The sequence below is a fragment of the Triplophysa rosa genome, linkage group LG5 (assembly GCF_024868665.1).
Source record: "Triplophysa rosa linkage group LG5, Trosa_1v2, whole genome shotgun sequence".
NCBI classification, from domain to species: domain Eukaryota; kingdom Metazoa; phylum Chordata; class Actinopteri; order Cypriniformes; family Nemacheilidae; genus Triplophysa; species Triplophysa rosa.
Window position 1 is genome coordinate 27519568 of NC_079894.1, and position 118162 is coordinate 27637729.

At 39.9% G+C, this 118162-nt stretch overlaps 3 protein-coding genes and 1 long non-coding RNA gene across 6 annotated transcripts in view; 1 reads left to right on the forward strand and 3 right to left on the reverse strand.

Annotated features, from left to right (window-relative positions):
• The window catches only part of neurod6b (neuronal differentiation 6b), a 2294-nt gene extending 2006 nt beyond the window's left edge, over window positions 1–288 (reverse strand). The window contains exon 1 of the mRNA XM_057334633.1: window positions 169–288. The gene's annotated coding sequence lies outside the window, so the exon portion shown is untranslated. The remainder of the gene's footprint in view (window positions 1–168) is intronic.
• A 36-nt stretch (window positions 289–324) lies between these two features.
• On the forward strand, window positions 325–7385 carry LOC130554773 (uncharacterized). Its single transcript, XR_008963023.1, has 3 exons — window positions 325–429; window positions 6126–6368; window positions 7327–7385. It is a non-coding gene; the product is annotated as an uncharacterized LOC130554773 (long non-coding RNA).
• Window positions 7386–10096: 2711 nt separating this feature from the next.
• pde1cb (phosphodiesterase 1C, calmodulin-dependent b) lies at window positions 10097–107763 on the reverse strand. Of its 3 annotated transcripts, none has more exons than XM_057334606.1 (18): window positions 107416–107763; window positions 96325–96375; window positions 86646–86814; window positions 33705–33818; window positions 31563–31745; window positions 30573–30639; window positions 30370–30486; window positions 30150–30290; window positions 27684–27784; window positions 27015–27143; window positions 26330–26431; window positions 25300–25420; window positions 21527–21608; window positions 21227–21341; window positions 14420–14574; window positions 14087–14263; window positions 13007–13045; window positions 10097–12877 (listed from the first exon to the last, which is right to left on the reverse strand). In XM_057334606.1, the coding sequence occupies exons 1-18, from the start codon at window positions 107591–107593 to the stop codon at window positions 12867–12869; spliced, it is 2052 nt and encodes a 683-aa protein (XP_057190589.1). In that variant the 5' UTR covers window positions 107594–107763; the 3' UTR covers window positions 10097–12866. The 3 variants fall into 3 exon arrangements, with proteins under 3 accessions (XP_057190589.1, XP_057190590.1, XP_057190591.1); XM_057334607.1 differs by lacking the exon at window positions 107416–107763 and adding an exon at window positions 99252–99728 and having other exon boundaries at window positions 10098–12877; XM_057334608.1 differs by lacking the exons at window positions 86646–86814; window positions 96325–96375; window positions 107416–107763 and adding exons at window positions 62658–62684; window positions 71496–71865 and having other exon boundaries at window positions 10099–12877.
• A 1787-nt stretch (window positions 107764–109550) lies between these two features.
• On the reverse strand, window positions 109551–114892 carry viml (vimentin like). Its single transcript, XM_057334621.1, has 9 exons — window positions 113431–114892; window positions 112955–113015; window positions 112047–112142; window positions 111575–111736; window positions 110761–110886; window positions 110406–110626; window positions 110176–110219; window positions 109996–110081; window positions 109551–109870 (listed from the first exon to the last, which is right to left on the reverse strand). The coding sequence occupies exons 1-9, from the start codon at window positions 113925–113927 to the stop codon at window positions 109832–109834; spliced, it is 1332 nt and encodes a 443-aa protein (XP_057190604.1). The 5' UTR covers window positions 113928–114892; the 3' UTR covers window positions 109551–109831.
• Window positions 114893–118162: the final 3270 nt, after the last annotated feature.

Sequence of the window (118162 nt, forward strand, 5' to 3'; positions counted from 1 at the left end):
CTGTACATGTTTTTTTGTTTGTTTACAAAAATCAATAAACAAGAGATATCTCTTGGATAAATAATGTTTGCCAGAATTGACAGTATAGGTTAAATTGAAAATTCCTCTCAACACTTTGTTTCTGTTAAACATTATAAAGAATAAAAAATGATAGATTAGATGGCTCACCTGCTTCCTTCAGTGTTTAGCTTGCATGTTCAAATTCCTGACGACATTCAGAACTGCCTCCCATGTGCTCGATGTGAAGCTCTAAGAATTCCTTTAATCTCTCTCTCTCTCTCTCTCTCTCTCTCTCTCTCTCTCACTGAGAAATGACACCCATGCCAGGCAGCAGCGCTGGTACCCGTGCCATCTGCCACTGACGTTCTGACGGTCACGTGATGCCGTCTCCAGGGACTTTCACTCGGCTCTCATCATCTGGCGCTCACGGTAATGGGCACCGGGAGGCTCTCATTTACCGTCAAAAAACTCCGCGTAAAAAAAGATTAATGCCAGTTCTGCCGCGGCTGTACCTGTGTAGAGACTGCTAAATGCTTTTGATTTTAAAGTGACGCATGGATTTGATTTGGCTATGGGACGTTTGATAGGCCTGTGAGTCCCGTGGATAACAAATAGCTTTGCAGCACAATTATTCATTTCAATAAAGTGATCTCATACCTACACCTGGATATCAAATGTTTATATCGAAAGGAACAGCATCGTATACGAGTAGTTCACCCTCAAAATGAAAATTCAGCCATCATTTACTCACCTTCTTGTCATTTCAAACCTGTAAGGCTTCCTTCCTTCCGCAGAACACGAAAGAATATGTTTTGAAGAATGAATTTAACAGCCCCCCATTCACTTGCTTTGGTTACAGTAGAAGTGAAGGATGGGGGGGGGTTAATTTGACCTGACCATGGGTTGAAACAATTTTTACATTTTTTTGTAAAAACTCTTCCACTATCATGGCACAGAGATATGAGTTCATTTTTATGCTCTTTCATCACAATGGGTCATCTTTGCCTCGCTGTGCATCTTTTAGAACTACAGCTGTGTTTAGTTTACGCTTCATTGTCCCTAAACCACATCCTACACAAACTACTACCTTTTCAATAAATATTTCAAGCAAAGGGCAGTCCCCAAAACACACACACACGCTCAAAGCCCCCCGAAACGCCTCAGCTGGCATTCTGTGTGTTCTGGTCCAGTTCACACCAGCATCTGATGAGTGAAACTCCTCATTTCAGACTAATCAGTTGACTGCACTAATTGCAAATGCAAATATGCAAATTTAAATTAATTAATTACTCCACTAATTAGTTCTCTGGTCTTTTCAGGTAATAAATCAGTGTGTAGTTGAATGAAAGAGAGGATGATTCTAATACTCTTAAAGTGATACAAGAGGACTCAACATGGTTGGCATGTTCAACACAATCTCATGGCAATTTGGTGCTATTTCGCAAGGGGGATAGTTCACACGATATCGTACGATCTCGTTTTCGTACGACGTGCTATTTCCCCAGTGCCGGTGAGTTTTAGGGGTGGACCTTCATGCTTTAATAATCAATTTATACAGAATCGCCATTTTGTTGGTTTTCCCATGAGATCAAGTTGACAATCCACATGAAAAGAACATCAAATACAAATTCTGTGGTTTTGTGGTTATACAATGGAAGTCAATGGGCATCAGTGGTGTTCGGTTACCAATGTTCTCCAAAATGTCTTCTTTTGTATTTTGCAGAAGATAAAAGTCATACAGGTTTGGAATGAGTAAATGATGAAAGAAATTTAGGGGGGGTAGACTGTCCCTTTACGTGCATCTTTTGGGATGCGCTGTTAGTTGGAAGGGTTGTCGGATCTGTATCATTGTTTCCAAAAAAGCGGATGGTATGGTAAACCTGAATGACGGTTGGCTATATTCCTCCACCTGTAAATGAGGCTTTTTGTTGCCGCGGCGATGACAGCTCGTGCTAGTCAGCTGTTTTAATTATCACATTATCAGCGTTTAAAGGCGGCGTGACAAGCCGAGTTGCTAATGAAGGTGCTGGATCTCTCACAATGAGAGACGGAGACTCTTGGCAGATTCGCAGGTGACACTCTGGTGGTCTAATTCAGAGATGCTGCATGGTGACATGGTGAATCTTACAAGCAAGCGTGTGAAAAAGAAAAGAAGTCTTTACCTCTGTATGAGTACATGCCTGTAATAAGCAAGCAAGCTTTGCGAAACTTTTCCACAGATGTTTCTGGCGGCGGCATCAACTAACACCTACGCTTTGCAGGCAGTGTTGGGAGACGCACCCTCACCTTGCGTTTCATGATCGCACCTCCGCCGTGCTGCAAGATGCACAAATCAACATGATTTCCAAAGCACATCATGCACATCATACACAAAACACGTCACAGCATATGTCCGATTTCAGATTGAGGGAGAAGTTCCTGCGAGCTTTCCTTCAGATCCATCAGACGTGATCGTAATATCAAACAAGTCGCGCTTGGAAGTCAACAGCTGTTCTCCGAAATGTGATTCCTTATATCGCGTTTGAAAGTTTTTAAATGATGTACTCACCCGCATTGTGCTTCTGTGGGACACACAAAAGAAGATATTCATGAAAAAATAGAAAACAAAACATAAAACAACATACAATAGGGCACTCTACTTATCCGCTATATTACAAAAGCCACACAATAGCTAAATGTGAACGACATAAGCTACATTTTCAATTCTTTATTTTGTGCCAGTAAAAGGAAAGAATATAAACTCAGAAGTTAAGGTCTTTTCACATGCAGTCCGAAAGTTTCGTATGCGTTTTTCGTATTTGCCGCTGGTTTGTACGGTGTCTCTGAATTGTCAAAACGCCTCTCAAAAGGCTCGCTACGGATGCGAAAAACGCTGAAAATCGAACCCAGTCCGAAATTTTTTATGACGGACGAAAATATCGGAGGCAGTGTGTAAATGTGATTGACACAACGTGAGGTCGTATTTATTTTTAACGTGCGGTAATTTCGGACGCAAATGTGCAATAGCCTTTAAACTTTCATTAGTCTGGACATTTCACAGAGTTTTCACTTGGGTTTTGTTTTAGTCTCAACTTAGTCTCAGATGTTTCTCTTAAAAATGTTTAGGTAGAAATAAAAACAACAAAATAGGTGTAAAATGAATGTAGATTGTAGAGGTCAAATAATTTGAGTACATTTGATGAGAAATGTATGAGTTCATATCGAGATCTTCAATAACATTGACTATTGAATGCAGACTTCACCAATCTGAGCTCAGTTTGAGACATTGTTGAGTAGGGCTGTCACGATTATGAAATTTGATTGACGATTACTTGTCTAATAAATCATTGCGATTATGGCGATTAATTGTCTGTTTTAGGGCTTTGGCGATTATGACGATTAATTGTCTGTTTTTGAGCTTTGACATTTAATTCTCATACATTTTTGATTCAGCGATTGAAACGACCATATTGTTCTGAATACAAGACTATGTTTTTTTCTTGGAAATACATCGGAAAAAATTGGGTCATCATATATTCAAGGTTTAGGCTTTTACCTGTCAATAATACAACCGCCAAATACTTGTAAATGAAGTAAATTGATCAGGTGTGAATTGAAGCCACCATTAAAATACTATCAGTCATAGAAAAGATTCTAGTCTGTTTTTTTTCTCACTTGCAAGACTACAGTAAAATTTTACTTGTGTGTTTTGGTAGACTGGTTTTCACACTGAGATTTGCTTAAATAATATCAAATTGTACTGCAGGTAATTTGTATATGTTTTAGTTTTTTTTTAAGTGATTGTGTTGTGGTGGTACATTTGACAAGTATTACCATGCTTTAGTAACAATATATACACTAAAATAATGCAATATGCAGATGCACTACAGCTCCCCCTAGTGTCTTCTATAGAGATGTGCGATAATTGCGATGATCCGAAATCATCGCGATGAGGTCAAACAATCGCGATGAGACGATTATTTAATAATCGTGACAGCCCTATTGTTGAGATCTCTTCTGAAACTCTAATGACATTAGAAGAGATTAGAAGTCCATTTTATCTCATTGGTATAAAAAGTGAGATGGAAAATACTGTCACTCGCTTGGCCGTCCCGGGCAGTCTCGCTCCGAGAGACCCGTGCAGGGTTGGCTGGGCTCTTGACTGTTATTCTGAAGTGATTAGAGGACTTTGGGTCTCAGAACCATCATCTACAGCTGTGCTGTTTCTACCAATTACATGGCCCATATGCCAACAGCCCGCACCGCCCAGGTGGAACCTCAGATGGAGGAGAAGGTGCGAGCGGAACATGGCGGCAGTCACGCACGCAACACACAACACCTACCAACACATATGTGTCTTATTTCCTGAAAGACACACAAACACAGCATGGTAAATATAGAAAGCGCCATCATTTACGTGCGTAATTCAATCAAGACGAAGCGTCATTCATCCCAGCAGGACACAAGACATTTGGCGTTCACATTCTGTTTAAAACAGTACAGAAATAGAAATTTCAATGGCATCTCAAAACAGATGGGGATAGCGAGCTATGCTAACGAATTCATGGCTTACAATGTAAATACAAAGTTTTTTTATGAGAAAAGGAATTTACATGTTGTGCTTTATATATCACAGCATGTTTAAAAGCACAGACACATATTATATTATTGATTGTAAAGATAAAAAAGTTGCTTCTCATATCACTTACGTCATTTTCTTTTACTAACTTGATTGAATATCATCCTACATTTTAATTCTGTTCTGTGTAAATGAATCGCCACCGTAAAGCATCCTTAAACTTAAAATGTACTAATTTTAAATATGAAAATGTATTTTATTATATTTATATATACTGTATTTAGTTATTTATTTATACAGAGCTGGGTAAATTACTTGGAAATTGTAATCAGTTACTGATTCCAAACTACATGACAAAATTTGTAGTCAGTAACGTAATCCATTAGATTACACATTTCTTGTAATGTAATCAGACTACTTTTGATTACATTCAGATTACATTTGTTTATGTGTGTCTGTTTTATCTTCACCTGGTGTATGTGTCCACCACACTTGTTTAATTTTAAATGATTCAAATTATATGAAATTATATTATATGAAATTATAAAAGTACTACTGGAAGTTAGTGAAAGGCCTTTTTTCTGAATGACTGCAATACAACAGCACAAATAAAATAGGTAAAAAATGGGGGGCTTACAGTGTAGACATGAAGTGTAGATACCAAATCAATGTAAATGGGTGTAATATTCATGCAGTGATGGGCAAAAGAAAAGTATTTAGACAGCAATCTGATAATAAGATTTAAATCTAAACAATAAGCTTTTGTCAACATAATTTAGATTCATAAATACCTGCAAATATTTTAGCCACATCAATAACGTTTTGCTAATAGCAAATGTAAATGTTGTTGTTCCTTCACAACAGAAAGACTGGATTGCAAAACAACAAGTCACCCGCCTGGGTTTGTGATTATCTAATACAAAATCCAATGGAAACAATAGAGAATTTATCAATATTTTTCTCGTTTATTATCTTTGTGACCAAAAATTTTGAAATGGAAAATATATTGTGAATGATGGGAATAAACAATTCAGCAGCACAAAGCAGATTTTGGAATCTGATCTACCCAGCTCTGTATACATATATGTATGTATATATATACAGTATATTCTAAACCCTTTTTTATCACCAGTTTGATGTTCAATATTAATAGTCATTTTATGAATGAATAACATTAAGAAAGTTTAAGAAATTGAATATAATCTTCAAAATCGGTACCGGTCTCACACTACATAATCGGCTATCAGTATCGGTGGGGAAATTTAGTATCTCTAATAAAAACACACAAAAGTTTCTATTCTTTTATATCATTCTTTTCTTGTTGAGACTTTTACTTATTGTCTAACTTTATTAAGCAGGTTTTTAATGTATAGCCCTGTGAGTGTGTTCACTTATATAATATTGACATTTTTGTTTGGTAACATCTTGCACACACATCACATAATATATACAACTATGTATTGTGATAGCAGTGATGGTAATGTTTTTCAAGGTTAAATGTTAAACATCTCTTTTGGGCTGCTCTTTCTCTCCTCGCCAGCTCAATAATCTCAAGTCTTCTCATCAGGTTGTCTGTATTGGCAGACTCTGCCGCTCTTTCTGACTCAATGCCAGTAAATGATGGAGCCTGCATACGTATTGTCGCTCGAGTGCTGGTTTGGATCAGAAAAATGCTGTTTCATCACTGCCTGGGTCCTATCCAAATTCTGACATCAGCTGTCAGTCACAAAAGAGGATTCGGGCTTGTGTTCACTGTCGTGTTGTGGATGGATCTCTTGAGGCTGTGGGTCATTTGACAGGGATAAGAGTGGTATGTGTGTACAAACTACATTTTTGTGAACTCAAGACTAAACTAAATTTGTTTTAGTTACATTTAGGTGGTATCAGTTCCGTGTAAATGAATAGAAACTTAAAGCATTTTGAACTTAAATATGACTGATTTTAAAAGAAGACAATATATTTTATTTAGAGCTGTCAAACGATTAATCGCGATTAATCGCATCCAGAATAAAAGTTTGCGTTTACATAATATATGTCTGTGTGCTGTGCATATTCATTTTGTATTTATAAAAACATACACATACATGCATATATTTCAGAAAAATATCAAAATGTATAAACATTTCCTCAATATGTGTACATGTATGGATATGTTTATAAATACAACATTAATATGCACAGTACACAGACATCTATTATGTAAACACAAACGTTTATGCTGGATGGGACTAATCGCGATTTATCGTTTGACAGCACTCATTTTATTGCAAAACATTGAGATGTATATACTTCATTTACATATACAAATACCTACATATTTTAAGAATGTGTGGATGCTGATTCAATTATGGTACAGTTTCACAGGAATTGGTCTTTGTTTGGATTGGTTTGTAGGTAGTGTTGTCCCTTAAATTTAAACACATTTTTTCACATCTATTATTAAACTAACATTGGAGTCACATGACTTCTACAGAAGAATTAAGGTCTGTGTTAAAAGATTTATACCTTAAAGTTGCAAAACAGCTGCCTTTCAAAGAAAATGATTTGCTTTTTCATCTCCAGGACACTGTGTTGTCCTGTATTTAGTATGCAAATACACTGCAGATGCAAAAAGACCATATATAAGACCGTAATTTCATATCACTGCTGTCCTCTGAAACCTTATATCACCATATGTGTGATTTTTATTTTTTTGCCATACATCTCTAACCAAAAAGTATTTAATCTTTTAAAAAGTACTGCGTTTTTTTCCATTTCCTGAAAAACAGAGAATCTGGACATCTGAGGTTCTGGAAGGAGAGTGAGGATAAGCAAATTTCAGAATGACAATCACTGATGGTAAGATTTTGGACACTTTGCTCTTAAATCACATAAAAATATAAAGTAAAAAAATGCACAAATAGAACTGGAATGATCTGCCTTGCAGGCCCTGTTTAGACAAAAACCATCAAATTCCATCAAATAAATGACTAAATGGGATCTGTTTCAATAAAACGAGATCTTTGTTTGTATTATTTGTTCTATTCGAAACGCAATGCAAGAAAAGAAACATCACAGGAACGTTCCAGGCAACACTTAATTTGACACCTTTGTTTCTGCTGTATTCTTCAGATAACGCAACATATGGTCTGTTGCTACGGTGACTCGCTCTTAATTACAATATTTCTATTCCAAACTTATTTTTCAGTACACTGACCTTCAGTATAAAACAGAGCGACTGTGAGTTTCTCACATTCTATATACAATATGTTCAGTAAAAGATGTTAAGTCTTAATGAAGAGAGAGTGTGCGTGCGTGCGTGTCTGCGTGCGCGTTTATGGATGCGCTTTCATGCGCGCCTGTGAAATAAATGATAAGCACACGACTTGCACTGAACAACTTTGTGTCAGATATAATTTCCTAAAACACCCGTAAAGGTGAACGTGGATTCGCACACACAAACACGCACGCTTCGATGCCCAGATGATTATATTTGAGTTCCTGTGAAAAATTGAAAGCGGTGTAGAGGTGTGATGTTGCCTTCCAGAGTTTTTGTTTGTGCTGTTTTTGTACGAAACGGGCGTCGTTTTAAATTAAAATCTGTGATGTAAGAAAGCAGATGGCGGCTCACGCGTGAAGAGGTTTGTTCGGTTTAATACTTCCTTCGGCATGTATTGTATGAAGGTTTGATGTGAAACGCGCAGTTTGCATACATGCATCTGTTGTCTGATCAGTAAATGTGCGTGCGCGCGCGGTCTCTTCACTGCGCGGTACAGTGTAGTGAATTACACATCTCTAAACAATTCAGCTAGCTATAGTTTATTCTCTTGCAATTAAATTTGCATGAGTTCAAGTTTTATTCCCTTTTTTTAAAAGGACAGTCCACCCAAAAACCCTCATGTCATTCCAAACCTGTATGACATCCTTTCTTCTGCAGAACACAAAAGAAGATTGAATAAAATTGGCATCCAAACAACATTGGTCCCCATTGACTTCCATTGAGAGACATTCTTCTTCTTTTCTGTTCCACATACAGTAGGCCACATACACGTTTTAACATGAGGTTGATTCAATTATGAAAGAATTTTTTAGGTGTACTATCCTTTAAAGGAACAAAGATAAAAGAAAAAATAAACAAGTAGTTTTCTAAACAGACACATGTTTGTTTTTCTTATCGTGGGGATTCTATTGTTTTTCTATTCAGATAATGTTATTATGATTATAAAACCTGTAGCTGAACAAGGTTGTGCGTTCAACCCTAAAGAACTCAAATAGTAAGGGATAACCCACGTCTAGCCGTGCATTAAAGAATGTTAATGCACGACGTGGAGGCGAAGAACCACCCATCGCAAAGCGGAGTGCATTCCACAAAGTGCATTCAAATTCTTTAATAGCCGTGGATTATCCTGTTTATACTATGGTCATTTGCCAAGTTAAAGCTGTGATTGATGTTTATAGTGTAATTTTTAATCAGACAGGTGAAAATGACAGCCAATCAGAATCGAGTATTCAAACAGACCATGGTAAAAGTACTAGCAAATGCATAAATGTAAACTTGAATACCTTAAACCGAACCATCACACAAACCTTTCTGCAGGTTCGTTTAAAAAAAACATTATTTAGTATTTTTGTGAAGCAGTTTTCCTTTAGAGAACAGTTTGCTTCTTACACCAATGTAGCTAATTTCAGGTTTTACTATCCTGATTTGTCCTTACAATGTGGTCAAACCCCATAAATGCAAGCAGAGAGATTTTCCCAAACACTCCTTTTCCTCACAATCTGTTCTCATTATGACAGTGACATCTAGTGGCCAAATCTGGTTAGACGCACAATGCTCCAGGTTATTTCTATCGTTATGTCTGTTATTTTGCCATTACACGCTCTTAAAAATAAAGGTGCTTAAAAAGGTCTTCAGAGTGATGCTATAGAAGAACCATTTTGGGTTCCACAAAGAACCATTCAGCCCAAGGTTCTGTAAAGAACCATCTCTTACCTTTTTATAAGCTTAAAAACCACAAAGAACCTTTTGTGAAACTGAAAGGTTCTTTGGACGTTAAAGGAACCATTTAGACAAAAAAAGGTTCTTTTATGACATTGTGTCATTTTTTCCCCCCATCATCATTTTTTCCACATGCAAATACCAAACAAAAGTTACCATGTTTGCTTTTTAGCTGATTGTGACGTGGAGTGAAAACGTTTTATTACACAAAAAGAGGCAAGTGATTTATCACATCCGTCTTATTGGTTATACTTCTAAAAACAAGGTGATGCTTTAATATTTCAAACATTTATTGGCCGCGCCGCTGCTCCACAGCAAGCTGTGCTCTTAAAAAAAGAAGGTGCCTTACCTAGAAGAACCTTTTTTTTGTCTAAATAGTTCTATAAAGAACCTTTAACATCCGAAGAACCTTTCTGTTTCACAAAAGGTTCTTCGGATGATAAAAAAGGTAAGAAAGAGACGGTTCTTTAAAGAACCTTTGACTGAATGGTTCTTTGTGGAACCAAAAATGGTGCTTCGATGGCATTTCTTCCGTAAGTTTCTCATCAAACACATCAGTTCCCAAGAACAGCATCACACTTATTCTGAGCCCTTTAAGTTCATGTTTATTGGTGTCGCTCTTAGTCTGCTTAAAAACAGAAATCATGGAGATCACAGTGTCAACATTTACATCACGATCTGCTCATACACACTCACACACACACACGCTGTAGCCCATGCTGTCACAATCTCTCGCCACACGAACCGACAGGAAGAAGAAAAACTAAATCAAGTGGCCCATGTCATGAAGTTGTTCATTTTGTTGGTTAAAAAAAGAGGACAAACACACAATGCTGGTAAATAATATCAGCAAATCACAACCCAAAACCTGTGAGATGCTAAATTAATGCATGACAAATTTTACAGGCGGTAACAAAAAGAATAATTCAGAAGCAAAACATTTACAGTATACTCTCAGAACAGGAATGCATTCATCAAGAGCGTAACGGTTAATCTGTAACATTTTCTCCTTTAACAGATCAATGAAACCGTGTTATCACATGAAACAGTAATCTAGACAGAACTCAGACGGGTTATGAATGCCATAACAAACGTATTAATGTATATTTTGTCAGATACAGGATAAGTTTGGTAAGTGTAACAGACAAGATCCTGATGAAATAAGACTAAACTAGTGATATGGTTATGATTCACACGTTACATCATCTATGATGACTGCGAGAGCATTTTTCTGTTGGTCAGTTTCAGAAAGACTACATCAAGAAAGGCATTTGTAAGTAAGCCGAGATGCATCTCAGGTCGAGTCAGAATATAGACGTGCTTGATTAGAAATACTGCCACTTCATTCGGCTTTTCTCAAGTATAAAAGCTCTGATCTAAACGCCAACGTTCGTTTACAGTAATAATACATACACATTCAGGGTTTCATGTACACAAACTCGATTTGCAAACGCACAATGCCGTTCTGGAGGGCTTGTCTAGTAAAGCGCATTTAAAATAGCTGAACAAAACATCACTTTATTGTCGAGCCTGTAAGCAGATCTGGATGAATATCGATTACTGGTTCAACTGCGGAGTTATTTACAATTTAACACAGGCCTGATATACTGTACAGCCGCAGAAAAGTTAAGAGATCCTTCTAAATTCATGTCATCAGCATTTCTAGATGTATTGTGGTCATTTCAGTCCAGTGTCAATGAGAAAGACTGACAGCAAGACACTTGAAAAGTGTGAGAAAAATCCAGATGATCAAATAATTTTTTTTTCCTAAATACAAATATTACTGTTGTATTGCTTGAATGTGAATCTGAACTTGAAAAATACTGAAAATACACAGCATCTTTTCTGTTATTTTCACCTGTTTCTCCAGTTTTCATGTTCTGCAAATAAACGCAAATAGAAACAATATTTTTATTTGAAATTTGGGAGAAAATTGTTAGTAGTTCACAGCATAAAACAAAATTGATCAGTTTTCCTAAATGCATACCTATAGATAATAAATTCAGAAAAACTGAAAATATTTTGAAATGATCTCTTAATTTTTTCCCCGGCTAACTGTATGCACATCTGATGGTATCAAACTTTTATATACTTTGATATATAATTGCTGGGACTTTTATTGCATATTTAAATAAATTAAGTTTAAAAATGTAATATTAAAAACAAATATACATAAATAAAAATGTATAAAGCAACTGCTTTAGTCCAGATTAAAATGTAATTTATTTGATCTCTGTTTTACTGTAAATATCTAAATAGGTAATTTCTTAATTTGCGAATTCATAAACAGAGTTGATGCTTTTATTATGCTATTTTATTCATGCTATGAAATATAGGCCCGGTTTCACAGACACGGTTTAGTTTAAACCAGGATTATGCCTTAGTTGAATTAAGACATTTATGTCACTTTTATAAAAATACCTTAGAAGAATACATTACTGGTGTGCATCTTCAGACAAAACAATGGCACTGATATATTTTTAGATATTTCTGGGCAAGTTATATTCAGTTAAAACAGGTCACACATTCATTTTAGTCTGGGACTAGCCTTAAGCCTTGTCTGTGAAATCGGGCCATACTGTTTAAATTGTGTAAACATAAGTTAAAAAAAGTTTGAGTAATTTAAATATTTCTTTTAGACTTCCCCAAAATTAATGTATGTATGTATATTAAAAATAATATTTGTTAAAAAAAATTCATTAAATAAACTTAAATCATATCTAAAATTAACTATTGGATTTTTAATGAATTTGTTTAATATGTCCCACTGGAAAAATCAGTTTTTAAAAGATTTTATTAAGTTAATATAACTGTATATTTTTGTGATATTTACTAGGCCACTTTATTATTTTTTTAGAGTGTAAACAATTCATTACTGAACACCGGCACATGTCTAGTACACACACAAATGATATTTAGTTGTGAACCACAGATGAACTTCACACACGCGCCGAAACATTGGATTACAAGCTCGATCAGAAGCACATTAAAGCATTTGTTTGTTGAATTATAAATGAAGATGAAAATCCTGGACAGCACTCATCTCCAACAGTTTCATGCGTTTCTTCCATCAGCTCTTGCTTAAATGGATTCATTTGCTGCCCTCTACAGGTTTGGAAAGGAAATGTTGCCTGATCTTCAAATCAAACAGGGCTTCGTGAATCTTCTTAAAGAGTCAGCACAGGCTTTCGAGGGGATAGTGGCCGAACATGAAGTGATGCAAGCGTTAGCTATGTCCACTAGAGGACGCCGTGTACCTTCAGTATCCAGCGTTCACCTTTAGATACGAGGATTACAGCTCGGAATCGGACAGCCAGACTGGAAATCACATCAGGCAGTTTCTGTTTAAAAACAAAACACGAGCAAGTATATCAGGGATCGTTGTTACGTAATGTGTAATGAAGTGATATTCAACACAACAAAGCCATTCATCCTAGACGGGAGTGTCTGTAGCAGAGGAGACTGTTTACCATTGAGTGTTCTCTTCTCTTCATACACCGGTGATTCTCCTGTTTACAGACATACAACAATCATCATATGTGCACTGGTGTGAGGTGTAGCCAACTGTTGTAGAACAGATGCTTTGGTAAAGCACACAGTCATACTACCACAACTAGACTTGCATGTATATTTTGCACAGTTTGCATTTTCTGTATACATGATGGACGACACATGATGATCTACATATGTCAACATAAGTAGAAAACAGACAGAGCATAATGCATGTGTAGTGCAGTGCATTGTGGGATACAGTATCCCATAGCCGCAAAGGAAGAAAGTATCCCACAATGCACTGCGGTTTGACTTTGATACATTAGTAAGTCAAACATTACATATGACATAATTTTACACAATATTGGATTTTATTATTTTAGAAAACATGCAACATAATGAGATCATGTGACAGCGATGTTCAAATTTTACATCACTGCACAGTGCTTCATATACTATTTTATTACTGACAGTAATTCACAATATTTAGCATACTAACTTTCCTTTTCTTTAGTACACAGCATGTGCACTGCATTGCAGAGTTAAAGTTAACTTCAAAATAAACCTATTAAAACATTTCTGTTTCTGTTCTATAGCAATTAAAAAAAAAAAAAAAAAAAAGACAAAAGCGCATAACAAAATTGCTAAAAAATTATAAATAAAATTACCATGACAACTAAAATGATAAAAAGCATTTTAAAATACGAATATAACTACCATAGAAAACCTCAAATAGACTATGCAGACTATGCAAATACTGCTTGTGTGTGATGACATGAAACATTTGACAAATATGTGATATAAAGACCATGGCCAACACTGTTTCAAGTTTTGTTGTTGCAAAATGTGCTCATATACTATAAAAAATAGTATATACTGTATGTATTTAATCAAATATATTGGTTTTGCTCTAGTTACTCAGTACGTCTGTACGTTCCCTTGATTAGCCACCAGGGGGCAGTAACTGATAAATGTTCAACTGGAGCTGACCAAAAACATTTTTCTTTTAGTTTAATACCATCTCAAAAGATGCTGCTAGTCTTCATAATAAGACGTACCATTCAGTAATTTCTGTTTTTCCACTGATTGGTCACTTTCTTTTGAAGGTCCGGTCACTCCCCCCGGGTCATCCTCAGCCCCCCTGTCTTGCTTTGTTGCTGGGATCTCTTGGTTTTTGTTTTGCGCTGTTGTCCCCTGCTGTTCTTCAGTCTCTTGTTTGGCCTTCTCCTCACTCTCTGATATCAGAAACACAGCAGGACATGCATTATTCACTGTTTACTCGCTCACAATGAGTCGACTGGACAGACCAGGTTTCTACTCTATATCCATTTACAAGACCAGTTCCTATGCAACTGCTGATTCTTTTATATTTGAGCAATAACTAGTCTCACCTTTATCTGCTTTCGTCTTCCAGCGTTCTCTGTTGTGAGAAACCTCGTCATTCCAGATGGATTTAAAGTTGGTCAGGTCCACGGTGAGAAGAGACGCGCTGCCATCAGAACCAGAACTGTTCACGCTGCTCTGCTTCACATCTCCTGCAGTTGTACTGTTCAAGCAGATGAGATCTCTTTAATATCTCAACTTTTTTTCTTAAACCTCAATGAGATGAAAGGATCATAAATGGAAACTTTTGCTCAAGTCTCCCATCTCAGATATTTCTTCTCAGAAATTGATTTGTCAAGTCTGACGTTATCAAACATCAATGTTATTGAAGAACTCAAACATTTCTCTTCGAATTTATGTTTCTGCTGTATTTCTGTCATGATCCTGCCTCTTCTTGGCATGATTTTCTAGTCTTGTGGCAGGGTCATGACAGTCCCACGTGTTTAGTGTGTAGAAGGACATGGAATTGTTTGCTTTTGCATTCCATGCGCTCTCTCCGGTCTCGTCATTGACCCCGCTCCCCACGTTTCCTCGTTTAGCGTCCTGCCTGTGTCTCATTACTCACACCTGCCCATTGTTATCTTCCCTTGTTAGTTCCCTTATTTAATACCCTTGTGTTTGTTGTCCTGTGCTGATTCGTTTTGCTTTGTTTGCTCCGTGCTTGTAATATGTGCCTTGTAACCTGTGCTTTGGAACTTTGTATTTTGCAACGCCGTACCCTTGTGAGTTTCACCTTGCCATGTTGGATTACCTTTTTAAGTTGGATTTCCTTTCCTCATGTCTCGATGCCGTGTGTATTGCTTAGTCTTGTCTTTGTCGTTTGAATAGTCAGTTTAAGTATTCTGTTATCTTGTTTTTCCCCCTTGTGGGAAGTTTTTGTTTCTGGTTTTTATATTAGTTATGTTCTAGTTTTCTCCCCATTGTGGGTTTTTGTTTGTATTTGATTAAAGTTTAGTTTTTCATGCAATGCTGCCTGCAACTGGGTTCTTTCCTTGAACTTTCCTGACATAACGAATCGGCCATAACCGAACCCAGCAGACAGCAGAATGGACAGCACCTCATCAACAGCCGGGCGAGAGCTGGCTGACCACCAGAATTGGTGGCAGTCAACTTCCAGAATGGTCAGGTCTGGCGAGGGTCCATTTCCCCCCCAGGGTGATCGGCCCCTTGAGGAATCAACCCCAGGCCGCTGTTGCTAGGAGGGGTTTTATTCCAGAGGTCCTAATGAATGCGTACTTCATCGCGGGCCTCAAGGACCCTCCTCCTCTAGCGAAGCGGGAGAGGTGGATCCGTGGGTCTTTCCAGGGGCTGGTGGATGAACTCAGCCAGTCGAGGAGGGAGGACTCCAGGGTCCCTTTGACCCTTTCATGCTCCTGCCTGCCCTCCGTTCCCGAGGGCCGTGTCCTAGCTGGTATCTCTCTGACCGACCCATCAGGGCCGGCCATCAGCCTGCGGGGGAAGCGCTCCAGGAGGGCGTCTGCGGAGTCTGTCGAATCCACGTCCTCCTGGGAATCCGTCGACCTCACACCTGCTTTCCCAGAGCCTGCCGTGCCTCCTACCACCACCACTGGGGAGACAGGTGGGAGCGCTATGCCAGCGTCCCGCTCAAGGAAGAAGAAGTGGAGGAGGGGGTCGCTGACACCACGGCAGGCTTCTAGTCCAGTCCAGCCGCCGGTGTCCAGTCCGGTCCAGCTGGCCTTCCAGCCAGCTGTACCTGTCCCCATTACCCCTAGACCCTCGTTTGTTCCCCCTGTGCTCCCTGGGCCTCCCCTGTCTCAGCTCTGGCCTCCTGTTTTGCCCTCATCCCTGCTTACAACTCCCCCTGGAACTTTCCCCATGCCCTCGACTGGGCATGCCCCACCCAAACCCACTTTCCCCACCAAAACCTCCCGGACTCCACGCTCTCGCCCTTCCCCTGCACCTCCCCGATCAAAAACTGTCCCACCCAGCCCCAATCCCTTTGAACTCCCCCCCATGGACTCTTTGGTTGTTCCCCCTCTCCCTTGTTTGTTATTTTTATTGTCCCACCCCAACCCATTTATTATCATTTCCTGTTTGCCCATGTTTCTGTTTACCATGTTTTGTTGGATTTTGTCTGTTACCCAGTCTGTCTTGTCACGTTAGTCTGCTCCCTTGGGGAACACCAAGGGGCATTCCTTAAGGGGGGGTTCTGTCATGATCCTGCCTCTTCTTGTCATGATTTTCTAGTCTTGTGGCAGGGTCATGACAGTCCCACGTGTTTAGTGTGGAGAGGGACATGGAATTGTTTGTTTTTGCATTCCATGCGCTCTCTCCGGTCTCTCCAGTCCCCCTCGTTTCCTTGTTTAGCGTCCCGCCTGTGTCTCATTACCCACACCTGCCCATTGTTATCTTCCCTTGTTGGTTCCCTTATTTAATTCCCTTGTTTGCTGTCCTGTGCTGATTAGTTTTGCTTTGTTTGCTCCGTGCTTGTAATCTGTGCCTTGTAACCTGTGCTTTGGAACTTTGTATTTTGCAACGCTTGTGAGTTTCACCTTGCCATGTTGGATTACCTTGTCAAGTTGGATTTCCTTGCCTCATGTCTCGATGCCGTGTGTATTGCTTAGTCTTGTCTTTGTTGTTTGAATAGTCAGTTTAAGTATTCTGTTATCTTGTTTTGCTCCCTTGTGGGAAGTTTTTGTTTCTAGTTTTTATATTAGTTATGTTCTCGTTTTCTCCCCATTGTGGGTTTTTGTTTGTATTTTATTAAAGTTTAGTTTTTCATGCAACGCTGCCTGCAACTGGGTTTTTTCCTTGAACTTTCCTGACAAATTCTTTGTTTTATTCTTATGTTTTTGTTTTACCATCCTGTAACGGCTGAAAGGATGATTTATGACTCATGACAATATCTTGTCATGTTCAGAACACGGCCTCTCCTCCAATTCATTTTAAAGCTTTCAATGTTCTTCACACACTTTGTGCATTTGTCTCACTCATGTAACTAGGTCTCTGGTTTGCTCTGTATCCAGCTTTCCTCCGTGGGTGGTTAATTAAATCAGCCTTTAAATTTAATTCAATACTTTTTCCCAGTTCTGTCGCTCTACAGCTGGCCGTTGATCGCTTATATTAGCTGCTGTAGTGTAGTGTAACTATATATTGGTTTCTGTAGTGTAACTATATATTAGCTGCTGTAGTGTAGTGTAACTACATATTAGTTGCTGTAGTGTAGTGTAACTATATATTGGTTTCTGTAGTGTAACTATATATTAGCTGCTGTAGTGTAGTGTAACTACATATTAGTTGCTGTAGTGTAGTGTAACTATATATTGGTTTCTGTAGTGTAACTATATATTAGCTGCTGTAGTGTAGTGTAACTACATATTAGTTGCTGTAGTGTAGTGTAACTATATATTGGTTTCTGTAGTGTAACTATATATTAGCTGCTGTAGTGTAGTGTAACTACATATTAGTTGCTGTAGTGTAGTGTAACTATATATTGGTTTCTGTAGTGTAACTATATATTAGCTGCTGTAGTGTAGTGTAACTACATATTAGTTGCTGTAGTGTAGTGTAACTATATATTGGTTTCTGTAGTGTAACTATATATTAGCTGCTGTAGTGTAGTGTAACTACATATTAGTTGCTGTAGTGTAGTGTAACTATATATTGGTTTCTGTAGTGTAACTATATATTAGCTGCTGTAGTGTAGTGTAACTACATATTAGCTGCTGTAGTACAGTGTAACTACATATTAGCTGCTGTAGTACAGTGTAACTACATATTAGCTGCTGTAGTGTAGTGTAACTACATATTAGCTGCTGTAGTACAGTGTAACTAAATATTAGCTGCTGTAGTACAGTGTAACTACATATTAGCTGCTGTAGTACAGTGTAACTAAATAGTAGCTGCTGTAGTACAGTGTAACTAAATATTAGTTGCTGTAGTATAGTATAACTACACTGAACAAAATTATAAACGCAACACTTTTTTTTGCCCCCATTTTTCATGAGCTGAACTCTAACACTTCTATGTACACAAAAGGCCTATTTCTCTCAAATATTGTTCATAAATCTGTCTAAATCTGTGTTAGTGAGCACTTCTCCTTTGCAGAGATAATCCATCCACATCACAGGTGTGGCATATCAAGATGGTGATTAGACAGCATGATTATTGCACAGGTGTGCCTTAGGCTGGCCACAATAAAAGGCCACTCTAAAATGGGCAGTTTTATCACACAGCAAAATGCCACAGATGTCGCAAGTTTTGAGGGATCCTTCGCCTCGGGGCTACTATCCTCTGGCTACGCCTCGTCTCTCCACCCCTTCGGCTCAGTCAGGCTCCTCCTTCCCTCCAGCTCCACCTTCATCCTTGGTCACTCTGGCTTCGCCGCGGTCTTCCGGATCCCCGCCTTCGCCTGGGTCACCTGAGCCATCGGCATCGCCTCATCCCTCCGGAACCTCGGTGTCACCCTGGCTCTCCGTCTGCGTGGCTCCACCCTGGACTCCTCCCTCATCGTCTCCGTCGCTCGTCCCCAGGGTGACAGCTCTCTGCCCTCCACCATGGCTCCTCCCTCCCTCGACTCCGCCCTGGGGCCTCCTCCTGGTTGGTCTCTGGGTCATCCTGTACTGGACTCTTCCCTGCCTCCTCCCTCAACAGTCACCTCCACAGCCCTATGGACTTAGCCCTACCACTAGGGCTGGGGGTAAACGATTATCCCTATAATTATTTATTAAACGATTAATCTGGCGATTGTTTTATCGATTAGTCGACTAATCTAACGACTAGTTGGGCGATTAATCTAACGATTATTTTTCTGCTGCTCGATTAATAAAAACCATAACGTATCTCAAATAAATACCAAAAAAATCTATATCAATATCAAAAATCAATCTACTAATTGATCAATAATGATCAAATCAATCTATCAATCTAATAATGATCAAAAATCAATCTACTCTTAATCTCACTGCAGTGCTATGCTATGATTAGTTTATTTGAATGCTAACGTGGCTATCTAGCAGCTGTGCACTTTGGTGGTGCTAGGCTAACCAAGTAACTAACGCATCTTAGCTCTCTGTGCAGTTTGTTCGTGCTAGGTTAGTAGCTAACGTTCATTAATTTAGCCAACGTTAGTACTTACTTGTTATTGTCTCCTTCACGAGTGACAATGGGGTGCCTCCGTTTCAGATGCTCCAACATTGCCGTTGTGCTGGTGTGGTATGCCAACTCCATTTGGCAAAGAGCACAAATAACGACACCTTTACGTTTGGGACTAAATTTGAAGTATTCCCATACCTTCGAAGATTTAGGGCGAGCTGTTTTTTTAGGATTTTTTCTTTTATTGGGGCTTTGTTCGGAATTATGTGAGGAGGTTGCTGTTTCGTCCTCCATTCTGCAATGTTTTGGTCTCCCACGTGTGTGTGGCGAGCTGTGGCGAAGCGTCAACGCAAAAATATGACGTCGACGTAATTCGACGTGTCGCTACAGGCCTACCTACCACCTTCCCTTTGGCTAACCCTCGTCCACCACCTGAGCCCCCACCCCCCCTCCCCTGTTGGTTCGTTAAGGCGCGATGACACGCCTGTGGGAGGGGGAGGTGCTGAAACAACCCATGGACTACACCCCCCATAATCCTTTGCACCCATTCATCACCTTGATTTCACCGGCACCTGACACTCATCACCTGGACCCTATATATGTTTTCCATTTGTCTTTGTTCATTGTCAAGTCTAGTTGTCGTATCGTTAGATGTTTCATGCTTGCTTATAGTTCTGACCTTTTTGTACCTGTGGATGTTACCAGTGGATATTATTTGTGAATCACCTACCTGTGGATTACCTTTGGATGTTTGTTTACCCTTGGATGTTGACTGTTGGATTATCACCTATCGTTTGTTCATCTGTTCACCCTTCTATTAAATCATCAGTTCACCTAACTCTGTGTGTGTGGCATCGTCCGTCCTCCCGAAGTGTGACAATGTCGCACAAAAATATGTAGCCAATAACGTTACTTGTAAATGCTGTGGGTTGACAGCATTTAAAATTCATTCATTACCTCGTCCGTGAACATGATGGGCGATCTCCATACGCCTCTGGATGGTGAAAACGACATGTCCCATAATTCCACTCTCCTACATAACATCATTTAGCTTCGCTTTTTGTTGTTGTTTCGAAAGTGCGCCATCTAGCAGTCCAAATATTCCATATTGTGGCTTTAAGTTTTATCAAATGAGCATAGTTAACACTGCAAAATACTACAGTATAAATGAACAAAGTGTAGTTATATTTATAACATACTACAGTATACTACAATGTACAATAGTTTACTATAGTGTGTATCAAGGTATACTAAAATATTTATTCATGAGGGATGATGTTGGTGGCTAAAACAATAAATAATTCAAGCATCTTCAAATTCCACCTCTATTTATATAACTGAAAAATGAAAGTGGATTCACTCTGGATCAAGTGTGCACTGCCGGTCAGTTTTCCAGTTTCAGAAACAAGAGCGGTGTAAACCTACGTCTTCATAGCACCCATTTTTCTCCTTGAAACGAAAAGCCTGATGGAACTGGATTTGAATTGGTTTCCCATAATAACACAACAGCATCAGTAAATTGGGTTTTGATGAAAATGTGTGCTTTGCCACGGGTATTATAATTGTGTTAGCAGTAGGAGTCTGAGCATTGAGGGAAGAATGTGAATTGATCTGTTGTGTGGATTGAACAGTCTCATTCTTCATTCATTAGAGCAATAACACAAATAAGCTGTTTAATAAAGGCAGACTGACAGGAATAGGCATTGTTTTTCTGTGTATGAATAATGATGCGCTCGAGGATACAACATCCGGATGCTGACCTGCGGAATCCAGCGAGGCCTGAACCCGTTGCCTCGTCGATGAGCGGAGTGACGATCTTCTCCGTCATGTCCGTTAGAACCGTAAACGTGGGAATAACAATGAAGTCAATGAACCCTGCAGGAAAAAGTACATATTAATAGTTTTACTTTTGAATTAATAGACGATCTTCAAAAAGAAGCTTTAACACGGAAAGCTTTCTGTACGAACGTGCTCGATCGCAAATGCTTATAGGTATTGCAAAATCGTTTTTTTTTTGTGTCTGCATACTTTCATGAAGTGTGTGTTTGTACGTCACTCACCGATCTGAGACTGGGCCACCATTGTGGATTTGCGGTCACACAGAGGTGAGAAAGGCAGTCCAAGTTCTGCTTCCTTATCGCCCTAAAAACACCAGCACATACTATTAAATCAGAGGAAAATATATGGTCATTTTATACTGCCAAAAATGAATTTATTTCTTGGTATTTATGTCTTGTTTTCAGTATAAGTGTCTAAAAATTCCTAAAGATACATTTACTTGATAAAAAAATGAAATACAATGTTTTTCCTAAATGTTATGCTCAAAGTTCAAAACAAGCAAACCTATCTATTGATAGCGTAAGCAAACTAAACTTGAATTAAGTTTGCTAAAAATTGAATTAAGTGTATTTTATTTACCCTTTTTGGGAGATTTTTTTAGCATAAACTCACTTAATTTTGATCATGTTTTTTTAGAAAACAAGACTAAAAATATTTTTTCAATTAGTCAATGTATCTTGATCAAATATTTTTTATATGATATGAAAACAAGACAAAAATAAATTATTTTTTTGCATTGTAAATATATATTAATGTAATATATATATTTTTTGTACTGTAAATGTCTTACTCTTGTCTTGTTTTCTAGTACAAATAGAGTAACTAAACATTCTTAAATTAAGATACATTCGCTTACATTAAATGCTAAGTCATGTTGTCTGGAAAACAAAATTGAGCATTTTTGCTTCAAACAAAACAAAATATCTGCCAACAGGGTAAGAAGAACAATCTTGTCTTCCCTTTAAATTAAATTAGATCAGGCAAATATTTTTCTTGTCTTATGCAACTACACACACAGTAATTTATTGTATTATTTTGATACATTTACCCTTTATGGTCATTTTGCTTCTCAACTAAATGCATCTTAATTTAATAATGTTTAGATATTTGTACTGGAAAACAAGACAAAAATAATATAAACTGTATTTTGCAGTGTATTAAGTTTACTGGCACAGCTCTGAAAATGAAAAGTATTCCAGCTTCATAATGTAAATGTTAAAGCTTAAATTTAATGTCTCAGCAAATTTGATACAGCAAAAGTCCAAGCGAGCTTAATCCAGTCAAACACACAACGTCAGCGTGATGTGTTGAGTTCATTTTCTCTGACTGAAGTTCAGAAAGTTCTTGTCACGGTCCTACCTTCTTGTTTATGAATTTCTAGTCAAGTGGCAGGATCGGGACAGAGTCCTTAGGTTTTATGTGAGAAAGCCATGAGTTGTGTAGGTTTGACATCTCATGTGTTTTCTCGTGTCTCCTCATTGGCCCCGCCCCTCTCGTTTCATGTATTGCTTCCCTCTCGTGTCTAATGTTCCTCACCTGCCCTGTGTAATTATCCCTCATTTGTCTTGCCTATTTAATGCCCTCATGTTTCGTTGTCCTGTGTCGGTCATTGATTGTGTTTGCCGTGTACCCTGTGTCTAAGTCTTGCTGTCTTCCATGCCGTGTGTTTACCGGTCCTGTCGTGTGCCTTCCTGCTCTCCGTTTTGCCTGTGCCTGATGTTGCCATCTCCCTTGTCATAGTAAGTGTTTAGTTTAGTCTATGTCGAGTGTTGTCTAGTTTAGTGTTAGTAAGTTTAAGTCCCTGTTTGCCCTTATTATTACTTTGTCTTGTTTACACCCCCTCGTGGGTTTTTGTGTTGTGTTTTTTGGTTTAAATAAATATCCTTTTTGTTAACCCCGTATCTGCTGCCTGCAATTGGGTTCTCCCACACGTTTCGTGACTGTTCTGGACTGAGTTTATAAGAACAGAAGTGATGTCTGAGGGTTTCAGACAGTGCTGATGGGCAGATGCGTCACTGCTTCTAGTTCAGAAAGATTGTTTTTGTATATGAGGTATTCGTAAACATTTCATGAAGGCTGGCTAACAGAAACTGTCAAGCTTCTTTGTTTTGATGGCTTCTGCTGTCAAGATCGATTTTCCTCATGGAGCTGCTAGAACAATACACACACAAACCTTTCTGTTCTCTAAACCTGTCAGTCAATCACGGCACATGTATGTGGACTCTCTCTATACAAGAGAATTGTGATTTCTGACGTTCTTTCTGTAGCTTTAGTGAAAACACTTTGCTTCCATTGTGCTCTTTACACCGCAACAGACACATGCGGTCAGGTTGCACGGTAACGTTGCCTAAAAAACTACAATGCACAATATTGTGATTTTAGAAATAAATGATGTTTCTAATGCATTTACAAAATGTGACATTATAACTGTTTACTGCTGTAAATGATTTATCCACACAGGAAATCCTGATGGGGTGCTTAATTAAACGTGTAAATCATTTGCGAGGCAGGATATGTGGGCATGAAATATAATTCTATTTTGTATGAACAGAATGCATGAAAAAGACTGGAGATTTGGTTCATTGATCTTGTTCAAAACTACACTAACATAAAAATTAAAACATTTTCTGTCATTTAAAAAAATGTGGACACAACTAGTACAGACGCAACAATCCAATTTATATTAACAAAAAGTGTATGTACAGAATATAAACTAAACAAATTTTCTGTAAAGCTGCTTTGCAATAACGCAAACTTATAAAAATCACTACAGAAATGCATTTTAATAGAACTGAATATTGCCACGATTTAGCTTGAAATTGGAGGTTGTGATTTTTCTCGACTTATACAATCAAAAGTGCACAACAGGCTTTTATAGCAGCAATGTTTTGACAGCGTCTTCAATTTTAATTTTATAATTGGGTGGAGTGATGGCAGGATTACAGTTCTAATTTAATTTCACATACTGTAAATGTCTAATACTTAACGGTGTAATACTTCACACAAAGTGTTAAATAAAAAATGAATTAAAAATGTCATGTCACTTTTTCTATGCCCTGACTGTGCAGCCCTACCCTGGAGGACTACCTAGTTTGACTATAGATACTAGTAAATGGTTGTAATGAAAAACTTTCATTCTAGCACTTGGATTTGATTTGCAAGTTATTTTCGAAGGCTTTTTGAACTACAGTTTAAAAGTTTAGGGTCACTTAAATGAAACCTTTCTAATAATCTTAAAAGTCTTTCATCAGACATTATTCCTTCTTTTTCAGACACTATGTTTAATTTGAAAGCTTGTATCTCAAAAACACTAATAAAACATGGCAAAAAAAATATATGAAAAAAATATTTAATATATTTTTTAAAAATCACGTTTTTATTGGGCATTCTAAGTAATATCAATCAAACTGCAGTCGGGTTGTTTTGATTTAGTAATAATAATGCAAAAAAAAATACAGCCATCGAACACATTAAAACAATAAAAACATGATTTTTGAACATTTTTAAAACAAGTTATCTGCTTTTGCAAATAAACTTTTCATTTGTAAAGTAAACATTGTTAAAATATTTATTGCAAAATATTGAGGTAAAAAAGCGTATCAGGGGATATGGGTTTTATTCCAACAAAAAATGCAGCAAAAAACAAAAGCCCAAAGGTAATAAATCAAACTTATAAAAAAAGACTTTCATAGTATATGCTTAAATGTTCGAAATGATTTTGGCAGACAAAAACGTAATTGTGCCAACATATTAAAAGAAAAGTACAATTTTATTTTTGAAAGTTTTAAAAATAGATCACTCTCAGGGTGACCCCAAACTTATGAACAGTAGCGTGCCGTGCGTTCAGTATAAAGATGTCTGATCGGCAATCACAACAGAACAGGAAGACAAGTGAGAAAAGATGAAAAGAATTGTACAAGACTAAATGTCTTTTTTCCTGCCCGACACACACCTGCCAAACCAGCCTAGGGAACAAACAAATGTCAGAACAAACCTGTCGGAAAAACTCCTCCAGCAGTGTTGTCGTCCAGCGATGATGTAGGTCCCAGTTTTTGGCGGGATGACTGATGTCAGCCGTGTGTAACAGCAGAGACAGAGCCTTGGGTTTGTCAATTCTGTTTCACAAACACGCACACACAAACAAACAATCTGAGTGTTCAATATGACGGCTGAATAGATCTTTGCCTGTTTGAGAAAACTGTTTGCTGGAGCGAAATGAATCATGACTTTTGTTTTCATCAAACAAGAAATGTGTTAATGGAATGAAACAATGTCTCCAAACAGTGTGAAAGACTGATCATGTTTTTATAGGGGAGACACATGAGAGAAATCACCAATGAGATCTCTTTAATATCAGAAATGTTTCTCTAGACAACACTGGGATTAAATGGAGATCAAACATAGATGTTTGCACATGCCGAGTCTCTCACGTGACTCCTCTACAATTATAAAAGAGATCTCAATACTATCACACACACTAAATCCTGCAATTCCATTTAAAGCTTTTATCACAGACCCAAACATTTCTCATTACATTTGGCATGCACCAAAGTTTAGTTCTTTCACCATTTACTCGCCCTCATGTCATTCCAAATCTGTATGATTTTCTTTCATCTGTAGAACGCAAAAGAAGGCATTCTGAAGAACATTGGTAACCAAACAACATTGACTGCCACTGGATGAACACAAAACCCCTGCAACATTTCTCAAAATATCTTCTTTTGTGTTCCACAGAAGAAAAATCATATAAAGGTTTAGAATGACGTGAAGGGGAATAAATGATGACAGAATTAGTTTTTTACCTCTATTCCAATACTGTGTGTCAACTAGAGTCTCGTTTCTGTTCCATCTCGAGTTTCTCCCAAGATATGTATAGGAGAAACGTCTAAGACGTGCTTAACACAACTGAAAACTCCATGAAGTCTTCTTGAAAAAGCCCTAAAATGTTCTTTTGAACAAGCAAACAATGACAGACAACGGTGGATGATGTTTGGTATGTGTTTGGAGATATAAAGGTTTCTCACCCCTCGGGCTGTTGGAGGAAATTCTTCATGGCTTTGACTTGCTGAAAGTGGCAGGACATGTCTGTAGCAAGAACCATCTCCACCACCAGCGCCCTGAGCTCTCTAAACACACACACAGCAGTTATTCTCAGAGGACACCGCGGTTTTCCGCTTCAAAGTATCGCTATAATAGTTTTCTTACTATTATAAAAGGTTTTGTGAAGTAAAATCTGCAGCAAACTTTTCTCAGACTTTCTCTGGCTTGTGTTGAGAACAGCACAGCGTGAACAGTCACAAATGTCTCTCAGCACTTTAATGTTGGGAGTTCATTCAACAATGGCACCACCTCCGCCTCATTTTGAGCCAGGAAAAACCCTGACTCGTATTAAGGGCACATGGCTTGATCATTCCACACATTCACGTGAGCCATGAGCGTTTAGAAAACACCAGAAATGTATGCCGCCCAAGCTGTTTTCTAAAACCAAAAAGGGCTGTTTTGCTGAAATATACGTAAAGGGAGGGTAGCACGACTAAGAGATTTAACACTTCCAATATCATATTGTTGCTTAACTGGTGCATCCCTAGTGCATATACAGTATGTGCATTGCCGTAAAATTGTGTCATTATGTCAAAAGTGACACATTAAGTATTTCTGAAATAAAAAAAGTGTTTTTTTTTGAGTGATGGAGGAGAGATGCTGCTGTACCTCCAGTCATCTTTGGAGAGGTTGCACAGAATGTTCATTTCATCGTCGTCCTGCAGAAGTCGATACGCCGCGCTCACGTGGTGACTCTCCAGAACCGAGCGGTCGTTGTACAGGATTGCCGTGTCAGACCTTCAGGAATAAACGTGACGTTACAACAATTACCTTGCTTTCATAGAGTCTGATCTAAGAAAAATGTCATTTTTCTGTGACAATAAACTGTCGTGCAGTGTAACATGCAACACTTGAACTTTGTTGAAGACTTTTACCGAAATGCCCATAATGGGAAACTCCAGTGGGAGTGCGTGACCATAACTACATTTCTTAGTTCACGGTGAAAAAGTCTTGAACTTCAACGTGAAAGAACTTTAAATAGCAAAAACATTCAATTGTAATTTAAGGTCATGGTTATGTATTTAATATTCGTGACAGCATATAAATACGCCCAAAATGCTTTGGTCCTAAACAAACACATTTTTCATGTCATTCCCAATTGATCATGTTGGTCTCCAGTCGGGTTTTGGTTAAAGCAGGTCATCTTTCTCTCTCTTTCATGCTAGTTTCATTTTGTCTGCTCACACTGGGATTTGGTGACCGCAGGTTGTGCGTTTGTGTGCATTTGTGTGTGTAGGTGGCTGATGAATGAGCTGCGCGTCGCCCTGCGGCGTTTACCTGGTCTGAATGTGAAAGTTGTTTGTGGTTCCTGTGTGTTCGTAGTCATGAACAGCAGCAGCAAAGAGCATCGCCAAAATCTCCAACTCAGTCAGCCAGTGCTTGAGAAAACCCATACAAAACAATTACGCAAACAGATTCTCATTTCAGTTTTTTACAATTTCTACGACAATTTTTCCAATACTTTTAACAATTTTTAACAACTCTTAACACAGTTATCACAACATCTGGCTGTGTAGGCAATACAATTAACACATTTCTTGTTGCTTTGACACAAAATGCATACATTTAACACACATTTAAAATACTTTAACTTCTTTAACACACAAGCTCAACCAAGACCAATGGCATTTATTGTCCAGATTTTTTGAGAAACCAACAGATGGGATATTGTATATGGGAAAGACATGACACATATAAAATAATGCACTTTCTGTTATTCCATCTGATGTTAGTGTTTTTTATGACATTGTAATATGATTGACTAAATGTTCCTGTCAGTAGAGAACATGTGTTAGTGTTTTGGTGAGATTTAAGGCTAAAATACACTACAAGACTTATGCCCAGATTTTCAGTCTGGACTTGTTGCAGAAAGTTTGTGCCAGTCTGCAGATTTTATCAGTTAATGTGTTTCTATCTGAAACTTTCAAAAAGTCTGCAAGTGTATGATGTCTAGTTTAGTACAACCACTAGTACGACCACACAACAAGCATACAAACCATTTTTAATACATGTTCGAAAATATATTTAGCCACTACTGTATGCTCGGATGCATATTCACAATTATGTCTGCATGTTTAATAGCAAAATCTCATATTAATCTGATACCTCAATAAAACAAAAGTGGAAACTTAAAGTCCCTGTGAACCGCAAGTTGGGATCGTTTTTACTTCCGTATTTTGACGCATTTCCGAGTGAAATGGAATTTTGAAGAAAATCCTCTTTTGCTGCGATTTGATTGGATGTATAAAAACAGCCGTTGCATTTTGAAATGGAACTGGCAGCAGACTGACAGTTGAAGGGGAGGAGTTAACAGATGCTCCGCCCAAGCCGTCTAACATACGTCATTTAAGATGAATAGTCATTACAGGTCGAAAGTGCATTTTCAGATTTTAACTGAAGATTTTGAGGGCACACGAATAAAAAAAAAAGAATGACCCACATTGATAAACTATTTACAATAAACGCTGCAATATTTCATGAAAAAATAGGCATTATAATTTTTTATTTCACTGGGACTTTAAGGTGATCAATAAGTCTCAAGATAAAGAGAAAAATGGGCTGAATGAAATGTGAGATGAGAAAATACTAGACTGGATGAGAGGAGAAAATGAAAGATGAGAAGAGATGAGACAAGAAAAGTCAGTCTTCAGTTTATACGAGGGAAACCTCAATCCTACATGCCCGTCGCTACATTCATTGCCGCAGGACTTTCATCTTAATATTTAATCATCTAATAAAGAAACTGTGCAAGCAAATTCATGGCAATTTGCTTCTGGAAAATGACACTCTCACCACATTTGTCTCGAGTCGTGCGTGCAGAGCCATCGCTAAAGTGTACCCGCATTCTGATGAGAGAAGTGTGTGTGCTTGTAATGATTAGTCCGGTGAAAGCCAAAGTGATTTGGATAAGATCCACATATCAATAAACCATTTGAGAAATCTCCCCTTTAAATCTCCTACGCTCATTGACTCATGACAATCCTGTTGCTTGTTTAATATTTATATTTACACATTTGAAAGATGCTTTAATCTAAAGCGTTTTAGCGATTTACAGTGCATTAAATACATTTTTATCAATATGTGTGTTCCCTGGGAGTGAACCCGTGACCTTTGTGTCACTAACGCAAAGTGAGCTACAGGAACATATTTAGGCTTGCGTGTACGTGTTTTGTATGCTCACAAGCACGTATATGTCACTTGAGTAAATGATTATGGTGTGGCTCTGAATGCAGTGACTCTGAGGTTTCTGCGTGTTGTCACGGTAACGATATCAAGATGATGAACACTGTGTCGACAGTGAGAACGTGCAGGGCGACATGACAAAACTAGACCACTAGATCATAATAATCAAGCTGGACTATAAAAGGGTGACTATACAAAATAAAAATGACAGGTCAAAGTTCACTCGCGCTGTATTATTTTGTTTCAAAATAAAAAAATCTGACGTATCTTCAAAGTAGCTCTTGCCAGAATTTGCAAAAATGCTTTTGATCCAGCCCCATCAGATCAAAGGGTTCATGACCCTAAACTTATGGACAGTAGTGTCTATGTATGAAAACAGTCAAGACATACAGGCTACATTTACACAGCAACAGAAAGCGTCTGTCAATCCTGATTCGAGGTCGTCTTGAGTTATTTTGTAATAGAAATTGGCAACTGGGAGACTTGATTAAACCAGCAAACCGGCTTACACTGGTCTAAGCCCATTGAGAATAAACACGTGTTAAGTGTGTTTCAGCTCACCACCATCCCGGTCTTGAGCAGCAGGTAGTGTACGGTCTGTGTGACGTCGGCTGCGTGTATCAGGTTGTGATAGGGGTTTTTATGTTTGTTGTATCCAACTTCCAGAGCCTCGACGAACGACACCAGCGCTGAGACGGGAATCTGCCACAGACACAGCGTTAAAACTTCTGAAACAGACCAGAACAGAGCTAAAACTTTAATCTTAAAGAGTTTCCTCCACCTTGAAGCGGGTGATGAGATCATATCTGGTGAGGAGCTCGTAGAAGATGAATTTGAGCGAGTGGTCGCCGCTCGCCTCATTCAGAGCGAACACGTCAAACGACCACCTATCAACGTTCTGTAAAGTACAAATGAAACAATTTATACTTATCTTTTAGATGTTTAAGGTAAAAAACGGTTTATAAGACCAGAAGGGAGTTTCACCTTAAGCACTGCTATAACAGGGGGAGGGTAACAGAGTCCCACCATGTTCGAGGTTCTCCGGTACATCCTGGAACGAGATGCAATAGTCAATGTTCACCTTCAAACCCCAAAACATCACATGCAAAGGACGATCAGCACTTTAAATAAATTCTTTGACTAAGCGCAAAATGTATTTGTGTAGTGTTAAATGAATGACGCTAACAGATGAGAGAGAAAGAAGTTTGCTGAAAGGATTGTAGTTGTTAAGAGAAGCTGCGAGGAGGATGAAGTATGCAGAGTGTGCACAGCGTGACTCACTCCTCGCTCAATGCAAGAGTTTCAATCTGCCTGGCATAAAATAAACAACGTCTTGGAGAGAATCATTGATTCATGGGCGCTGGAAGGTTCCTGCTTGTGTTTAGGCATTGCATTACATGCGAATCACTGAAACTGGATGTGTTTTTTCAGTACTTTGATCTTGTTTGATTTTTGAAAAATAAGAGTTTGAACCATGAATACATTTACAGTCAAGATGAAGCGTTAAGAGGTTGGGATAGCTATAAATAAGGTTCAATTTGTTAAAGGTCCAATATGTAATTTTTTTGGAGGATCCATTGACAGAAATGCAATATCATATACATAACTATGTTTTCAGAGGTGTATAAGGACCTGACATAATGAAGCGTTATGTTTTTCTTATCTTAGAATGAGCTACAGTATTTATATCGAGCCGTTGGTTGCAATTTGCAGCCTCACCTTTAGATGCCGCTAAATTTCATAGTGTACACTGGATTTTTAACATTAGTTAATTCATTAAAGCATGTCATGAACTAAAAACAAAAATAAACAATTTATCATACAAGAACGAAAAAAAAATGAGTGCCACAATGAAAGCTAAGCTAAGAGTGCCTTATATAGAGAAATTTTATGCCAGAACATAGGCATATGACTGTTTTAAAATCTTTTTAGTTCTCGGGGTTTTACGCTTTGTAAAGAAGTTCATGACCCCACCTCTCCACGAATATCCCAGCCTGCACTGCGTGAACGATGCTGCGGAAGCGCGGCTTCTCCTCCGTTCTTCTGAGCATCAGCCCCATCTGCCGCGTGAAGGTGGAGGCCAGCCAATCGCGGACTTCTGACGGCACCGAATCTGATTGGATGTCACTGAGCTCATCCTCTGTATCGACCAATCGCCTTCGAGAGGAAAAAGAGGGAGATACTTTTTTTAAACATGGTAATAGTTGTGCATATAAGCAGGATAAAACCGTGATTGAAGCTCAAGCCAAGACGCGGCAGTTTAAGAATAATCCATCACTTATCTGCATCATTACGGAAATATCACAGTATGTCCTTTTTTGTGTGTCAGAACAACAACGTGACACAAAATTCACGTTTAACATCATTTTCTATCCGTCTGATTTTACACCACCAACAAAATTGGTCAAAAAAAAAAAAACTGGTATTCAGACATGAATTTGCTCCTAAATCACTAATGTGAATGTAGTCAGATCAGGAATGGGGGACTCTGTGGTTTGGCACGTGAGGGTTTGTCTTAATCCCTGGCCGGGATGATGTTCCTTTTACATAATTCTGTAAGCTTTTATCAGATCTGGCATCTAGATGTTCACAGATGTGAGTCTTCTCTCAACGCATCACAATAAAAAGATATTAGAGAGGCTCGAGGGGCGTGATGAGACTGCATGTCCCCGCAGAGACACTGAATACTGTCACTGAGAAGAAATGAAATGCCACTGATAGCGATGGAGTCTCAAATTGCAGGTGTTTGTTGAAAGATCGCACATAAGGATTATGGGGTGAACCTCATGTTTGGAGCATATTTTAGTCAATTTACAATTTAGAGACACACGTTATCCCCAGTTCTCATTACTGTAATGCAAAATCAATGATAATGATAGATTTCTTCATGCATTATTTAGAAATGAAACCAATCAATCTCGGTGATAATACCATGGTACTGCTCTCATTCTTATTTGAAGGTCTTGCTGAAAGACACAGAGGCAGCGATGACCTCTGGTACCCTTCAAATGACCTCTTGATCTGAGATTGTCACGATCAAGATCTTTAACTGTTAACAGTGTTGACCTCCATTTGCAGAAGAGAATTGCTTTAGGTTCCGCTAGACTGATCTTCGTCTCGTTCTTGAATTGTCCCTGGCAAAGATTTTAGCGGATTGTATGGAAAAGCTGGATCAGCATTTGACATTGAACAATTGGATAATCCATCGTCATGAATTTCCCGAGCAGTGCAGTGGGTTCAAATATTTGCAGAAAAGGGAATGTAGTCAGGCAGGACTGAGAGCAAATCTGTAGTTGGCAACCAATTCAGGATTTGAATGATGGATCACCCAAGAAACAACATGAGAAAAGGGGTACATCTGGAAATGCATTTGACATTGTTGTAGCATGTATTGTGTAGACTATGCACATAATGCCAAAAGGAAAGTATAAAACTAGAGCAATATGCTGTATCCCATAATGCACTATACTATAATATATAAATTAAATTATCTGTAATTTATTTTAACTATAATATATGAACTATAACATACTGCCACAGAAAAAATTAAGAGAGCATTGAAAAATGTTATGTTTCTAGATGTATTGTGGTCATTCCAGTCCAGTGTCTGTTGAATTTCAACAAAATCAAACCTCAGGAGTGACAAAGTCATCCAACAGCAATGTGAAAGACTGACAGCATGACAAGACACATGAAAACTGTGAGAAAAATCCAGGTTATCACATAAGAAACTACTTTCGGAACTTTTCCTAAATACATGTAGAAACATTACTGTTGTATTGCTTAAAAGTGAATATTAGGGTCTGAAAAACTACAGAGCAGTTTCTTTTCTGTAATTTTCACCTGTTTCTCCAGTTTTCATTTTCTGCAAATAGAAACAAATTTTTTTGGAAATTTGGGAGAAATATTGTTAGTAGTTCACCGAATGAAACAAAAATGATCATTTTACCTAAACCCATATCTATAAATAGTAAATTCTGGAAAAAAAAACGAAAATAATTTAAAAATGGTCTCTTGATTTTTTCCACATCTGTATTTTAACACTAATATTTAAATGAAAATATGACACATAAAATGAAAAAAAGTATAAGATAAGATGAAAAACGCATACTTTACCTTGTTTCTTCAATATAAACTGATTCCAGAACAGAAGCAGCATATTCCAGGTTTTTCTTTAAATCCACGAGAGACGCCTCTCCTCTCTCCAGTTGTTTCACCAAACATCGTAATCTGGAAAACAAGAATCAAACATTCCTACATTAATTCAAGCAACACAACTGAACAACTTTTGTTCTGTACCAAGCCATTACTTGACAGTACCGGCCAATCCAGTACCAGCAAGACAAAACAAAGATCAAACACTTCCCTTCCCGGCAAAAATATAAAAACATCAGGGTTAAAACTTTGAACTAACAAAAAATATGACAGTTTGATGATATTCCTTATGAAAGCTTTCCTGTGGCTCAGAGGTAAGAGCATGGCACTAGCAATGCAAAGATCATGGGTTCGATCCCAGGGGATTGCACATAGTCAGAAACAAATATATAATACAATGCAATGTAAGTCCAAAGCGTCTGCCAAATGCATAAATGCAAAGTTACATGTAGTTTTTGGGTTTACTTTGTAGTAAAACCATGTTGACCAACAGATTAACCATGTATTACGGTAATAAGAGTACTTTTTCAATGAAATATCAACCTACCATGGTATCGCCATCTGATACCATCACTGTAATGTACCATAGCACTAATTTGATATTATAGAAGATAATATTGTCATATAGAATATTCCATAAAAACCTCAAGACATCTTCAAACTTCAAGACACAAACAAACTGCACAGTAGGTGATCTATTCATGGCCTTACAGGCAGAAGAAACTCAAACTCAAGATTATAATATACTGCATTATAATATATATATATATATTATAGATTTTATTAATCAACGTCACGCTGCGTTGAATGTTCCGCCATCTTGGGAGGATGGCTGCTGCGTTCAATGCAGTGTTTTGTTTTTCTTGTTTGATGAGGAAATATAACGATGGTAGGTCGGTCTTGTGGCTGCAATAGCGTTACGCAGAGTCGTTCAGGACAAGCCCATGGTTGTTTCACTTTCGATTTCTCCATATATCAAGCAAAACAAGTAACAGTACATATCAAAACAATAATAGCAGTGGAGTATTATCCTCTCAAGATGGCGGCACCACTGCGACATGCAACATAGGGCGTGACACATTCTCTATAGGCCCCTTTTTTGTTAATAAACATTGTGACGCGTTTTTGTAGGCGGAGCATAGGTGGAGGCAGAAAGATTCCCCTGGCCGCTTTACTAACACTAGCGAGCATGTTTTGATAGCTTGTTTTTTTTACAATGACTGGAGAAAATCAGATTTAATTTGAACGTGTAAGGTCAGTAACTGCCTGGGACTGGGACTGTTGTTGAAAATGTGAATTTTAACGATAGGAATCAGACTGGCCAACCTGTACACACTCACTCAATAGATGGGCGAACTGTCAGGATTACCTTCCACACCAGTCAAGTGGTCTGACATCCACACATACCAGATAAAGAAACCAAGCGTGTATAGTAAAGAGAAACTAAGAGCGTATACATCTTGATGCTTACATATACTCACAGTGGCAAACGGTAGCAAACACACCTGACACATAACATGAACCTTCTCACTGTTTTCTCTCCCCAATTCTACTAATGCACTTATGAAAACTGTAAAAACAGCAACGGCAAACAGTTTCCTTTAGTTCTCCTTCACCGGCCGTTGGCTAACTGCTAACAAAGTTAGCTTACATATGCACTAATACGTGAAAAATAACTTAACTTGTTCCCCGTGTTGTGAATGGGCAAACTCGAGAAGTTTTTAGACACATATCCAAACCATAATCCATACCAACAAAAGAAAGGAGTTTATTTAATTTATAAAGTGTACGGTGAAAACTCCAGCATTTTTGATGATCATTTCTACTGGTCCGCTTGTTTTATTGTGTTTAACTACAACTGTTGTTGTTTTTATCTGGCAATTGCAGCAGGTATGTATTAAAATATCAGATTAGAGTCTGCAATCTGTCGATTCTGGTTGATATTTTAAATTCAATTTGTAGCCAACTCTGTGCTGGTTTGTAATTGGCCGCCTCCATTTTCCCCCTTGTTTTGCCTCCAGCTAATGCTAATTGTGACGGCGGCGCAAAAGGGGTCTATTAAATTGAGCTTTAAGGGTCAATTGATTAACTAAAGCCTGTTAGTCTTATCACATCCATCTTCAATAGTCCTCCAGCATGAAGGGCTTTCCGATCAAACCTCTTACGTGCTCTACAGTCTTTGGTGTGTCTGCTAAATCAGACTGTCTAGAACTGACAGACTGTCTTTGGTTAGTTCAAGCAAAAATGTATTTTATTATTTACTTCCCCCTTGTGTCGTTAAAACCCTAGATGGTTTTCTATGTACTTTAGAACCAAAACATGGATTTTTTAAAAGTGTTGGTTTGTGTTTTTTGTTTACATTAGGAGTGGACTGTGACCACCTCTTGTCAAACATCAATAAGATGCAAAAGCATCATTAAAATAACTGGCTGTATATGCCAAGTATCGTAAAGCATACAAACAAAACTAAAATACGTATAATCCATTATTTGATAAAAATCTTGACTTCTTTCTCTGTTTCTAAACTGCATTGTTTACATAGTTTTACAACATTTACTTTTAAAACAGCCAGAAACAACAGTAATATGCACAACAGGAGTGCAAAAGAACTGTTAACTGTGTTGACACATGTGAGACTTTCATCAAATAGTGAATTATATTTTAGTTTTTTTTTTATCAAACCTGTTCATATACCTTCAGAACACTTGGTATATATGATACAAGTCACATGGAGTTATATAATGATGCTTTTATGTTCTTTTGAATCTTGAGAAGAGGCGGTCATCCACTCCTTTTGTAAACAAAGAACACAAAACAACACTTAAAAAATCCATGTTTTGGTTACAAAGAAAGCCATTGGGGGTTTAAACAACACAAAGTTTTATTTTTCTATGAACTATTTCTTTAATGACCTCATGTGAAGGATCTGATTATTGGAAATTCAGCTAAAATGTAATGCGGTTTATTAATGGCTTGTGAAAGGTCACAGACTTGATCGATTCACTGGTTGTTTGTCATTTATCCAGGGGTGTAGCCAGAACCTTTTTTTAGAGGTGGCCAGGTAAGACCCAGTGATTTTATTAGGGTGACCAAAAAATCCTTACAGACAGAAATTCCTTAACTTCTACTGTAATTTACACCAATTCTTCATTACACATAGTTTGCTGGTCAAAAACATACACAAAGAATGTAAAGTAAGCAGATTCGCTTAATAGGACTAGTTGTTATAATCCCACTATTTCAGCACAGTTGAATTGCCCAATAGGACATTTCCCACGCCTTATGCATGACAGGGGGAGCAGTCAAGAATATGAATAGAGGAAAGGAGGTCTGAAGTTTCACTGGTTCGTCGGGTAGGCATCCTCTGTGTTTGGGGGCTAAATGATTAAAGAAATACATAGCATACTTACCTTTCCTTGCCATTATCAGAGAGACATCTCATGAGTTGTGTGTCCCAATTTCATCACATTATCCTGAGTGAAAGATGCCTTTTGGTGAGGTGCTGCTGATAATGCCCTTTGTATGGTTCCCATCAATGCGACACATCGTCAGTTGTGCACCTCAGCCTCATTGGGTGTTTCGGCCCTTTATCACAAGACACCCTCAGCCAAGGGAGGCCCACCACAGGTTGATCAGACCTGGGTGTGTGTCGCATTGTTACGAGGTCATCTGGCAGCCCATGCTGTGTCCATCCGCCTAAACCACAGCCATTGGCTTCTTACTGCAACACTGGCCAGTTCTTGATTATCCTCCTCCTGCATTTAACCCATCCAGTGAGTAGTGAACTCACGCACTGCGAGTAGTGAACTCACGCACTGCAAGTCGTGAACACATATACACCAGAAGCAGTGGGCAGCTATATCACTGCAGCTCAAAGGCACCACAGTCGTTACCTCTCTAACCATTAGGCCAGAACTACCCAAACTGTTAATGCGCGCTCAGTGCCCCCAGTCCCATATGGCATAGCATTACAACACATTACCGAAATCAACGCAACCATACGCACCAACCCGTTGGCTAAGGCTGTTATAGCCCCACTGGCTCCGTTAAGGCAAGCTCAGTGCCCCCGGTCCTGTATGGCATAACAATAGAACACGCAACACCATTTTATTACGTGGTCACTTGGCAGCCCATATTGCGTCCTTCCGTTTCAACCACAGCCAGTGGCTGCTTCTCTCAGCAACAGTGCCAAGTTTTTTGACTACCGTCCATTGGGCCTGTCCCCTGATCCCCACTTTCTTAAGCAGCCTTGTAGTGGAATTGGAAACAAAGCCCCTGCAGCCCATTTCCACCGGGAACACTTTCGCTGTCCATCCCTGATCTTCAGCCTCCGCTGCCAAGTTGGCATACCGGAGATTATTTCTTTCAAATGCTTCGTTAATGGCCTCTTCCCAAGGTACAGTCAACTCAACTATGAGGACTGTCCTACTGGAGCTGGACCACAGAACTATGTCTGGCCGCAGGTTGGTCGCTGCGATTTCCAAGGGGAAAGTAAGTCTGTGGTTTTAAATCATCTCGCATTTCCCAATCCCTGGCTATACTCAGCAGTCCTGAATATGGGGTTAAGGGCTTGGCCCGCGGTTTCTTCCCCTCCCGAATAAGGGGTTGCCTTTTTAGCAAGTTAGCCTTGGCATTTGGGGGGATGGCATTAGCTGCCACTCTCTTGGTCTCTACTGCTGCAGCCAAGCACTTTAGTACTTGATTGTGGCACCATGTATATCTCCCGTGTCAAGCTCTTCTTACAACCCACAAGAATATGTTTGAGGTTTGCTGGAGCTGCACATTGGTGGCAGGCTGGATCCTGTCCACATCAAACATGCAGATTTGTTGGTGAGGGCAGCACATCATATGTAGCTCTTATGATAAACTTAGACTGTTTGTTTCCATACTCCACAGCTCACTCCAAGTGATTTTGTGCCTTTCAATGCCTTCCCACCTCATCCAACGGCCTTGCTGGGCTTGAGAGACCGCTCTGGCACATCTACTTGCTTCCTCTTGATGCCGAATCTCATCCACTACCAGGTGACGCTGTTCCTTCGCTTTTCGCCATGTGGGTGTGGTTGATGCCAAACCAAGTCCCCCTCTGCCATGTTGCACTTGTCCCACGATGTCCTCATGTCTGAGGGCTGCCTTTGCATCTCCTACCGCTGTTGTTGGGTTCCATTTCCTTCTTGTCGCTACTGTTGGAGCAGCATCCCTTACACAGGGATCACAGGATTCTTTGAGCGTCATCTCTAACCTTGTTTTGATGCATTTATATTCCTCCACAAGGCTTGGAATGGGAAGAGAGAGCGCTCCATTGCCGTACAGCCCTATGTTGTTATGGCATTTTGGTAGCCCAAGCCATTTCCTCACTTGTGTACTCACCAATCTCTCCAGGTTATTGGCGTGAGACACCGTGAGCTCATACATTGAAATTGGCCACATCAGGCGTGGCAACAAGCCAAATTGGAAGCACCAGAGTTTCAGCTTCCCAGGGAGAGCTGTATTATTGATTTTCTTGAGTCCACTGGCTGTCTCTTGCCTGAGTTGTTCCACCTGTTCGGCGTCTTTAAGGTCTGCAGTGTACCACCGTCCAAGGCTTTTGATGGGCTTTTCCGTGACCGTTGGTATGGGCTCACCCTTTATACAGAACCTGTCATTGGTAAGCCTACCCTTGACAATAGAAATGCTGCGTGATTTGCTTGGTTTGACCTCCATTTGTGCCCAACTAATGTTCTCCTGGAGCTTATCCAGCAGTCGCTTTGTACATGCTTTGGTTGTTGTGATGGTTGTTATGTCATCCATGTATGCCCTGATTGGAGGTAGGCGCAACCCATTTTTCAAACGCTTTCCTCCAACCACCCAACGCGATGATCTAGAAAAACCACATGCAGGTCTTTCTTCTCCTTTTTTGCCATTTGCAACTGGAGCCAGATGATGTTAACATGTTCCAAACATCCAGAGAAACCAGAGAGATCCAGAGAGATTACGCCAGCTACATCGGAAAATCCCGTACCATCCTCCTGCGAGAGCCTGCGGACTGACTGACCATCCCAGCTCCATCCAAGGCAATTCCATCACCACCCAAGAAAAAGGCGACCATCTGGCCGGCCCAGCTCAGACAATTCCATCCCCAACCAAGAACAAAGACGGACTACCTGTCACATTAATGCTAAATTTACAATACTTGGTATTTAATGCTAAACTTACATCACATGACAGCAGTTTGAAGTTATGGCTGCACTCAGTGACTTTGATTGGAGGTAGCTGGGTGGGTGTTGTAGGGAGTGGGGGGGCTTGTTGGTTGTGGTTCGGGGTGTTTCATTTGTTGGGACTGTGTGGGTCTGGTTGGTCTTGTTTTGTGGTTGATGTCGGACAACAGAGGAATAAAGTTAATTATGCCATTACTACTTTTCCCTGGTTGTTCCTCTGTTGTTGATCGCGGAATGGGACCGGGTTGGACCTGCACGGTTTCGGCGGGTGGGGCTTCCTGGGTCGCGGCTAGTGGGCTCTCCCTGTTCTTCGTGGACGTTGCTCGGTGGCTTTGGTCGGGGTCACTGAGTGCAGCTATGACACGTCAGAGGAGATCTGGCCCTCCCGGCTGAGCCTGGTTTCTCCCGAGGTTTTTTTTTCTCCATTATTCATCATTGGAGTTTGGGTTCCTCGCCACAGCAGAGCAGTGCAGTGTTGGCTTGCTCACCGGGAGACTGCATTTATTTATTCATTTATTTATTAGATATTATTTATTAGAATGATCTTGCTTGGTCTACAAACACCATGCACTGTGCTGTGTTTTACCTTTCTGTGTTTTTCTTATTTGCTCCTGTAAAGCTGCTTTGGAACAATGCACATTGTAAAAAGCGCTATATAAATAAAATTGAATTGAATTGAGAAACCCCCTATGCCTGCCTTCTGCACTGAAGTGTCAATGAAGTTGTTTCTCTTCAGAAATCCTGAGAGTCTATTGGCCACAACGCTGAAGAAAATCTTACCTTCCACATTCAATAGGATAATTTGGCGAAACTGGTCAATAGTTGAGGAGTTTTTTTCCTTGGGGATCAGTATGCCTCCTGCCCTTCTCCAGACCTTTGGTATCACCTGCTTTTTCCATGCCACAGCCATTAATCTCCAAAGGTACCTCAACACCCCAGGGGCTTTCTTGTAGAGCCTGTATGGGATACCGTTGGGTCCAGGAGCTGAAGCTGATCTTGCCCGTTTTACTACACTCTCAACTTCGCTCCATTTAGGGGGCCTTGTGTCCATTTGGTGTTCTGGTAGCTGAATTGGTGGCATGTCCTCTGGAATGGAGATTGGCTCATGCCTCTGATTGTCGGAATACATTTTCCGTAGGTGTTCCTCAATATCTGTTCCCCAGTTTTCTCCTTGCTAAAGATGCTACTGACGAACTTGTAAGGATCTTTGTAGAAAGCGGTCCTGGATCGCTCCTTCTTCTTATGTTGCTTTCTCAAGCTCTCTGCTCTTCGCAGCGAGGCCAGGCGACGTTTAATATCACCTTGTAGTGCCTCTAGGCCCTTCCTTTCCTCTTCTGTGGCCTTCTTCCGCTGTTTCCTCAGGCTGATTTTACCTCTTGTGAAGTATTGGTCAATGCGAGGCCCCTCACTAAGCTCTCTCAGGCACTTCTTCCTGCCCTGATGGATTTTAAGACCTTTCTCTGATGTTACCTTTGTCCAGCCGCAAATGCATATGCGTAGTTTCTGTCCTGTTCTTCCAACTTCTACTGTGCTGATCTCTTGGTTCTTTGTGATTTCCATTCCAAGGTCTGTTGCCATGTGATCCATCGATGAGTCATCTTGCGCCCCCGCTCTCGCAGACTCGAGGGGTATTCTTTCTCTTGTGTTTTTCGTAGCCATATATGGGTGGACCCATTACACTTATGGTAATGGATCCTGCCGACATGGGTAGCTAGCCCATGTCTGCCCTGGTGGGGTCTATTCCCTCCTGCCAGCAGTCTCTCCAGGCTGTCACCAGGTCTTTCCCTGGTTGTAAGCTGCCCTTTCACAGCAGTCACTGGTTTTAACCAGATTATTCAGATTCGCTTAATAGGACTAGTTGTTATAATCCCACTATTTCAGCACAGTTGAATTGCCCAATAGGACATTTCCCACGCCTTACGCAGGGGGAGCAGTCAAGATTATGAACAGAGGAAAGGAGGTCTGAAGTTTCACTTGTTTGTCGGGTAGGCATCCTGTGTTTGGGGGATAAATGATTATAGAAATACATAGCACACTTATCTTTCCATGCCATAATCAGAGAGACATCTCATGAGTTGTGTGCCCCAATTTCATCACATTATCCTGAGTCAAAGATGCCTTTTGGTTTGGTTCCCATCAATGCGACACATCGTCAGTTGTGCACAATTTATTTGCAATGCTTTCATGTGCTAACATTATTTTAAAATAATGTGCTAGCTATCATTTGCAGTAAGTTAGCATTTTTATAGAAGTAAAATCCTTTTATTGAAGCAACAAACCATGAGAGATAGTGTGTTAAAGAGATTTTACCACACAAATGGGAGTTGTTGAATTGTCGAACTCTAAATTTTACTTTTTAAATAAGTGTAATTGCCATAAGAAAGACAATTCACAGATGATACATCTTTAATATCTTAATTATTAAACGAGAGTCTAAAAAGAGAGTGAATGTAAACACTTGCTTAAGTCTCATCTGTGTCCCAGACATTTCTCCTGAGAAAAAGAGCCAAAATCTCACAAATGTCTCAGAGTTTCAGAAGAGATCTCAACAATGTCTCAAACTGAGCGTCAAGTCTGCAATCAAAAGTCAATATTATTGACGATCTCAATATGAACTCAAACATTTCTCATCAAATTTACCCAAATCCAGATTATTTTGCCTCTACAATCTACATTCATTTTACACCTCCATATACTTTTCGCGTATTTCAACAATAGTCTAATTTGTTTGTTTTGTCTTTATTCCTCCTAAGAAAATTTAGGAAAACCATCCGAGACTTAAATGAAACAACTAAATCAAATCCAGTATACATGAAAGCACATTCTCGTATCATTCACTTAAACGGTTGCGTTTAAGGCACAGTAATGTCGTGTAGGCGCTAATTCAACACACACATGACGCACCACTGCTTCTGCCTTTTCCACTATAAAACTATTGTATGCGATTAAAATCAATGAAACTCCCGCCGCTGGAGGAATGTAGTGACGCGCCGCTTGCTCATAATACAGCAACGCGTTTGAAAAGACGTGGAAGAGCCGCAGTAATTGTGCGTGTAAAAGAAAGTGAAGAGCAAAGAACTGCTTAAATCTTACAGCACCTTTACATGCATAATATTATATCTAGAAATCTATTTCAATACAACACATTTCTTTTTTAATTCAATCTATTTACTCTGACTGCAAGTTTATGCATTTATCCATATTTATTCGTCATACATATAGTCTATTTGTAAAACACATGCATACATATGATGTAGCCTAGAAACCCTGTTTAAGAAACAAGGGTCTCTATATAAGGACTTGATCTTTTGCAACTTTATACTTATTCCCAAAACTACTTTATGCATTGATTTGTCAGATTAACTGCTAAACAGTTATGAATAGCAATTTTTTTTGCAAGTATATCTAAATCTGTCATATGAGTAATGTCATAAAAAATTGACCCATATCGGGATACGTATCGCATCGTGGCCTTGTATGGGGATGCGTATCGTTAAGTTGTTGGCGATAGAAAGCCCAAGTATTCCACTCTGAACAACATAGCCACAGTGATTTGGTCTCCTGCGATGACCTTGTCACGTGTCACATGATCCTCTGGGGACCGTCATGACAAGCATCGCGCTTAAACGTAATTTCCCAAAGGGTAAACGCAGACCATATTTGCATATACTGTATATCTGACATTCATACAGCAGAACAAAATCCAGCCGGGTCCCACCTGTGTCCATCAGAGGAGGATAAACGATTTCATAGCGTGAGCTTGAGTAAGTGGCTGGCCGACTGTCACCATGACGATCACACAGTTACCGAGTGACATTGATGCCTTGAGGTCAATTCAATCAGAGCGGAAGATTAACATTTTCCACACAACGTTTTGATAGATGGATACAGAAGAGAGGGAACCCCAAACAAACAGCCCTGTTCGTCCCAACACCTGATCTCAAATCAGTTACATCACACTTTTCACTCTAACCAAATAATTTGATGTGCAGCGTATAACCACTAACATTGTTCTTTTATTGCTCACAGGTTGCTCTTTCAAAGCTAGGTGTGAAATGAATGTAGCTTGTAGAGGTAAAATAATCTTGATGTGGGTAAATTTGATGAGAAATGTTTGAGTTCATATTGAGATCTTCAATAACATTGATTGCAGACTTGACAAATCTGAGCTCAGTTTGAGACATTGTTGACATCTCTTCTGAAACTCTAATAGACATTTTTGTAAGATTTCTGACTCTTTTCTCAGGAGAAATATCTGAGATCTGATCACTGTTGTCTAGGAGAAATAATTGAGATAGTACCCACAGAAGTTCATTCTGTTTAATGAGTATTCCGTGAGACAGATGTTGTTTATGTGCACACCTGGTAGAGAAAATTGTTACGAAACAAAAGCATAAAACAATGTCAGTTCTGAATCTCATTACGGTGTGATTTTGAGATTCAGAGAGATAATGCCGTCCATCAGACGCACAACAACAATAGCATTTCTTATCGTTCCATACACAAAGCTTGTTTTAGTCAGAAATGACAGATGTCTCAAGACACGTGGGTGGAAAATGATGTTTGACTGGAAGAGCATAGCCACCCATTTCAGCACCTGTCAATCAAGTTCACCAAAGTAAAATCTTTCCAGGAGAAACTTCTGCAAGTTCATTTTTGACGATCAGCTAACTGCACTTTTACTTTTTAATACACATTCTCAGTCTTACTGGGTGTCACCAAAAAAGTTATAATTTAGAACTTATCTAATAGCCTTATCTAATTACATCGATCATATAACATTACCAAGCCCCTGTTTATAACCCCTCCCCTCTGCCCTATTCTGGTGTGGAACGCCCACTTTTCATTTCAATTCAAGTTACATTTAGGGTCACCTCAGGCAAAAATACTGCATAGTTTCACATATTGTTATCTTGTATAAAGGCCTCTACTGTAGTGTTTAGAAAAGGCATATGAACAGCTGTCTAGTCTGTATAATATAATCAGATGGGATGCTAAACAAGACTCAAGTTGGCTTTCTAAAGCTAATAGCCATGAGCATTATACAAGCACAAGAGTTATTATTTTAAGCACCATCCCTATTTATCATCATACAATATGAGCTTTAATAGCTGAGAGAGAGAGAGAGAGAGAGAGAGAGAGAGAGAGAGAGAGAGAGAGACTGTAGTGTAGCTTCGATCTTACTCATGGAAAGTGCAACAGGCCATAAATTCAGCTTCCCAATGAAAGCCACTATTCACATCGACTGCTCATGAGATTTTCATGCACAATTGCTTAAGTGCTTTCTGAGGCTGCCAGTGATTTCTGGCAAATGAAGCTCCAGCTGAATTTCAATCAAGGTGAATGAGAAAATCAAAGATCCTGCAGCTAAGAAGTAGTATCTGGATTTATTAGTTTTTGTATAAATTATTTGAAATTGCATTCTTGCATGTGCGCATTGCATTTAGCATATGCTTTTAGCCGAAGCAACAAAAGGTGTGAAAAAAAATCTTCATCCTGGGAGGCAATAATATAAGAAAAGTGACCTATTAAATAAAGCACAGCTAAACCAGCAGTCCAGACTAGCCTATCCATTCTTGAAATCCATCTAAAACCAGCAAACCAGCTCAGGGTGAACTGCAAGGTTCAAGGTATTTCAAATTCCTAACTGTAAGGCTCCAGATCCACTGAGGTGCTTTTACGTGGCTAAAACGTAAAAAAAAAAAAACGTAAAAACCTCCACTTGAGATGATTACTATAAAATGGTGAGCGTTAAAAAAAATGCTGAGTGCCGGCGCTGAGCCTGCGGAAAAGAACGCCAGCTGCTGCAGTTTTCAAAAAACGTGACATTTCCGTTGAAAACAACTAAAAAAACACAACATACGCCGGCAGACTTTATTATATTCACCTGCCACACTAAATTCGATTTCATCTTAATGAGGCAATAATATGAGTAGTGCTATAAAATGTAATGTTTTACATTATAAAAGGTTCCAGATTTAATATTCACAACTTTCTGTCTACTAAAAGAACATTAACATCTATTTAAACAACGGTACAATCCGTCATTTTGACGGACAGGCTTGTTAAAAATCCATCATAATCTATTATTACCTGTCACTATGGTGCAAGGTGGTGTTACGTGCTAAATAGCATGTTCGTGACGTCATCAAACTGACGTTTACTCTCTGAACGTACTATATTTTAATACATCGGAATGCCCAATAAATCCTTTGTTGTTTATATTCATTTAAATATTTCTGTTTAGTAACAATGACAGGTGCCTGTAAAAAGTGTTTTGTACTCACTCACGTACAAGCTGCGGTTTGGTCATGAATGTGCTGCTTCTGCCTCTCACTGAACAGAGAAGACGCGGAGAGAGACATTTTTCCACTCACTGAAAGCTAATGTTTATCCAAAAAGACGCTAGTCGCTTTTCTGAGGGAAAAAACTCTGTAAGCGGGCGATCACACAGAACGCGCTTTTCATGTTCGAAAACACGAGGCGCGCCGCGCTGCTCTTTTGGTGACTCTTTGAAAAGAGCAGCGCGCAGCGTTTTTTGTATGTTGCTAGGTAACCCGAAACAGCCACAACAAGTTTCTCCTCCATGTCTCCAGGCGTTCCGAGCATCTGTAAACTTCTGTTGCCACTAGGGAAGCCCCGCCTCTCCACTCATTCGATTGGACAATGGAAAAAAGCGCACGACAAGCGCTTTTCTGCTCAGAGTTGAGTTTTTTTCAACTTCGGGCGCTCAGAGCGCTCCGCCTAAAATGCGAGGCGCAGCACGCGGCAGAAACACGAGGCGCCCGGCGCGCATAAGCAGTGCGCAAAACGCTCCCTGCCAACTGAAAACAATTCAAAAGAGGCGCGTCTCGCAACAAAAGACGCATTCTGTCTGATCAGGCCCTCTAACAGCAAAAGACGCGTTCTGTCTGATCAGGCCCTTACCCCTCATTTAGGCAGAATTCACATTTCGCGTCTTTTCCGCGCGCATATTCGTTATTTTAAATGTAGACGCACGGCAGCCGCGCAGAAATAGGGGGCGACACGGTCAACGGGCTCTTTTTTCAGGCGCGTCGGCGCCGTATCAAGATGAAAAGATCTAAACTTTTCAGAAAGGCGCAAGTGCACCGCAGGCCAATATAGACAACCAACCAGCCAATATAGACAAGCTCAATGAAGATGGAGACACAGATGATCACAGCATAACTAAATCTAGTAGCAGAGTTATTGCAAGGTATTTTCAGTGCATATAATCCATATATCCTTTGTTTATACCTCCTCGTCTCAACGGCTATCGTGGCCCATGGTTGCTTAGCAACGGCAGACGCTCTGCGTGCGCAACTGCCAGAGCACTTTGTAAAAAAGGAGAAAGCAGCGCGTCTCGCGTTTTGCGCGCGGTTTTAGACACGAAATGTGAATCGAGCCTTACACCGCATGCGTGTGCGGCGCGTTACAGCTCCGGCAAGGTTTTGTTCCGTCCTCAATGCGGTGCCAATGTACACCAGGAGGGCAAAGCGGCTGAATTCACGAGACCATGTGATTTGCCTGTCCGACGTTGTTTTTTCATGATTTTTTGGGGGTTATACCATAAGAAAGTTGGCAAATGTAAGTTATGAATTGTTCATAACTGTAAGCCTTTCTTCTTTCCTCGTTCATTCTCGTAAGTGTTTACATCCCTCCGCAAGCACACAGCTGGCTGATCAGATCGCAGACACAGAACAACAACACCCTGACTCTGTTATAATCATTCTCAGAGACTTTAATAAAGCAAAACTCACACGTGAACTGCCAAAGACAGTAATATTTCGGACTGCTGCTATACCACAATAAAGGATGCATATCGCTCTGTCCCCAGAGCAGCTTCAGGACTCTCTGACCACTGCCTGGTTCATCTTTTCCCAACATACAGACAAAAACTTAAATCTGCTAAGCCAGTAGTAAGGACTGTAAAGAAATGGACCAACGAAGAAGAGGGGGCCTTAAAAGCCTGCTTTGACTGCACTGATTGGAGTATTTTTGAAGCTGCTGCCACCGATCTGGACAAGCTCACAAAGACTGTAACATCATACATCAGTTTCTGTGAGGACGTGTGCATTCCTACCAGGACAAATTTAACATATAACAAAGACAAACCATAGTTCACACCAAAACTCAGACAGCTTCGCAAGGCGAAAGAGGATGCCTACAGGAGTGGGGACAGAATCTTGTGCAATCAGGCCAAAAACACACTGACAAAGAAAATTAGAGTGACTAAGAAGAGCTACACTATAAAGATGGAAAACTAGTTTTCAGAAAACGACCCTGTCTTGGTGTGGAAAGGCCTGAAAGACATTACAAACTACAAGACACCATCCCCCAGCACTGAGGCAAATCAACAGCTTGCTGATGACCTGAATGAGTTTTACCGTAGATTTGAAACCACCGGTCTCACATCCCACACTGACCACCTCTCTACACAGCCATCAACACCTCCAGCTACCCCCCTCTCCTCCCCTTCTGTACTTCAGATCAGTGAAGATAATGTGCGTCAGGTCTTTAGGAAACAAAAGAGGACGAAAGCACCAGGCCCAGACAGTGTTTCACCAGCCTGTCTGAAATCCTGTGCTGACCAGCTAGCCCCCATTTTTTCACAGATCTTCAACAGATCACTGGAGCTGTGCAAAGTCCCGTCCTGCTTCAAACGCTCCACCATTATCCCCATCCCAAATAAATCCAAAATCACAAGACTTAATGATTACAGACCCGTTGCCTTAACATCTGTGGCCATGAAATAATTTGAAAGACTGGTGTTGGCTTACCTGAAAGATATCACAGGACCTTTACTGGACCCCCTGCAGTTTGCTTACCGAGCAAACAGGTCTGTGGATGATGCAGTCAACATGGGACTGCATTATACCCTACAACATCTGGACAGACCAGGGAGGATCCTGTTTGTGGACTTACGCAAGGATCCTGTTTGTGGACTTTAGTTCAGCCGTTAACACCATCGTCCCAACACTCCTCCATATCAAACTAAACCAGCTCTCTGTTCCTAGCTCTGTCTGTCAGTGGATCACCAGCTTTCTGACAGACAGGTAACAGCTAGTTAGAATTGGTAAATTCACATCCAACAGCCGTACCATCAGCACTGGTGCCCCCCAGGGATGTTTGCTCTCCCCACTGCTCTTCTCCCTATACACCAATGACTGCACCGCTACATACCCCTCTGTCAAGCTCTTGAAGTTCGCAGACAACACTACAGTTATTGGCCTCATACAGGATGGTGACGAGTCTGCTTTCAGAAGTGAGGTTGAGCAGCTGGCTGTCTGGTGCAGTCATAATATCCTGGAGCTAAACACCTTAAAAAAGTAGAGATGATAGTGGACTTTAGGAGAAACACCCCTGCACTCCACCCACTCACTATCATGAACAGTACTGTGGCAGCAGTAGAGTCATTCAGGTTCATGGGCACCACCATCTCACAGGACCTAAAGTGGAACATTCATATTGACTCTATTGTCAAAAAGGCCCAGCAGAGGCTGACTTCCTTCGCCAGCTGAGGAAGTTCAACCTGCCACAGGAGCTGCTCATAACTGTCTTGTTCGGCTCAGCTGCAAAAACTGACCTCCGAAGACTGCTGAGCGAATCACTGGCACAACCCTCCCCAATCTACAAGAACTGTACTCATCCAGAGTGAGTAAAAGAACTCGCAAAATCACTCTGGACCCCTCACACCCAGCACATTTTCTTTGAACTGCTGCCATCTGGTCGGCGCTACAGAGCACTGAGCACCAAAACAGCCAGACATAGGAAAAGTTTCTTCCCTCAGACCATCTACCCCATGAACAGTTAAATGTTCTACTGTGCAATAAAAACACGTGCAATACACAACTATATACTCACATTTATTATACATGTGTGTTGATATAATATTCAGTTATCCACATTCCCCTGCATAACTTGTATATAACACAGTATAATTTGTATATAGCACATCTGTACATACAATATACTGCCTATTGTCCTTTTGTCTAATATTGTCCTTTTTGTCAAATGTGTATTGTCTCTCACATATTTATTTTTTTACGTTTTGTTACCTGTGCCTTGTCACTTTTTTAACCTGTATGTGCACTGGAAGCTTCTGTCACTAAGACAAATTCCTTGTGTGTCCAAGCACACTTGGCAATAAAGCTCTTTCTGATACTGATTCTGACAGAACTACTTGCATTTCCGGCACACCCCACGGTGCAACACGATCTCACCATCCAATTTGGCAATACCACAATCACTCCTTCCAAAACAGCCAGGAACCTCAGAGTCATATTTGATGACCAGCTGTTCTTCAATGATCACATTGCACATCATGCCGATATGCCTTATTTAACATTAGAAAGGTTAGACCCTATCTCACTGAGCATGCAGCATCCTTGTCCAGGCACTGGTAATCTCAAGGTTGGACTACTGCAATGCTCTCCTTGCTGGTCTTCCTGCAGATTCAGAATCAGATTCAAATCACTAATGCTTGCCTACAGGACTATAACTAGATCTGGACCGGCATACTTTCACACCCTCCTACACTCCTACACCCCATCAAGAACCCTGCGTTCAGCAAATGAGCGGCGTCTTGTATTGCCTTCTCAAAAGGGCAGTAAATTGCTTTCCTGCTCGTTCTCCTTCACAACTCCTTCCTGGTGGAACATTCTTCCTAACTCAGTCCGGTCAACCACATCTCTCACAATTTTCAAAAAGCTACTTAAAACACATCTCTTCTGTGAATACTTGACAGACAAATGAGAAAAAAAACTAACCCTCTCTCTTTCTCTCAACAGGTAGTGTTCTGGCTTTTGTTGAAACTAGTAACTTGGTATTAGCACCTATTGTATTATTGCTCCTGTATGACATATCGCTTTATTGCTCCCTGAACTCTCTGTAAGTCGCTTTGGACAAAAGTCTGCTAAATGACTAAATGTAAATGTCATGTTGACTTTAAACCATTCAAAGATTTACATAAGCTGTAACAGAGCTCACAGACAGGGGCGGACTTACCCATTAGGCAAAGGTAGGCAATCGCCTGGGGCCCTGAGCTACCAGGGGCCTCAAAAAGGAAAGGGTGGACTTAACCAATAAGCCATGTCTGCAGCCACGTAGAGAGCCAAGGAATCATCAAAATAGTCAGGATATCCCTGTTAACGTTTTAGGTTATTACATATGTACGAAGGCTCTCTCCCCCCCCCCCCCATTATAGATTAGAGTAGACCATTCCATTAGCACTGTATATGCGCGAGACGAGTACGACACTAGCTGGAGAAAGTTAGCGAAGCGGCGGAGTTAGTAGAACTGCCCACAGCGAGAGTGTCACTGGCTGAATCCGAAATCGCATACTCAATGGGCAGGTACTCACTTTCAGTAGGTACGTACTCAACAGGGCTAAATGGGTACGTACTGTTTTCCCTGAATGGGTGTAGTATGAATGCGATCGGCCGTTGTCCGCCATATTGATGATCTTCTTTTCCTTTTTAATGGCGGGGAGCAGATTACGTTTGTGGTGCATGTCCGCCACCTACTGTACTGGAGTATACACGGGCCAGAGATTAACCATGCGATGTAATAACAAGCGCAACAACTTCAGTTATGAGAGACAGGTGCATTAACATCCGTAATGAAATAACTTTACCTTCCTGCTCGACGATCTCGCCTTAGGAGAGCACGGCTGATTTTATTGTCAAGGAATATAAGTATTATTGCTTATAAATTAAGTGTACCCTAGAAATGCATGGCTAGCCCACACCTACACTTGTTCACAATATTATTGATAAGTGCTGACCAAATGATATATTGTATTAAAATAGGCTACTAAATGTAATTGTATTGCCATACATCTATGCATTACTGTAATACAGACTACAAAAATGTGAATGCATACGTTTTCAGTGAAGCAATGACATAATGCATGAAGTAATGTAATATGTTTTATTTACAGAAAACTATAGAATAAACATGAATAAAAAATACGTAAATTTGATGTAAGAAAATAAATGAATTTAATAATTATTAAAACATATACAAGTTAACATCACATTAATCAAAGCTTTATTTCAATTTATTGTTCTAACAAATTATCCTGTATCTACAGGCGTTGAACCCCACATCCTACTGCCATCTCACAGCTGACCACCGTCGCGATTTTAACAAGTGTGCTCATCTGTCCCTGTAACAGTCAAACAAGATTCAAGTGACCTCTGTGATTTGTGCTCAATACTGCATTTAAATGTGGAGGTAGTTGCACATGTGTTAACTCGCTGTTTATTCAACTCAAATTTTCCTGAATTCATCATCAGTACTAATCGACAAATAAAATATATACATTATGTTTAGTGACTTAAGTAAATATCTTTATTTACATGACTTATATGTATCTATGCAAGCAGTGAACAATGCTTTGTACCACATATTAACAGACGTAAGCTACATTACTGTGATGTGTATTTAATATTGTGATGTGCTCATTTGCAATACTTTATCGAGAAAATGACAGGTCACATGTTACACAGACATTAAAAAGCGTCTTTACCATGCGTATGGTTTTAATATATGTAACGTTAAGTCTACTTCGAAGACGTGTGTGTGTGTGGACCGCCCCTTTATGCTAGACATATTAAAACACTGCGTTTTCACAGCAAAATCAAAATATAGTTTACTATGTAGCATCTTACAGGTTAACTTTACGCTATAGCACTTTAACAAATGCGACTGCAACGCAAAGAAACGCGTTGTTGGCTAGTAATAGTCACTTTTGAAAACACCTGCCTCGCAGTTCTCCGCTATGCTCCTGTATGAACTTATCCTGCCCCGTGGGCTCATGGGATAGATAAGTATCCCAAGTATCTGTCGCTGGGTGCTTCAGAATGTGGGCGTAACCAGTAAGCCATCCGGGAATTTCTCACCTACTCTTTTATGAATACTGAGGATTCGGATATACTACTCTGTTTTCTCATACTATATAGTAGGTAAGTAGGCGTACTATTCGTTCGCCTACTGCTTTTCGCCTACTATATAGTATGGCAGTATGCGATTTCGGATTCAGCCAACGTGTGGTACATTAGCTGCAAAACGAAGTTAAAGTAGCAGGGAAATAAAATAACAATGAAACGCAGCTACTCCAGCGGAGAGGAAAAAAGACGATTTACAAAAGATTGTTGCCAAAGTCTCTGCTTTTTCCCCACACAAACTCCACCGCTGCTCCTACAGCAGTAGCGCATCTCTCTCCTGCCAGACACAGCGCTCTCCCGGCCACGAGCAATGATAATGTGCCGGTGAGTATTTCTCCATGTACACAGACAACACAGTTATCATGACTGATGACCTAAACATCTGTAAAAAAAAACAGCATTGTGCGCTTGGTAGGAGAGGGCCAGTTCAAAGGTAGAAAGGTTGTTTGACTCCACTGCGCAGACCGATGGGCACATAAAGACAAAATATAATAACGTCAGTACAGTGCTAAAGATTCGTACTGTACGCACGAGTACAGAAATTTGGTCACATTTAAATGCATGAAAGGTCGTTAACCACAAAAAACACACGGAGAGATGGCACACTTTGTATATAGTAATCCCAGATGTCATTTTTTTTTCAATGTTTTTCATTTGGGAATTCAATATTTCATTTTTGTTTAATTAGTGAGTATCTGTGTTTACTAAGCTTAGTTTTCCCCTGTCACTTTGACTGTGGGTAAAAGGTTGTGTGATTTGAGGAGGAAGAAAAAATAAGGTTTGCAGTAAAATAAAATGGCGCATAGTTGGGGCCCCCATACATTGATTTGCCTAGGGCCCCCAAATCACTAAATCCGCCCCTGCTCACAGACGATGAATTAATGAAACATTAACTCTCTCTCTCTCTCTCTCTCTCTCTCTCTCTCAGTGGTAGCTATTGGTCAGACTAGGCAGAAAATCAATTAATGACGAACGATTTGAAGTCATGATGGAACGCAGGTCTACAGAAATGTCACAGCATTGTTTCACTGTGTAATTAGTCTGATAATGAGTCTTAATGAACATGTTCACCCTCCCCTCACGTAAAAACACTAAAGAATGAGGTCAGACCCAGTGACTGACATCCCGCGGGGTGAATTACCGTCGCATAACGACAGGACAGAGAAATGACAGAAGTGACAGAATGATAATGAATTCATCTGACATGACCAACATACCTGCCTGAAAGAAAATATTAATTTTTCACAATGCACACAAATAACATTTTTAAAGCTACAAAACACCTTTATAATGAGTTTAGGCAAAAAAGTCCCTAAAAAAGTCCAGACATATTACAGAAACTAGACAGATTTAAAGTGTATATAGTTTGAGATTATGATGAAACATATGCTTAAAGATTTCTGCAAATCCACAGTAATTCGACTAAACTGTGACTATATTTACTTTAGAGCACCATGTAGCCTTCAGAAAGATGCAGATTGGCACTTAGCGTGTAAAAAAATCCGGCCCTCATTTTCAGAACAAAAGGTCAGTTAGTCACACTGCTGCCCACCGTAATCCAATAAAAGCAATCCGATTTCTGAAAGGTCACTACATCTACATACAGCATATAAAATGCAAGGTGAAATGTATAATTGCATTTGGTAGTCACTTAACCAAATCAATAAAACAGCGCATTTAGGGTGCACATGTAAAAAGAAATCCTTGGCGTTCCCAATGCTCTTTGACTTGAGTCCACTTACTTTCCCAGTTGTGCCTTCGAAATCCAGTTTGCTTCATAGAATCAAATTAGATAAAATCACGCATTCAGCATTGAATTTGATGCTGAGAAATTGCATTGCTGTTATTGTTAATTCACTACTCATGTTGTATTTCTAACTATTTTATTTGCTTTTAACCTCAAAACCCCCAAATCCAGAGGGAGAGAGCTGAGGGAGTCATTTATAAATCGACCGCGTGCCACTGTACCACACTGATCAAATCTGAGACCGTCGAGGGAAGCAGAGTCGACCTGTGGCCTGGGTGACTCATTCTTAATGGAGTTTCTGTGTTGACCTTTGTTTACGGCCCAAATCCTTTAACAGAAGCAATGAACACAGTTGACAGGTGTGTGTGAGAACACTAGGTAGACATCAATACATGCTGTCTGTGTTGCTCTCCATGGTTTACATCACCTTTAGATTATCAATAATATATTGCAATAGATTTTTATAGGAATGTAAGATTGATGTCTGTGTGCAAAACTAACCACTACAGTGATGCTAGGGGGTTGTGAGGGTGTTGCTAAGCAGTTGCTTACTGGACAAAAGAGCATTCCCCATCCATTGCATCACAAATGGTATGGACGAGATAACATGACAAAGTTTTGAACATCATTTAAATCCCTGACCTGATAGAGGGAGAGTTTAATACTCACGTCTGATTGGCAAACACCACTAAGCACCTATTGTTGAAGACAAATAGCAAACACAGCATCTGAATGTATTATAGACCAGCGCTTATTGTTCCTCAGGAGAACCAGCGCACTATATTACAGCATAAAATATTCATCAGACAGGTCTGCACATGCCAAAGTGAGAAAGCAAACCACGTCGAGACCACGCACGGCAAGGTATGGCACATTAAACTAATTTTCTTTTGCCTTGAACTCTTTTTTAACATTAGCTTCCACAAAATTAATTTGCTTTCTTTGTACTCTGCCATATAAAAAAATTGCCTGTTGTACTTTCACTTGGAGTTACTTTAAAAAAACGTTCGTCTTTGATCAGACGCTAATATGCAACCGAATGCATGGAGCACGGACTAGATTTACTACTTTCGCTACAAGCCATGGCTAATTACTTTATTACTTTAGGTCTATTCTCAACATTTTAGAGATTGGTTTCTCTTTAAAACACAGTCTGTACACCACTGATTAATTTTCCATTAACTGCTGAATTAAATGTGATTCATTTAAGTAAAGAACAGCAGACCAGTACTAATGCAGACGCCCAGACTGAACGATAAAATGAGAAGGGATCCCTCTATAGTTCTAAACCTATATGATGTTATTTCTTTAGGAATACATCAGACGAGTCAAAAGAACTACTTTTGTTGTACTTTTTTGGACCTTGGCAGTATAAATCACCACCCACTTTCATTGTAAAAAAAAAGCAACGTTGCTTAAACAATTCCCTTTTGTGTTTCAAAAGTGCCCCACTATTGGCGTTGGCCAACGTCACACACATCTATGCGTCAGGCCGAGTAAATAATTTATAGTTCATCAGCCAGTTGTTTGCTGTAGGCCAGCCTCTGTCAGACCGGGTCAGCCACACCGGACTCAAAAACAGTGTGATAGATTATTAATGCCTGTCAGCTCATCGCAGGAGGCTGGAGAGGTAATACAGTGGCATGAACATCCATCTCTGCTTCATTAAGCTCAGGAGTGTAATTCAGTGGTAAATACAGACATTGTCCATATAAATCTGACTGCTGACAGTACAAGAAATCTGCTGCACGGCATGACAGAGTTTATGGCTGCGCTGGGGTTTGGTGCCAATGTGCCACTGCAGCTCTGAAATTACAGCCAAACCGAGCCTGGCCTAAAATATTTAACTTCTATTGTGTTTATAGGAAGGATGAAAAATCCATTAAAGATCAGGTATCATGCTATGTCATGCAATCTGACTTCTTTACACTGTTAAACGTGCTGGCTTCTCATGCTTAACATGGTCAACTTGTTAAAAAACATGTTGGACGTATGACATAGTATTTATGTACTTGATACACTCCCCCAGCAATCCAACTTGTTTCGGACAGATTTTTTATAATTCTGGGATCCTATTCCTTTTATTGGCCATTCTCTCGGAAAAAGCACAGCAAGGCGAAAGAAAGTGCCAGCCCACGAGCCAACCGACGAGCGAGACACGCTTACCATCAAGGTTATCTGCGCTGCGTCAAGATGGCCTGCAGCTCTTTACTCTTGCGATAGTGAATTATAGGTGTGTATGTTTGTTCACGGCATTTCAGTGATGGATGTTACATAAACAGTGGATATAACGCTGGATTTGGAGATCGTTTGAAACTGATAGATGGCGCAGACCCAGTGCAAAAAGATGCCGGACATGCACTGCAATGCGTAAGTCAAACTAAGTCATATGTCTATCTTTTGTTCTCTGCATAACGTACAAAACACAAAGGGTTTAATGTGATGATGTGTTGCTTGCTCGTGCTGTAGTTCCATCCCACTCTCCCCACTAGTCCTACCTCTAGCAGCTCATGTTTTCCAGAAATAATCATACAGCTGCATCACTCTTTATAAATTTGATCAAACTAAATACTCTTCGAAGATACAACGTATGCAATATTACTGCACCACCACCAGTTTATTTTAGACGGAACATTCGCTCTCTCTCCCGGAGCACCTTCTCTACTAAAGTGACATCCTCTCTTCCCTCCAACTTTGCATCTCTAGATGCTGACGCTGCCACCGACACCTTATGCTCAACACTTACATCTTGTCTAGATAACCTTTGTCATCTGTCCTTTAGACCTGCTCGCGCCACCCCCACCTGCCCCTGGCTGTCTGACATCCTCCGTGAACAACGGAATACACTCAGGGCTGCTGAAAGGAAATGGCGCAAGACCAAGAATCCTGCTGACCTAAGGGACCACCAGTCACCACTCTCCTCTTTTTCTGCTGGTATTACCACTGCTAAAACATCTTTCTATACCACCAGGGTGAGTAATGCACTTAACACTCGGCAACTTTTTTAACACTGACTTATAAAACATCAACCATCAGCAAACAAATTTCAGCACCTCAGACCTCGGTACACACTACCCTCACTTCAAACACTGAACTCTCCTCTTTCGCCCCACTTACTGACACTGAAGTCACCAGACTTCTCTCCAGCCATCCCACCACCTGTTCCCTCGACCCAATCCCCTCCCATCTCCTTCAGGCCATATCCAGCACACTCACATCAGCACTCACACACATCATCAACACCTCCCTGCTCACCAGCACTTTCCGATCCACATTCAAACAGGCCCAGGTTACGCCCCTACTTAAGAAACCCACATTGGACCCCTCTATTACCGACAGTTACAGACCTGTCTCTCTTCTCCCATTTATTGCGAAAACTCTATTCTTCCTATCCCAGAATAAACTACTGGGCGACAAGCAGTCCGGCTTCAAAACAAACCACTCCACTGAGACTGCACTGCTATCGGTCACAGAAGCAATGCGGCTAGCCAAGGCGGAATCTAAATCCTCTGTCCTGATTCTGCTAGACTTATCTGCAGCGCTGAATCACTAGAAATCTCAGGCACTCCTCTCCGCTGGTTCATATCCTACCTCTCCGGCAGATCCTTCAGGGTGTCAGAGGGGCTCACTGTCCACTGCTCACCACATGACCGCTGGGGTCCCTCAGGGATCGGTGCTTGGACCACTCCTTTTCTCCATCTACACAACATCCTTGGGACCCATCATACAGGCACACGGCTTCTCATATCACTGTTATGCTGACGACACCCAGATTTACATCTCATTTCACCCAGGCAATACCACTGTAGCAGCTCGCGTTACAGCCTGCCTAGAAGACATCTCGGCTTGGATAAAAGAGCATCACCTCCAGCTGAACCCTGTCAAAACAGAACTACATGTATTTCTGGCACACCCCACGGTGCAACACGATCTCACCATCCAACTTGGCAATACCACAATCACTCCTTCCAAAACAGCCAGGAACCTCAGAGTCATATTTGATGACCAGCTGTCCTTCAATGATCACATTGCAAAGACAACGCGGTCATGCCGATTTGCCTTATTGAAAGGTTAGACCCTATCTCACTGAGCATGCAACAAAACTCCTTGTCCTTATAATCTTGAGGTTGGACTATTGCAATGCTCTCCTTGCTGGTCTTCCTGCAAAGGCTATCAAACCACTCCAGCTGGTTCAGAACGCAGCAGCACACCTCGTTTTCCAAGAGCCCAAAAGGGCTCATGAGACGCCCCTTTTCATCTCCCTCCACTGGCTACCGTTGAAGCCCGTATCAGATTCAAGTCACTAATGCTTGCCTACAGGACTATCACTGGATCTGCACCAACATCCTTTCAAACCCTCCTACACTCCTAAACCCCATCAAGAACCCTGCGTTCAGCAAACCAGTGGCATTTTGTATTGCCTTCTCAAAAGGGCAGTAAATCGCTTTCCCGCTCATTCTCCATCACAACTCCTTACTGGTGGAACATTCTTCCTAACTCAGTCCGGTCAACCACTTCTCTCACAACATTCAAAAAACTACTTAAAACCCATCTCTTCTGTGAATATGTGACAGACAAATAAATAAAACAAAACTAACCCTCTCTCTTTCTCTCAACAGGTACAGTATTGTTCTGGCTTTTGTGAAAACTAGTAACTTGGTATTAGCACCTATTGTATTATTGCTCCTGTATGACATAGACCTATCGCTTTATTCCTCCCTGAACTCTCTGTAAGTTGCTTTGGATAAAAGTGTCTGCTAAATGACTAAATGTAAATGTACTGTATAGGCACTCAAGATTAATATGAGATTGGCAGAAACTGCCTGTGATAAGCAATCTTTAACAAATGCCAACACAAAACACCTTTTTAAAGGCCATATCATGAAAGACATTTTTCATTGTTATTCTTTTAAAATTACTTCGATGTTTTATGAAAACAAACTTAGTGTCAGAACTCAAAACTTTCAAACCAGTCTAAAAAAAATTTTTCTGAAGAAAAAATCTTTTCAGAGCGAAGAGCTTTCTTAAAAATCCACGCGTTTCAGAGAGGCGGGGCAAAGAGGAGATACAACCATGCACGGTATGTGGAAAATACAGCGTTTTTGAACATTAAATCGTGTATACACATTACATTACATCTAAAACAAACAATAATATTTGTTTAAGCCATGTCATATGACCCCTGTAAATTAAATTCTAGTCAAAATATGGAAGATAGAAAGATGGAAGTTTTGATTTATTTGAGATGCTTCTGGTTTATTTTCCAACTCTACAGTTTTGATGAGTTAACTATTATTCTAATAGATGGAAAAACTAACAAACTTTTGACCGGTACCATGCCAATTCTGAATATAATAAAGTTTCTCTGTAATAAAGAGAAATGTAATAAAACATTTCTCTGTTACAACATGTTAAATGATCAATTAACTGTTTGATAATATTTAAATTATTATAAGTAAGACTTTAAGATGTGGTGAGTCTAACAGGCACAAACATGAGAAGCACATATATTTGCTAGATGTTAAAAAAACTAAGATATCATAAAGTTTCATAAGTAATAATATATTGTGCAAATAATGTACTGTAAAGGTTTTAAAGAGCATAAACTTCCATACATAAATAAATATCTGAATAACCTAAATATATCCATTCTACACAAACCTTTGCCAAATTTAAGACCTCTGTGCAATGATAAATATGCCGATGAGAGTAGGGGGCGCTCTACAATGGATTGCTGGGGGTGGTCCCGCACCTGCTCCCACAAAGCAACTCAGTACGATTACCACAATTACACAGAGCCGGCCTCAGCTGACACACACAAGAGCACCTGACAGGCCAAGCAGACAGACAGAAGTGGAGATATGTAGAAAGACAGAATTGAAAGGGGAGGACAGAAAAGTGGGAGGGGCATCAGAGAACAGAGGAATGCAATTGAAATGGATCTGTGTAATGCAACACACAGAGTTCCTGTAGCTTTGTTGGTACTGCGTTAGCAGCTCAAAGGTCACGGGTTCAGTTCACAGGGAACACACACACTGATAAAAAATGTATAGCTTGAATGAAGGATGAAAGCATCTGCCAGATGTGTAAATGTAACACATGCCACTAGCCCTGCCATTCCCAACACAACTAGTTCATCCAAAACAATATCCAATCAATCTTCTTCACTCGTTACGCAAAATGTCAAAAGTGATGTCATCTCCTGATCCCAGTTTAATATGCACAGATAACTACGGTATAAATAAGCTATAAGTGGGCCAAGAAATGTAAACACTGTGGATCTCTGAGGCTTTTAAAGCATCTCACACATACACACACGGTTCAAGGCTCTTATCATCAATGAGGAAGTCGAGTGGCTCTTTAGGATCTCGTGTGAAGTGTGTGCGATGTCTGGTGTCATTTACATGCAGGTGTTCGGACCGAATTAGCCCGTCGCTCTTCTCTTGACCTTCTCTGACCGTCTGCCGTCGCCACTCTGCGCTCATTATTTCTGCATTTATTATCATTCTGGATTTACAGCCTGTGTTTACTCAAAGATCTCCAGGTGTGAGGACTGTTGACAGTCTACATTATTAACATTATTAACTGTAAAAATGAATAGATTCTCACAACACCATCAACTAAGCTTCCTCAGATACTGGCAGAACCCAATGAAGAAACTCTAGACAGCTTCAAGAATCTTAAACGTTCATGTTCTCCTGGCACATCAATAGCCGTGGAATAAAAGATAAGACATCATTTTGAATGTTCATTTAATCAGCATTTCTAGATGTATTGTGTCAATTTCAGTCCAGTGTCTGTTGAATTTCAACAAAATCAAACCATGAAAACTGTGAGAAAAGTCCAGGTTATCACATAAAAAATCATTTTTTGAGGTCTGAAAAAATACATTATTTTGATTTTACTTTTTCGGTTAGTTTTCATTTTCTGCAAATAGAAACAATATTTTTCATTTGAAATTTAGGAGAAATATTGTTAATAGTCCACTGAATGAAACAAATAGCTAAACACATAAATAGAAAATAAAAAAACTGAATATCATTTTAAAATGGTCTCTTAATGGCTGTGAAAGATTAAATAAATATTCAGTATCTCCATTTCTTTCAAAGATCCTCAAACAATACTCCTCATCTACTTTTCTATGCGTGTGTGTGTATTTTCACACACATGTTTGTAACCGTCCTGTTGCGTCTGTAATGACAGAGTCCCAGAATGCTCTGCAGCCAATTAGCCTGCCATAATTACCCAGAACCCCATTGAGCCGTCAATCAAATGGGAGCTGCACAGGAAGTCCTCCCTCCCTCCGTTAACAGAGGAAAGTCTCCACTGAGCCCCCCCCCCCAATTAAACCCACACTAATCTAATATTAGAGCAGGATTAACCCTCTCGCTCTCTCTTTCACCATATCTCTCAGCACTGGTTTTCCTGACATCTTTGATTCTCTATTATCCATCTTTCCACCTCTTCTCACTCATAATTGTGCTCAGCACAGGCCAAAACACGTTTCTACAGATGTTTCTGTGATGCCGAACACTAATGCCGCCCCTGCCTTCGTTCCTATAAACTTACAAATGTAAATACCTGCTGTATCTTTGCACAGGATTTGTACATATCTCAAGTTTACATAATTCTTCAAATGTAGTTAAAACCAACCCCAAGTCAACATGAAGTTAAAGCTGGCCATATTTATACATTCTTGGTCTCATTGTGAAATGGCACATATGGCAGATTACAAAAGTTGGTTATGAAAAGCTGGTTCAAGCTAGTTTATGATGTCAGCTGGTCTACCAGTCATTGAGAACTGGTCTGAGATAAGGATCACGAAACCATTTTGGAGCCGCTAGAAACCAGTAGCATTACAATAAATGAATAAGAGAAGAATGTGAATTTCACTTACACAACAAACAAATGAAAAACACATTTCAAACTTTAGGGCAACTCTGATTTAATGTGTTGAAAGTGCTCTAGATGTCAGAGAGGACCCGCAGGAACTTCAGCACGCCGTAGATCTCCATTGTCTTACCTCTGTGAAGTTTTCTTGTATTTCCTCCTGTAATATAAAAGAAATAAAATTGCATTAGATTTTATTCCGTGTACAATAAGAACCAAAGGACAAATGATTTCAGATGCAACGAGATCAACTAAACTGGTGCTGAAGCTTTTTTATTATTTTTAAGAACCAAAGTGCAGAACGCATGTGAATTTTTTAACATGTTTAACAAATGCAGATGCATTAAAAAAAAACTAAAAAGTTCATAATATGTCACACAATGAATCAATATAAAAATGTACTCATCCTCATGTCATTCCAAATCTTTATGACTTTCTTCTGCAGAACACAAAAGATATGTTGAAAAATGTCTGTGGTTTTGTGTCCATAATTTGAAAGTTAATGGGGTCCAACGTTCTTTTTTCCGCAGAAGAAAGTCATACAGGTTTGTAATGACATGAGAATAAATGATGAAACAATTTCACTGTTGGGTGAACTATTCCTTAAGACAAAGACTACCTTAAACCTCTACTGTAGGCTATTTTAAAGCATCACTGTCTCTGGTATGTTTACAATGGCTTGTTGCTAACAGCCCATATATACGTGAATTTCCTCTAAAGACCATTAAGAACATAAGGACAGTGAAGCAATTAGTCAGCGCACAGAAAGACGGACGCCCATTCATTACGCGTCTCTGCCGTAAGCCACCACATCACCAGCCCCTGTAATTGCTCCGTGCAAACTCTCTCTCTCGTTCTCTGTCTATATTCTCTTTTAAGTCTCTGAACACGGCCCTGATTGCTCCCTCACAACATTAAGCTGTTGTATGCACACAAGGGCACGTGCATAACCACATCCACGTATGCGACAGCTGCGCACGCTCAAAGCTTTCCCGTAAGATTAATGTTGATAGATTTACAGTCAAGCTGCGGGAAATCTTTAACATCTACATTTATCCGCAACAGCTTCATTTTCATAACTGAAACACGCAAAACAACTTAACATCCTGTGGACTGGACTGACATTCTGTGACGGGCAGCAGTCCAAAATGAGCAAAGGCAGTGATGCAGATTAGACAGAACAAGTTCCTAAAAAATGAAAACTGTCATTTTGTTGCAAAGTTTCATTTGATAAGCTGCTCTTTCCCAACATTACCATGTTCTTATATATATTTAAATATGATTATTAGATTTTGGGTTCCTCGCAAAAATCTTGACGTTTTATATAAGAAGAGTTTGGTTCCAAAACGCGATAAACGCCATTTAAAAAAAATGAGTTCCCTATCAATACTTCACTCGTACTGCGTAGCAGGACGCTATGGGGGAAAACTCCTTTTTCTCCGATGACTGAAGCTTTACAATAACTCAGTGAATACTGCACAACCATTGGTGCGTGCAAAGTAAAACTTTGAGCCAATGGCAGCGAAACTGCACGGACCTATGGCAATGGCGCCCGCCAAAAAGGGTGGGGCTTATGGCTATATAAGCAGACACATCGCCGTAGGGTCCTCACGCTACTCGGACTGATAGCTTCGCCGTCAAAAAAGCATTGCAGCGGACTGGACCTCTCTGCTCAGCGATTTCGCTGGCTTTTCAGCAGCGCTGGTTCCTTTTCCCTGCCGCCATCTGGCAAAGCTCTAAAAAGCAAATTTCCAGAGCAAATTTCCTGAGCAAATTTCCTGCGGCGTTGTTGCAAATGCCGCGCCGTCACTGTCATTCGTGTGGGTTATCCCTGCTTGCCGCAGATGGTCACGGCGAGTGCGTCTCATGCTTGGGAGTTTCCCACGCTCAAGACGCACTCAGAGAGACGGAATGCCCTCATTGCGAGAGCATGAGTCTCTCCTCTCTGCGCTCGTGGATAGCTTTCTTTTCAGAGAGCGAATCCGCTTCTCGATCCCTCCCGCTTCACTCTACGGAGACGAAGCAGCAGGGTAGAGGAACTAAGCACTCGGGGAAGAGCGAGCTCACATCCCCTCAGCATGCCTCGCCTTCTCCACAGAGAGAAATTTCGCCGGTTCGTTTTTCCCAGGCCGACCAGCGTCCGCCGGCGTCCTGTCTCGTTTGGCGGAAGCGAATTCGAGGAAGATGACAGCATGTCGTTAGCGGCTTCAGACGAGGAGGAGCTGTCGGGCTCGGTTTTCGACCCCGCCCCCCTGCCGTCTATAGAGCACAGCGAACCCACGCCGGGTCTGAATTCCGAGCTTTTTCGGGTCCTTACTAAGGCTGTGGAGGAGCTGGGCTTAGAGTGGTCCTCTCCGGAGTAACCTGGTCGCAGCCACCTGGACGAATGTTTCCTGCCGGGGCGCCGCCAAGCCCCTCGTCAGCGGACTTCACCGTTCTTCCCGGAGGTTCACGATGAACTCACCAGGTCATGGCGCGCCCCCTACTCGGCCAATCTACGACCCTCTTCTTCCTCCGCTCTCACCTCGGTTGACGGCACAGAGGAAAAAGGATTTGAGAAGCTGCCTCCCCTGGATGAGTTGGTGGCCGCACATCTGTGTCCGCCCTCGACCATTGGTTGGACGGCAAAAGCGGCTCATCCCTCTAAGCCATGCAAAACCACCTCGGCCCTCGCTGGACGCGCATTCTCGTCCGCTGGCCAAGCGGCTTCAGCATTGCATTCCATGGCAGTGCTTCAAGTGTACCAGGCCAAACTCCTCCAGGGCATAGACGAGTCCGGTACCAATATCGCGCCCTTCAAAGAACTGCGGCAGATCGATGGCCAGTCACGTGGTACTCGAGCGCCATCTGTGGCTGACGCTCACAGAGATCAAGGAAGTGGACAAGGTCCCCTTCCTCGATGCTCCTATTTCCGCAGAAATCTTCGCAGGCCATGGAGCACTTCCTGCCCAAGAGACCCGGATCCAGACCTGTGTCGGCTCGCCCCAAGCCAGCGCCGACTCAGCAGCCGGTGAAAGCCACGGCCCCCGCTGCCCAGAAGGTGACAGGAGCTGAGACACGTCAACGATCTTGCTCCGGGAAACGTTTCCCCCACCCTCAGCATCAGGGACCCCGGCCAAAGATCACGCTGGACCCTGCGCCTCAGGCACCATCCTGAGACCGAGGAAAGAAAGAGGAAGGGACCGTGTCTCGGTGCGGCTGGACCTCCTTCAAAGAAGGCTCTTTTGTGCACCCAAACACCCCGTTCTGTGTTCCACAATGTGAACACCGGGTCTGTTCTAACACCCGCACAACCCACCGCTGTTATAGCGGGCACTTATATAAAACACAAACATTGTCAGAAAAAGAGCAACCTTTCTCTTCCACTCTCCACGGGAGTCAAGCCCCCGAAAGGCAGCATACCTCCCCAATGCATTCAACCCCTTGCCATACAGGCCGAGGTCTGGCGGGCCATCCCCGGGGTACCGGATTGGGTAATGGGGATAATATCTTGAGGATATTCACTCCAATTCGCTCGCAGACCCTGCGGTTCCGCGGGGTGATCACCACCCGAGTTCAGAGCGCGAATTCACACATTCTGCGCACAGAGTTGGGGAACATACTGGACAAAGGAGCCATAGAACCGGTTCCTCCAGATCAAACCGAGTCAGGCTTCTACAGTTGCTACTTCCTCGTACCCAAAAAGGATGGCCGTCTCCGCCCCATCCTCGATCTCAGACATCTGAACCACGCCCTTATGAAACGGCGTTTCAGAATGATTACACTGAAACAGATCCTCTCGCAAATATGCCCAGGGGACTGGTTCTTCTCCCTGGATCTGAAAGATGCAAACTTCCACATCCAGATAGCCCCCATCACAGACGATTCTTGAGATTCGCCTATGAAGGGGTTGCATATCAATACATGGTCCTTCCATTCAGACTGTCTCTAGCTCCTCGCACTTTCACGAAGTGCATGGACGCGGCTCTATCCCCTCTCAGGCAGACGGGAATCCGCATTCTGAACTACCTCGACGACTGGCTTGTTCTAGCACAGTCAGAGGAAGAGCTAAGGTCCCACAGGTCCCTCCTCCTCAGCCACCTGGAATGCCTGGGGCTCAGGATCAACCTTGCCAAAAGCGCTCTGTCCCCCAGCCAACGGATTTCGTTCCTGGGGGCGGTTTTTGATACGGTCAGAATCGCGCCAGACGGTGCCCTAGCCATTCAGCAGCTCGCGGCCTCTTTTACACCCGGAGCGCCATGTCCCCTCAAGGTGTTTCAGAAGATGCTGGGTCTCATGGTCTCCGCGTCTCAAGTACTGCAGTTGGGCGTTCTTCGGATGCGACCGCTGCAGTACTGGCTGAAACCGAGAGTTCCCCCATACGCTTGGCGTCTTGGACGCCTACGCGTCTGGGTGGATCAGGTCTGTGTAACAGCTCTAGCCCCATAGAGGAATCCTCTTTGGTTGGAGCAGGGTGTCCCCCTGGGCACAACATGCAGATGAAAGGTGGTCAAAACAGACGCCTCCAACACGGGTTGGGGGGCTCTGTGCGATGGCACACCGGCCTTCGGCCACTGGTCGATTCAGGAAGAGGGCCTGCACATCAACTGCCTAGAAATGTAGGCAGTATGGCTGGCTCTTCGCCACTTCCTGCCGGTCTTACGGGACCGCAACGTCTTAGTCCGATCGGACAGCATGACAGTGGTGTCCTACATAAATCACCAAGGAGGCCTCTCCTCAAGATGCCTTTTTTCCCTGGTACTTCGCCTTTTGGAGTGGGCTCAGTGCAATCTGCACTCACTAAGGGCAACTCATGTGCCGGGCAGACTGAACCAGGGAGCAGATATGCTATCTCGGAGCAACGTCCCTTCAGAGGAATGGACGCTCCACCCCAAGTCAGTTCAGAAAATTTGGGAAGTCTTCGGAAAGGCAGAAATCGACCTTTTTGCCTCAACAGACAACACTCATTGCCCAACCTATTTTTCGAAGGACAGGGACACCTTGGCCCACAACTGGCCCAACCGGCTCCTCTATGCCTTCCCCCCGATCGCTCTCATACCACAGACGATCAGGAGGATCAGAGAACAGGCGCACAAGGTGCTGTTCCTAGCCCCACTCTGGAAGACCCAGCCTTGGGTTGCGGAACTGTCTCAGCTGCTCGTAGAAGCCCCGTGGCCTATTCCCCTGAGACGGGACCTCCTCTCTCAGGCAGGCAACACGATTTGGCACCCCCAGCCAGAGCTGTGGGCTCTGCACCTTTGGCCTCTCGACGGGAGCCTACGGTCCTCCCCGAGAGTGTCATGAACACGATATCACAGGCTAGAGCTCCGTCTACAAGACGACTCTATACCCTCAAGTGGTCTGTCTTCTCCGCCTGGTGTACAACCCGCGGCGCAGACCCAGAATCCTGTGACATAGCACTAATTCTGTCCTTCCTGCAAGAACTGTTGGATAAGGGCCGCTCCCCTTCCACGCTCAAGGTCAAGGTTGTCAATGTGTCAGCAATTGCAGCTTCTCATGCCCCCGTAGCGGGCCAAGGAGTGGGAAAGAACGACTTGGTCATTCGCTTCTTGAAGGGTTCCAGGCGGCTACGCCCTCCTCGCCACCTCACCGTTCCCATATGGGATCTGCCCACGGTGTTAAGAGCTCTGAAGGGTCCTTCCTTCGAGCCTCTGCAGTCTGTGGACCTCCGTCCCTTAATGCTTAAAACCGCTCTGCTGCTAGCATTAGCATCGGTAAAACGTGTGGGCGATCTACAGGCGCTCTCTGTGAGCCCCTCCTGTCTTGAGTTTGGGCCTGACGACTCTAAGGTAGTCCTCAAACCTAGACATGGTTACGTACCTAAGGTGCTCTCTACTCCATTTAGAGCACAGGTAGTGACACTTTCTGCGCTCCCCTCCTCCGAGCAGGACCCGGAGCTGAATCTGCTCTGTCCAGTCAGAGCGCTTAAGATCTACATTGAGCGTTCCGCCCCCTTCAGGCAGTCGGAACAGCTTTTTGTCTGCTTCGGCAACCGCACCAGAGGGTCTCCGGTCACGAAGCATAGACTATCTAAATGGATAGTTGAGGCTATCGCGCTGGCATATTCTTCCTTGGGCCTTCAATGCCCCATGGAAGTTAGGGCCCATTCTACTAGAGGTGTCGCCTCTTCCTGGGCATGGTCTAGTGGAGTCTCCATAGCGGATATTTGTGCGGCGGCCTTCTGGGCTTCGCCTTCCACATTTACCAGATTCTACAGTCTGGACGTTCCGGCCATACAGGCCCGGGTCCTTTCTGCTTAAGACTACTGCTGGGCCGTGGTTGCCCTCAACCACACCAGCGCCTAGCACACTACTGGGACAATTAACCTGATTAGGCCACCTATTAGCTTGGCTTTTCCGCGTTCTGCAGGATTCCCTGCCTCATACCCATCCTCGAGCCACGGCTTTGGGATTATATGGTGTTTTTCGTTCCTCTTGTAGCACGATGGGATTATACTAGTTCCCCATAGCGTCCTGCTACGCAGTACGAGTTAAGTATCGATAGGGAACGTGCTCGGTTACTAACGTAACCTCGGTTCCCTGAGATATGGGAATGAGTACTGCGTTCCTGGCCGTGCTTACAAGCTGCATATGGTTGTCGCTTCAGTCGAAGTAACCTGAGGACCCTACGGCGATGTGTCTGCTTATATAGCCATAAGCCCCGCCCTTTTTGGCGGGGGCCATCGCCATAGGTCTGTGCAGCTTCGCTGCCATTGGCTCAAAGTTTTACTTTGCATGCACCAATGGCCGTGCAGTATTCACTGCATTATTGTAAAGCTTCAGTCATCGGAGAAAAAGGAGTTTTCCCCCATAGCGTCCTGCTACGCAGTACTCGTTCCCGTATCTCAGGGAACTGAGGTTACGTTAGTAACCGAGTACGTTTCCGCCTAAATCAGTATTGTATCAGGTCGGTATTGAAAAGTCACTTTTTAATTTTACGCAAAATGCGATATCTGCCGTGTTATTATTCTGTCATGTTTTCTCCCTTTTTCCCCAAACCGCAATATACGCCAGTCTCACTTCTCTGCAGAATGCGATATATCCGCTCAACCAATCACAGCACACCATTCCACGCATTGTAAACAGTAATGGTGGCGCTCTGAATACGGTCGGCATCCTATTTTACCTGATCTACTTTGTACTTTGTGTTCAACAAACAAACAAAAAAATGAATAATTGTGACGGCATTGATGAACCTGTGCTGGTTTCTGCGGTGGGGAAGAAACGTAAACCATCGAAATCTAATAATTTACGTGAGGAGATTAAGAAAATGAGGCAGTAATTTGTAGCATTACAAAGATGACACGTTGAATGAATTTTAGGAGCGATGACTGATTGAATGTATTTTTAGTCCAGTGCCTGTATGTAAGATTAGTATTGTATTGAGTTCAGAGGCTGTCATATGTGGATCAACTCACTTTGTTGTGTATTTTCAACAGTTTCATTATGAAAAATAACTTGTATATTGATTCAACGGATTTATTGCATTTTGAAAAAAAATTGTCATGGCTTTATTGCATTTTGGGGAAAAAATGATCAGTTTTTATAATAAGTCTTTTAAAATCAAAATCTGGATTTGAATTTTTTATGTTACTAGAACCTAAAGATGCTATGTGAAACTTTGAAACAGAAAATAGTGGTTTTCATCTTGCCACTTTCTTTGTAAAGAAAACACATTTTTACTCAGATTAATCAAAATGGATTTATAGTGTTTTGGAACCAAACTCTTAATATGTATATATATATATATATATATATATTATACAGAACATTTGTTATGATAAACCGTTTTTAAAACATTCTTATGTGACCCACACAAAGATCAAAACAATGTCAATTTTTTTTTTCCTTATGCAAACTGTTATTTTTTGTATGTTATTCAATTAAAAATAAATACATTTTATGTTAACAACTAAGACACAAAATCTCTTAAAACTTGACAAAACTACGAGTTCAACTAATGCATTCAACCGTCTGTGAGGAGAGGCAAGGATAGGTAAGTAAAAAGCCTTTTATTCTGTCTTTTCTCCTCTCTCTCTCTCTTTCTCTTTTCATCTTCACACATTGTGAGGAAATTGCATTTCATTCACTGAGTCTTGAAGCAATAAGAGACTTCTGAAGAGTCGCCAGCCACCAATAACAGCCAGAGAGAAAAACTGATTGACATCAAAGAATTGAGTTTATGTCTACGGAGGAAGAATTTCTTTCATAAAAATATGAGAAGCATTTGAAATACATTGAAGTGACCAGTTCGCTGTGTTGAGAGAATCTCAAAACACTTCACCTGAAGCATGAATACGTCACAGGACAATAAGAATGTCCAGAAAATTTACTGTAAATATTTATGACGTGTGTTTATTTTAAATTAACAGATTTCATGAGAATGTCAAAAAATGGTCAAAAAACACATTCGGATCACATTTCACCTAAAATGAAAAGATTTGCATTGTAATGCTATTTCTATGATTAAGCATAGCCCCCACTGATTTGTATTATAATTCAAAAATTTGTTTAAAAATAACAAAAATCAAATGTAATGTTAAAGGTGTTCCTACTGTGTTCCTACTATGGAAGTCAACGGGGGGCGGGATCTGTTTGGTTATAAGCATTCTTACAAATATCTTTCTCTGTGTTCACCAGAACAAAGACATTTATACAGATTTGGAACGACTCAAATGTGAGTAAATGATGACAGAATTTTCATTTTTGGGTGAAGTATCCCTTTAAAAATATTTTTTACGCAATGGAAAAGAATCACATACAGATTTGTTACATTGAAAAGAATATAAAGATGATGTTCTTCACTTTCATGAAAATAACAGCACCATGCAAAACTGGGATTGATTCTAAAAACAAAAGCTTAGGCTTTTTGTGAAAGACCTTGTATATTTTTTCTTTTTGTGGTGAAAAGTGACCTGGACATACTTTTGCATACACAAACACAAGACAAGAAAACCTGTTGAAATACTTACAGTCCCCGCAATCGAAGCCAGATTTTCTCGATCTGGTCCGGCTGTAAATACTTGAGCGACGTGCTTTCAAACTCCTCGATCTCTCTGGTGGGAGATTCCATGATGCTGAGGCAGGAAAAAACTTAATCCCAGAGACGGACGAGAGGAGAAACGCTCTTCAGAGCAGTTGTGTTCAGGACCCTGCAGATGTCATGCCCGTGACTCGAATGTGCTCCGCTCCGAGTTAGAGCACAGGACTGTGTGTGTGATAGCACTGCAGTGTCGTACGCTGCACTTCTCTCTCTCTCTCGCTCCCCCTCTTTCAGAAATACAGCGCAGCACAGATTAACCCAGACTTGTGATTTCATGAGTGATGGTGGGGAGGTGGAGCAGACAGACTGAAGCCTCCAGCGATGAAGGTCCCAGTGTGCAGCCTGATCAATAACTACATGCTGTTTCTCAATCCCAAAGAAAAAACAATCAACGACATCTCTTTAATATTCTTTTCCTAGACATCAGTGGGATTAAGTGGAAAGCAAATTTAAAACCTCAGTAATCTAAAATGCGTCTTCTACGAAGTCTGCACGCGTGTTATCTGAGATTTACTGTTATACTGTCTGATTTACTGTTATTTCTTCAAAGAAATTCTAGATGAAAAATCCAAGCCAAACGATGCTTTTGGTGTGGTCCTTCTTTGCCTCAATATTAAGGTTTTTTTTGTTGGTGTGAAATCAGTTTGTGAACTTGGGCTCTGACGCTGATGACACAAGACCACCACAAATCAAACCCGGGTTCAAACCGAAGCAAACCAAGTGTGAATATTTTTCCCCTCCGGGTGTCTTTATCATGCAGGTGAAAGAAAACAGAAGGGATGTGTGTGTGTGTGAGTGAGAGAGAGAGAGAGAGAGAGAGAGAGAGAGAGAGAGAGAGAGAGAGAGAGAGCGAGAGACAGAGAAAGAGAGAGAGAGAGAGAGAGAGAGAGAGAAAGAGGGGGGACGTTCAATCGAGAGTTGAAGAGCATGAAAGTGATTAATCTTTTACAGAACTGAGATTTAATGTTTGTTAGACGAATTTGCCACTGTCTTACGCACACACACACACAAAACATTCACACAAACAAACATTCTCTCGCACATTCAGCATTAACAGATGAGAAACACATTTGTGCCGTCATGAAATTTGAAAACAACATTCTGGTGAATAAACGTTGAAGGAGTTTGATGGAGTTTATCTCGATCCTCTCAGAACACACCCACAAACCAATCACTGACCGTCTGATTTACTTTTGATGAATCAGATAATCATATTCTTTCTAAGAAATGTAGGTCAAATAATCTGTATGTATAATTTTGGACAGAGATAAACTATTTACATTGTACATTCCTTCAGTGTTGTTCAAACCATTCGCTAAGAATTAATACTGTTCCATTGTCTGAAGTAGGACCATATTGCTCGCTTCTGAAAAATGGACCAGACTAAACGTCAAACATCAAAAGTCTGGCTCTGTGAGATTGCGGTTTTGGTGACTGACATCTCACACAGATCTGATATTTTTAAACCAGTCGATTACTACGATTCGATTTCAGAGGTTTCTGGAGGTTGCATTTTGCTGTCTCATTTAAATAACCGTAATATAATTGTATATTACTTCTCGTAAGTTGTAAAAAAATATAGTAATGCTTTCTAAGTTTGCAACGTAATAGTACCGGAAAGGGTGGAATCTGCTCTCTGTCCCAGATCGTTGTTTGCTGCAATATGCTGTGATTGTCGCCAGTTGGCGACCGCGCTGTCGAAACAAATGGAACGCACATTTCAGAGTGGAATAACTGGCTATAGCGTTGTTTTTTGGACAAACCAATGTATGAACTTAGCATGTTTCCTAAATGTCTACGAACATATGAAGGTATTGTTTTGATTTAATACAGTAAAATTATTACATATAGCTCCTTTAAGGTGGTACTATTACGTTGCAAACTTAGAAAGCATTACTATATTTTCTGATTGCGCTCCTAAAAATTTCAGTCAGGGGCTACAGTGCTCCTAGTAAAAAATGTTAGTCTGGAGCCCTGATCAGTATAGTTTATCACTACAAAAGTTTGATTAGATGTTGAAATGAATTTCACCCATCGTAAACTTGCTTTCTCATATTTTATATCAAATTTGTTTCTCCTAGAAAGCCATGAGATTAGACTTTTAAACAAAGATGCTTGGAATATTTGCTAGTTACAATTGTTTTGTTATTTTATTAACATTATTTGAGTTAGATGTACCTGCCTTATATGTTTGGGCTTTTAGTATTTGTGCATTACTCTGTCGAAATTAGAACCAACTTGCATTTCTGTACTTTATTCATTACAGTAATATAATTTTAAAAAGCTTGAAAAAAAATAGTACAGTACTAGCATCTTAATTCCATAAAATCCTCATTTAGCAGTTAAAAATTCATTTCAAAATTTCAAAATATGACTTAAAGGACTGATCGGATGAGCACTTTCAACAAGTTGGTATGATTTATTAGGGTCTTCATGAAATGTCTGGAACATATTTTGCTTAAAAACACTCAATGGCTGTGTAAACAAAACCCTTTTTGCCTCGTCAAAAACGGCTATGCTCGCAGCAACCCGTTTGGGTGCATGTCTCTTTAAATGATAATGAGTTACAGCGCACCCCACCCCCCTTCTGTCCGGCGTGTCAACACAACACATGTGCAGTACTGCTGCCATGCTAAATTATGTTTCCCGAGCTCCTCTGCGGTTAGTTTAGTTTTAAACGTCTCAAATCATTCGTCCGGAGACTAAACAATCCGTCACAGCAAACAGCGCTCACGTTGTGCGTGTATGCTCGCCTAAAATCCACGGAATGCGCACCTGCAGATCTCAGCTGAATTACGTGGACTTGGTGCTTGTCGTTGACAAGTTATAACGTTACACACACAACGTGAGAGCATAAGTAGTATGCTGTGACAGATTTTTGAGCCTAAGGACGAATGATTTGAGACGTTTAAAACAAAACTAACTTATCCTAATATATATACGGTACATGTACGTCAATTCAGACTGTTGATAAATATTACTTGCATCGGCAGCTTTGTCTCGTTCAGTCGGTCTCGATCCCTCTTGAGGAACAACTTTGAAGCTAATCCTGCTTGTACTGTCCCAGGTTGATAAAGCACTCTGGCTTGAAGTGATTTGCGCAAACAAGCAGGTTTTTACTTATGGTTTCTGAGGGATTTCCACTAAAAATAAAATAAATCCACTCCTGTCTCTTCCTAGGTTTGGACTCTGTGCAGCGACTACATTACATGTTGTCCACGACCTTTAGCCATGGCGTCACGTACACCGCTGTCGCTTGTGAAAACAACAATGGCGGCAGCGTTGTGGGTGGAATTGTGTAGATTAAGGGGCGGTAATATTATAATAAAATCCTGCTTTTACGTCACAACAGGAGCGAAATCTGAATGGCTCGATTTCTAACATGCTTGCAGGGAAAGGCTCATCAAAAAAAACTTACTGGGATCTTGTTTTCACGTTTTCTGGGTTGCTAGATGCACCGGGGACCCGATTACAGCACTTCAACACAGAAAAATTTGGATTTTCATCCGATGACTCCTTTAAAAGTATGGCTATAGACCTCAAGCATGCAAGTGCGGCAAAGAACCAAAAACTTGCATCTGCATTGTTGAGCGACAATTGCCAACGACAGTGCACATCAGCCAGACATTCTGACACTTCGCTGATCAATACCTGAATCATTCCAGTCATTCAGGATGGACTTCAGAGTCTATAAATTAACATTTGACTGCCAACTTCCAGACGCCAAAGAGCACTTCACTGACTGCTGCTGTCAATTCTGTTTCTTATAAGATAAATATTGTCTTAATTACACACACATACTATATATATACTGTATGTAATATTTGGCAAACGTAATGTACATTGTATTGGCAGAAGTGGACAGGCGAGAGGCCAAGCCTCTCCAAGGCTCAACGCTAAGGATTTTTTCAACTGGCCCGGTCGGGCAAGTGATCAAATATTTACTGGACCCACCACAAAAAAGTAATAAATAAATAATATTGCCTAGTTATTTGTTTGTTCGTTGTTTGACCTATGTAATCTTAAATAATAAGGTTATTATACCATAAAAACTATTAGCCTAAAGCCCATTGCACATTGAGTCTGAAATTTCCGCACGTTAAAAAATAAAAACGACCTCACGTTGTGTCAATCACATTTACACACTGCCTCCGATATTTTCGTCCATCATAAAAAAATTCGGACCGGGTTCGATTTTCTGCATTTTTCGCATCCGTAGCAAGCATTTTGAGAGGCGTTTTTTTAACAATTCAGATACCATATAAACGAGAGCCAAATACCAAAAACGCATACGAAAATTTCAGATTGTATGTGCAAAGACCTTAACTGACAGAAATTTCAAATATTGTTGAAGACAACTGACCAGTAAGTGATAAAATAAGAACAAGTAATCAAAGTATCAAATAATCAGTGTTTTGAATGAAATATAGATTAAATCTTACTATATCTTATAATTTAACCAGTCAGGAGCTGTGTTTTTGTCTTCGTCCTTTGTTGTTTGTTGAACATTAAAAAGATCTTAATAATGCTGCTGCCGCTCTATGAGATGCACGGATCTGATTTACTTTAACACGTGTTTTGTTTCCAAACTGTAATGGATTACTTTAACAAGGATACTTGCTATTATGGGCATTTTGGCATCATTTTATGTGCATATGTCTGTTGAAGAGTAAGAAGACATAAAGGAGAACTCAATTCAGCATTTTGTGCCTTGTCTGAGTCTGAACTTTCCGTCCGTGTGCATATTTCTATATGTCTGTCAACTGTCTCTCATGCTGGCCCCGTGCCATCGGGCAGTCCTTATTGTTGAGCCCTGCTCTCAATGTTTTTCCTCCACTAGCTCTATAATCATCTTATAGATTTTGTTTCTTGCCTCGGTGCTCAGTCGCCTTTGAGGGCTTACGACATGGTTTTATGTAAAGCTGCCTTGAAACAATACGTATTAAAACTATTCTTGCCATTTTTATTCCCCTGAAGCATCTTAAGAGAAACGTCACAGACAAAACTGATACCAAAAAAACATTTAGAAATTTGGCTGTGTTTGCTCCTGCACAACACTTATCTTTATATAATATATATATATATATATATATATCTGTATTAAAGTATTCAACTGGTTTACTGAACTCCACCAAAGACGAAATACCGCGGTACGGCTCTTTTGTCACCCTACTCGGCTGTCTTTACCTCTCGGCTGAGAACGAACAAACACGCAGGCAAGATTTGATTTACTTTATCCCTCTTTTTGTTTCTGGTCCTGTTGTATTTTTCCATCTGCTCCACACAATGGGGTCATTATATAAAAAGTTTCCTGGCAACCCACGAAATCCAATAAGGCTGAAAGCCGTGTTGTCCGGCCCGCATCTAAAGCACAGAGATTTGATTCCTCACGCTGGAAATGTTTTTCTCCAGGGAGCCATTCGCAGCCAGCTGTTATCTGCAGAGAAGACACAGCAGCAAGGCTGAAAAACAGTCTGGTGTTTACTGGTCACTTTTAAAGCAAAAAAATACTATATAATAGTCAGCCTATATTCTTCTTTTTACATTAAATAGAAGTCATACAACCAAACATACAAAAACCCAGTACTTATGTGCATTTCTGTTATCATCTTCAATACTTTTTTAAGATGATAATGCTGTGTTAGACATTTACATTATTATGCTATATGTGAAAACATTTTATATTCCACCAAATGTGCTATTTATATACGTTTCAGACATGTTGATCCAGGTGAGAATTCAATGACACAACCCTTGTGTTTGTGAAAACATAACTAAAGGCTGTTAATGTCTTCAAGGGTAAAGGAAGAAAAACACTGACGTTTTCAATCTAGCCAGCAATAAAATCGGCAACTTGTGAATAATGAAATTACCTCACGTCCCCAAGTAAAACAATTCCTGTCCAAACAGACCTAATATCTGTTTATCTCTCTGCCTTTAGTTCATCGCCTCCACCCGTCTCTCCCTCCCCGCTGTTCACTTAAGATGATAACTCACTTCCAGGGGCCTTTCAATTACCTGATGTGGGATGTGGGAGAAAATACCAAGTTTCAAAGACACCTCACTCCAGCCAGGCTTTCATCTGGGCTTCTCTTCGGCCTCTCTGAGCCCTTCAAAGGTCTTGTTTGATGATGCTTTGCTCTTTGTGCCGTTGATGTCTTTTAAGTGAGGTTTATATTTTGCGCTCATCGAGCATGACCGATCACAAGACATATGAGGATACAACTGCAACTTTTGCCTTTCTATCCACCTGCTATAATACTGAGAATGCAACATGCCTGCTTTCCTTGTTTGGTGGTCCAAAATGACAAAAGAAGTGCTAGTCCCGCATTTCAGCCTTCGACGAGCCATATTACACAATTTCAGACCAATTTTGGCCTTCACCGAAGGCTCCCTAGATCAGTGGTTCTCAAACTGGGGGCCGTGGCCCCCTGGTGGGGCCCCAAGATGGATCCAGGGGGGCCACAGATTTTGTGGCATTTTGTGAAATATAGAAATGTATCATAGATTTTATGCAATCAAACATCAGAAAAATGACACCACCAGCCCAAATAATTGAGGTTCCAGCATTGTATAACTGAATGTTTTTGGTTTAATTAAAATCCTAAGTTTAAGATTATACGTCTTTATATGGGGGGCCGCAAAGCGATGCACTTAACACAAAGGGGGCCTTACAACGAAAAAGTTTGAGAACCACTGCCCTAGATGCCCAACAAGTGATGTTGTTCTTTAAACAGCTTTTAAAACTCGCTTTAGAGTTAAAGAGAATCCAGCCGACATCACAGCCTACAAAGGTGAAAGTGTTCAAATGTCACAGGTCATTCGCAGCAGCCCTGTTGACACAGGAAAGGTCTCACAGGAGGACATGAAAATGTTTCTCGGTCTCAGATCCCGAACTCGTACAAATTAAAAAACACTCGGGTGCGGGTTCCACCATAAGTTTATAGATGGCCTCATGCATATTGTACACAAACTGCCAAGTGCTTTCTCAAAATCTGATTGGCTGGGGGAACACGGGTGTTTTTTCTAGTCTTAAGGGTAACAAGTTTGTGTTTACAAGTTCTCAGACAGCTGGGCCATGCACTTGCACACAGGGTAGCTAGCTAGATAGCTAGCTATATAAGTAAGACCATCTCCTTAGGGCTGTAGACCGCCCCCTTCCCACCCGTTTTGTACACATGTAGCGAGCTAAAGAAGGTCCATTGGTAACACTTTATAATAAGGTGCTATTTGTTAACAGTAATAATGCATTAGCTAACATTAGCATGAACAATTTCGTTTTTCAGTATTTATTAATCCCTATTAATGTTAGTTCATGGTGCATTAACTAATGTTAACAGACACAACATTTGATTTTAATAATGTATTAGTAAATGCTGAAATTAAAGGGATACTTCACCCAAAAATGAAAATTCTGTCATCATTTACTCACCTTCGAGTCGTTCCAAATCTGTATAAATGTCTTTGTTCTGATGAACACAGAGAAAGATATTTGGAAGAATGCTTGTAACCAGACAGATCTCGCCCCCCCATTGACTCCCATAGTAGGAAAAATTACTTTACTTTGTTGTTGTTCTGTTGAACACAAAAGAAGATATTTTGAAGAATGTAGGACAGCAAACAGTTCTGGGGCACTTTTGACTACCATTGTAAGTTTTCGTACTATGGGAGTCAATGGGGGGCAAAATCTGTCTGGTGGTTATAAGCATTCTTCCAAATATCTTTCTCTGAACAACTCGAAGGTGAGTAAATGATGATAGAATTTTCATTTTTGGGTGAAGTATCCCTTTAACATGAACTAACATTAATAAATTCTGTACTAGTATTGTTCATTGTTAGTTCGTTTTAGCTAATGCTTTAACAATTGTTAACAAAAAGCACCTTTTTGTAAAGTGTTAGCCTACGTTTCATTTTAGCAAGCATTAGACAATGAAGCGATCCTAGCATGCAACCATGTGTTCAGCAATTTGATTTGCAATTTGTGACTTTTAATCTTGTATTCAATTCTAAAATTTAGCTTGAGACAGAGAGAGAGACAGAGAGAACTTTGTTGAAAACATTGTTACGGATAATTACAAAGAAGTCTCAGATGACTTTAAAACAAGTCTGAGATTTAAAGAGTGTCATTAATGAACTCCTGTGAATGATGTGAAGTTTCTGACGTTTTCCCAATAGTTTTTGGTCATTTTTCTTTCAGTAAGCAAACAAACACAGCTAAATGACTCATAGGTGCGCTGTATCGGTTATGTTCAATTTGATTTAAAGTGTTTTTCCGTGTAACTAAAGAATGGCGTGCAATTATTTATTCAATCTTCAGACGGCACTTGAACAAGCTGCTTTAATGAGGACCTAACAACAGCAAACAGAATTGCTAACCAACATTAAGAACAGACTGCGTTTAGGGAAAATCATTTTTATCAGCAAGCAATTATCAACATCTTGCCTGTGAATATTATATTCTTAAATAATGAGTCTACAAAGCGTTGTTGTTCAAACAGAGTAATGATTCTTTACTATTAAGAGCATGCACAATAACAAGAGCTTATATCTAAAAGACAGATCCACATCAGCCAGACATTCAGACACTTCGTGATCAATACCTGAATCATTCCAGTACTTAAATGACATTCTGAAATAATGAGTATAAAATTTAATTTGTTATACTTTATGGAATACGGACATTTTCCTTTGGACTGTTAAACGGGTAATACGTGTTACAATTGTTCCCCTTTGATAACACGTGGATGAAGCCATACACGGCCAACAATTCTAACGATGCTACTAAGCGAAAGGACAAGGATGATCCTAAAACATCGAAATCTGTGATGACGCAAGATGAAGCTGCAAGTAATGACGTTGTGATGACAGATCACTCGTATACATTCGAGAAAGATCTTCAATGTATGCCGGATATAGACGACACGCCAGAGAAACCTCGCTCAAAGAAACTAAAAGAGGAGCCGTCACTTCTTCAGATGCAGGAGAACATTATAACTCTCTTATCAAAAAAGATCAATGAGAGTTCGGGACACCTGGAGAATCTGAGCAGGGAAAACATGCTCGGCATTGGTACCCTGAAATTAATTAATTAATTAATAGCAAAGTCCACAATGGAGGTAGATGGGTCATTTTAACAGTATCCAGTAAGGGGGAAATGTTTTTATTAGGTACTGTATATGCTTCAAACATTGAAAAGTATAATATTGAATTATTCTCTGGTATTGAAAATGAGGTTAAAGAGGTAAGAGAAAGGATTCCTGATATTTAAGTTGTTCTAGGTGAGGATTTTAATAGTGTCCCAGATGCTAAAATGGACATATTTCCAGTTGCTTGTAGACCATATACTGATTCAGAGTTATTTAAATTTTGTAAAAACTTAGGACTATTTGATATATGGAGATATAAAAACCCACTTTTGACAGAATACACTTGGAACAATGGAGATAAATCTCGACAGTCAAGAATAGATTTTTGGTTAATTTCTAATTCTTTAGAACAAAACACTAATAAAGTATCTGTAGAGCCATCAATATCTGACCATAAGATGATTTACCTTCTTATTAAAGTGAACAATGAAACTTCATATAAAGGATCCAAAACGTATTGGAAACTTAATAATAGTTTATTGGGAATTGATCATTTTAAGGATGAAATTAAAAAGACAATACAAAAATATTGGAATCAAGCTAAGCAAACTAATTTGTTCTGTAAAAATTGGGAGCTTATGAAGTTTCATATAAGATCTATTGCAGTTAATAGAGGCAAAGAGATTGCAAAGTCCAATAAATAAAAAAAAAGAGGAAATTATTAAAACTATATGTAACACCACTGATACGGGCAGAAATCATAATTTGTTGCTAAATTTGCAAGCTGAGTTAGATAAATTATATATGATTAAAGCAAAAGGAGCCTTTGTAAGATCACAAAGACGCAAGAAGGGGAAACTAACTCTAGATATTTTTATAATTTAGAGAAAAGAAATTGAGAATACACAACTATTAGGAAACGTAATATGAATGGACATGAAATACAAGGCCCTATTACAATCTCAAAATATGTTTCCAATTGTCATGGCAAGTTATATTCCAGCAATGCATGTTCAATAGACAAAATGGACGATTTTTTGGGACCCCTTTAACATAATATAGATAAGATCGATGAAGATTATAAAGCCTTGTGCGATAAAGATGTATCAATTCTAGAAATTAGAACAGCTATAAAAAAACTTAAATTGAACAAGTCCCCCGGTAATGATGGCTTAACTGCTGAATTTTTAAAAATATTTCAAGATGATTTAGTCAAATTTATTTTAATGGTATGTAAAGAATCTGTTGATCGGGGTGTTTTCGGGGTCCATGACTCAAGGCCTAATATCTTTAATTCCAAAACCTGATAAAGATCTTTTATTGTTGGATAATTGGCGACCTATTACCTTAATTAATAATGATAGAAAAATGATTGCTTCAATATTTGCTGAAAGATTAAAATCAGGACTAGAATCTATTATTGATGAGGCACAACCAGGTTTTATAAAAGGAAGATATATTAGTAATAATATTAGGCTTGTATTAGATCTTATAGAGTACAGTACAGTGAATTTGTTAATGAAGATAGTTTTATTTTATTTGTTGGTTTTTATAAGGCCTTTGATACAATTGAACATAATTTAATTTAAATTTATAGGTTTCAAAGTAGCTGTGTGAAATTAGCTACTGGAACTTCCTATAGATTTGAGATTAAAAGAGGGATTCCACAGGGCCGTCCTATTAGCCCATTGCTTTTTTTGCTGGTTACAGAGGTTATGGCCATTCATATTAAAAAATATTTTTTCCGTGGTATTAAAATACAAGATACAGGAATAAAGTACATACAATTGGCTGATGATACAACCCTTTTTAAAGAAATTACACAGAAGTTGAAAAGACAATTAAGTGTTTGAGAGTATTTTCATCTGTATCTGGTGTTTCTTTGAATATTAATTCAAAGAAACTAAATCATGTTTTTATAAACGCTCATGTGTAGGTTGTTGTTAATACATCATAGGTCAAAGAGAATATGGGTCACATGACCATAAAAATAATCATGCTACTCATACTATATAGAACGCACTTGTTTTAACGGCTGATACAGTAGGTAGGTACTTATTCAAAATTCAGTACGTACTGTCACAGTATGCGATTTTGGATGTAGCCATGGTCTTTTTCTCATGCTACCTGCAAACATTATAGAGTCCTGATTGAGAAACCTTATTGTGTTTCAAGCTCAATCAATATAAGTGTCTTTCTATGTTTGGTTTGGATTTATATTTTATTCAGTTGACTTTATGTATGAATTGTATTTCTTATGTTTGCTCTGTGGTATGTGTTTGTTAGCATGTTAACAGTCAGTTTGTGTATTTTATCTTAGAAGGACTGCTTTTGTATCGGCAGTTTTTCATACTGCTAATATGTTCACTACAAGGATATGGACTAAGGGGCATTGCTGAGATTACTACTGCACATCCTATCATGAACTGTTGGAGTGAATTTACTTAAGGCACGTGATTTTGGAGCACATGGTGGAAATCTATTGTTTGAGTCCAACATTGGGATTGGTTGGTCAGGATATCATCTTCATCATCCTCTTCATCTATGATAAGTACAACATATAAGGACACAAAAGGACAATTTGGACATTTTTCATTGGACATTGAATTGACATCGTTACCATCAATGATTCGTTCCCTTCATCTCGTCTTGTGATTTATCCATCTCGATTATTTTTATTCTTAATAATAATAATCTGGTAAAGAGCAATTTATGGTTTATTGATTTTCTTTGAGTGCTTCATATAACATAGGTTACATTAAGTATAGTTGGTGAATCCCTCCCTCATAATTATATGTAGTGTCCCCTTTCCTTGATAGAGAGTGAGGAATATTACAACGCAGCTAAAATTGGTTTCCTATTTCCAAAAAGCCCATAAAGATCTTCAAACTAGAGAAAATAAGAATTTGCATTAGCATTTGTAGATGCGAACTTGATCACTAAACATGTCATTTAACTATTGTGATATACTAATTATGGAAAATAAATCGCACTACAAACCCAAAAGGAAACTAATGTAAACGTAGCACCTGTTATATTTTTCTATACACCGAAATTTCAATTCCATATCAACTTAATACATGTCAAATTTAGTTCACATCATTATTCAATACAAAATTATAATCCTTCAGGGTAATACAAATTTCTGTAATATATATCTTACCAATTCAATATTACACTATCAGAAGAGAGCTGGCCCACCAGACCAACAACCTCCTTAGTTTGCTCACTTGTGCGTAAGGGCAAATACGTCAATGATCATTTTCTACCAATCGGGTACACTGGGAAAAGACATTTAAAAAAACACTCAAACTCGCCTTTCTACACTGAAAAGCCTCACACTTTCAGCAACCAACAACACAAAACAAAATAACGACAAGGTAAAAGCAGTTTAAAAAAAACTAGTCAGGGACACAACAGAGACACATTTTGAGTTACTGTAGGTTAGGCTGTGGTGCAGCGCTTCACGCACGGTTAGCCATGGTGCTGATGTGGATGATTGAGGTTCAAAGTGGTTCAATTTCCTCTCTTCCCCTAAAACTATATTTCACTCTAAACTCTCTATCTAATGAAAAAGTGGCAAAAGGCCAAAAAATACCATCTTTAAAAGGTTTTAGTGCTGTTAAACTGTTTTTCTATTCTTTTGTAAGGCAGAGAACATTCTGCCAATATTCACACTAGTGACTGATTCCTCCACGAACCAAAATTTTCAATTAGCCATCTCGGACTGCAGCAGGAATGAAAGATGGCTCTCTGTACACAGAATACAAAAGCAGCTCTCTGTATTTCTCAACCACCACAGTTAAACTGAAGCAGTCGTGTAAGGTGCACGTCTAGTATTCGACTTGTTGTTTAAACCCTTACAATACACTAACTAAGCCATTTTTGTATTTAAAGAGTACATAACATGAGATCATGAAAATGACATTTCATGCAGTGTGTAATGTTGGCGTGTTTGAAAGTAAGCAGTCTGCCAAGTTGTAAATCCGAAGGTGAATGAATTATTGGCTTGGAAAAAAGGGAGTCGACTCTGAATCACGCAAACGAGTCGTCCCTAGTTCGATTCGAGAACCGCCGCGGATGTACGTCACTACATATAGTCCCCGCCTACGTTTTTGTAGGACTGCCCACGAAAACTTCACTCTTCTCCCCCAAACACTGTAGCTCGTGAGCCTCATTCACGGTAGACCAATCACAGCAGACTAGACCATCTGACCAATCAGACTAGGCCAGCAGAAAGGAGGGGATTAGACAGATGAATCACAGAACGAATCATGTCAGAGTCAGTCAAGAAGTAATGTAAGAATAACTAGCTATTATTACGAAATAATTGTGTTTTTACACCTTCTGTGTACATAAACTTGTTGTTGGACACTCCATAAACCAAAGTAGGACCTTAAAAATCCCTAGTTATGTACTCTTTAAGTATTTGCGAGCACTAATTTAAGCAACTGCAATAGCTGTTTATCACTGTAACAAAGTAGATATTAAAAAGAAAAGCAACAAAAATACAATTTTACTGTAGTTTTTTATTCCTTTGTTTTTCTACCAAAACTTCAGCCCAAGAATAAATGCGGGCTAATAAGTAGTTTCTAACAAGACAAACTGTTTTTACGCCAATTGTGAATAATACCAAAATACACATTTCAAATTTCATACCCTCATTTACATGAAAGAGTTTATTTGGCTCTCTGGTGTGTTACCGTAAAGAAAGCCGATTTCTTGATATCAATCATATTACAGCGCAGTAGCTCGATAGAACATCAGGACCGCTTGATGAAGAGCAAAAGAGCTATCGCTCCACTCACGATACACTCAAGAGTATCTTTAATCTTATCACGTAATGCAGGGAACGTACTGCCACACACAAGTCCATCTGTGAAATTAACCATGACGGATCATGTAAACACATTGATTTCACAGGGTCAAGACTCAAGAAAAGGACACATGAAGTGATTGCTCTAGAGTCCATTACCTGAACCTATCGAATATGCACGGGTACGGAAAAGCCTCTACCTTTAACACAACATTTAACTCTTAAACTGTCAACATTAGGCTGAAAGCTGGTCCTTTCAACCACCTTACATAAAGCAGAAAGTAAATAAAGCGGAAAGCAGACCATCCAGGTATTCTAAATCTAGACCCAAATGTTGTGTTGACAAACTGGTTCTGACCTTATCCTTATTCTGTGTTTACTTGGGTTTGTGGGTTACAAGTAGAGTAGGTCCCAACAAACATAATCAATTTTATTTCACGTCAATGAATCAATGAATTGTGTGTGTTCGCTATGGTACAGCAAAACTATGCATGTCGTCACTATGTGGTATAATGACAGACTGCATCATGATGACGTCAACATCTGCAATGTTCTTGCCCAATATAGATGAACATTTGACCCTGTTTGACCCCATTCTTGTCTATGCTGTAAAAATCAACATACCGAAAAAAATACAATAATTCGTTCACTACAAAATGTCTTACAAATAAAACGCAAAAAGAGCACTGGGTTATAGAAAGAAATTCATCAATGTTGTGAATTATATGCTCTTGTCCAACACCACATTCCCAGCACCGCGTTTATGCCAGCAGGGAAGAAAAAGTTGAAACGGTTTCTCCAAAATTCAAAATAAAGACTTCTAAGATTTGTCTCCAAAAAAAGAAAATATACTACTACTGCTTTCACACATATCAGAGATCTCAGCAATGTCTCAAACTGTGTTCAGATTACAGAAAATATCAAAATCTGTGAAGAAAAAAACATTTAAATATGAGCTAACTTCTCGTTATTAGACCAAATTATCTAATCTGACAACGACATAAATTTTACACTCTCACCGCATGTTAACAGTTATGTACATTTATTTTGAACTTCTCCAATGAAATTTTAGGCAAAACACCCGAGGCTAAGCTGATGTTTAAACGAGTCATGACAGAGAGAGAATCATAAGAAAGGTAAAGCAGCAGTCATCCATAATAAAAGACGTGAAATGAACCTGACAGCAGTTTTTTCTGTTGCCTCTGGACCGTCTATAGGAATCTCATCAGCCAGGATCTGTTCTATCCGGCGTGGATCATCAGGAATATCCCTCTGAACTTTCACCTTTTCCTTTGTTCCTGTCCCAGCTGTCAGCGTGTTCCATAGTGCACTTTGAGACTTTGAGCCTGGAAACCAGATTACAATATTAATATCACCCACAAACCTTCTTACTTAAGTGTGAATGAGATCAACTAAACGACCAACTAGTGAGGTCTATACAGTTCACGTCTTTTGGTTATGCTAATTTTGACTCATATAACCTATAAAACCCTGATGGAAACGTTTGTAAAACAATATATCTCCGTAAAATCATTATTATCGTAATAATTTACCTCAAGACACGGCAGCAGTGGTGCCAGATTGGGTGGACAATTTCCATCCCAAAAACCCGCCCAAAGTTTGAGACTGTCCTCGCTGCGGCCTGTAGCGCGTGGATCATCCAATACGTAAATGGATGTTATAACACGCATGCGTGCCGGTGTATGTTTGATGATGTCACCAACACATGCGCAATGAGGTGGTGAACGGTAGAGCGCACGTGATGAGGAAATTCAGGAATGATTTTCAGGAAGTTGGATTGATTGATTGATAGTAGTGATGGTACAGGTACGGTTTTTGAATCTTTATTTCTATGTACGTAATATATTATTGATTTCTTTTGTAGTTATACCGTTACCTAGTAGAGTTAAATATCCAAAACAGCATAATTCTTAATGCGTATTGTGTATAACTGATAATGTGTATAATGTTTCCGTTGTTAAGAAATAAATAATGTGATTGATAAGTGTTGAACTTTTATAAAGCAAACAATTATTCTCATTATAGTCATACGCCTAATCTTGTAATCATATATACCTGTATAGATATACAGTATATATAATCATACACTAAAATAATATACTTTTGTATGATTATAATCATAAAATCGATGTGAAGAGGATGTTGTTTGACTAATCAATACATATATACCATTGTCTTGTTTTAGATGAATGTCTTTAAAAAAGGAAATTGCCCAGTAATTTCAAGGTGCACACAGTGCTGTGACCTATTTCACTGCCCTTTTTGTGAAACGTACAAAACAACGCAGGAACTGAGCATAAAAAACATATAGAAAATAATTTAAAGGTGGCAGTACATCATGATGGTGAGTTCAGGGCTTCCAATCTACCTATATTATTATTCTCTATACAATGATATAAGCTTATTGTTACGTCCCGTATTATTACGGGAATTTTGTTTTTGTTTCCTGTATTTTCCCGTTTCTATAATACACATAATAAATAATAATAAAGTTATTTTTTCAGATTATGTCATTGTAAAGTGCAATTTACACTGTAGAGGAAATGCACATTTTCAGTGTTGCTATTGCCCTGCCACTCTCATAAGGAAAGGGCAGTTAATGATGCATCTTCAAAAATGCAAATTAAAGTGGGGTATTCACGGCAAGGATGCTCATTCTCCCCTTGTCCATAGCCCAGCATCCAGTGCTCCACTTCCTACTGTGTCTGCTCAGATGCCACCAACACCTCTGTCAACACTTGCAACTTCTCCATTCGTACTTGAGAAAAGTACATTACAAGACTTCATATTACAAGAAAGCACACAGATATTCAAGAGCCCATAACATCAGGGCGGCATTTACTTTGTCAGTGTGTTGACAATAAAAATATATATACGCTGTAGAAAAATCTTTCAGTGCACCATTCATTCCCATACATGTACAGAAGAAGATTTGGGGAGCACAAGACAAATTAATTTGTGAGCTGGATCAGTGCAACCTAAATGCTGAATTTGCGCAAAGGAGTGGCTTGAGGGCATTTGAGTGCAGCCATCTCAGATCCTTGGCTTTCTGTCCTCAAAATGCTGAAAATTCTGTTAATCTTCGAGAAGACACCTTAACAGAAAGAAGGGTAAATGGTTCGGAGAAAACTGGAAAGATGCATGCATTGAAAGGAAGCACATGGCATACAAAGTTGATGTGCCACTCTTTGTAGACATTACATTTACTGCGCCCTCAACAAAAAAAATATATCCGTGTATGAGCCTAAATTATCATACTACTGCAGGCTTGGACGAGTGACTGTTGTATATGACAGTAAAAAGACAACATGGTCCTGTCCATGTAATAAAACAAAACAAGCCTGTGTACATAAAGCAATTGCCAAGTGGCATTTTTTTTCAATGTCAGAAGGCTCTTTTCCAAAGGTTTAAAACCACAGAATGTACTGATACCATGCCAACACCCTAACACCAAACTGAGGGTGTGGATAATTATGATCAACAGTACCCACCTACTACCAATAGCACAGAGAGGATGGTGTGCCGTTTAATTAAAAATAAATCTCTGCCCGTTGACCTTTCTGAAGATTTGACAAGTGGTCTACAACATGAAATTGCGACATCAACTAATCCCAGAAGAAACTGTCAGGGATGATACCGGAGTCAGATGCAGGTTAACATATTTATTAAACAGTTAGTCACAGACAGATATGGCATGTATTAGTTTCCACAAGACAGAAAAATAGGAGGCAACCAGGGCTTGGGGACAAAATGGCTCGAGCGCTCGGCCGTAATGACCATGGGGAGGCTGACAAGGCCGGGGATCGCCTCGAGGGAGGAGTGATAGTCCAAGTGTCACGATTGACGGTTTCGAAGTGAATTCTCCTCAAAGGAGAAGCGTTAGTCCAAACGTCACGATTGACGGTTCTGAAGTGGTTTCTCCTCAAAGGAGAAGCGTTAGTCCAAACGTCACGATTGACGGTTCCGAAGTGGATTCTCCTCAAAGGAGAAGGGCAGTTCAGCCGTAGTCCGTTCGTCAGAGCCAGGACCCACGGCAGAAGAAGTCAGCACAGCAACCCAGGAGACTCGAGCCTCCGGCGAAGAGAAACCAGGCAGAAGATAATCTCCCAGCCGGGAGAGAACTCACTTCGGCGACCCAAGAGTGGCGTGGGGCGAGGTCTAGCAGCCGTGGTCGCTGGGGTAAACAGAGTAGAAAATGCAGACACCCGGTAGTGGTAACAGCACTGGAGCCAGACAGGACAATTGGTGAGTACTAGGTAACAAGATAAGATGATAGCAAGGTTACAAGGCAAGATGGCAAGATAACTAGATATCACGACAAGGGTGGAAACTAGATTTCCAGACAAGGTACTAGAGAGGGTCTAAGACCGGCTATGCTATGCAGCAAAAGCTAACGATCCGTCACAAGACAAGAAAAACACAAGGAATAAGAAGGGGAAGAAATTAACGTGGAACGAGGGGCAGCTGGAGAGAGAGGACGAGCCCAGGTGATGTGAGGACAGCAAAAGTGGCTAATGATTAGAAGACAAGAGGGGCGGGGTCAAGCACGTGGACTTCTGAGCACATGGTGAACTGTTAAACAATGCCTAGTGCTTACACAACAAAAACAGAGGACAAAACATAAAACAGAAGTGCCAGACCCGGGACCCGACAGAAACGTTCTGCTCTGAATGTGAGGGCAATCATATGTTAAGTGGCCCCATTCTGATTACCTCAACGGCAAAGATTTTGACCTTTACTGGAGTAGTTGAAGGTAAAACATTTGAACAGTTGAAGAAACATTCTGAGTGTTTAAAAGATCTTTACAGTTACAGTGTTTAACATTTGTTTTTGTACTCCATTTAGGAATTTCAATTTACAACAAAGTATGTAACAACTGCAGCATGATGTACCGGTACCAGGAATTTACTGATGGCATACATAATTTCATTGACCACCTGTTCTTTACTACTGTGGAGCCCGTCTGTTTGGATAATTGCTTCAGAATTTCAGATTTTCGAACAAACACAAAAATTACTTGTTTTTCTAATTTTACATTTATGTGCTTACGCTTGCAGCTGGATTGTACCATTATCGCCGGTCGTAGGGGTGTAGTCTACAGCCGCCCACAGACCCACAACACTGTCGCGTTATGAAAGGCCTATGGTTTATCTAATCATATTTATTTCCCTTATGTATTACACATGTATTAAATATATATTTTACTAACACTACTGTCTGGTCTGTAATCATTAATCTATTCGACATCGGTTGCCGTTTTGGTTTTAGTCAGTAGATGGCAATGCTGCGGATCTGTATGTCATTGGGAACGGCCGGACAGCAAGTGCAGTGAGTGCACGCACAAAAAGTAGAAGTGATGGATAACTTGTATCAGTCGCAGCCCGAGATATTACGTACGGTGGCGTATTGCTGCCACATACATTTTATTTTTCCAATTCAATTATGTCATAATAACGAGATCATATGTCGTTAAAACAATATATTTTCTCGTTTTGACGGGATAATACAAGTGTAACTTTGGTTTGAGAAGTGGGGGGACACAAAATGGGGGGAAATGTTTTTGATTTGAATTCTATCACAAATTCAAAATACCTATGTTTTGCGTTGTTTTTGATTGTTTAAATTGATTAAACCAAAATGTGTTTTTATTGTGTAGCAAAAGTGGATGTTCATGAAGGGGGAAATGCGAGTACTGACTGAGAAACGGAGGAAAACTTGGCTTGTACACCTTAATCTGCGGTCGGAAGGAGACGAGGATGACTTTCTAAAATGTTGTCAAGCCTTGTCATTAACACTAACTGCTGTTAAAAGAACGAGTCCTTATTAAACAAAAAAAGTAATAAATCACGCGTTGCGCGTTTCTTCCCCACAAAAGTCCATTATAAGGAAACAGCTTAACATAGCCTACCGAAACAACGACCATGTAAAAACAGGTTTCTATCCAATTCAAATCAAAACCACGTGATTGAAAACAATCTTTCAGTAATCTTTTTTTAGAGTGTGCACGCGACGCGCGCATCGACACAGGCAGACTCTGTGTCCTGCTCGTTCCTAGGCTACGTCTCCGTGGCGATGACGGCATGTGGTTAAAAAATCGTTACAAACACATTTGAAAGTGAGGAGGACACGAACGGTATTTTGAAAAGTGAGGGGGACATGTCCCCCCTGTCCCCAGTGGAAATGACGTCCCTGGGATAATATGGCATTTAAATGATATATTTTCTTGTTATAAAGGGATAATATGACGTCTCATAATAATTACACATTAACCGTGAAAGCGACATGTTTTCTAGATGGACATTCTACCAACCGACGGATCACACTTTCATATGAATCAAGCGCACTCCATTCACTCATTGTCCAGACAATGTGGTTAACGTGCAAAGGTAACGGTGATCTGATATAAACAGTAGTACGCACTGTAAACCCCTACCACTGGCGATAATGGTACGATCCAGCTGCAAGCGCAAGCACATAAATGTAAAATTAGAAAAACAAGTATTTTTGTGTTTGTTCGAAAATCTGAAATTCTGAAGCAATTACCCAAACACGTATAATTGAAAATGAAACTGAGAGACAATTATCCATTTGTGAAGTACCCATGAAAATTGAAATTGAAAGTTTGAAACCAATTTTCATTTGATTAATTTTGACGGTGAAAATTGAAAAAAGAACTGCAAAGCGTTACACGGACCTTGTGATGTTAGGAACCTTTAAATAGAGATTATTGGAAGCTCATATTTGTGAAGATAATACAGGGACAATAGAAACTCAGATCTAAGATCTATAAATGTAATATTACATCATTTCAATATTACAAAATTTGCTTTGATTGTAAGGATGTGTCAGGATGTCAGTTGTTGAGCTTTTACTAGTCAGTAATTTGGTCAACTATTTTTTCCATATAATGTTAATAGTTGAAATGTTACTATTACAGTTTCCTTTATATTTCAATATTATTTTTGCAGTTTTCATTTTACTTTGGTTTTCTCTCAGGTGGCTGGGCAGTTATAACATGCCCTTGTGGAATAGTCTATTCCATCAAATTCAACATCAGAGCAGAGTCTCCAAGAGACTTTGCTGACTTGCTGCTAAATTGGAAGCACTTCCCTAATGTTGTAATATATGACTTCGCTAGAGGACTTGCAGCACATATAAACCTTCGTGAAGCAGAGTCTCTCCCTTTCAGTCCCTATGAAGGGAGACTTGCTGAACCCACCACAGAAAATATCCAGCTAGCAAAAGAAGGCAAGCTCAAAGTGAATCTACCCTGGCTGAAAATTAAGAAGGATGAGGAGTATACCAATTGCCATCCTCTTACTGGATCTTCAGAGCATTATGCTTTATATGACAGGTTTCATGAATACAACACCAAAGATCCAAGAGATGCCCTTAGGAGAGTCCAAGTAGTCCCTGAGCTTTGCAGATGGGTAAATACTCAAACAACTTTTCGCTGCAATGCGCAAAAACAATTATTTTCTCAACATGCTTACACCATCGGGACACATATTTTTGATGCGCAACATCATTCACCTTTATAACACAACACAGAATAAGAACATGGAGGACAACCTAAGAAAGGCTGTCTCACCAAGTAGTCAATTAACCTTGAATGGCTTTGGTCAGATTGTTTGGTAAGTTTCTGCTATTTCTAACAATTCTTAGTTATTCTGTCATGTATTCACTTCTCTTCTTGTACTATATTTAAAGGTACCCCTCCGCAGCTCCTCAATGTCAGTAAGACACAGACTGTTGAAGTTACACAAACAAGTCAAATACATTGTAAGTAAAATTAAGCTTAAAAAGATAATATTGAGAAAAACATTGCTCATACAAAATTGTGTCTTACTACTCTCTTTCAGACCTCAGTCAGGGTTCAATGAAGGACAAAGCATCCCTACAAAATGTGCAGCCAAACAGAGCATGCTGAATGCATCCACAAAGCACTGACCAGATGAATATGTTATGCTGACTTGTTTTGCGTTTCATGCCAAGAATATAACTGTATTATTACAGTTGTTTTTGTTTTTCTAGATAAACGATGCCTTAAATCAAAAGCTATCACAAAACCAATTTTTGGCTCAAGGGGGAACAACAATTCTTGACAGATCAGACTTACTTTAGGTCATCTAAATGATGTAGAAGGGATGGTGAGTATTATCACACATGTGATTATGCCTTTATTTTGTGATAAGTATGTTTAGAGAATATTAAGTTGTTTCCCCCCACATTTTTACAGATTTTAAATGCCTGCCTTTCAGATGTCAACGACATTGCTGACATGAGGGTAATTCTTTTCCTGTTTAGAATGCTTCTCCTGTTTTTTTCATGTTGTTTTTTGAGGGAGAATGAGTGAATAACAGTTCCTCATATACAATTTACACTGAACAAAATTATAAACGCAACACTTTTGTTTTTGCCCCCATTTTTCGTGAGCTGAACTCAAAGATCTAAGACTTTTTCTATGTATACAAAAGGCCTATTTCTTTCAATATTGTTCACAAATCTGTCTAAATCTGTGTTAGTGAGCACTTCTCCTTTGCCGAGATAATCCATCCACCTCACAGGTGTGGCATATCAAGATGCTGATTAGACAGCATGATTATTGCACAGGTGTGCCTTAGGCTGGCCACAATAAAAGGCCACTCTAAAATGTGCAGTTTTATCACACAGCACAATGCCTCAGATGTCGCAAGTTTTTAGGGAGCGTGCAATTGGCATGCTGACAGCAGTAATGTCCACCAGAGCTGTTGCCCGTGAATTGAATGTTCATTTCATTTTCAGTTCATGCTGTTATGATCCACGCGCTACAGGCCGCAGCGAGGAGATTTTAACTGCCAAAATAAAATATGTGATAGAAATGTATTGCAATGTCAATCAACTATGATAATGACCCTTTTATCTCCTTAAAACGAAGTATGACAAGATGACAAACGATAATAAAAACCAGGAAAACAGATTAAACGGATCAAACATATCAAATGCATTAAAGAGAGTTAGAAAATATGACTAATATGTCCAGAAACCACTTTAAAGCGACAATCAAGAAATTAACCAATGACTTTAACACAAAAAACACATGCATCACTATGCTAATATTTGTGCAAAAAAGTGCCTACTATAATTAATAGGAAAGCAACTTGAGTAGGCATTTTACACTCGTTCATGAACTTCATACACACCACGGCAGCAAAAAATTCATGATACATAGGCTATTAATACAATAAAACAAAAAAGAACAGCAGAAACAATAATGCACTTACCTTTGAAAGTCGCAGTACGTATTTCGTGAAATATATTTCGCAGAACATATAATGCGAAATGTAGCAAGTCCAGTAGCTGTCAAGAGTCTGTACAGTTTAAAGGTGTGCTGATGATGAACAGACGTACTATACTGCCGTATTCAGTTTGATTTCTTTTAAAAAAAATTATTTTAAAACTGTGCTCTGAATTCAGTTATAGTTTTATTTTCGAGTCGTATGTCACCACATGTGTAATCCACGTTGTGAGATTTGAGTTACTCACCCATTACCGTGCAATATATATTTGGGCCACTTTGGCATTGTGATCGCTTCAATAGGCTATACAAAATCTGGTCCTGTATCGCGCCAAAACCACGTCACTCACGAGTCGTCATCTCAACGGGATTGATTGACAGGTCTCCCCATCCCAGACCTGATTGGTTAAACTGAACCAATAAGGGCTATGTGTTTGTGACTGCACTACACATTATTTTCGAACGTTTTGAAATTACTTGACCAAATAAAAACAAAGAAAGGGCAAGCTGCTTGGGCGGCTTTTTAATTTCATAAGCAGCCCAAATTTTGTCCATTTTTCTCCGGTCTAACCCGTTCCAAAGAAGCCCAGGCCCAATCTGCTTTAAGATGCTTCAGCTGACTTGTTGCCTCGATGTCCCGTGAGGCAATAGTTGTGTCCCAATTCGGGGGCTGCAACCTTCTAAGGTCGCGGACTCAAAAACGAGAACTTGTTCTTCAAAGCACGCAGCCACAAAAGTCCAAGAAGCGAACTGAAATGAGAGAATCCTCGCGGAGGATTTCCTAATTGCGTCACCTGCTGCTCCTATTGCATGGTGACAGCAGCAGGACACAGCAGAGACGTTTCTGACTTTTTTAAACAAATACGGAGCCAGAAAAATGATATTTTATTTTGTATATTATGTTCCGTTGTGCTAAGTCTAGTCAGACACTGGCCGCTGAATCATCATGTCAACGGCGCCGCCATATTGGGAAGGGCACGACTGCTTATAAATGCATGCAAGCGGGGTTAGGTTGGTTTCACGATTCATTTAAGTGATTTGTTTCACGTCATATAATGTCCGTTGTAATGTATTTGTAGTAAATTCATGCAGCTGTTTATACTTCATTTGTTGTTTGCTCATCTGGATTTAATTTTATATATGTATGCACGCATGTACGTTTAGTTTAATCAGGGTCGGGGTGCCGTGGGGGAAAAAAACACTACAAAGGGGTGCCTTGCTTTCAAAAAGTTTGGGAACCACTGATCTAGTGGACTCTTTGCCAGAGCAAGTATTATTGTTTGGATCTAACAACAGATGCTGCCATCTAGTGGAGGACATGTGTAAAGAACTGTGCCCGTAACGGCAGCAAAATCAAACCCTCGCTTTGTCATGGTCTCTTGTAATGAGACTGTCTGTATAACAAATACTTATACTATGCAAACAGATTCCATCTACACCATCTCTCATTATTATGGAAACCAGATGTAAGATTTGCATAAACAAAATCTAGGTTCAGTTTAATTTGCAGTTTACAGAAGTGTTAAAATTAGTTTCTTTCTCAAAGTAAAATACTCACGTGCAAATCTTGCCAGTGGCCTGCTGTTGGTGTCACCATCCTCATTAGCCACTACAGAGAGAGAAAGAGAGTCAGGGTAATAAGACGCACAAACAAAGTCTCATGAGAGAGAGTCATGAAAACGTTTCAAAGGATAAGGCAATGTTTGAGACAAAAAGATTTTCACAGCTAATTTTTATGCATAATGTGAGTCTAATACAGTGAGCTGCTGGATGTGTGGAACACATTTAATATGCTTTCAAAGGCTGTTCTGTTAGTGTTTTAAATGGATCGTGGTCAGTGGGAGTCCAGGGGACTGTGATTATAAAAGAGAAAAAAATAATGCTTAGTGTGAAATGCATTCGTAACACCAAACGTTATGACATTTTCTGAAAATTAGTGGTGCTTGCCCATAGAAAATGTCCACCACCATCTTAAAGCATTGTGGGTGGATTTGAAAGCTTTGCTATTTCAGTAGCTAATAGTGATGCTTGCCTTACTAACCACTAATTATTTAAATGTTATACCATCATGGCTATGCATGTTTAAATTCCAGTTAAAAAGCTTTTAAAAATATGGTTTCTATAGTGCATTTGTGGCATTGGAAGACATTCTAGTTAGGTAATAAAAGAGCCGATGCACTGTACGGGATTCAAAGCTGGGAATGTTGTAAAATGTACAACACTTTACCATCCCCAATAAGCGTTGAGCTCTAGCAGCGGCTCATGGTCACGCTCCACTGGACCTGATTGACAACACGTTACACATAATGAGCTCAGAGCGCAACGAGCAATTGATCGCTCGGCCGTGTATCCATGACGACAGGCAGATGTTTTGTAAATGCCACGAGCTGTATGATATAAAACGTGAAGATGAGGTTCCCTGCTGCTTGCTGTAATGATCAACACATTGGCAAGTTTATACTACATCGTTATTTTTTCAATTAGGAAAGTGTTGAGTAGTTAAAAAAACTAGTTCAAATAAATTTGTTGCGAATAGTATTTGTTAAACAGAGCAATTGCATAAAAAACACCTCTGATGTTCCTATCATAACACCTCTTCTATTAGATTCACTCTGTTAGACTGCTGTCCTCCCACGTGGCTGTGAGCTTTCCAGAGAAACGTTTGATAAGTATGGAATCATGTAAAGTCATTAGTGAAAAATCATTTTAGACAGAGCGATCAGGACCCTTTTTTAATAATGACTCATGGAAACAAGTACTATATAAAGAAAGAGCTTAAAGGGATAGTCCACCCAAAAATCTGAATTCTGTCATGAATTATTATTCAGACAATTATTTAAGTTGTTCCAAACCTGTATACACTTCTTTATTTTATTGAACACAAAGAACGATATTTGGAAGAATGTTAGCAACTGAGATTTCCGGGACACCATTGACTAGTACAAAAATAAAATGGTGCCCCAGAACATTTTGCTTAGCCTACCTAAATTCTTCAAAATATCTCATTTTGGGTTCAGCAGAACAACAAAAAAATACAATACAATCATTTTTCCTACTATGGTAGGCAATAATATCCCAGAAATGTCAGTTGCTAACATTCTTCCAAATATCGTTCTTTGTGTTCAACAAAATAAAGAAATGTATACAGTTTTGGAACAACTTGAGGGTGATTAAATGATGGCAAACGTTTTATTTTTGGGTGGAGTATCCCTTTAAAAAGCAGTTTTCTGTCAGGAACGTTCACGGAGAGAACCCATGCGCAGGCAGCGGTGCAAAACACAAAACTTTATTTAACAAAACAAAAGCCCACGATGGGGAGAAAAACGAGAAAATAAGTATAAACTGAAACAAAAGACTTCCCACTAAAATGTACTCCTTTTCAACCACTTAGACAGGACTAGGTAAATAACAGGCATCAAAACACAAGCTAATCATCTGGACGTGGCAAGGTTTGAAGCACAACCAAACAGCACAGGACAGCAGACACAAGGGCATTAAATAGGGGAACTAACAAAGGATAAATAACAAGGGGCAGGTGTAGGGAATCAAACACTGATGGGAAGCTAAACAAGGAAACGAGGGGGCGGGGCCAAGAGACGAGACCGGAGAGAGCGCATGGCATGCCAAAACAAACAATGCCATGTCTCCCTCCCCACTAAACACGTGGGGCTGTAATGACCCTGCCACAAGACTAGAAACGCATGACAAGGTGAGGCACGATCATGACAGTTTTCTAGGAACGTGGCCAATAAGACAGTTTAGTGATGAATATACAAAAATATCTCAGATCAGAATCAGACATTTCAGAGCATGCCCACTTCTTTCCAATTATCTGTTATTGAAATGTGTGAATTCGTTGCATTTGGAGGGGAAAAAATCACATCTCTATATCTGTATCTTAATTAGATATCTTTTATCTTAGACAGCAACAACAAATGAGAATAAATCAACCATTTCTAACAATACTTCAAACTTTGCCCAAATTCCCAGAAACATCGTGACATGCATTTAAAGTCAGAGATTCGAGATTTTTCACCAAATTCTTCCCAGAACAATGATCAGACCTGTGCTATTCAGATGATTTCATAGCTCTAAGATCTTATCAACAATACACTTTTCCTCCTATTCTGACTTTATACAGGCATAACATAAACTATTATATTAATAAAATATCACAGCAAACTGCGAGTCTCCTGCGGTGATAAAAGCTTGTTTGGGTGTTTGTCCACGGTCAGGTGCATCATGCGGTTGCTATGGCGCTGTGGAGTTGTGTTCAACAATCCGACACTTTCAGATCATGTCCTGGAAACACATCCGTACTGAAATCAACAGATTTGTTTACATAAACCCCCCAAAAATGGAACAAACAACAATCCCTGTTATAGGAAAAAATGATGGTAGATTGCCAAGTCTGATTAGCTGAAGCCACAATCAAATCCCCTTTAAAAACATTATATTATATTATATTCATTTTTGGTTTCTTACCAATCGTGAAGTTGAATCCATCGATGCTGAAAGTGGCACTTCTGCCTTTGGTAAAGCCCTTTTTTCTCGAGTCTGTTTCTGTCATTTTTGCTCTCTATTTTTGCCAGCTCCTTCAGACTCACGACATTCGAAAGCTCTTCTTAGAAAAATCCCAAAGGTTTCGTATGGAGTTAAGTACACAAGTCGTTCGTCCTCCTGTTTTTCTATGTTTCCTGACCTCTTCTCACCGTAATCTCAGACAAGACACACTATTTTCTTTCTTTCCATCATTCCCAACCCCTGACGCTCTTAGTGTCTCATTTTTTCCCCCGCCGCACGTGAGTCCTCTCTCGACAGAGCACTTACAGTAGTGTACGGATGGATAACATAACACACACTGTCCCTCTCATCTACACCTCAACTCTGTCGTGTCTGCTCAGTGTGATGCTGTTGCGATGTTCGAATGCGCTTCCGTTCCTTCCGTGTGTGATTTTGTCACCTAATCGAAAGGATTTTTTGAACACATTCCCAGAAGTGTGTCCGTCTGGGCTGAGGCCATAAGATTTCCTTTATGTGTTTCTGTCAGGCATGAATCATTCATTTCTTTTCAAAGAACGCTTTTTTTTAAAGATAGAAAACTAGAGATGAATAGACTGGTGGAGGCTGGGGACAGGGCCGGATTATCCAATGGGCATTATGGGCACAGGCCCAGGGGCCCATGCGCGCTTGGGGCCCAGGCAAGAGAAAACATTTTCACATAACAGCGTTTACGCCATATTCATTCTGCCGTGTGCTTCTCTCTCCCACGCACATGGAGGTGCACACACAAAACAGTGTTTCTAAATTAGGAAGTCTGTCTTCTGATTTAATCACTTTTACGAGCCCTCCAGCGGCTTTTGTTTAGAAGAAGCGCATAGCGACAAATCTAGCGACTTCTTGGATAAACCTTAGCTTTCATTCAGTGGGAAAATATCGCCAGTGCTGCCCCACGAGCGCGAGGTCTCTCTTTCCCGGCAGGAAGAAGCAGCACCATACGACAGGTAACTCGTGAATAAAATGAGTACAAAACAGCGTTTCCAACAACCTGTCACTAGCTGGGTTTCCAACCAAAGTTGCCAATTTAGCTTATGCGCAAAATTGGAATATCGTATAAAACATTTGCGAATAAGCACCGTTTCCATCCAACTAGTCAACCGTCACTTCCTAATAAACTGGCACTAAATATCAGTAAGAAAAGTAAGAGAAGCCACTGAATATAATAGTTTTCATATATAATAATACTTGCGCAAACAGACGATTATGAAACACAATAAATGCGGTGCTTTGTGGATGCCTGCTGTTCGGGAAACACAGTCGTGACAGTTCTAAGAGGCAATTACAGAAATACTTGACGACTTTGCTCAGGCGTTTAAGAATGACCATCACAACATTTCTGATGCTGTGTCACAAGATCATTACTCTGGTTAGTCAGCTTACACCGGCCGTCTCATAGTGCAGTTAGGTGAGTTTTTGGAGGAATTTATTCGGCAAATGTGTTTCCATCTCCTATTATTCGCATTAACCCTTTTTCGCAAAAATGAAAAACCACCTCAAGCGATCTTAAAAACTTTTTTGCGAATTAAGTTTTTAATTAGAAATTTGGCGTTTCCATCACTCGTGTCTGATGCGAAACTTCAAAATAAGAATAAAACCAGAGTGATGGAAACCCGCTTACTGTTATCGACTGTTTGGATATATAAATATGAACAAAGTTCGTCGGTAAATATGCACATGGTTACCATGAGGCTGTGTGAAAGAACAAATAGTCGAAATCACCGCTTTTTATTCTAAGTTGTTAGATGATGTCACGTCATGAACTGACAACAGAAACTGAAAATATGTCAATGAGAACGATTTTATTGTTGTAAATATAATGAGTTGATATACCCTCGTGGCTGTCTTAAATCTTAAAAGATTAGAGGTTTTTTTACATTTGGTGGTGTTTCCTTGCCAATTGTGAATTATTTTATATTGATATAATGTTGATCAGTAACTGCCTTACTTTATCTAATAATGAAGGCTAAATATTGGTAATCCACAGTGCTTTTACATACATTGCAAAATGTTTTAAAAAAAAGATGTCATAATATATATGCTAAATAATACTTATAATACTTGTTAATGTCGTTTACTGTAACACATTACAAGCTTACTGTCATGGTTCTGCCCCACCTTGTCTTGCTTCTCTTGACCTAGTGGCAGAATCATGATAGAACCTCTTGTTTTATGTGGAGAGTGACGTTTTGTCCCTGTTGGTCTTCCACTCTCCGGTGTGGCGTCTCTGTTCCCGCCCTTTCGTCTCCTCGTTATTGTTGTTAATTAGTTCATGTCCTGCACCTGTCCCTCTTGATTTATCCCCTTTATAATGCCCTTGTGTCTTCTGTCTCGTGCTGGTTCATTGTACTGTGTCGTGTTTGTGTAATGTGGTGAGTTCCTGTCTTTGAGTTAGTTTAGTTTATTTTGTAGTTGTGATGTGTTTTAGTCTAGTCCTGTTAGTTTAGTTAGTCTTGTTCCTGTTTCATGTTTGTTACTTTACCCCCACGTGGGTCTTTGTTTTGTTGCTTTTTATTTATTAAAGTTTGTGTTAACCCCTTACCCGCTGTCTGCACCTGGGTCCTCTGTCTCCGTGTCTCTCACCACCCACCATTAGTGGCAGAATGAACCAGCCATTTTCGACCCAGCAGACAGAGGGATCTCAGCGGGAGGGTTCGATGCCGCCGGACTCCCTTCCAGGGTTGAATCCGCCGGACTCCCTTGGAGGGTAGAGGCCGCCGGGCTCCAGTCCAGAGTCGGGCCCGCCGGACTCCCTTCCGGGGTCGAGACTGCCGGAACCCCGTCCAGGATCGAGACCGCCGGGCTCCCTTCCAGGGTTGAGGTCATCGGATTCCCATCCAGGGTTGAGGCCGCCGGTGTCCTGTTCCCGCTGCAGATCCCTGCCGGCCTCCCAGCTGGTGCCCAGGCCTGTCGAGTTGACTGTTTGTGTGTGTTTGTTCTTGTTTGCTGCCCAGCTGCCAGAGAGCGCTGCCCAGCCGTCGGAGATGCTGCCCAGCTGCCAGAGAGCGCTGCCCAGCCGTCGGAGATGCTGCCCAGCTGCCAGAGAGCGCTGCCCAGCGGCCGACATCCTGTCCTGTCATGTCGACATCCAGGCCTGCCCAGCCGGTGATAGCTGGTCTCCCAGCCGGCCATCCAGCCGGCGCCATGTCCTGTCCAGCCGGCCATCCAGCCGGCGCCATGTCCTGTCCAGCCGGCCTTCCAGCCGGCGCCATGTCCTGTCCAGCCGGCCTCCAGCCGCGCCATGTTACTGTCCAGCCGGCCTTCAGCCTGTTCCAGCCGGTCATGTGTTGTCCAGCCGGCCTTCGTGCCGGCACCATGTCTTTGTTTGGACTTTTTTTTCCCTATGTATCACGTTTTGGTCGTGTTTTGTATAATGTTTTTTTGTCTCAGTCTGTCTAGTCTGTTTACTGTCATGGTTCTGCCCCACCTTGTCTTGCTTCTCTTGACCTAGTGGCAGAATCATGATAGAACCTCTTGTTTTATGTGGAGAGTGACGTTTTGTCCCTGTTGGTCTTCCACTCTCCGGTGTGGCGTCTCTGTTCCCGCCCTTTCGTCTCCTCGTTATTGTTTGTTAATTAGTTCATGTCCTGCACCTGTCCCCTCTTGATTTATCCCCTTTATAATGCCCTTGTGTCTTCTGTCTCGTGCTGGTTAATTGTACTGTGTCGTGTTTGTGTAATGTGGTGAGTTCCTGTCTTTGAGTTAGTTTAGTTTATTTTGTAGTTGTGATGTGTTTTAGTCTAGTCCTGTTAGTTTAGTTAGTCTTGTTCCTGTTTCCATGTTTCTTACTTTACCCCCACGTGGGTCTTTGTTTTGTTGCTTTTTATTTATTAAAGTTTGTGTTAACCCCTTACCCGCTGTCTGCACCTGGGTCCTCTGTCTCCGTGTCTCTCACCACCCACCATTCGTGGCACGTTATTATGTAAGTGAGTCCAGAGGTGCTTGTTAGACAAATAAAGTTTAACAAATGCAAATTACTCTTGTAGTATAATCATTGACAAAGACTGCCCTGCCCGTTTAGTCTTTGAAAAAATGAAGATGGAAATATTTTAGAATTGCATTTAAGAATATTTTTAAAAACTTTCTGTAATTTATCTGAAGAAAGTTCTTATATTTTCTCTTAAGAACAGTTTTGTGAATCTGGCATGTTTGTGTTGAATTATGGAAGAATCTGATAGAACTGAATTAAAAGGTTGAGGTGTGGTAGTGTGTGCTTGAATATGCCAGTGAGTTACAGTATGCAGGGAAAGGTCTTAATATTGTTGTTGCTGGTCCAGGAAGGCCTTGTTGCAGTCTTGTTGTAAATCCTGTATGATGGAGGATGTGTACAGGTGTTGATAATGTCCTTCAGGTTGTGATCATAGTTTGTAACTTGTCAATGTAATCCTGTAATCCTGAAACATAGAGGTGTTTCATACACATAGTACCCTAGGCTAATTTAAAACTTTATTGTGCGCATGTGTGTGTATGGGGGGGTCCATAAGACACTTGTGCCCAGGGGCCTCTGAGTTCTTAATCCGGGCCTGGCTGGGGATGCAGCTAGTGTGATGTAACAACATAAGCTATAGTTTTTGTTCCTCTCTTTCTCTTTCTCTCTACATACGTCCGAACACAGAGAGGTGGGAGGCCTTCAACCCCTGCAGTTTCACTGACGGTTTAATATGAGACTGTCTCACATGTGAGTAAAAGATTACAGTATATATTCAGAGCGCTCCTGCTCTCGATCTGCATTCCGAATGAAAACAAAATAACAATAAAAAAACAGAAGGGGTTTGTTTTAATGGGTGGAGCAAAATATCAAGCCATGTTGTGCCACCATTACATCAGATATGACAGAATGGAATCTATTTTATTTAGCAGCACATGCCCATGGGCATGGCAATGTATTTCGGCGTTAGTTACCATAGAAAGATGAACGTATGCCAGGGTCAGTCCCTCTGGAGGTACCTGGGGTGTCGCTTGCTCAGGGCACAAAGGTGGTGATTTATTTCTGGATCTAACATCCATCCGGTTACAGTCCCTGAACCTTACCAACTAACTCACCTGACACTCAAGCACCATGGGAGATCAGATTTCTCATATACTCTTAAAAAATAATGGTACGGCGGTTCAACGTAGCATTACGGTTGAACCTTTTTCAAGAATAAATAATTGTGGAACATTCCGAGCGTGTAAACTTCTTTGGTTCTTTCTTTTCCAGGGTTTTAGGAGAATTGTCTTATAGCCCAAACCACATCAAGCGTAATGGGGTGCATTTTCTTAAAGTCTCCAGAAGAGGGCGATAAAACATCACGTTTGTTTTCCACAAATTAGCAGGACGGAAATTCATTATCATCTAAAACATCCCAACTTTTTGATTTCTAGCACCCTTTTTCGCAACAATATTTGAAGCCCCCAATCGCAATTTATACCCGAAAAATATTCTAAAACGTGAATTTTCGTTGTGAAAGTAACTAAACACTAAGAAATATCATGATTTTTTGATAGTTCACCCAAAAATGAAAATTGTGTCATCATTTACTCACCCTTCAGATTGTTCTGAATCTCTATAAATTCTGTATAAATGTATTTGTTCTGCTAAACACAGATGAAGATATTTGGAAGAATGTCAGTAACCAATTAGATCCCAATAGTATTTATTTCCCCTACTATGACAGTAAATGGGGGATGAGATCTGTTTGGTTAATGACATTCTTCCAAATATCTTCATCTGTATTTAGCAGAACAAATACATTTATACAGGTTCGGAAAAATCTGAGGGTAAATGATGACAGAATTTTTATTTTTGGGTGAACTATCCCGGCATTTAATGCTTTTAATCATTTGAAGTCATCTTGATACCGCTTAGAAGTTTGTTAAAGGCCTCTTTGTAAAACTGGTTGAAAAAGACTGAACTTTAAACGTCTCTCTTCTTTTTCTGCCCATAACATTTTTATATGTACACTAGAGCTTAAATTGGTTTATGATAGTGAATATCACTGAACAGACACAGCACGAGCTCACCGATTAAGCTGTTCCCCGTGGCTGTTCCCTGTGGCTGTTACCATGGCGAAGGACAGTGCGTGTCCAGCGTGTGGTCATTAGAGTTGTGACGTCACAGAAAAATAAGCGGAAATGCCACGATAAAGTACATAGTTTTATAGCGTCTATAAAAAGCTTTTTAATGGAGACCATTTTAAATCAAACAAATTTCTAAACAAAACTCAAAACTTTCTGTTTTGCAAAAGGAAGCTTTGACTGAAAGGTTCTTTAGGGAACCACAAATGGTTATATTGTGGCATTACCGTGAAGAACCTTTTGTAGCACGTTTTGTTTATTTTTAAGAGTGCTGCCCACATCAACTTGCCCAAAAAACTGATTTTTAATTAAATAACAAAGCCATATTTTTTCATCACACGTGCCTGTTTCAATCTCAGACACCCGGTTATCAAGGGACGGGCACACATTTTGTTTAGGTCATGTCTCATAGTGATTATAGACAGAGGAACAACTCGCTAGTCATCTGAACTTAGAATCTAAAGCAGATTCTGTCTGTCTGAGTCTGAGAATCAGAGTCTGTTTATGTCATGTGTCATGTAACGTTCAGTCACTTTGTTGGTTGGTGTTTCCCTGCCTGTGGCTCTGTGGTGCTAGAACCCATCGGGAGCTCAGTAGGAGACTTTCCTGTCGCCTGTTCATGGTAACTGTGAAACATAGAGCTATAGGTCGCCCTCGAGGGCCCCTTCTTCCTTTAATAGTCAGATGTCACAAGAAAAATAAATAAAAAAACATGGAACAGAGAAGTCAAATCTAACATTAACCTAAATAAATTAAATACTTTAATTCATTTGTATTCATTGTCTTTACCATTGCCTTTGAATAGCTAATACATTTAGTGTGTCTGATACTGTATGTACTACTAACGTGAATGTAAATTTTTAAAGCATTTATTTCAAAATCGCTTGAAAAAATAACACTTTCATGGTTACAAGACCGTTTCAGATGGTGTAAAAATCTCTGTGATAAGCACTTGTCCTATATTAGGCATCAGGGGGCCCTGCTATTATTACATCAAAGAGCTCAGACATAAAAAAAACACGGACTGGATACTTCAAAGACCTGCAGAATTATCAATCGCTTTTCACATCTGTTCCACAGAAGTGCCTGAACTGTCTCATGTGTAGACAAACGCCTGCTATCGGCAGCATTTTTGACCTAAAATAAGCAGACACCTGTTTCCCACCCTTCCCATGAAGGTATGCACCGAAATTCCACAATCACCTAATGCAGTCACATGAACACATCGGACCCAATAAATATGGGCACTTACGCCACAGTTTAAACAGTATGACAGTCACTGTATTAGATAACAGCATATTAAACCAAGTGGACTATTTGATTAAAAAAGCATTGCCCTAAATACTTGTAAATGTTTTAACTTTGTTAGCCAAGGGCTTTTAAAAATGAATTGCATATAATTGTATGTGTCTTGGTTGAAAAATTGTTTCATGAGATGACTCAAGTGCACCAGGAGATATGTTACAGTATTCCCCAGTAACACTCTTTTTTGAAGTTTGCTATATTTAAAATGATAAAACAGTATATTCAATTTGAAACCTTAAAAGATTTGACATTTTCTTGTTGTCGAAGGTAGTGGTATGAGCACGTACTTCATAAAATACATTTCTTTTAAACAAATGATCAAACTGAAAAGTAAGTTTGTGTTTTAATTTAAACTAGACAAAATATCTGTCAGTGGGTTAAGAATAATAAACTTTCTTTTCATTTTGCTTCTCAAGTGAACATATCTTTAAGAATTTGTTCTAATGTTAAACAAGACTACGTAAGAAATGCATGTTTTCATTCCTACACCTTCTGTTATAAAACGCATGTGACTTCGAGAATTACTGGATTCATACAGCCACTTAAATTCATCTTGATACCAGTTGATCAAAAGTGTTTGTAAAAATCCGTTCTGAGAAAAGGCATCTTATATGTTCAAAGAGCGAACACACTTTATATTTCTAAGTGTGGCAGAATGTTTCACATACTTTTTGGAGACACGGAGAGTGTTATGGACCTTGAGAAGCATATGAAGATGACACGCACGCACCTGTGGCAGAAGCAGGAGGTGGCGGTGGAGTTTTCAGCACCTCGGACAGCGGCTGTTTACTCGACTGCTTTGAGATCGCACCGGTCCGATGTTTCCCGTCCGCTTCCTTCTGCGGCTCCGAACCCACTTTGACCAACGTGTTGCGCGACCTGGTGAAAGCTGAGGTCACCGATCCCATCTCTGCGAAACCACCTTGAGATGAATAAACGTCTGCCTCGAAAACCCACTTAAACTCTCCATGGATTTGGTTCGGGCTGTGTCATCTCTGTCTCTTCCTTTACGCAAATTCACGCAAACAAACTCTATCCGGTGAATCTGTTTAATGTGATGCTACAGCACTTCGCACGCGGTCCCGTCTATCTGCGAGTCATTTTATGAAACAGATGCGATCCAATAACGGGAATCTCTTGTGCGTTTTCTCGAGGGAAGCGCGCACTCGTCACAAGTTAGTTTGGCAAACACGCGCCTCTGGGGCCGCTGGCGACGAAAACAAGCATCTGTAATTAGTCTGTAAAGTGTGTTACATTAATGAAATCTGTCACTGTCGAGCCATATGCATATAAAAATCATTTTAAGGCATTTAGGTATTCAAATTTGGGATTTGAACATTTGCCAACAGTGTCCATTGCTTATATTGCTCGATTTGTAATGTAAATATAAAAGCATACACTATAGAGTAAAACAATAGAAAACATCAAATTATTGGTTATAATGGGAATTATGGAATTGTAATGGTGATCTGTTATCCTGCGGATGAAAACGACCAAGACACAAAACACACCACATATAATACATGTGTAATGGTTGGTAAAAAGCTGAACGCCATACCAGTCCAAATTAACTTTATTCCATATGTCAGCAAGAATACGTGTTTGTTTTAAAGTGTTTGTTAAAAAAGTCAGTTAAGGCCCTCCTCAGCTTGACAGGCACAAAGTGGAAAAACTCTTAGTTTGAATCTACAGTATATGTGTTTTAAACGGCATTCGACAAACAATACCATAGCAGAGTATTTGAATGGACTGTTCCTAAAAAAACACATTGGGTAATGGTAGCAAACATCAGCTCTCTGAGTGCTTCCATGGGACCCAACAGGAACAGGAACATCCGTGTCCAGGGATAACGAGTCTCCATCACAGGGACGAACAGACACAAACACACATCCTATCCCTTATGAACTGCTAACAGAGGACATGGTTCAACCTGAACTTGAGATAAAATTAGGTAGCATCACCTCGTTGAGTTTCTTGTTTCCACTGTTGTCCACTTGATGGCGATAAATCCAAACCAGTGTCCCCTCAGAATCAGTAAAACACGTCTTGTAATTCAGCTGTCACTACAAGAAACCAAATATGTGCAGAGCAGAGCTTGGCCTGGTTCAGGTTTGTTTCACCTACCCAGCTATAGTCTACCACCAGATTAACCAACCAGTCGAGGATTAAGAGTTACTTTATCATTTACAATGTAAAGTCCTGAATCGGGTCGGTATAGATCTTAAAAATTGCACAAATATATTTCAGCCAGATCACTAAAGGATCCTAAAGGAATGTGTACAGTAGTAGCCAAAAGTGATTTATTAAAACACATTATTAAATATGATATGATTAAAAATGTTTTTAAAATGTTGTGTAGCTGTGCCTGGACTATAACATGAATATCAGCTTTGAGAAGAATTTTAGGTTAGGCAAAAAATGACACAACACATAAGCTAATCTTAGTGAGTCAAGAGCTGAAAAAAAGAATCAACCAAATATTATTAACGGATCAAATTATAGTCAATCTTTGAATTTGTATCTCCACATTTTCTGCCACAAATCATTATTATTAGTCACCCTTTATGTTTGTCAGGGGTTTTTTTCCCTGAAAAACAGCGAATTGGGACATCCAAGGTTTGGAAGGACAGCGACGATGTTTAAAATGTTATGTTTTTTCCATTTTGTACCATACGTTTCACATTTGGATAGTTTAGTCAAACCTAAGGGGGCACTAAAGCAAATAACTATGCAAATATCACCTCCAGATCTCACTTTTGACCACTATTGTACATTTTTATTATATTATATTGTACATTTTATTATATTACATTTTAATTATATTACTTCAAACAAATAATCTGAACACTAATAAGGAAGGCATTTCAGACAAATAACTTTATTTTAAACGTTATATTAAACAATAATAAAACTCATTCTTGATTTTTATTGAGGCATGTTGCTCAGACAACATTCTGCGGGCTCACAAATGTGGTGAGGAAAACCGAAGCATATTCAGAGTAACAAGATTCACAGTTCATACTACAGGCCATGTTGTTTGTGTGCATTCACATCGCAGAAAAAAGGCACTTGGGAGCAGGTCATTGCTGATTTTTTCACATAGACTAAGCTGAGACACGAAAGAGTTGCAGTTGTGGAAGATAAATTCACAGGTCATCGTGGTTCTGGCTGGATTCGTTGATGACCTTCATGGACAAAAGTAGGACGTGTTTATGGTAGACAAACAACATAACAAAAGCTGGTTTATTATAGAAAAAGGTTACGCTGGGAACGTCAGGAATGTTATATCAGGAAGATTTCAGACACATACCTGACCATCTCTGGTCTCGATGGTCTTAATGAGAACTTTCTTAGTAGTTGTGGTTTCTGTCAGAGGCTTGTGCTCAATCATAGTTTCTGTGAAAACGCAGGAATATCTTAAGCTGAATTACACAAAAAACATTGTGGTTTAAATGATATATTTGTGTTGCTTTATTGATTTGTGACTTACCTCTCAAATTGAAAGTGGAGAAGTTTGGAAGAGGCGTTCCAATTCTACCGGCAGGAGAAAAAGATGAAAATATAATCTACATTAAACCCATACAGAATGTGTTATGCACACAGTGTTGATTGTCGGTCAATGATGCAGTTGGTCAAATAACAGCACGTCTATAAAATAACGTTAAATACTGCCTCATTTTTAAGTCGCTTTACAAAAAAATGAATGATGTGGATATGCACCTGCTCTCCTCTCCCTCCAAAAGTTTCCTGTAGGTGGCGATCTCGATGTCCAGCGCCATCTTGACGTTGAGCAGATCCTGATACTCTCGAAGATGTCTTGCCATCTCCTCCTTTGTGTTATGTATGTCCTCCTCCAGACGAGCGATATTGTCTTGTGAACTAGACGATTCCATCGCAAAGTTCTCCTCCGTCTCCCTCATCCGATGCTCCAGAGATTCATTCTACAGGGTAAATTACACAGATGAGGTTTAATAACTCTATCGCCCCCTTGAGCGCAGAGGCTTGTTATTGCACACTTGGTGTGTGTCTGTGAGAGCGTGTCTCTGCGGCTGAAGAATTGTGTAAATACACTTACAGCACTCTTAAGAGCATCCACCTCACAGGTGAGCGCCTGCACCTGTCGGCGATATTCATTGGCCTCCTGCTTGGCCAATCGCAGAGCCTCACTGTTGCGGTTGGCCGCCTCTGTCAGGTCAGCAAACTGCCCAAAAAAAGACACATTCACTGTTCTTGCTCTGCACATACCGCCACGTTCAAATGACACGTCTCCGTTATCTGAGTCATATCAGCTTTGTATTGTAGATCAGTTTGATCAGATCATCGCATACGACGGCATTCTCATATCTCAGTTTTACTTTGAATGCACAGTCATTTCTGTTATGGTCCCTTTTTAGTGATTGTTCCAGTTATTTACAAAATTGTCACACTGCTGAAACATACATTTTCATCATTAAATAAATTCACTGAAAAACAAACTTGTTGGTTCAACTTAAAGAAATAAGTGAACTAGTTGCCTTAAAGTTTTGAGTTAATTCAACTTAAAAATATTAGTCAACTCAACTAGTTTAGTCAACTCAATGAGAAATTTGTTAAATTAACTATTATTTTTAAGTTTTATTAAATTGAACCAACAAATAAACATTTTTTACAGTGTTTGATATTTCAAGGTGTTAGGTGTATTAATCTTGTTTTGTCATTTACAAAGAATCATCACAATGTGTCAATTATTTAATACATTTATGAATTATAAGAATAAGAATAAAGAAAATTGTGAACTGTTTAATAAATTAATGAATAATGAGAAATTTATTGTAATAATTGTAATAATCACAATTATTTTAATGAATCAAATAATCGTCAGCCGAATTTCCTAATCGTGAGAGCTCTACCTTTGATTTGTACCAATCTTCTGACTCCTGGATGTTTTTGGTGGCCAGGTTCTCATACTGAAGTCTGACATCTCTGAGAGCAGCCGTCAGGTCTGGTTTAGCCATGTCCATGTCAACATGCATCTGCTGATCCTGGATCTGTGTCTGCAGCTCAGCCAGCTCCTACAGAGAGAACCAAAAATACAGCAGATTCTTCTTATTAGTAGCCTATCTGTTATGCCTCTTTAGTTTGGTGTTGTGAGCATAGCAGTAGGACTAGACTGCAATGGTAATGTAGGCAGTTGTCAGGGTGTTGCTATGCAGAAGCGGTTCTAAATGGCTGTTAATGCAACTCAATGGCTCAATAAGTGTCGCCATGTGGTACCTGTTATTTTTCAGTCATTTCTATTTAGGCCTAATGGATTTGTGTATATCTTATAGAGATCTGCCATTATTGGCTCTTTAATGGGAACAGTGTGACAGTGTCGCTCACCTCCTCATGGAGTTTCCTCAGAAAGACGATCTCCTCCTGTAGGGACTCCACCTTCCTCTCCAGATCTACACGAGCGAGAGCCGCATTATCCACATCCTGCAGAGAACATGAACAGCATTATGTGCCACAGCAGTACTGTTTAAACACGGTGAAGAGCTCTTTGTGTTTTAATGGGGATCTGGGCCTGTACAATGGCCTGCAGTCTATGGCTGTCTGCTGATAGGATTGTCACATCCACACTCTCACAGTTTTGTGCTCAACACACACACACACACACACACACACACACACACACACCACACACATACACACGTTCAGACATCCCTCCATAACAGTTTGCTTTGACAGGATCTGGTGGAAGATCAATGAACAGTGATAGAGATTTTCTAACGGAAATGAAAGCGATAAAGATGAGCCTGATGTGTCGCTGGGCTGCACTGGGTTCTTTATAAAAAGAAAGTGTTTTTTATGAACGTTTTTCTTTTTGCTCTGTAGGGTTCCTGATTTGAGATATGTGACTCTTTTAAGGTTGAATCTCAGCATGTAACTTTGTGTAAAATGTTCGGGTTATACAGGTTCTCGTCTGGCAATGTGGCACATTTTGGGTTATAAACATATTTATAATGAAAAGTAAAATGAATAGTAAAGAATAATGAAAAATATATTTGTAAGAAACATTTACTATTGCTTTTGAGCACTCCAACAGAACTAGTAGAACACATACTGTATTTGTTTGTTCATAGCACCCCCAGTGGTGGTTTTTAGAAGAGTTGATTCCCAATAATTTCTCAAGCATTACTCATGAATTCAATTTGTGTCTCTCAGCTTAAAACACCTGACCATTACTTCCAGCTCAATGCTAAATGATACAATTGAAACATGGTTAATCACAAATATGTATGTTTTACCTGTCTGAAACCCCTCAGGTTGTTCTCTGCTTCCTCACGTTGAAGAATTTCATCTTGCAGTCTGTAAATGACAGAAAGCTCATACGGTATACTCAATATTTTCCAATGTATACGAATAAACATACTTTTTACAGTACAGCACACTGTGGCCACATCTACTGTAATTTTGGACCAACCATTCCCAAAGTGATTTTTGGGAACGTCCACTATTACACTACAATCAGCATTAAAACCAATCCAAACTTCCTTAAAGTAGTGTATTTAGGCCTTATTAGTAGGTATTAATGGTGTTCTATTGGTTCACATCTTCCAGATAACATCCCACCAATAGAGCCCAACACACTACCAGTATAGAGACCATTACAGTTTCCATTAAAACCAATACAACAATTACATCCATTAGATGGTTTTAAGTTTTTTTCGGCAAGGTAAATTTTGGGGCCACTGCAGTTTATTGTAGTTTTTAATGCATATACTTCTCTCTAAGTTTCTCCATATCCTCTGCCAGGTTTTCTTGGGTCACTTCCACTTGTGTTTTCTCCGTGGTGAGTTGATCCACCTGTCTGCGCAGATCACACACCTCCTCCTCATACACATCCGCGATGCGGGATGATCTGTGACCGCGCAACTGCTCGAGCTCGGCGCTCAGCATCTTATTCTGTTGCTCCAGCAGACGCACTTTCTCTATGTAACTGGCGAAGCGGTCATTCAGCGACTGCATCTGCGCTTTCTCGTTAGTGCGATTCGTCTTGAATTCAGTATTTAAAGCATCTGAGAGGTTAAAATCCAGGTTGTCCGGGGTCAGTCTGCTGCTGCGGACCCTGGAGCTTTTGGAAGCGTAAATCACCGGAGACGCGGAAACGCCAAACGGCACCCGGGACACGCGCACTGGGCTCTGGAACCGGCGGTCGGAATACGCGCTGGTGCGGGTGGCGGCGTCTCCAAAACGCTTTCTGTATGACGAGGTGGACATGTTGAACTACTCAAACTGTCACCGTTAAGTTTTTAAAATGTGTCCTGCGCTTTTCGCGACTAAACTGAGAGGAACGACTGTGAGAAGCTTCATTTATAGTCCGCGCATTATGCAAATCACTTCGAGGCATTTGAGTGACATTAAAATGATCCTATCGAGCTCCATTAAACAGAGAGTTTTCAGAGTTATTGTCCTTTTCTCCGCCTGCATAAAGGCGTAAAGGCAGTAGATTTCTAGAACTTCTATACCAAACTTATAAAATACACAGATAATTAAATATGAATAATTTGTATTGTTGTACAGTCACAGTTGGACATGCTCGTCCATCAATTCTCTTTTCTTTCTTTCTTTCTTTCTTTCTTTCTTTCTTTCTTTCTTTCTTTCTTTCTTTCTTTCTTTCTTTCTTTCTTTCTTTCTTTCTTTCTTTCTACTATCAGCAATGGTTGTGCAGTTTTGTTATGTTATTCAGTGCATGACTCTTAACCTTGAAAAACGTCATTTGTCATGTCTAAATACCCAAGCACCCGTTGAAGGACATCTCTCTGTTCTAGAGTTTTGCTACACAGAAATCTAAGAATCCTACAGGTTGTTTATAGCCTTTGGAGGGCATATTCTAAACTAATAACCTATTAACCTCAGAATAAGTTCTTGGTCTTGTTTTGAGAGAGAGAGAGAGCAAGTGCTGTTTTTTTTTTAATGAGACCATGGCTCTTGACCTCGGGCATAAACTTGGCTGAAAAGCTCTTTTGTTTCACCTTCTGTGCCTGTGATTTGGACGATCATGCCCTGTTTCTAAAACTAAACATGTCCTTCAGTAGGGTGCAGTTTTTCAGTTACCCTTGATGTTAGAAGCAATTGTAAGGTCAACAACTGTACAGCAATAACACTTTTAGCTAGATTTGAATGAAAACTTATACATTGACATTTTTTCTTAGTTAACAGGTAGAATGTTTGTTTCTTTTTTTTTACTAAATTGATGCGTCACATACACTGTTAAAATGTATCCAGAGGTTAAAAGCAAATTCATTTGTAATATGTTGCTGGTGATTGGTGATGCAATAAGACTGATATTCACCGACTGATTGAACCGGTGCTGTATTTTCCTAAACAATAAGAGAAATGAAAATGATCAAGAAGCATTTCAAACCACCACATTGAGTTTGTAAGTGAGCATAAGTTACAGTAAAACCTTTACTCTCAAACTCACCACTGAAGAATAATGAAGCAGAAGGTTATTTGTTCAGTCACTATGGTGACTCAGGAGGGTGATGGACAGGGTCCAAGATTGCAGATGGCTAAATAAAAGCCAGAGATTTATGTCTGCATGTGTGTTCATGTTTATTGAAAAATGGCGGTATAAATCACACCAAGTCCACCTCAGTTTTGTAAAGTTTTACTCAGGTTTGCACCCTTTGTGGTTATTTTGTCCAGTGGCCTGTGTAGCTTTGTGGTGTCTTTGTTTAGCGCTGTCTGGGTAAATCTCCTGCCAACCAGCGGGTGAAAGTTTGGCTCAGTTTCACCTTTAAAGAGACTATGGCTTGTTAACAGAAAGAGATTCTGTTCTAGACTCCATGTGAATTCTCAGGCTCGATTGGATGGGAACTGAAATCTGAATTACCCAAATTAGCTTTACAAAAAACAGTGCAATGTATTGATGGACAAGATTTTGAAATAATGTTGGGTTATTTTTACCGATCATTGAGTCAAAAAAGGACACACCCAACCGTTGGGTTGTTTCAACCCAAATGCTGGGTTGTTTTACCCATGGTTGGGTCAAATCTAAACATTCTCTGTGTTACACAAACCCAACAGTTGGGTTGAAATAAATAACCCAACATTTTTTAGAGTGTAATATATTATGCTACACTTAATGATCCTTATGAGTACTGTGTACAAGAAATAAGGGTATATATGGGTTATATTCATACCTCTAAATAAAAGTACTATTTGATACCATCAATGTACCGTGGTAAATATTTTTGGGTAAGATAAAGATTTTTGGTAACAATTTTGTGTGGAACATGATCTTTCACATGCACTTCAATAAAACATAAATGCTGTTATATACCAAAACTTTGGAAATCTGTTATTTATAATGTACTTTTACCACAACCTGACTACCGAATGCTTGTCAGTGTCAGCTGTGTCTGCTTTCAAAATGTCAGGCACAGATGGTTTTCTGTTAAACACATCTATACTGAACTGCCCACAACTGAACACAGAAAAAAAACATTGTTGTACACAGACATGTAATATATGAGGTCATTCAGGAGTCATCTACTGTTTAATTGTTTGCATTACTGAAGAAATTGTGAAGTTGCTTGCTCGTGCAAAACTCACCACAATGATGTTGGAGTTGGTCTGAGATTTTTATTTCCCATGTCTGTAAAATTCATTCACTGTCATGTCGATGTCAAATCTCATTCACGCCTTCTTTAAAACAATTCAATTCCAGAATTCAGCTCAGCTCGACCCCTGACATCAAATTGAAAGTGCCATGGTTATCAGATCAGCAGAATGCAAAAAAATAAAGCACAATTTTGAAACAATTTTTTGTTGTTGTTGAAAAAAGCACAGTTATGAAACAAAAACATATCTTGTAAATACATATTTTGCATTATGTGCAATCTTAATTCCCGTTTGTTAAACAACTTCTGGTTGCCATATTTATCTTTTTCTTGAGTTTATTACTCACGTGGACATAGACGATCAAGGCAAATGCATTGCATTCTAGGATACACTACTCCACACAGTGTGATTTCAGGTCATCCAGTTATTGATGCTTATGGGAAATGTTTCATTGTGCACAAAGTATACTATACACTATATACTGCAGTGCACTATGGTAATATGTTATTCTAAAAATGATAGGTATGCAGTGTGCAAGTGTACTGCTTGCTATTCACCTTTTTTAAATACACACAGAAAGGAATGTTATATGTCAAGTCACATTTAAAGCAAATAAGTCATTCGTGCTTGAAAAACAGTGTTTGTATTGTTCTTAGAAGAGTGTGAGCTCTGGTGCCTTGCAGAGAAGTTGTTTGACATCATCTGATTAACTCCAGGCTCAAACAGCAGTTGTGGGGTCAGTGTACATCAGAGATAACAAAACTAAAATGAGTCTCACACAGAGGTCACTGCATGAGCGGTTGAGCCACACAGCCTGTAAATGTCTGTAACTGTGCATGTGGAATGCTGACCTACATCACAGGGGTGAATAGAGTCATCCGGGCAGAAGAGAGTTAGGATTCACTGCTTAGCTTAGAGAGCACACAAACAGACACTGCACACACACACACACACACACACACACACATTTCTATTTTACATTCCATTTCTGATATGATCTGACAGCTCAACCATGCATATATTAACTGTACCTTACTGTCAATTTATCAGTATTGTTTCCGTGCATTTACTGCTCATATTACACAGGGGATTATGGAAAACTTGTAATGTTTAAGATTGACGTCAGAAAGCTTTTACACCTGATAGCAGGAGGATACATAAGCTGGCCATCTGCTATTGCATTATTGCATCGCATCACAATTTATTGAACTTGTATAATAGAAAAGTATAGTATCAAAACAATTAGAATACTTGATATGGACATAGTTATTTTATAAACATATAACGTGATTTGTGTAGTATTAGATGGTGTTTTAGCGCCACTATGTGGTCAATCTTTCATTTCATTGTGCATTTGGCTACATCATTTATCTGACATCTCATTTCTCATTCAATAGTCAAGAATTAACATTGCTTTAACCGTTGCATAATATTCCTTATGTCAATGTGAGCACCGATTTCACAATTAACTAAAAATAAAAAAGTTCATTTTATGTTTTTCCTGCTAAATGAAGCTAATTAAACCACTCTAAATAAGAAGTTAAATATTACAATTCTGTATAGTTTTATATAAATATAAGCAGGTTTTAGGTGTCATGTCAAGAGTTTTCAAACTGAAAACTAAATTAATTGAAGACATTTTCTATATACTCACTAATGATATTTGTTGGCTTTTATGACCTTAAAGAAAATAATGCTCACTAAAATAAATAGTCATCATATCAGGATTGTGTAAGAGCATATTATTATCCTGTCCTCATCCTCGTCTTCAATCATCTCTCTATCTCTCATCCTTTTCCCTGAGGGTGGCGCAAGAATAACATTTTATTTATGGGTTTTACACTTCAATGACTAAAACCAATGAAAGAGAAAGGAATGTGTGCCAT

Coding starts and splice junctions, on each gene's coding strand:
- pde1cb (XM_057334606.1), bottom strand. CDS start 107,593: ATGGGATCGGTGACCTCAGCTTTCACCAGGTCGCGCAACACGTTGGTC. Junction 31,746..33,704: donor GTTTATATTGAAGAAACAAG/GTAAAGTATGCG, acceptor TTCCTCTCGAAG/GCGATTGGTCGATACAGAGG. Junction 27,785..30,149: donor TGCTCAAGACCGGGATGGTG/GTGAGCTGAAAC, acceptor GGTTTTCTCAAG/CACTGGCTGACTGAGTTGGA.
- viml (XM_057334621.1), bottom strand. CDS start 113,927: ATGTCCACCTCGTCATACAGAAAGCGTTTTGGAGACGCCGCCACCCGC. Junction 110,627..110,760: donor TGGATGCTCTTAAGAGTGCT/GTAAGTGTATTT, acceptor TTTACCCTGTAG/AATGAATCTCTGGAGCATCG. Junction 110,220..110,405: donor TTGGAGGGAGAGGAGAGCAG/GTGCATATCCAC, acceptor TCCTGCCGGTAG/AATTGGAACGCCTCTTCCAA.